The sequence below is a fragment of the Mesocricetus auratus genome, unplaced genomic scaffold (genome assembly GCF_017639785.1).
Source record: "Mesocricetus auratus isolate SY011 unplaced genomic scaffold, BCM_Maur_2.0 Super-Scaffold_100026, whole genome shotgun sequence".
NCBI lineage: Eukaryota > Metazoa > Chordata > Mammalia > Rodentia > Cricetidae > Mesocricetus > Mesocricetus auratus.
In genome coordinates, this window is record NW_024429207.1 from 863,858 (window position 1) to 1,008,036 (window position 144,179).

Here is a 144,179-nt window from a genome sequence, read left to right on the forward strand (position 1 = left end):
TTGTGAGTGGTTACACACACCTGTGCATGCACATGGAAGCCAGAGTAGCTGGTCTCACTCTTTCACAGTAATTCATATTCTCTGGAACATGGTTACTCACTGAATTTAGCTAGGCTGGTGTCCACCAAACTCCAGTGATTGATCCCCTTGTCTCTGTTTCCCACTTTGCTGGAATTACAGACACATAAAACACACCCAGCTCTTTTGTTTTTAATGTGAATACTGGGGATCTGAATGCAGCACTGCCAGGCTCTAATGCCTACCAAACCATCTCCCAACACCAAGACCAGCAGTTCTCAGCCCATGGGTCACCAAGCCCAACTAGGGCCACATGTCATTCCTACATATCAGACATTTACATTACAATTCACAACAATTGCAAAACTACAGTTATCAAGCAGCAATGAAAATATTTTTATTGTTGGGGGTCACTACAATATAAGGAACTGTAGCTGTAGCATTAGGAAGACTGAGAACTACTGTCTTAGACTGTTCTTAATAATAGATATAAAGACTTAGCTGATAGTGAAATGTCATCTACAAAATGTCATTTGTGACAGAAATAGGTCATCACACAAGAGTATCTTGTGCACTGTTAGGAATTAAAAATGCTTTCAATGTACTGGAGTGTCTGGCAACTTTTTTTTAAAAGTCTTGTTTTCATTAAAATGGCTTGGGCTGAACCTTTCTTTGATATTTTAAAATTCCTTTCCACTCTCTCTCCAGCCTCTATGCTTAAAACATCACTGGCATTTTGGCAAATGAGGCAAGATGAAAAACAAAGCGTTTGCTTAGACTTCTCCAAGCATCTGTCTAACAATAACACAGAACGTGCGGATGGGCATGCTTTCTCTTTGATGCTGTGGTACGTGGATTTTTATCCACCCTTATTCCTCAAGAGCTGCTTATATTGCATGTTGCTCTAATAGGTCTCATAATCCCTTTCCTACAGCTTTACGTTCCATGGAAAATCTAACTACTGAGATACTCTCGTCAAGTCAACAACAGCACCTGTAGCATCTGCCTCCACTTCTCCAGAGTTTCCTTAGTGCCTCCATCACTGCAGTACCCTTTCGTCTATTCTTTGAAAATAAATAATTTTTATTTAAATTAAAACAATCTTATTTTTACATACCAATCTCAGTTCCCTCTCTCTCCTGTCCTCCCGTGACCCCCATCCCATCACCCATCTACTCCTCAAGGAGGATGAGGCCTCCCATGAGGGATCATTAAAGTCTGACACATCATCTGAGGCGGGACATAGGCCCTCCCCCTTGTATTTAGACTGAGAGAGTATCCCTCCATTGGAGTTGAGCTACCAAAGACCATTCCTGCACTAGGGATCAATACAGGTTCCACTGCCAGAGGCCCCATAGGCTGCCCAGTGCTGCCAACTGACACCCACATTCAGGATGGTCTGTTTTGGTCCTATGTTGGTCCTATGTTGGTTCCCCAACTGTTAGACTTGGGTCCATGAGCTCCCATTTGCTCAGGCCAGTTGTTTATGTGGGTCAGCATGGTCTTGACCTCTTTGCTCATCACTCCTCCCTCTCTGAAACTGGATTCCAGGAGTTTGTCTCAGTGTTTAGTTGTGGGTGTCTACTTCTGCTTCCATCAGCTACTGGATGGAGGCTCTATAATAGCATATGATGTAGTCATCAATCTCATTATAGGGGAAGGGCATTTAAGGTAGCCTCTCTACTATTGCTTAGATTCTTAGATGGGTTCACCCTCATGGAGATCTGGACATTTCCCTAGTGCCAGATTTCTCTTTAAACCTATAATGTCTCCCTCTACTAAAGTATCTCTTTTCTTTCTCTCCTCTATTCTTCATCTACTCTTATTGGCTACTGATGCTGCATAACAAAGTGTCTTCTTACACTTAGTGCTATAGAGATGGAAGAACTATGTCACATGCCATTCAGTAGGTCAGAAATTTGAACAGCACATAGCAAGCATGGTTTATGTCTGACCCATAATGCCTGGGGCCTCAAGTGTGGGTGACCCAAACATCTGAGGCCTGAATCATTTGCAGGTTTCGAATTTCTGGTGAGCTGGCATGACTCAAAGTCTGGGTGTGGCTGGGACTATTTCCTGGAGAAGTTATCCATTTTCTGCTTCTGAGACTTAGGATATTCCCCCACATAATCCCCATAATTACAAAAGAACATACTAAAAGAATGCCCAAAGGGGTATTTCAAATGACCAGTCATTTTGGTACTTATGAGTTAGAAAAATAAAATAAAGTGGACACAGAAACACATCTGCTGTACACTGCTCAGCCATAGGTCTACTAGGACCACCAGTTGCTGTTCTTGGTGGGAGAGTCACAAGGTATATTTTAGAAAAATATTTCAGATAGTCTTATCTGCCTTTGCCTACAATTTACAACATGCCTACATTGTAAAAAACACTACCTTGCTGGGCGTTGGTGGCACACGCCTTTAATCCCAGCACTCGAGAGGCAGAGGCAGGCGGATCTCTGTGAGTTCGAGGCCAGGCTGGTCCAACAGCCTCCAAAACAGAGAAACCCTGTCTCGTAAAACCAAAAAAAAAAACAAAAAACAAAAAAAACACTACCTTACCTCCCTAAATGTCTCACTCTGTTATGAATTTCAGGCTCAAATCCGGATTTTTCCAAATGAGCTGATGTGTTGGTGATATTCTCTGAGTGCAACATCTCTAGTATGATTTCTTTCAGTATGACTTGTGAATGATGGGAAACCAGAGGTTCCCCAAACATTAATTGTACAATAGCAACACAAACACAAGTTAATTTTTCCAATTCAAAAAATGGCATCATGGTGTCATAATAATTAAGAAATTCAGCAGGGAATATATTTTTATTCCTTGACTCAGCCATATCTGCAACCTAAGAGATGAACTGTGTGACTGCTGGGTTCATGTCTAATACTTTGTGCTATCCTCACCACAGTCTTTCTTTATATAAGCAATAGCTTAGTCTACAGCTGAACAAAAATTCACATCTGTTTGCTTCTTCTAGCAACTTTGATATTCTCATTTTAAATGATGCTGGGTTTTAAAAATTCTTTCAAATACACCCACAGCTAAACACTGAGCCTAACTCCTGGAATCAAGTTGCAGAGAGGGAGGAGTGATGAGCAAAGGGGTCAAGACCTGTCTGGAGAAACCCAAAGAAACAGCTGACCTAAAGAATGAGGAGCTCAAGGACACCAGACTGATAGCTGGAAAACCAGCATAAGACTGATCCAGACCCTCTGAATGTGGGTGTCAGTTAGGAGGCCTGGGCAATCTATGGGACCTCTGGTTGTGGATCAGTATTTATTTCTAGTATATGAATGAACTTTGGGAGTCCATTCCACATAGAGGGATACTCTCTTAGCATAGACACACGGTGGAGGGCCTAGGCCCTGCTCCAAATGATGTGACAGACTTTGAAGATCACCCATGGAAGGTCTCACCCTCCCTGGGAAGCAGAGAGGAGATACTATAGAGGGTTGTGGGGGGAAGGGGAGGAGAGGAAGGAGAATGAACTGGGATTGACATGTAAAACAAACTTGTTTCTAATTTAAATAAAAAATACAAAATTATTTCAAATATATCCTGTCCTTTGGCCATCTTCATCCCTCCATGTCATTCACATATCATCTGCATCCACAAAGAAGAGCTCATATGTGTTTCTGAGACTGGCTTATTCTGCTTAATATGATAATCATGATATTCAACTATTTTCCAGAAAAGTACATAATTTGATTGTTCTCTGTGGCTGAATAAAATTTCAATGTAGGCATGTATGTGCACACCCATTTTCTTTACTCCATCATGTTTGATGGACACCTAAGCTGGTTGCACAGCAAAGCTATATGAGGAGTGTTGGGATAAATGTGTACATACAGGTATCTATAAATACTCATATACAAATATCTAAGACTTAGATGTCTTCTGAGGATATACTCACAGGGATTATAGCTGGATAATGCACTAATTCTATTGTTCAGTTTTTTGAGGAACCTCTATAATAATTTCCACATGGGCTACACCTTACAATCTACCATTAGTTTCTTACCAGTATGTTTTTCTTTATGACAGCCATTCTGGCTAGGGTGGATGGAATCTCAGCATAGTTACAAAATGTATTTCTTTGACTGATAATGATGTTAAATTTTTTCATGTTTATTGGACATTTGTACTTCATGTTTGGAGAACTGTGTGTTAATTTCATTACCCTCTTACTGATGAAGTTGTTTAGAGTTTGAGGTAGTTAGGATTTTTAAATATATATATATATATATATATTCTAAGGAGTAAACATCTGTCAAATATTTAGCTGCAAAGGTTTTTATCCTATAGAGTTTTTCATCACTGTTTGTTTCCATTGCTGTGCAGTAATTCTGTAATTTTATACATTTTCACATCCAGTTCTTTGGGTTATTTCTTGAGCTAGTAGAGTATTCTTCCAAAAGCCCTTTTCTATGCCTGTGTTTTGAAATATTTTGCCTATGTTTTCCTCTAACACTTTCAATCTCATGACTCACATTGAAATCTTTGCTACATTTGGAATTATTTTTGTGCTGGGTTAAGAGATACACTCCTAGCCCATATTTCATGGAGGGATACTCTCCTAGATATGCATAGGAGGGCCAAGGCCTTGCCACAAATGACTTGACAGATTTTGATGATCCCTTATGGAAGGCCTCACCCTCTCTGGGGAGTGGATGGGGGGGTATGATGGGGAGGTTGGTGGGGGACATGGGAGGATGGAGGGAGAGGAAACTGGGATTGATATGTAAAACAAAATTGTTTCTAATTTAAATATAATTTATTTAAAAAAACAAAAACAAAAAACCAAAACAAAAGAGACAGACTCCTAGTTTCTCTCTTGTATGTATGTAAATCTAGTTATCATAGTACCACTAAGAGATCCTATTTTCTCTAGTGTATGTCTTTGGAGCCACTGTCAAAAATCAGATCACTGTAAGTATGTGGCTTGAATTCTAGGTTCTCTAGTTTATTTAATTTACATATGTCTTTCTGTAGTGATGTCACACTGTTCTTACCATTATGACTCTGTAATATAACTTAAAATCAGGATTGTGATTTCTCTAGTGTTACTCAATTTGTCTTACCACAAATTTTGTTGCTTTGGCTAACTGGGAATTTTGTGCTTTCAAATCGATTTCTTTCTGTTTCTGTGAAGAATGCTAGTTTTGATGTGCATTTTTTCAAATCCGTTTGTGAATTTTGATAATAAAACCACTTTCACTGTGTTAGTCCAAGAGTATGAGAGGTCTTGCTATTATCTAGTGCCTTCTTTACTTGCTTTTTTCAAGGTTTATTTATTATTTTTTAGATGTTTTTCATTGACTTTTGAAGGTTTATTCCTAGGTATTTTATGTTTTTGAAGCATCATGAATGGGAATTGTTTTTCTGGTTCCTTCACCTTGAGGGATTTTGCATCCTGATTTTGTATTCTGCCACATTGCTGAATGTGCTTATTGAATCTAAGAGTTTTCTGTTTTTATCCCTTTTATGTTTTTATCTTACTACAGTAACTAAGGCTTTATTGACCAAGGAAATATGATACATCTACTGGAAATGCACATTTTTCCAGTTAGTGTACTTTTGACTATAGGTTTGTTGCGCACACACACACACACACACACACACACACACACACACACACACACTTTCTATGTTGGGAAGTGTTCCTTTGTTACTTAGTTTCTTCTGGGCTTTTATCATGAGGTTTCCCTTGTTCTAGACTTTTCATTTTTCTGCTATGCTCAATTAGAATAAAAGATTTAATTTGTATCACAAATGACATCTACATTAGGGAAAGTAACATGGGTCATTGAACTGAGTGTACAGTTTGCTTTATTTGGAAGGTGTTATCTGTAGGCGCCTAGCAAGACAGTTTGATCTATCATTTCCCTTGTTGAATTTTTCATTCTTGATTTTAATTTTGATTATCTGTTTATTGATCAGAGCAGGGTATTGAATCCAGTTAGTATTGTATTGACACCTACACACACTCTTTATCATTGCATCCTATAGACTTTGTTTTATGAAATTGGGTGTGCCAATGTAGAGTAGATATGTGCCTAGAATGATAATATTCCCTTCACAGGTTATGCTTATAATCAATATGGAATTACCTACCTTATCTACCTTGATATGCTTATTTGGTTTTTATTTTATCAGATATTAGTCAGATACACACCTGTTTGTTTTCTAGTTGTATTTATTCGCAATATTTTTTTTCTCCTTCTTACTAAGGCTGTGCTTACCTTTGCTAGTGAGATGTCTTTCTTCGGTCAACACATGGAATTGTTTCTTTTTTCCCATCCACTCTGCTAGCCTGTGTCTTTTGTCATTGTCTAACATCTGCATTCACTCCTGTCATCTTGTTCTTTTATTTAATGCTTCCCTGGCCCTCATTTTCTTACTTATTACTCTAGTACAATTTAGTGTTTCTCGTGGCTTCACAGATACGCTGATGTTTCTCTTCGGTATGTATAATTTGTTCAACCACCTTCTGTAGAGCTGACAGTGGACATAGTTTGTGTTTAGCATATAAATTTTTTGTTTCTTCAATTTTGAAGTATAGCTTTGTTGAATATAATGAATAGGCTTGGTTGAGTTGCTAACTTCCTAGTTTTAAATGCATAATACTTCCATGGCTTCCTGGCGTTTAGAGTTTCTCTTGAAAAATATGCTTTTATTCTAATGGGTTTGCCTTCATATATGAGCTTGTGCTTCTCTGGTTATTTTCTTCATTATTTCTTTGTCATGTGTGTCTAGTATTTTAACACTTGTGTGAGTTATTTCTGTTTGTCATTCTATATGACTTGTTTCTGAATGGCTATCTCTTATCCTAAATATGGATATTCTTTTTGTCTGTAATTTTATTGTAAATATTTTCTGTTTCTTTATTGTATTCTCCCCTTCTATATCCATGATTCATAAACTTGATCTTTTAATAGTGTCCCATAGATCTTGTATGTTTTGTTCATATATTATTATTTTATATTTGTCATAGTCTAAATTTCATGTCTTGATGCCCTGATATACTATCTTTACTTGATCTATTCTATTGGTGAGGCTTTTCACTGATTTTTTAAAAATTTAATTTATCGAACTTTCCATATCCAAAGCTTGTATTTACTTTGCAAATATCTTTACCTTTTTGCTAAACTTTTTTCATATTTTGTATTTATCTCTTTATGTAGGAGTTCCTAGATCAAGTGGGCATATTGGGTACACAATAATTGTCTTGATTATTAGTTGGTGTAAGTGTACCATTCCTTGGAGGTGGTCCTAGTATGTATAAGGAACCTACTTGAGGATGAGCCTGAGCAAGCCAAACAGCAAGCCAGAAAGTAAAGCAGCAGATGACATTTCTCCATGGAATCTGCTTCAACTTTCTGCTTGACTTCCTGCCCTAATTTTTCTTGATAAACTGTGACTTGGAAATGGAAGCCAAATAAACCATTTTCTTCTGCAAGTTGCTTGTTGTCAGTGTATATTACTGCCACATATAGCTAATTAGAACAGATGATGACTAAGTTTTTTAAAAAATCATATATGCCCTTTTAGTCAATGTGTTTCAATGTTCTAGTGGAGTTAATTTATAGAAGCATGAAAATGTTATTTCTTCCCACATGATCTAGAGTATAGCTCCATAACTAAACATGTGGAATCTCCTGGGTGACTGCATTTCTTTGGGCATGCAAGAAGAATTACAAAGGGGGAATCTTTCAGGATTGTTTGGAGAGCTTCCACACCATTGTATTTCTTGGTGGGACAGTGTGCTCAGGTATCAAAAGATGGGATCTATATTTAGACTTTTGTATTACATTCCTCTGTGTGTGTGTGTGTGTGTGTGTGTGTGTGTGTGTGTGTGTGTAAGTTTGTATAGTTTTGGCACACACATAGATCTCAGAGGACAATTTGCAGGACTTGGTTCTTTCCTTCAACTGTGAAGGTCCTGGGGATGGAACTCACATCACTTTTCTTACTAGCAAGTGCCTTTTCTCACTGAGCTACGTCACCATCCCCAAGATGGGTCTCTTAAAGAGAGAAGAGTAAAATATCCGTAGGAAGTTAGATAAAAAATACTTCTTAAGCCACTATCACAGGATGAACATGCCACAAACCACAATTTCATTTAGTTGTTTGCATATACACTAAATATATGCTTTATTTATTTCATTATTCTAAAGTACATCTTCTCTCTTTAGGATAAAAGGCAAGGAAGCTGATCAGATCCCACAGTTCTATAGAATTTCTATAGAAAACCTATCTTCTCTACAGTAAACCTTTCCTTAAGTAGCACAAAAGACGTAATGTGCAGTATTTATACTCTATATTTAGAAAGATAAAGGGATGAACTCTGATCCAACATACTGAGTTCAGTTTCCCCATATAGAATTTAGTAGGGTTTTTTAAAGCTATTTTAAGCTTTCATTTCCTTACGTGTAAAGTGGAAAAAATACTATCCACCTTCTGTGGTATTATGAAGACCAAATAAAAAGCTGTATATAAATAACATAAAACAATATAAGAAATAGTAAGTAATTAATATTTAGTTCATATGACTAGTCTATGTTTCAACCCACCTTTTCTACTCAATAGATAACATGCACGCACTTGTGTGTACACACGTGTACACATCCACCCCTACATTCCCAACTACACACAACCCCAATATGTAAAACCTTAGCTTTGGTCTTATCATGAGCTCTTGAGGGCTAAAAGTCATTCAAAAATTATTTGATAGAGAATTCAAATGTTACTGAGGAAAATTAATATTTTTAATACTCAAATTCCAGTTTTTGTTTTAGCAATTTTTAAAAGTTGGAGATTTGAGTGCTTTAGAAGTTATAAATGATTTCTCAAGAAGTTTGGAAATTTTTTCCTGTATCATTTATCCTGAGTCCTGGGTTTTGTGTTTTCACATTATCATAGAACAGATCTTAGCAGCATGTTTGTGACAATGATGTTAAAGATACATTTATACTGTACTAAATATTTTCTCAGTTTTTACCTATAAAAATATGTTGCTAAAGAGAAGTGTGGAGCTTTTCCTTAAATAGAGGACATTTATTTTCTGATCTGACTCATTTTAGCTACATATGTTTTTATGTAGTCACAGGACAACTACTTTAAGAACTTTATAACCATTGTGAAAATGATGATGATATGGTAATATATTAACAGAAACTCATGAAAAAGTGAAGAGTGAGAAATACTGGGAATGATAAATTGCATGATATATAAATGCAAGAACCAACTCTAAAATATTAGTCTAAAGGGCTCATGAGATGCTCTAGTAGGTCAATGGAGCCACTGTGTAGATCTGGTAGCTTGAATTTGCTCCTTGGCACCCATGTAAAGGCAGAAGGAGAAAAATGACTCAATAATTGCAATCTGACCTCTATGTACATGCTATGGCATGTACACACACCACACATATCATGCATATTCTTACATAATAATAATAATAACAATAATAATAATAATTTTAAGAAATTGGATCCCTCCTTCCTTTCAGAGGCTAGACTTAAACTTTTGTGAGTGTAGTTTGGGAACTGCTGAGCCTGGATAAATAATTACCGCTTTTTCATGACTTTTGACTTGTAGCAGCCTTTCTTTTTGGAGAGTCTGAGTGGCACCTCCACAGTTGCACATTAGTGTCATCTAGAGCCTCTAATGGATGAGTAGTTCTCCTCTCCCCAACTCTTCTCTGTCAATGGTTTTAATAATGGGAATACTTCACCCTCTGGAAATCTTCCAATATCCCCCAGACACCAATTAGTAAACTTCTCACACGATAAACGTACGGCTGACACTCATTGAGTGAAACAGTTGAAACTTGTAGCCAGAAGTGATCCTGAGACTTTATTGTTCCTGTCTGGTGATGGCTAAGTGAAGTTGCAGCTGAAGAAAGTCCTGAACCTTTACTGCAGCTGCAGAGGCTTTCCTAGTGAGGCTTTCTGTAGGCAGCCACCAGTGTGTTCTTGATTTGTAGGACATCTCTATATAAACATCTTGGTTCTATTTTCTTTTGTTGACATGTATGAACACCATTATAGTCATAATTTTATTTGATGATACATGACCTTTGAAGGGTTCTTTATGTGTTTCACAGCTCAAATTATGTAGGGCTGAAACTGAAAAATGTTTCCTGTGATTTATAATGGCGTGGGATGATGATTAGATCTTTCACATAATTATTCAGGATTTGGCAGATTCTTGAGATGGATTTTAAGCGATTAGAAGAAAAAAGGCTTTTTGAGCAAAATACTGCTTCATCATTCTGATTATGAAGTACTTTTGCATTCAAGGCAGCTAAGATATACACATGAATAAAACAGTGTGTTCACTATTTCTGAAGTGCTAGGACACACTTTCTTTCTTTCTTTTTCTTAAACTTTTATTATTTATTCATTTATTTTTTGTTTTTTTTCAAGACACAGTTTCTCTGTATTGTTTTGTAGGCTGTCCTGGAACTCGCTCTGTAGACCAGGCTGGCCTCGAACTCACAGAGATTTGCTTGTCTCTGCCTCCTGAGGGCTAGGATTAAAGACATGTGCCACCAACGCCCAGCTATCTTAAACTTTTAAAAGGAATGTTCCAGAGTGTTTGATGTGACTCTCCATACAATCCTAATCCTAACTCTAATTCTAAACATAGTTCTTACCCTCCCCAGTCATGTTTTCCCATGTTCATACATATTTTTATGCCTTAATTTATTTTCTTTGGAGGCAATTAAAAATATATGATCTACAATAACATTCTCCCTTTTAATTCAGATGGATTTGATTCATAAGTGTGCCAAAAACTGAGCAGATAGTTCTCAAAAGCAGAAATGCAAACCATCAGTAAATATTTGAGAGTTCAACAGCCATATAAAGCCATTGGGGAAAAGCAAGTTAAAACTACATTAAGATTATGCCTTAGTCCAGTCCAGAATGCCTATCATTAAGAGACTATATGACAGAGAAATATACACACAAAGACACTGAAATTTTATAAAGCCATAGAAAACAGAAGAGTGAAATTATATCAGGTATTGAATAATGAAAGTCTTGGATGTCACCATATTGAATAAAATAAGTCAAACTTGGAAAAACTAATTTTTTTCATTTAATGAATCTGGGTTTTGATGTATACAAAATCATGTGTATATACACATACATAAATTTGTAGTCAATTAATATAGATAGGGATCTATGTGGTGGGGATAAAAAATCTAAAGAGTGGGCAAAAACAGCTAATAGTGTATGTGTGACATGAAAGGGGGAAGATGAACAATTAGAGAGGAGAAAGGGAACCAACAAAAGGGAGGGGTGGAGATGAAGGAGGGTACTTCAGGGCAAATATAAAATATAGTTCTAAAATTATGATGGCATTATATATATAAAAGTTTTAATTAAACTTATTCTGAATACTAAATTTTCAAAAATTATGTTTTATTTTAGAGATAATATAATTACTTCATTTTCCCTTTCCCTTTTCTACTTGTCAATCTACTCTTACATACTCCTCTTCGCTCTCTTTTTAAATACGTGGATTATTTTAAAGAATTAATTGTTGTATGCATATATGTCTGCACACATACATTTCTAAATGTAGCCTACTCAGTCTGCATAATGTTAGTTCTATCTATGTTTTGGAGGCTGACCATTCGTTATTGGAAGACATTTTAGTGAGCACTTCCCTGGGAAGATTATTTCTCTTACTCCTTTTCCTGTCTTCTTTGTCATGTCTACTGTTCCTCTTGTTTAGAATGTGTTTAGGTTGTCATATAAATGAGAGTTGATGGGTGCACTTTTTTATTTAAATTTTTTCAACCCCAGGTCCCTCCTTCCTCTCCTCCTCTCACCCCCACCTACTCCCATTCCACCCCACCCCCATTCACTCCTCAGAGTGGGTAAGGCCTCCCTTCAGGAGTTAGCAAAGTCTAGCATACCAAGTTGAGGCAGGACCAAGTCCCTCCCCTCTGTATCAAGGTTGAGTAAGATATCTCACCATAGGGAATAGGCTCCAAAACCTCAGTTCATGCACCTAGAGTAGGTCTTGATCCTACTGCCAGCATCCCACAACAGATCAAGTCACATAACTGTCACCCACATTCAGAGTGTCTAGCTTGGTCCCATGCAGGTTCCCCAGCTGTCAGTCTTGAGTAGGTGAGCTCCCACTACTTCTGGTCAGCTGTCTCTCTGGTTTTCCCCATCATGATCTTGACCTCCCCTTGCTAATATGATCCCTCCTCCCTCTCTACAACTGAACTCCCGGAACTCAGCCTAGTGCTTGGCTGTGGATCACTGTATCTGCTTCCCTTAGTTATTGATGTAGCTTCTAATGACAATAGGATAGCCAGTAATCTAATAACAGGGGCAGGTCAGCTCAGACAACCTCTCCACTATTACAAGGAGTCTTAGCAGGGGTCAGTCTTGTGAACTCCTGGGAACTTCCCTAGCAATATCTTTCTCCCTAGCCCCATAATGGCTCCCTCTATCAGGATATCTCTTTCATTGTTTCTGTGAGGGTACTTTTTAACAATAAGAGACACACTTACACAGCAAACTACCTGGTGCTTTGGATCTTAAAATCTTTCTGCTCCTTCTAATGAAATGTTTCCTGAGCCTTATGTGCAGTGATTGTTTTGGTTTCGTTTATGTAGATGAATTCATTGGGACTGTGCCCCACAATTCTGCATTGTGACTAATTGTGGGGTTTTGTTTTATCTTTTTTTTTCATTTGTTGAAAAGAGAAGGTTTTTGATGAGAGGTAAGAACTATACTTATCTGTGGGCCTGAGGACAAATATTTAGAATGTAGTTAGGAATTATGCTAGTTTAGTAAAGTCATGGTTTCAGATTCTTATCAAAGATTCATCACTTCAATAGTCCTGGGTAGTTAGTTAGGATATCAGCATTAGGTATTGTTCCCCTGTGGTCAAGGAGGTCTTAAGTCCCACGTGTGCCAGTATTACTCTCTTAGGGTTGAGGGGCATGTAGGTTGCTTCCAGGTTCTGGCTATTACAAATAATGCTGACCTGAACATAGTGGAACAGATGTCCTTGTTGTATGTTGGGGATCTTTTGGATATATGCCTGAGAATGGAATTTCTGGGTCTTCTGATAGGCTGATTCCCATTTTTCTGAGGAATCTCCATACTGATTTCCAAAATAGCTGTATGAGTTGGCACCCCCACCAGCAGTGGAGGAGTGTTCCTCTTTCTCCACATCCTCTTCAGCATAAACTGTCATTGGTGTTTTTTATTTTAGGCATTCTGACAGGAGTAAGATGATATCTCAGAGTTGCTTTAATTTGCATTTCCCTGATGGCTAGCGATGTTGAGCACTTTCTCAAGTGCCTCTCAGCCATTTTAGACTCCTCTATTGTGAATTCTCTATTTAGGTCTATAGCCAACATTTTGTTGTTGTTGCTTTGTTTTGTTTTTTGGGTTTTTTTTTTTTGGTTTGGTTTTTTTGAGACAGGGTTTCTCTGTATTATTTTGGAGGCTGTCCTGGAACTCGCTCTGTAGACCGGGCTGGCCTCGAACTCACAGAGATTTGCCTGCATTTGCCTCCCATGTGCTGGGATTAAAGGCGTGCGCCACCAATGCCCAGCTATAGCCTACTTTTCAATTGGATCTTTTGGTGTTTTGGAGACTTGCTTCTTGAGTTCTTTGTAAATTTTGGAGATTAGCCCTCTGTCAGATGAGGGGTTAGTGAAATATCTTTTCCCATTCTGTGGGCTGCATTTTTTCTTATTGTCTGTGTCCTCTGCCTTACAGAAGCTTCTCAGTTTCAGGAGGTCCCATGTATTAACTGTCAACCTCAGTGTCTGTGCTACTGGTGTTATGTTGAGGAAGCAGTCTCCTCTACCAATTCAGTCAAGGGTACTACCAACTTTCTCTTCTAAGAGGTTCAGTGTGGCTGGATATATGTTGAGATCTTTGATCAATTTGGACTTAAGTTTTGTGGCTGGCGAAAGACATGAATCTATCTGCAGTCTTCTACATGCCAGCATCCAGTTATGCCAGCACCAATTGTTGAAGATGCTTTCTTTTTTTCCATTGTATATCTTTAGCTTCTTTGTCAAAAATCAGATGTTCATACATGTATGAGTTATATCAGGGTGTTCAAATTTGATTACATGTGTCTACCTGTATATTTTTGTGCCAATGTTTTCAGGACTACAGCTCTATAACAGAGCTTGAAGTCAGGGATGGTGAGGCCTCCAGCTGTTGCTTTTTTAAATAAGTTGTTTTGGCTATCCTGAGTCTTTTATGTTTCCATACAAAGTTGATTATTGTTTTTAAAGGTCTGTAAAGAATTGTGCTAATATTTTAATGGTGATTACATTGAATCTGTAGATTGCTTTTGGCAGGATTGCCATTTTTACTACATTAATCCTACGTATCCAAGACCATGGGAGATCTTTCTATTTTCTGATGTCTTCTTTCATTTCTTTCTTTAAAGACTCAAAGTTCTTGCGATACAGGTCTTTCACTTGTTTGGTTAGCATTACCCCCAAGGTAATTTATGTTGTTTGTGGCAATTGTAAAGGGTGATGTTTCTCTGATTTCTCTCTCAGGCCTTTTGTTTTCTATATATAGTAGGTCTACTGATTTTCTTGAGTTGATCTTGTATCCTGCCACTTTGCTGAAAGTATGTATTAGCTGTAGGAGTTCACTGGTAGAGTTTTTTGATCACTTATGTAAACTATCATATCATCTGTAAGTAGTGAAAGTTTGACGTCTTCCTTTCCAATTTGTATCCCCTTGATCTCCTTTTGTTGTCTTGTTGCTTTAGCTAGAACTTCAAGTACAATATTGAAAAGGTACGGAGAGAGTGGACAGCCTTGTCTTATTCCTGATTTTAGCAGAATCATGTTGAGTTCCTGTACATTTAGTTTGATGCTGGCTCTTCGTTTGCTGTATATAGCTGTTATTATGTTTATGTATGTTCCTGTTATCTTGAATCTCTCCAAGACCTTACCATGAAGGTGTGTTGGATTTTGTCAAAGGCTTTTTCAGCATCTAGTAAGATGATCATATGATTTTTGTTTCTCAGCTTTTTTATGTTGTGGATTACATTGATGAATTTTCGTATGTTGAAACATCCCTGCATTCCTGGGATGAAACCTACTTGATCTTGGTGAATGATTATTTTGATGTGTTCTTGGATCCGATTTGCCAGTATTTTATTGAGTATTTTTATATCAATGTTCATGAGGGATATTGGTCTGAAGTTCTTTTTCTTATTTATGTTTTTGTGTGGCTTGGGTATCAAGGTTATTAAAGCCTTGTAGAAAGAGTTTGGCAAAGACCATTCTGCTTCTATTGCGTGGAATACTTTGAGAAGAATTGGTACAAGCTACTCTTTGAATTTCTGGTAGAATTCTGCACTGAGGCCATCTGGACCTGGGCTTTTTCTTTTTGATTGGGAGACTTTTAATGACTGCTTCCATTTCCATAGGGGTTATAAGTCCGTTTAAATTGCTTAGCTGTTATTGATTTAATTTTGGCAGTTGATATCTATCCAGAAAATTGTCCACTTACTTTAAATTTTCAAATTGTGTGGAGTACAAATTTTCAAAGTATGACCTGATGATTCTATGGATTTCCTCAGTGTCTGTTGTTATGTCCCCCTTTTCATTTCTGATTTTGTTAATTTGCATGTTAACACTCTGCAGTTTGGTAAGTTTGATTAAGGTTTGTCTATCTTGTTCATTTTCTAAAGAACCAAGTCTTCGTTGCATTAACTCTTTATTGTTTTCCTATTTTCTGCTTTATTGATGTCATCCCTCAGTTTGATTCTTTCCTGGTGTCCACTCCTCCTTGGTGAGTTTGCTTCTTTTTGTTCTAGAGCTTTCAGCTTTGCTGTTAACTCTCTAGTATAACTATTCTCCAGTTTCTTTATGTGACCACTTAGTGCTATGAACTTCCCTCAGAGCACTGCTCTCAGTGTGTCCCATAAGTTTGGGTATGTTGTGACTTCATTGTCATTGAATTCTAGTAAATATTTAATTTCATTTTTTATTTCTTCTTTGACCCAGGAATGGTGCAATTGTGCATTATTCAATTTTCATGAGTTTGTAGGGTTTCTGCAGTGTGTGTTTTTGTTTAATTCTAATTTCAATGCATGGTGGTCTGATAAGATGCATGTTGTTATTCCAATTATTTGTACCTTTTGAAGTTTGATATGTTGCCAAATATTTGGTTGACTTTTGAGAAGGTTCCTTGTGGCACTGAGAAGGAGGAATATTCTTTTTTGTTTGGAAGGAATGTTTTATAGGTGTCTGTTAATCCCAATTGGGTTATAACTTCTATTAATTCCTTTGCTTCTTTGTTAAGTTTCTGTCTGGTATTCCTGTCTAGTGGTGAGAGTGGGGTGTTGCAGTCTTTTCATTGTTCATATCAATCTTCATTAACTTTGGCAACTTCCTATATAGATGGCCTTCACTAACCCTCTTAAACTTTAAGTTAAGTAAATTCATGACTCTCCTGTTTTAAGACACGAGCTTCTTGTAGTGGTCTCTTAAAAATGAAGAGAAAGGTTGTATACTTGCACACAGACATTTTTTTAAATCACTGCTTCACCCTGGAAATCACCCACATGACTTCTATTTACAGGGCAGTGTCCATAATTTATTACCTGCCTCCAGCTGAGTGTAAGAGAGCTCTGAAGTAAAAGGCAAAAAAACAAAAGATAACTTCAGTTGATAGAATGCAGGCCTTTTTTATTGGAAACACATAATCCAGTATAGGAGAAATCATTTAAAGTATTTCCTTTCCGGGTTGACTTCAAATGCATTAACCTAATTGACTGAAACATTAATCAGCTTACCAAAGTCCTTCATTAATATATATGCTAACTGTTGGTATGAAATAATGTTGTTGGGTCTCTATCCCTTAAGAGACACTCTGATTCTGCACACTCAACTATTCTGAATAATTCCCTTTGTCTTGGTGGATGGTCATGGGTGCAATATTTCCAATGGAGAATGGATCATCATCTAAACTGGAGATTTAAATTGGTATAATTAAGAAAGTGATAAATACAAAAAAATTCTCAATGAAGAAAATTATAACTATAAGACTTGTTACTTTTTCTATTGTTGCCTGGTGGTGGGGGCATATGCCTTTAATCCCAGCACTCAGGAGGCAGAGGCAGGAGGATCTCTGTGAGGTCAAGGCCAGCCTGGTCTTCAAAGAGAGTTCCAGGACAGTCACCAAATCTACATAGAAATACTGTCTTGAAAAACAACAACAACAAAAAATTGTTTTCTATTGTTTATCCGTGCCTTATACTCACTCATCAGCCTAAGGACAAAGGTCTCATTAATCATTTAAATGGAACTGCTAATTAAGTTTTCTCCTTTATTTCTACAAGTTAAGCCTGTTTAATTTCTGTTTGAGTTAAACTTTGTATATCATATCTGGCAATCCACTGAAAGCAGGAAGCACTTCTATGAAACTCATTCCTTTGGTCTGAGGCACCTATGGTTTTCTTTTTAGATATTATCTCAACAGGTGACTAGTTGAATGTATGTAGCTATGGAGAAAACATTTTAGAGAATTTGAAATTGGTTTCATATAAATATAACTAACTGTCATAGAAATTCATGAGACTGAGCAATTGAAAGTCATCTTATTCTGAAAATAGAAGAGGACAATAGGCTGCACAAATAAGAGAATTCGGAGAGGAGCTACAGGGATCAAAAGCATGTACCTGATGTCTTCACATGGCTTGACACAACACTGACGAGAACGCTTCTGTCTAAAGTTCTGAAATTCTATTTCATTTGTAACAAACTTTTCAGCAAAGCATAATTAGATTTCTTTAGTAATAAGAAAAAACTTAGATGATAGTTGCAAACATTTTAAAATTGAATTGCTGTAATAATGAATGTTTTACTGATGGGCTGATTTTTCATTTGCTAAGGGATTGGAGAGATTGCTCAGTAGTTAAGAGCACTTGGTATTCTTTTTGTTGATAATGGAAGCTGATGGGTGTTTATTTTCTACCTGGTGCAAGGCACAGTTATGGGTCAGGAAAGCTCAAGGCTGTGATAGAAAAGGGGGGTTCTCTCCGACTCTTCCTGATGTGGGCAGCTGGGGATCCAGGCTAGGACGAGTGAAGCTGGCGTTTCTTCTGTGTCAGGATGGTGTCAACATGAATGAGTTGTTGCCTCTTCATGGTTTTAGAAGCCAGGCCACCAGTGACCGTAACTCTTCTGGAGTCCGGTGGAGGTGTGTGTGTGTGTGTGTGTGAGTGTGTGTGCCCGGGACAGGGGTGGTTTTCTGCTGAGTTCTCAGGATACACCAACACTGTAGACATGAATTGGAGGGTGGACTTCCAGAAAAAAGAAGCTGGTCCACCAGAGGCCAAGCTTGGCCCTGGAGAGAACCCAAGGGTGAGGCAAGGCATTTGCAGGGTATTCCACAAAAGCTGTTGCTAGATAAGGAGGCCAAGGATCACAGATAGTAGTCATGGGTGGCCACAAAAGAGCCATTGGGGAGGGAGTCGCTACCATGCTTCAGGGTCTGAATGTTGTAGAGACCTCTACAGTTACTCAAGGCAGACTTGGGTACTTGATATTCTTGAAGAAAACGAGAATTCAGTGTGAGCACCTAGGCTCACCACTGCTTGTAAATTCAGTCCCAAAATATTTTCTGGATTCTGTGAATATCCTGAATGTCTGTACACACACACACACACACACACACACACACACACATACACACACACACACGTAAAATAAAAATAATATTTAATCTTCATTTATTTGCTTTTTTATTCATTTATTCTCCTTACTACATGTGTCCCAGCTGGTCAGGTGTGGCAGTGAGCACTTTTCACACACACACACACACACACACACACACACAATGCAATTCTCATTAGAAAGTTATTAGGGACTTATTTAAAAGTGAAGCTCTTCATGCTGAGTTCAAAGTGCCTTAGCCCATGGCAATCCCGATAGCCATAAAGCCTTATTACAGATGATTCTAAGGTTGGGGCGCTTTGTTGACGGGCAACCTGTGGGGAAGACCCCTCCCACCTAAGACAGGGGTTCAAGGTCCCCCTAGGACAGGCAAGGGAGGGTGACCCCACTTGACCTAAGCCAGGAGTGCCTCATTTTAAAATAAAAAGGGGTGAATTGTGGGGACAGCAGACCTTGAGCAGAAACCCACTTCCCCTTTGGCCTGGGAGCAGGCAGCTGTGAGATAATGTTTACTGAAAACAATTCAGTGCTATAAAGCTCTTGATAGGGCTCAGATAAGGGCTCACTCACTGAAACACCATGACTTTGACACCCCCTAAGGCTAGATGCTTCTTCCTGTCCCCCCTGCTGTTTCTCCCCGATTCTGGGGCTGGAGATTAAACCACCAGCCAGGAGGGAGAGAAGTCTGGGAGAGTTGTTGGAGAATTGTATGTAGATGGATGGCAGAAGTCCTTAAAAAGGGAAGCGTTTTTTCTTGGAAGGAGTTCTCTTCTCCTAAGCCGACTTGGGAAGCATAAAGTTTTCTTAAAGCAACCGACTGGTCTGTGTCATCTATCCCGACCACCTCGCTACATTCTCGGATGCAGGCTGCACAGCAGGTGTGACAGTTTATTCAGTTATTCTCTTTACTACATGGGTCCCAGCTGGTCAGGTGTGGCAGTGAGCACTTTTCACACACACACACACACACACACACACACACACACACACACACTGCAATTCTCATTAGAAAGTTATTAGGGACTTATTTAAAAGTGAAGCTCAATAGTTAAAGACTATTTCAAATGCATATTTTCATAGTTACTGAAAGGATCTAGCTGAGAAAATTGTATCTTTGGTGGCTGGCCGCTCAGAGAATATGCCACAGGCAACAGATCTAATGCAAGTGGTTAATTGGGGGAGGAGTGAGAGAGCAAATGGCCATCTGGGAGTGGGAACATGAGAGAGAGAGAGAGAGAGAATCCTGGGGGCCTCTTCTGAACGGAGTGTGAGCTATGGAGGACCTCGGCTTTCCTCTTTGTACGCTGGCAAAGCCCAGTGTGTCTTGTGACTTTCTACAAAGAGTACAGTGTGGAGTACAATGTGGGGACAGAGATCACACCTGAATCATTAGAAATCTCTCATGTCTTCTCAGAGGGTCTGGGAATTTAATAACAAAACACTAAAAACAGACTGCCAGATGTTAGGCAACATCTGGAGGAATTTATAAAACTCCGTGGTCATAGTTAGTGAAAACTGGTGGTGGGCCCAGCCTTTGGTCTTCTGAAATGAAGCAGTCAGTCAGAATGTAGAAGAAAAGTTATGGTGTGGTTTGCTCACAAGACAGTGGAGATCTCTATTACTTGACAAGAGCATGACCATTGTGTGGATGCTATGAGAAGGTGGCAAGCTGAGAGTTCTCACCAGAGCCCACCCCTTCGACTTAAAGGAGTAGTTGAGCCCTCTGAGACATAGCTAGATGGGAAATCTGTTGACATGAAAAATAAAAGTACTTGGTGCAACAGCTTTTCACAAAGGCAGAGAGAATTAAGGAGTAGAAATTTGGTGTAAGATTAATAATGCTTGTGCTTACAACAATGGTTAAAGAAGGGATTCATAGGAAGGGTAGAAAGGAGGAGACAGGAAAAGAGAAGAACCTTATAATTATATCTTAATTAAATAAAGATAATTTAAAAAATAAAGCCTAGGAATGAAGGTAAGGGTATGACTTAGAAGGTTCAGAGAGCATTCCAGCGCAGTTCATCTTGAGTTATGTTTGTATTTAGGTCAAGAGTATGACATAAGTATATGTTTTTTTTCATTAAACTTGGTAAAACACTTGTAGATGTGTTGCCATTCAGTCTTTGCTCTAAGTAAAATGGCTGGACCATTGGGAACTAAAAGTCCTTTCTCTTTGTTGATGGCAGTGTGGTGTCCTTCTGCAGAATCACCAAACTATGCATGTTTGATGGGAAGACTTTAGTACATCAAGATTTTGGCATAATTGTAGATATGTGGTGTGTGTGTGTGCATGTGAGAGAGAGAGAGAGAGAGAGAGAGAGAGAGAGAGAGAGAGAGAGAGAGAGAGAGTAGTAGTAGTAGTATTTAGTACCTTGAAAGGTTTGGTTAAAATAATTTAATAAAGAAAATGTGATGTTTTATAGGAGTGTCTAGAAAAAATAGTTGACAAAGGGCTTTTTTAAAAATCCCCCAATAACTTGACACAGGAGAGTTTTATATTAATAGTAACAGTAATAATAATAATAATAACAATGATGATGATAATAATAACTACAAATCTGCATTGATTAAACCAGGGACTAACAGTCTGATTCTCAATCTGGAAGTGTAGAATGGCACACATAAGTCTGACTGTAGGTTCATAAAGAATATGATGAATTACAGACCACCTTTCCTGTGTTTTTGTGCTGCTGTGCCATTGCCACCTGTGTGGTGCAGTGAAAGGCTTTTACTGGTTCCTGGGCACAGGTGTTTTACTCTAAAAATGAGAGGCAATCCTCTCTAATTATTAAGAACCCCTTCCAGATCTAACACAAATTTCTGAAGTTATTTCAAGAGCAGAAAGAGACTGAACTGAGTGGTGAAATAAACTACACCATGCAAAACCTCTTCAGCACATTGAAGCCTTAGACTCATGAAAGACAGAATAAAAATACCCACTATGGCTAAGATAAGCTTTCTCTATGTGCTCTATAAAACAAATTGTCAGTCATGGTTGTCTACCGTGTCGTCACAGGAACAGAGAGCTTGTTGTCTCATTCATGGGAAAATAAGTAATCTAACATGTTAGAAAAAATCCACAGTGAGATAATGAAGTTCTCACATGATTTCAGCTTTTACGTAGAAACATCTGTCCTTAATATGTGTAGGAAGAGATAGTTTAGCTTTCCCACTGACCTTCTCAGAAGCAAGTCACCATTAGGAATGATAGGAAATGAAATAGCATTCAACACATCCACATGGAAACTAGAACTGAATGTATTTCATTAAAATGATCTTTCTGTGCTATACTTCAACTTTTATTGAAACAAAATTTTTTAAAAACCATGATGGTATTTCTCATTCATGGTCCAATTCAAAATTTTTGCAATAGAAAAACATACATTTTTTTGCCATTCTCATTCTCAAATTCCTGAAGTACTTCTATGCATCGCAAGAGTTTGTTCATCTTCCCAGTCCCTGTCTAACACATTAGATGTCTTTAATTTTTTTAATTTAAAATCTAGTGCATTTACTTTTTCTTCGTTTGCCTTCCTTATTCCATCTTATTTTTCTGCTCCTTTATACTTGCTTTCTTCTTTTCCTCATTTCCTCTCTCTCTTCTTTGTTCCCTTCATTTAGGAACAAGTTCAAGGTCACGTCTCTGGTACTTTAATGATTGTGTGTCCCATGAGGAGTATGAACTTCCAAAATGCTGATGTTAAAAAATTATGGAGGATATTGAGGATCTTTCTACCTTAATCATATACCATCTTCTGGCTTCTGCAGGCACTTGTGTGTATGTGGTGCACACACACAAATTTTAACAGATTTTAATAAAAAAAACATGAAGCATGAACTGGAAAGTAAATCATGGCTTTCAGCCCATCTACAATCCCAGCGCTATATAAAGTGATGCCACTGTGTCAAGACAGGTGCCCTCAGTCATATCATTATAGTTTGAAGGTATAGTAATATTCTCAATAAAATTCTGTTTAAACTGTGTATATCTATTACATATAAGAATAATTGATTTTCAGAGAGATTTTAATTAATACAAAATGGCCATAGCAGCATACCAAAAGCATTGCTACAATGACATAGCATGTGCTGAAACCTCCAAAAACGGGTTCTCTCCTTTTAATGACAGCAAAGCAGAGCCTGGTGACACAGAAAGTGGGAGGTGAAAGAAGCCCAAGGTCAACCTCAACTGCAGGAGACCCTGTCTCAAAAACGGTAAATAACTAAAATAAAAGCAACGTGTTTTGCTTTGTCTTCTTTTGTTTTCTAAAGCAATCCTCATACTATATCTCAGGCTATCCTTGACCTAACCGTGGAACAACACCCATTGGTTGAAAACTAATAGTAATCCTCCTGACTCACCCTCCTAAGTGCTGAAGTTACAGGCTTGAATTCCTGTCTTATCACTGAAAGTAAGTATGAAATTCTGTAAGTCACTACATATAACGAGTTGTTTTTCAGGCAATCAATCAACTTAGATTTTTGATAGAGGTTTTCATTTTGTCTTAGTTACTTTCCTGAAATCAAACATTTATCATTATCTGCTGTGTACAGACCTGTCTTGGGCCTGGTATATAATCCACACTGATGAGTCAACCCAACAAAACTTCTGAGCATTTTATTCCCTATACTTGTAGATTTGTACATGCCAAATCCTGCTCAATGCCTAACCAAATTCTATGGTCAGAATAGCAGACAACAGCAAGAGATCAAAGTCAATTTCTGTTTCAAAGCCCCTTTCTAGAATAAGTACCAGTTATTTACATTTGGTTGAGGTCTGGAAGAAGAATACAAGAACACATAATGTCATTCTACAAAACTTGAATGGTTTTGATTTGTAATATATTTCTAAAAAATTTCTGCTTCTATCTGCGGCAACCATTGGCATTAAGAAGGCAGGAAGAATGGTGCCTCCTAGCTACCTACATTACTCAGGATTAAAGAGCAAATTAGAAGGACAACATAAGGGAGTCAGAGTTTTTATTTATAATGTCATATGTGAAGCGTTTAAATGAAATTCTCAGTTCTGGTTTTGATTTCATCATCTCTATAGTCAAAACAAATTGTAACATTAGAGCCAGGCCTTTAAACACAATTTTAATCCGGCTCTTTCCCTCCAAAGTCTAATGTGCTGAGACTTGGGGAACTTGGTGATTTTCTTAGGGACATAAGTATGTCAGAATTTAACATGGTTCATGATTTGCAATTCAGTGCCAAATTAGATTAGATTCTCTTACCATAGCATGCCTCTTTAAAGCAATAATTTGTCATCTCTGGAGCAAAAAGATCCTGGCTCCTGTAAATGAGCAAGAGTTACTTCCCAGTTAAAAAGGTAACCAAGGGAACAGAAATTCAAGTACACTGATAAGAAGTATTATAAACGTGTCATTGATTTTCTTAAATAGTTGAGTACCTTATGTGCAGTCTTTAGAAGATTAAATAGTGTATTAATTCAGAACATACGAGAACACATAAACTCAGAAAGTATATTTTGGAATATTAGCTAATGAAAGCTCACACTTTGTGGACAGTAGAGTCACACAGAAAAGTGTGACTCTGAAGATTTTCCAGATACCTATCTGCATGTTCTAGGTTGATGATACTTGGACCATGAATCAGTTTCTCAAAGCTCTGGTATTGTGGTAAAACTATTATGCTATGTGCACTCTCACCTGGAACATCTAACTCTTCTCTCCTCCTGAGTTACATTCCATCAGAAACAATGTGTGCAGAGAAATGCTTGAGTTCAAGTCAGTTCACGGCCCTTCCCCTTCTTGTATAGCATGTGCTGAGGAATTTCATCTTATATTCACACCCTTCAACTCTGTTCTAAATGATGCACTTATGGAGGAAAGGGTATTTTAGACATTCTAACACTGGAATCAGTTTCACTGAAATGGTTTGTAAATATTAAAACCTCCTTCAAAAGCAATCTAAAAGCTAAATCTTACACAACTGCTTAGCAAAACATTTTGCCTTCAGCCTTTTAGACTGAGTATACAATATTAGATTTCTGGACATGAAATGTTGTTTATAAATTTCCCAAGTTGTGGATATATTAGCTGTTGCTGTGAGTTTCTAGTGTTTTCTCAACTTTTATCTTTTGGATCAACCATGGTATCTTGGGATTCTTTGCAGAGTTTAAGAACATTCTCACTCTAATTTCTAGCTTGTTTTTAAATCACATGTGTGGATAATCTAAACAATTGTTCAGTTTTAGCCCTAGTCCATCTATACTGATGGCGCAAAAAGCCCATTTATTACAATGTGTTGAAGTGGGATTTTTATGGCCCACATAAAATTGTTTGCAAGCTTCCATGGTAATGTATTATCTTTGTCTGTGCTACTCTTGCCTTTCAATCAAAATTATTGCTTCTCAAGGGACAAATAAACTTTTTGTCTCTGAGATACTTTTGGCTTTAATTTTTAGTTTAGTGATTTTTTTATTGTTTTGTTTTGCCAATATATTTTAAGAAACACAAGATTTAGATTGATATTCAAGCTAATACATAACAGTCCTTGTACCGTGTTCAAACCTTCCTTAAAAAGCCTCTGGAGGTTTACCCAATGAAGCTAAGATTTTATTTCCTAAAATAGCTAAAATAGTTCATATATCCCAAATGTGTGAAATCTAACAATGATTTTCCAAATGGATAGTAAGGGAGACATGATCTTATTTTTTCATTTTTAGAATAGGAATTGATAAATGATTTGGATTTGGCTGAGTTTCAAAGGTGGAGAACATTGGATGAACATGGATCACACTATCCTGTTGGTTCAAAGAGGATGACTGTGGTGGCATTCATGATTTTCTTTTTTAAAACAATAATTCACTTGCTTTAAAACAAATAGTAAACATTCTGATGGTGTCAAATTGATCCTTTTCTCTCCCTCTCTTCCTTTTTTCACCGAAGTGAAAAACATAGGTCTCATCTAGTGTATCCAGACTGCAAATGAATGCAGCAGTGCCCATGATATCTGCTTTGAGGCTGCAGGGGACTCTTCACTTAAATGTGGAAGACAACTCAGAAATCTCTGATGAGAGTGTTTTGAAAGATGACATTTCATTTTCTAAAACCGGACTATAATGTAAGATGGCAATGGACTGAACGCCGCAGTTTATAATACAATTTTCACTTTATTTTAAACATAGTTTGCATGTTATAAAAATACTGATCACAGTGAGCTTTACCAATTGTTATTGCTATAAAAATGAATGCAGGAACAATAGATTTAGTGGAAATAAATTATATAGTCATTCTTTTTATCTTTTTCTTTTTTAGATCACAAGAGGAAAACCTCAGCTGTCTGTTCACTGGTAGAAAAGCAGTCTTTGAAGAGGCCTTTTCACATTGACTGCCAGTCCATTCCTGCGGCTATCCACACGGTTCAGGAAACACAGTCGTGGGCCTCTGTTACCATGGTCCCACAGAGACTTTCTGTGTATGAACAGTTCTAATGTGGCAACAGTTTTTCAAGACAGTAAAATGATGAACTGAAAATTGGTATGATCTTAGTTCATATGCGGTCTTTTCCAATATGATGGGACACAGCGACACACTTCTTCACTAAAGGACAGTCCTGGTTCACAATGCTTCATTCGATTTGTACATGGTCGTCTGTAACAACTAGAAGAACAGAGAGAAACACATATGGTGAAGACCATCGTAGCGAGTCATGATGCTAAAAAAATCAGCTTTTATATTTTCTCACGTTTAAACCAGGAAACATTACTAATTTTCTTATAAATGTGTTTATAGGTTTATAAATGTTTACGTGTGTGCTTAGGGTTACAGAACTGTAGAGGAATGGAAAGGCCTTTAAAAACATGTCTCACTTGCTGACACAGCCAAGGAAAGATGGGCTATTGTATTGTAAGCATCAGTTCTTTTGAAGTGCCTTTGCTGTGTGGATAAAAGTAACATAAAACAGGAATTTTGAAAGTGAATATTTAAGGTCTGCTGATTTCCTGTGATCACATAAGCATGGCAACGTTCACAAAAGTCTGGGATGGGACCCAGACATCCAGGCAATTAATCCCATCCAACTTGGCAAGACCTTAGTCTTTAGTGAACAGCCCCATCCACGTTCACTCTCGAGTTTGTACTCTGCAGCTGGCTGGGTGATGGTGGGTAACTCTTCCTTCTCCACCTGTGCTCCGGATGGTGAGGAAAACATGAGCTCTTAGGGGCCCTTCTCCATCCCCACAAGACTTCCAGTTACTGGGAGCGATGAAAGGAAAAGTTACCCATCATTTCATTTTTGGAAGTTCTGTTTGCTGCAGTGAATTGACTCTAGCTTTGAAGACTGTCACAGGAAGTGAGTATGCCTCCTGGTGTAAACGTTTCAAATTTCATCCCACGTGATATAGAAAGAAAAACATAGGCAATTCTTTTTGAAAAACAATATTTAAAACTGCTAATTTCATTCACTTTATCTTTGACAACCTCATGTGTGTATGTAATGCCTCCGAATTACTCTCTCATATTTTACTCTCTCTTATCTCCTTGCCACCCCCAACAACTCCTGCTCCTCCCTACCAGTGCCTCTCACACATTCATGACTTTATTTTGGTTTATGAACTATTCAGTTTAATTATGGCCAGGAAAGTGATTACTGGACTGAAAGTAATCACTTTCAGGGAGGGCAAGTCATGAGTGGGTATACAACAGGTGGCAATAAGTCCTCTCTCCCTGGATGATCAGGAACAAATACTTCCTTAGTGAGGGGCTGTGTCCCCTTAGCCTTTCCTCCATCTTGGCCTGCATAGGTCTATTCTTGTGTACAGCCAGTATGAACATCTGTAACTATGAGCTCATGATTGTGATAACTGTGTTTTTCCCAGAAGTTTGCAGCTCTTTGCTCTTTCTTTCTAACTCTCATGTTCTTTCAGTCCTCATTTCTGGAATGTTCTCTGAGGCTTAGAGGAGGATGGTATAAATATCTTATTAAGAACTTTTAAAATATCCATAATTGCATAACAAATACAATTTCTTTATTAGAAAAGCATACGATCCTCAGTGGTCAATGACAGCTGATAATTAAGGTAGGAAAAAAATACACCCTGCCTTTCTTCATTGGAATAAATATTAAGTGGCATATATATATATATGTATATATATATATGTGTGTGTGTGTGTGTGTGTATGTGTGTGTGTATGTATGTATGTATGTATATCTCTTTGCTCCATCCATTTGACACCTTAACCTCTAGAATGATAAACATAGAAAATGGGTACACCTTGAAATGGCTTTTGAAGCCTATTCCATATGGTGGAATGCCTTGCTCAGCCTTGATGCCTGGGGTAGGGTGGGGGGGTGAAGGGTGGGGGGCGGGGGCAGCCCTGCCTCAACTGGGTGTGCCAGGCTTTGTTGACTCCCCATGGGAGGCCTTACTCTTTCTGAGGAGTGGATGGACTTGGTTAGGAGGAAGTGAGAAGGAGGGGGAGAAGGGGATGAAGGAGCAACTGTGGTGGGTATATAAAAATGAATAAAAATTTTAAAAAATAAAGAAAGAAAAATGGGCACATAAAGAGTTGCAGTAAGTATGAAGACTTAGCCTAGAGATATAGTTCAGCGCTTGGAGTATTGTTCCATGACCACTTGCCCAGGACACTAGTTTCAATACCAGAAAAACAGGAAATGATTTTATGAAATATTGTATCTTTTTAAGCATAGGCATACGGATGTAAATATAATCCACTCAGCTAAACACAATTCTCTGTAGAATATTATGATGTTTGGCTAGTCTATAAGCAGTCAAAATAATTCAAATTTGGTAATATGTACTAGATCATTGAAAAAATGCCTCAATATAGAAGATGGCTTAATCAGATTTGTTTAAATGTAATAGCTGTATTCTTTTAGATGTAATATTTTATATATTATTTTGGAAATATCCTTTGGTAAGTAGAAAATGAACATGCAAGTAAAACTGGAAAATGTGTACTATTCAAAGTGTTTTTTTTTTACAAAAAAGTATTACAATTCCTGTAAGAAACTCTGCAAAAATGCAGGAGGAAAAAGTATAGTCAATGAAATACCTGAATTAAGTGGTGCCCCATTATGCAGTAACTACAAATGACAGATCTTCAGAATTTAAAGTTAAAATGACAACACAAACTCTTGAGACACAATAGATAGGCTCTACTTACTAAGGTACAAGACAAATGATAAACAGTCATGAGGCTACAACATTAAAAATAAAATGATAATGGCTTTTATTTTAGATGTTGAAAGGGTATTGTCTGCCCATATTTAAATGGTGGATGGAAGAAGATATTTAATAAAAGAGAAAATATAGTGAAAATCAAGACACTAAAATATTATGTACTATGACAAGAGAAACGGACCAGAAAAATGGTAACATTAAAGACACAATAGTTCTCAACCTATTAACTGTGGCCAGATATCCTGTATGTCAGGTATTTACATTATGATTCATAACAGTATCAAAATTAGTAATAAAATGGCAACAACAATAATTCAACAATTGGAGTCACCACAACATGAGGAGCTATAATAAGGGTGGCAATATTAGGAGGGTCGAGAAACATTGCTCTAGATAAATATGATGATCTCTACTGGATCTAGCAACTCGGAAGTAAAAACACAGTTTAACACAGAGACCTCTGCCAGGCCATAGTCCCTGCTTAGATTAGAGATGGTGGAGCGGAGAAAGCCAACGCCGTAGGATGTGGAGCAACTCTGAAAAGCATCATGAAATGTTCTCAGTGTCAAAGTAAGAGCACAATAAAGCAGAAGAAACCTGTAATCTTCATACTGAGGGAGAAGGAAGACAGAGCTAAAGATACTGAAGTAACTTAAGCAGAGGCTTGGCTGCTGGACAGACACTGGAAGAATACAGCCATAGACAGGTAGGCTTTGGCCCTGCAGGCAAGTCTAGGATCAGGCCTATGTAAAGTATTCCTCCAGGTTTCCTTCAGTTCCTGCCTCCAATTTCTGCCTCTGTTTCCCTTGTTTGTAGTGCAACCTGGAAGTCAAATAAACCCTTCCTTTTCCAACTTGCTTTTGGGTGTGGTATTTCATCACAGCAACAGAAAGCAAGCTAGAACATTTATCTAGTTCTCATTAAGCATCAAGTACAAACATTTCTCTTGCAGATAAAATTCTGAAATGTACTACCGTGTTTTATTTTTAAGCCTGAAAATCATACAATGGAGGCATTTGATCCTAAACTACATCTGGAAGTATAATCTTTGGAGGCATCAGACATAGACTGCTGAATGCATTTCTAAAATAATAATAGTACATCCCCTAAGAGGACTCATACATGACTCTGTTATATTAGTTTCTAGGGAGAAGATTTGGTTTTGAGTATATTCTAGCTTTCTTTTGTGCTTTGATGTGCCTGTGTTGCTTTTGGGATTAATCAAACCTCGAAGACCAAATGTGCTGACATAACCGTGAAATCCCTCTGTTCAGTAAACTGAGGCAGGAGGATGCTGAATTCTAAGTCAGCTCTATATAATAGAGCAAGTCAGTCTCAAAGAAGCTAAAAATTTACAAAACTCCAGTGTCAAGAAAGAATAGCATTGATTTAATATCTGTATTTTTTCCTCAGAGGATTTATTGGCTTCATTCTTATAAGCAGTTACTTGTTTGGGTTGAGAAAACAAATCCTGGTTGAGAATGCTCTGTTTTCTGGAAGTGAATTAGCACTATTTACATAGACTGCTTACCTGCATGTTTGATGGTGGAATTTCTTCCCTTTTAAGAAGCATTTCTCTGTGTTTTCTGTACATTCACAGGTACATTTTTCAGGATTCAGGGGTCGGTTTCTAGGACAGGTTCTTTTACATACACACTGGCAAGTGTTTTCATCAAATTCCCTGTTGGCTCCACACGAGCTAGGGAAAAGTTTGTTTTTACAGACACACTGACACGAGTTTCTGTCTAGTTCTTTGTGGGGTCCACAGCTGGATGGCCGAAGACCCCCTTTGCAGACACACTGACAGGTGTCTTCATCCAGCTCCTTGTTGGGTCCACAGACATCATGGAATTCATTGGTTGAGTCTAGAAAAACATAGGACGTATTTACTGGACCTTACTTGGCTCAGGATGTGGTATAACATACATGCATTCAAAACATCGTCCCTATTGACTTTCCACTAACGGAATACAAACATGCCTTTATATAGAAGTTAAAAGTAAAATGAAAGGAGGCAGCTAATATCCTACTTTATACTCCTTTCAATGAGTGATGAGCAGACTATTGAGAGAATTTAATATGAAAATGCATTGATAAAACTATATTAATGTGAGTCTATATACAATGAAGTGTTTAGTAACTCACCATCCTCAGGGTTTGAATAAAAGATAAAATCCTGCTGAGCCAGGCATCGGCACATGTAGTTATTCCACACATAGTTTGCTGGACAAGTTTTGTTGGCTGCTTGACACCTTTGGGGGAGAGAAATTGAAAAGGAGCTGAACAGCAGTGTAACTGTCATATAGAAGTTTGTTTCTTTTCATGTGGACATCACAAATCAAAACATGTATACAGGAAAGCTTATAAATACGTAAGAATAGAGCAGATGAACCAACAGGGTCTCCTCTCAGACTACTCCAACCCGTCTCCTGCCAGGTTTTAATCTCAGTTTGTGCTCATAAGTTATAACGTCTAAGAGGACTCCTGACTTAACCTTCTTAAAGGAAAGTAGGCTTTTTGTGTAATAACATAGTGTTTTAACTTACTAAAAAAATGTAATGATGCCTTCTGTATTACCTTGTAATTTTCTTTACCAAATAAAAGATATATGTCAGGCAACTCAAGAGGACATTTGATAGCTTTTCTCTGAATGACTTTTAGTTACTGTATAATATTTCATGAAAAGATGTAATACAGTTTATTTCTTATAATAACAATTTAGGTAGCTTTCAGATTTCACATTTACTATCTTATTTCTGAAGCTTAGATCCCACAGCTCTAATATCTCTTGACCAACGCATAATTACTTCCCATTCCACCAAAACTATCGAAGAGCACGGTTCGTTGTAATTTGGTTTTCATAATCATCCCCTTCCTCATTTTCTTTCTTCTTACCTGCTTTTCCTTCCTCCCTACCTCTTTTCAATGTTCATAGTCTGTTTTAGAAAAAACGTATGAAAAAACGGCCATCATTCAAGGACTTAAATTACTCCTTGGATGCTCCAATTACCTTGCACTTAGCTAACAGGAATCCATTCATATTAATGACTACAATATTGGGTACTTCATTGTGATAGACTCAAGTTACTCACTGACTCCACCTAGAGTGAACTAATCTTCACAGGGCCATATTATTGTTTATTAGTAGTAGTATTAGTAATACTACTACCACCAACACCGCTACTACTACTACTTTGGAAAATGATATTTAGAAGCTATCATTTGGGATTGCTTTCTGTGCCATTAGATTGAATTTTTTCTAGATATTCTGAGTTACATGTAGTATATTCTGCAGGCTTTTCTCCTGACTAATGTCTATCCAGAGGCTTCCTGGCTTTGAATATTCTAACTTAGAGAACATGCATTAATCTTTACTATTTGACTTGTCAACAGACATTGGTGTGGGCATGAAAGGGAAATAGTTATTAGATATCACACATCATATATTTAAAGCAATATTATAAACAATAGTATGTAGTAGAAGAATGCTCAATGAATTCCCAAAGGTTACAACACAGAAATAGTCTGTGAACTTCTTTAAAAGTGCACTGGTTGCACACGCCTTTAATCCCAGCACTTGGTAGGTAGAGGCAAGTGGATCTCTGTGAGTTCGAGACCAGCTTTCTCTACAAGAGCTAGTTCCAGGACAGTCTCTAAAGCCACAGAGAAACCCTGTCTTGAAAAAAAAGTGCACTGTAAGTGCTAACAAATAGGCCATGTGCTTTGGATGCTGCTAAGAAGAGTTACATAGATTGCTCAATGTGAGTGTTTTAACATCTAAAACACTCTCAAAAACAGCTTGAGAACTATTATAAAGCTATACAAGCAATTTTGAATTGTGTTTGTTTGGAAGTAGGCCCTCACTATGAATTGTACGCTGGCTTTGGACTTGTGATCTTGGCCTCCCTGGTACTGGAATCACAGACACCCATCTCTTTGCATGTCTACTATTGTTTGAGCATCACCTCTGATAATTTACCAGTGTTTTCTTTTCCAGAAGTCTATACCAACTCTAAGGAAGGGTCTATTTATTCTGTTCAATATGACAGTTTGTCTAAAAAGTCCCATATGTTTCAGCCACATCATCACCCTCTGCAATTGCCATTCATGATTTTAACTTTGCTAATTCCTCCCTTTACTTCTCCCAAGGGTTATGCTTGGCTCCTTTAGGTTGGTGGGGGAGTCTATTATAGGGTGTTTCTTGATTTAGTTTGACTTTTTTCTCGTCATGTTATTCGCTATGCCATGGCAACTAAGCCTCTCATGGAGCATGCAAAGAGTCTAGTTGATAACCTAAAAGGATGTGTTAATAGCAGTGATAATTGTTGGATGTTCATAAAACTGTTTAAGCATCCTAGACCCTATCAAAACAGTTTTATTTCTTTGAGTTCAGACACTATAATTCATGGTAATTCCTCAGAAATATGCTCCTGGGATAACTGAATTTTTCATTTAAAATAGTATTAAAATGCTTGCCATATACATTTTCTAGAATAAGTGATCTTAAGCAAGATAATTATGCATGTATTCTCAGGCAAAAAGAAGAGTAGTTATGTCCAAAAACAACACAGGATAGCTAGGACTTCCAGTCCATATGCTTGACTTCATACTAACAAATCCCAGTAAAATATTTGGCCTCAACAATCTTTATAAAAATAGCTTCTTGCTTTTTCCAATGAATGCTACATGCCTTTTGTTCTTAGTCTTAAAGATTTAACATATTTACTTATGTGATAATGAGTTAATACTATCAGAAGTGTATGTTCATTCTGCTCCATATCCCCAGTATGCTATTATTTTTCTTAGTATTTTTGTTTATACATATCAGTATCTCTTCTTGGAAAACAACCAAAAGCAAAATCAACAACAAGGCAACATGCTTAAATTTTGTGTGTTCACTTAGTATTTCCTGGAACATGTCATAGTCTCCTAAAAAAATTCAGTTAATTCTAAAGGGAAATATCTACCTGCTACATTATTCTGCCATTATGGTGGTTTGAAGGTAAGGTTCCCATAAGACACAGATATCTGGTTACTTGTTCTCTGCATTTGGATTTTGGGAAACATGTCTGTGGCTTGCTAGAGAAAGTGTGACTTCAGATAGGTACTGAAGTTTCAGAAGACTGATGTCATTTTGAGTTAACTTTCTGATTCCTACATGTGGATCAAGCTCTTAGCTACTGCTCTGCAACCATGGTTCAATGACTCCAGCCATGATCGTAATAGACTATTATCCCTTTGGCATCATAAACCCTCAAATGAATGCCTTTTTAAAAATTGTTGTCTTGGTTCTGGCATTTTATCATAGCAATAGAAAAGTAACTAATACAGTTATTTTATTTTATAGTTTTATGATGAATATGCATTGTGCATGATAAACTTAGATTGTACTTATCAATTTTCTAAAAAAAACAACAAATGTTATGTATATTCTATCCAAACTTTAGTATCCTGCCATAAAATAATCTTCATTATCCTTCTGTATGTGGTGACAGCATGTATTGCTTATCGGTGAACACATATTGCTATGATGATAGTACAAAGCATTTCTTTTTCATTTTGGAAATAAGTAATTTATAATACATTTGTATGATGCAGTGTTTATCTAGTTGTTGGGTACAGCTAATATATAGAACATGAAATCAATTGAAGAGTCAAAATACACACGAATTCCAGCATTCAAGACACTAAGGAAGATGTATCAGGAGTTCAAGGTCATCATCATGCACTGTATAATAAGTTTGATGCTAGCCTGTACTATGTGAGAAACCTCTCACATTTAAAAACAAAACAAAAAAGAGTAAAATAAAGGCAAAGCCATATATTCCCTAATGTGATGGAATGGCATTCAATAACACAGTCTACCAGAGTGAGTATAATAAAGATGGATTTCTACAACTGTCTTTCAGTTATACATAGACACCAACATGCTCTAATATGCTCACACAAAGTATCAGACAAAGGTCCTCTCACCCACATGTGGAATGTGTGTATTTAGTTGCAGTTATCATTATTTTTAACAGTCTAAATTTTTGTCAAGACAAAGATCTAAGCTATTCAAAGGATGGAGCTGCAGGTGTTCTCTCAGTTTCTAGCCCTCCAGGTACTGGAGAATGAAGGCTCTTTCCTTACAGGGAGCTTGGTAAGGTTTATGCCATGTTTATGTTTGTTCACCTAGGCAGGTCTCTATCCTTAGCAAGCAGGAAAAAAACTTTTTCTCTTTTTTTACACAGATTTTTCTTTTTTATAGTACAACATTTTCAAAAACATACATTTCAATATATGCACCTTATGTGTATAAACACTTGCAGGAATTTACTTTGGCACTGTTATACAAACATCCAGATACATATTTTCATATGTAGTAATCAAAGAAGTCACATAATCTGGTTGTGTGACCTAGTTTTTCTTTTCTTTTTCACATTCATTTTGAACAAAAAAGAGGTTCTGGCAAACACTTTCAATTGTACTACACCTGCAACATTCTTGACAAAATGAACTTCAGAGTAGTTAGTAATAGTTTGCTTAAAGGGAAGTACTTTGAATTGTAATAGTCTTAAAACACAATTTAAATTTTAAAATATATGAGAAGTTTCAAACAAATAAGAAAATATCACTCATCATAAACATATCTTAATGCTGAAATCTGAAATTATGCTAGATACTATTGAATTAAAGAAATCAGTATTTGGATAAATACATTTTTATAACTCCTAAATGACACTGCTGCTCTCAGATGTAAGAAGCAAAATTATAGGATTTATAGCATACTATTCTAAAAGATGAGGTGGAAACAAAATTTTAATGGTATTATAATGAAAGGAAGTATTAGAATAAAAGGATTAGCACAATGTGCTTATTGCCTTTATGTTTCGATCTTCAAGGCAGTTTCATGCAGTTGAAATTGATATTCAAAAGTAATGAATGATTAATGTTCATATATATATTATATTTATAAATAAGACATTTCCTGTGCTGCATTTACAAAGCATATAACTAGAAGCATACTTTTTCTGCAAGGTATAGAGTAATGTTTCACGTAGATCTCTGTTGGGAAGCATGTAAGCAAATAAACTTCCTTTTTAAATGTCCCCTTTAAACAGTACTTCCAACTTTTATGAATGACAGTTTTGTAAGAATTATTTCATTATTTGAAAACTTCGCTTGACAGATTTTTCTAGCTATTGAGTTTGCTGTTTGAGATGAGTGGCCATGAATTCAGTGATCTCTGCATTTCTCAATGAGAAAAAATGATGTATTCGATGACAAAGTCAATTTTATTAGTCCATTTACATCTCTGAAAATTTACGAAGAAGTATGGGTAGAGTAAATTCTAAGTGTTGGGTAATAATTACTATATTTGAATATTATGAATAATTACTAGCTTTGAATAATTACTTTGAATATATGGCATGCTACCTCATTCATGCTATATTTGTGACTCATTTTCTCTATATTTTGGCACTGTGGTTTTGCATACTTAGAGATTCTTTCCCAAAATCTATACTGAATGGACTAAAACACACTACCACTTTGACATTTGATAGAAATGAACTGACATGTTATGATTCTTTCAAAAAACTATAATCTTTATAATATATTTACTTTTTAAATTAATAGCCTTAATTTATTAGGAATTTTTTAAAGTACGATTGAAAAACATTTATATTCTTTATCTACAAGATGTTTTGATATGTGCCAAGAAAGTAATTAACAGGAATCTCAGCTATATTACAATTTTGGTTCATTTCAAGATAGAGATTTGATTTCTTAGAGGTCAACTGTTGATGTTATTTCAATTCTATAGATCTAGATACATGTTAAAAGATCGCTGTCTGAGCAGCAGCTGGAAGGACAGCTGAATCCTGGTGATGTAAAGGCTACAGAGTCCTAGATAAAATTCTGCATTAGCTTTGTTCCAGATATTGTTTTACACTTAACTCGATTTCCATGTCTCATGAGTATGCTTTTATGTTTATATAGACATTTCTTCATTTATAGCTCTTCTGCAATGCCTAGCGATGAAAAAAAAAGTAGCAAAGCTTCTGGGGGTGTAGCTGAGTGGTAAGAGTATGTTTTACTACATGTGAGTGTCTGTTATTATAGTTAAGTTCCTACACACACACACACACACACACACACACACACCACATGAATACAAAGTTGTTGTGGGATATTTGTACACTACTTGAAGGTGCGTTTCTATGGTTCATGTAATAAAATCTAAACAACCAATAGCTAGGCAAGAGGTATGGGTGCGACTCCAGGCACAGAGAGGGAGGAGGAGGAGATAATTGAAGCATCAGAGGGATGCAGAAGGAGTAGGGCACACAAAATAGCAAAGAAAGGCAAAAAGCCACAATAAAAAACATTAATATAAATGGGTTAATTTAAGTTACAGGTGCTGGTAGGAAAAGCATAAGCAAAGGCTGTGCTAAAAGTTTAAAATACAAAGACTTATATTTAATATACATACATCTAAACAATGTGCATATGTATATTTGTCTTGAATAGACTTTTGTTGATTCACATGAGTTTGTAGCCTTGTCTGTTTGTGATGTTGCTTGCCTGTGTTCTCCTAGTCTCCTGACTGGAAGAAGAGAGGACAGAGGCAGGATTTGTCCAGTTGTCAATGAAAAAGACGGTAGGTAAGTCTAATGGGTGTATTTTTTAAATTTGACAAGCATTATTTGAAAGAATAAAAAAATGTCATTAGTTTAAAAAGTGAACTGATAATATGAATGCTTTTTTTCTTTTTATATATTTCCAAACAACCGCTCTAAAGAATTAATATGTAAAAAAGGTTGCCCACCACTGGATATGAAGCAGTCACGTTGTACAGTCACTGATTGGTTAACTGGGCACAGAGTACTGGAGTTTTGAACTGTGTGGTTAGGAGAGTAAGGGCCCAGGTTAACTAGGTGTGCAGAACATGTATTTGTTTTTACATAGGTTTACAGATGTTTTTAATAGGATGGAACAATAGAAATTATTACATCAGTTTGTCAGATTTTATTTCCATATAGAATTCAAATTAAGTCAGAGAATGAATAAAGTTCAGGAATTCAGTAAAAATATTTATCAACAAAGCCTTTGTCTTATTATCTGATCACAATCATACTTTGCTAGCAAAAAACTAAAACCCAGACCAAGTGACACCAACAAAAAAAACTCATTAAAAGGGAATAGAAGGTTTCTATGGCCTCACAATAACTCACTGAAGTCAGGAGTACTAGGGAAGGAGACATGAACAGATGTAGTGTGGGATTCAAGGGCAGTGGAAGTTTTCTGTATAATACTATCATGGTGGATATGTGACATTATTCACTGGCCCAATTACAAAATGTACCACAAGAGATCTCTCATGTCGCCGATGAAATTTTCTTAATTATAATACTAGCTCATTAGTGAAAACAAATATACTCCATCTTCTTTGTATCTTTACATGGACTGACATAGAATATCAACCAGTTTGAAATAATAATTACTTCCCATTTTATGAGCATTAAAACACATAAAATGTTTTGGTTATACTGAAATGTATCCACCATTTTTCTGTATAAAAAATATCTATCTACCTTAATACCTTAAAAAAATCAAACACCATAGGCCGGTGTTCAATACTTTAAAAGCTCAGCTTTGTCTTCTGAATTTATCACTCTAGTTGTGCAATCTTCTGGGAAAAATCACAGGCACGAAGTCAAAGAAGAAGAGGAACTGGTAGGATACTCTCAGTTCTTTACACTGTGTTGTTCCTTCTCCTAGTCAACCAGCAAGCCATAGAAATGCTGTTGTCAAAGGCAATCTTCAATAAACTAGACCATGCAGTGACTATGTAATGTCTACTTAGAAAAAATAATGCTTCAGGATTAAACAATGTTTCTCTTGACTGGGTTTCATTGGTAAGTTCATTCATGGCAAGGGGTCCTAAACTGAGTATGTTAGAATGTATGTACATATATTCTATATCTATATTCCCATGTATCTACTCATAAATACTCTATACCTATATGTTTATATATGCATATGAACATATGCATATATTCTATGTATTCATATATAAACATTTGCATACATATTCTATATCTATATGCAGAGATGAGCAGACATATACATTAAGAGTTCAAAAAAAATAGTCAGGCAGTGGTGGCACACGCCTTTAATCCCAGCACTCGGGAGGCAGAGGCAGGTGAATCTCTTTGAGTTTAAGGCAAGCCTGGTCTACAGTGCGAGTGCCAGGATAGGCTCCAAAGCTACACAGGGAAGCCTTGTCTCGAAAAACAAAAAATTATTTCAAAAAATAATGACATGTACATAGGGATTTTAAACTTGCAAAGATGATACTTCTAGAACATCCTAAAAGTCCTCCTTTTGAATGCTGAAGAAAAATTCTTTCTGATCAGATGGTTTAAGATTATGTCTTAATCTTAATTTAATGGAAGCATCCCATCTCTGCATTTTTACAAATGTTATTAAGTTATTTTATTTGTATTTAAGGAAGGAAAAATGTATGACATTTGAGAATTTAAAGGGAAAACTGGGCAACACTTTTGAGCTTTTAAGCAGTGGGACTGAGGATTTGTTACATATTAATGGACTAAAGACATTGAGTTCTCAAGTCTTAAGTAAAAAGTTGCCTGAGATACACATCTTCTGTCCTCTTCAGCAAAGATAGGAGTCCTCACAGTAATTAAACTCTCCCCTTAGATCCCAATAAATGTAATTTATTACTATCAAGCACATTTTATTTAGTCTTTTAGTGCCAACATTTTGTAATAATTCAGTAAACAAATAAGAGACAAATTATACCCTGTGCTACAATTTTCTATTTTACAATCCTCACTTTATCTTTGTTTTCAAGTTGACACTACTTCAAAGACTGACATAGTATCATAATTGGTTTCAAATAACAGTTTGTAGCCATTTTATGATCCATTAAGTGCAGTTCAAGATGCTTGGACTATGCTGAAACTTTTCATGGCATTTATCTATCTACAAAGCTTCCTGTTCTATTCCCATATTTTATAAAAAAAAAACCACGAGGATTCCTAGGCAGGTTTTTAGTATTTTAAAATCACAGTATTTCAAAATCATCTTTTCATTATTTAATATTGTATTAATTCCACGGATTAATGTTATCTAATCAAATCATCCCAATCATTGTCACTAGACTGCTTAAATTTCCTTACATCATCATGCACATTGTATGCATCAACCAATTAAACAATAAATTCACCACTAGTAGCTTTAATATACTTGTGCCTTGCCAGGCGGTGGTGGCTCACACCTTTAATTCCAGCACTCAGGGAGCAAAGGCAGGTGATTCTCTTTGAGCAAAGGCCATCTGGTCTACTGACGGAATTCCAGGACATTCAAGGCTTCATAGGGAAACCGTTTAAAGATACCTGTGTCTTTAAATAATGTTTCTCTCTCTCTCTGTCTCTCTTTCTCTCTGTCTCTCTGTCTCTCTCTGTCTCTGTCTCTGTCTCTGTCTCTGTCTCTCTCTCTCTCTCTCTCTCTGTGTGTGTGTGTGTGTGTGTGTGTGTGTGTGTGTCTGTGTTCCTCTACCCTTGCTTGATTATAACCTTCTATATTTCTATTTTGTAGTACATTGATTTGCCTGTAGTATTCGCCATGGAAACATAATCACTTATCAATGTAATAGAATATAGTAGCTATGAAATAAGCAAATAGGTGCACATGTAATGACATGATTATAGCTCTAAGTCATAATGTCCAGAGCAAATGGCAATGCTGTCACCCTGACACAAAAGCAGTGCTGACTGGGGTATTTTGATGAGACAGATGCAGACAGATGCAAAGACCTGAGCTCTAAGAAATGGATGTGGCCTTGGAAAGGAAGAAAAGAAAGGTAATTTACTTCAAACTAAAGCCCTAATAGAAACAAGAAACACAGCAAGAAATGACCTTGTGACCAGGGAATCAGATTTTGTAAAACACAGATATGAAGAATAATGACAAGTAAGATGACAAGGGAAAACCATGGTGAAAAAGTTGTGCCCAATTCTTTAAGCAATTGACAGGTACTTTTCTTGCTTGAATAAATCAAATGATATCTTTTGATGGTACAATAGTGTATGGGAATGGGAGAAAGAGCTGATGCTAAGAGACTGGCTTGGCCCTCGTGCTAAATCTGATATACACACAGAATAGCGTGGGTGAATGAAAGTGATGAGAATTAAATATAAGTTGGAGGAGGTAGCTTCTTCTCCCAAATAATGAGTGTGGGATAGAAGAAGAAATAATTAGTGAAAACTGAAGCTTCCAAGTCTCAAAAGAATATGAAGACTTTGTACTATAAAAATAGATAAATAGAAGGGAGTGAACTAATATTTGGGTTTAACACACAGCTAATAGAATTATGTGGAAATGTAAGTACAGAAAATTATAAGAAACCAAGATTATGATTGATCTTTAAATGAAATTTTGGTAACCATGAACAAAAGATGATACCTAAATTTCTCAGACTGGATTCTTTGCCCAAGGAAATAGGGTCTAGAAAATAACTGCACCCCATGGACTGCATGAATGATGTGACAGATGGAATCTGCCCTTCAGTAAAGGTAGGTGGTTTTCCTTCTTATATTACCATGGCTTTCTTCAGAGATATCTGTGAGATCTTTTGTTCTTCAAGCCAAGGAGGAGAGATTTGTGCTGATATCAGGTTACCATTGAGTTCCTCTAAAATTTCCCAAAGAGAGACACATATCTACCACACAAAGTTGACCATCATTAAGATAACCCATTGAGGCCGGGCGGTGGTGGCACACGCCTTTAATCACAGCACTCTGGAGGCAGAGGCAGGCAGATCTCTGTGAGTTCGAGGCCAGGCTGGACCGACAGACTCCAAAACAATACAGAGAAACCTTGTCTCGTAAAAACCAAAAAAAAAAAAAGATAACCCATTGAGAAGACGGCTATTAGTGCTGTATATGTTCTGTTGAGGCTCTGAAGGTGAGTTTCTTAATATTCTGTTCTACACATTGTTCATCTACTTTTGCTATTGTAATAAGTAATGGATTTAGGCATGATTCCTACTACATACATTAGAAATGATAATGAACACTGAGCTGTATCTCTGTTTGGGGGTTCATAGCTCCTAGGACCCAAGTGACAATAAAAAAAATTATTCTAGTGTAAGTTATTCACAGTGTCCAAACTGATGCTCTGCCTTTCCTTTTAACCAAATGCTACTGTTTTGCTATACTAAAACAAAGACAGGAAAACAGCTTGAATGTTAAATGATATTTGAATGCTATTTCAGGTAATATGAGGAGAAAATTCAAGTAGTTGAGCAAGATTTCTATAGTCAAACTTTGCTGAAACAAGAAATAGAAAGCTATATTTCATGTATATTTTTGCATATCATCACAAGATGTATGGTTAGTATTAGTTTTAACCTAAATTGTTAAGCTTTGGAATAATTTCTAATTGACTACTCAACTTCATAGATGTTAAATCAATGTGGCTGCTTCATTAGTTGTATGAACAGTGGTGAGATGTGCACCATTTCATAAGATGTCTTCATATATTGTGAGCTACCCTGCCTATACATTGGGTGGCTCAGTATAATTCTACTTTTAATATTTTATAATTTGTATTTGATGAGAAATTAAGTCTTTACATAATTTCCTTTAACAAACTTGTGTTTATTTGAAGATAAATTTAAATTAGGAGAAGATGTAGAAAAATAGACTTAATTCATACTCACTGTGATAATGTTGCTGGCAGAGAACGTCTAATAATTGAATGAACTTGTCTGTAAACGTCCAGTTTAGACATGCATCGGCAGGAAGTATGATTGGCAAAACTGATTGTGACTGGTTTGGGGCCTTGAGAGAGAGGCACTGTAATTTCAAACAACTACAAAGGGACAAAAAGAAGAAAAATATTATATAGATGTTACCGAGGACTTCTATGGTAAATGTTGGAGTCCAAAGAATGAATGCGATTAACTTGTTATGACTTGGTACTGCATAACATAGGCAGAGTGCTAATGTTTTTCAAACGATAACAAATAAAAGGTGGTTTGCTCCTACATAGTATCTTCCATCAGAATAAAAATATTTTGGATGCTTACATCAAATCGTTAGCTATGGATCATATTAAAAGTATGATGACCAACTAATGATATAGAACAGAGCAGTGACAGACCAGTGTGTTCAAGGAAAAGGAATTGTTTGAGTCCCAGATTACTCAGTATCAAGAGATTTAAAATGCAACACAGATTATCGGTAGTAAATATCTTTCTGATTTAAGAGCAGAGTTACTGGCCACACTGTCTCGAAAGGCTTCATTAAGTCCTATCTTGTGTAAACCAAATCCACAGACATAAATTAAAGTTATAAAACTAATTTTTACTCCAAATGAAATTTCTTCTTGAAAGTTTTACACTTCTCAGATCTCAAGAACTTACAACATTTAAAATAAAAACAAGCAACTCATTATTTTCACAAACAAAGCTGTGTTCTTGCAAATCTTGATAGACCTTATAAAAAGGAGCTGAAAATAAAGTAGTACATTTTACATGCTGTTGGACTACAATCTGAAGATGAGGTGTAACTAAGGTGTTTTCTGCATTCCTAGTTTATGGAGAACTATAGGTCTCAAAATGGCGGGGGTGAGGTGGGGATGGGCACATATAGACTAAGTGGATTTCAATTCACTGAGGATCAAAAGTCAACTTATTACTAGACAGAATGGTAAAAGTGAAACCCTACACAATGACTGCTTCTTTGTAAGATCTATTTACAGTAAAACAGTGACAGTTGAAACCTGCATTATTCTTCAATCTGAGAAGTGCTCCTCAGAGCTGTGGAACTGCTCTCAGTTCCCTACCTGTAATTTCATACCATCACTTAACAATTGTTTACAATGGTGAGGGGTTGAAATACATTTGACAGTTTTGGTCACATACTGGGAAGACCTTTTCATTGAAATTTAAAGAAAGAAATATAATTATTTATGACATCGGGGGGACCTGAATGAAGACCATGTAATGTGAAATAAACCAGGGCCAGAAATACTGTTACTATGTGGTCCCAAATGTATATGGAAAACAAAGTAACTGATGTTATTAAAATTAAGAGTAGAAATGTGGTTTCCAAAAAACAGAGAAGAATTATATAGGACAAGCTACAGTTGGAAAGGAGTAAGAAACTCTGGGAAACCATTTCACAGTGAGGGACCACTTACAGTGATTGTGTATTGCATATTTCAAAAAGCCAGAAGTATTTTCAGTATTTTTGCAGAAGTACCTTATAAATATTTGAATAAATAGGCTTTTAACCTGATTACACAATTTATACATGTTTAAACAACATGTAGTACACCATCAATATGAAATTCTGTGTTTTTAATGTATACATTAAAATAAACTTACACTGATGAAAAAGGACTACCTAAATTATATGATGCACATTTTATTTATTTGAAGGGTACTGACATATACATTCAACAAATTACCTGCTTTCTAGCAAAACATAACATGTTCATAAATGATTATATCTAGGTAGGATATTTTTCTTAGCTTGCACATTTAAAAAAATATGGGTTTGAAAAGTAGTAAGCTTTTCCTAAATAAATATTTTTATTTAATAATCAGTTAATAATATAATGAATGATGTGTTACTTCACGGAATTCTTATGAAAATTATATAACATAGTGTACATGAATATGATTATGTATATAGTTTGTTATAGAGATGTTAGTTATTATTTGCATAAATTTGCAAGGCTATGTGTTTTCCAAAATACTATATGTTTTTCATAGAAAATATGTGATCTCGACATGACCAGAATTATGATTTTCAGCAATTCTTCTCTGAATATGCATTTTTTTATGCTGCTGGCCAGAAACTTTTTGCTTGATAAAATGATGTAATGGCAGACATTGCTTATTTACAGACAGCTGTGATTTTGTAGGTCTACATAAGGTACAACTTCGCTGTTTTTTAGGACTTGCACTAAGCCTACAATAACAGCAAGCAGTAAAGAAGATGCATAGGTTCTGCATAAAAAGAGGAATTTTAATGTATTTATAAATTATTTCTTTAATCTTTGTGACACTGGGGACAGAACCTGGGCTATTGCAAATGATCTAAACTGAGCTGTGCTTCAGTTCTTAACATTTTTAAGTTATATATGGTTTTATCTACATATTTTAATGTATCTTACATTCTAAAATGGTGCCAATGACAGCAATAATAAAGGTGTAATAATGATTATGGAATAAACAGTTAAATATTCGTGTCTAGAGCTATAGGAGAGCTTTGTAAGAGTTGTCAGTATCAAAGTTGTCACTAAAATAGCGGGCATCACTGTGATATGCAGTAAGATCACTGGGAATGAAAAGATACAACAATAGAAACTTGGGGACAGGAGCATTTACAGAGGAAGGCAGAGAAACATAAATGTCTTGTGAAAAGACAGACTACTGAGGGGGAAAGCCAGGAGGTAATACGCAATGGAAGCTGAGCCAAAGAAAGACAAAAGAACTTGAAAAGGGTGCCCGTGGTTAGGTGTTAGGCAAATATCTCCTAACCAAAGTGGTAGGGACTTGGGTAGAGACTAGGAATACCATACCACAAGTAGCTCTGCCAGATGTAAGAGAGGCGCAGCAAGGGGAACTAGGGGACAAGAAGAGAAACTAGCATGACTGGAAAAGGACTCAGAGGTGCCACACCACTGGGGAATCTGTCGTTACAGGTTTCCCATTGCAAGTCTTGACATTGCCTTACAAGATGAGGCAGCACAGACTCCAACGGTGATGACAAATACATCTTTGGAGTTAATTAGCTATGCTGAAGGGTTGAAGTGCCCCTGACCCCAAGCCTTGGCATCAGCATCTCTACCCATAAGTTGCTGCCACTCCAAGTCCCATGAACCCTGTTACCCAGGTGTGGAAAGGGGCCAGATGCCACAATGGGCAGCCTCAGTGGTCATGGAGCCATTGTTAGAACCATGTAGAAAATATTCACTATCAGGTTCTCTCACACGTATGGTTTGTATTTAGTAGCAAGAACCTTGAAGAATGTCCTGTTCAGATGAAGGACAGTCAAACCGTGTATTAACAAGCTTATTCTTAGAAACATCAACATGGCTGTAAGTTTTTGAAGGTAGGAAGAGGTGTGTGGATGAGTAGATAAGGGATGATGTCACAGGTCAAAAGTCTTAAAATCAGGATGCCGTCCAGAGCTGCTTCTGCCATAAGCTGAAGAATGTTAATAAGCACCGCAGCTACAGTGCTTTGGGGTTACCCAAACCAAGGAAAACAAAACTCACAATTAATGTTGTCACATTTCACTGTTGCTAAGTAGGCAACGGGGAAGTTGAACTAAGTTCATGTGACCTACAGTGACAAATAGGCTGAAAGTCAAAAACTTTTCTTCCAAAGCATTTGACAAGTTTTCTGAGGAACATTCTTCATTCTATAGTTGATTATGCCAGTGATAGGTTAAGGATCCAAAGAAAAATTTGATTAATATGATGGGTAGAAGAATTCTCAATACTTAAATTTTATTCATTTATCAACTTCAAAAACATGGCCAATTATATATGTGTACTAAGGCTAACTGTACATAGGCCAGTTTTTGCTGTATACTCAAAAGGTTTCTCAATACAGTTTCCTTCTATGCATGTATGCATATGTCGATGGAAATATTTCCTAAATTTTTAATTATTGTAAATGCTCCTATTTGCATGTTAACTTGTGACTTTTCATGTATGACTTAAAGCCCAAAGAGGACATCAGATCCCACTGGTAGTGAGTGACCATGTCATACTGGGATTTGAACTCAGAAAGAGGAGTGGGGAGAAGGCAGTCAAGATAAATGTAAATCTTTGTTAAATTGATTCTAATGTTTATTTTTAAATTTCTGTTCATTAACTATTTTTCTCTGTTCAAACTATCAATAATTATTTATTGAGTATCTATAAAGCGCAATGGTCCTTGTTGGAATTCCAGGATGATAGTTGTCAAAATGATGTTTGTCCTCATTATCAGTAAGAGTGATTGGCAGCACACATGTGTACATGTACTGATGCACACACACACACAGACATACACACACACACACACACACACACATACACACACACACACGCACATGAGCTTGTACACACACCAACACAACACAGCGATATATAACCTCGGAGAATTTTAAGGTACCTCATAGTTTCTAATAAATGCACTTCATAAACAAGAAACTGCCATGTAACCGTCATGTGAAGACTTTTCTGGACATTATGTGAAATCTGAACTGTTAACTACAATCTTCTGTCAGAAGAGTCATGATCTATATAAACATAATTGATATTTGAAATAGTAAGCGGATTCTATCCACTTTAATACTGAAGTATGCTTTAATACTATTCTTACACTGTTGTCAGGCTAATTTGTGTTTTAAATGCTATGCACAGTAGCATTTTTTATTCACTTGAAGTCCAAAGTACAAAATTTAGACATGGTATGCAGAATTAAACTATGGTTCATATTTAGTGTATCTACTCAGTGGTAAAAGATAGCATAATGCTAAGAAGAATATATTTCCAGAACAACATATAATATCAATGTGCATTTGATTTAATATTTAAGTGGAAAAGTATTCTTTAAGGACAATGATGTATATGTTTACATGCTTCATTTTGGCTTTGGGATACATTTAAAAAGGCTTACATATAAAATGCCTTTTTAAAGTCTGTAAAGGAAATAACATCTGATTTTATAATCTGTCATTGTCTGCAAAGTAAGGGGAAACGGGAAATATTTCTGAGCTTAGGTTCCCTGTTGTTATCTAGTGGCATTCTTTAATACGAATATGTAATGGTCAACTCTCACCAACAATAATGTATTTCAAATAAAGTAAATTTTGAAACAATAGTGTTTACCCAGCATAGTAACTGCTGCAGATAAACAGGCCCCATTTCCATACATCTTACAGGCTGGCCAAGAAAACTGCAGAAATTCTTTGTTGGGAATGTACTGGTCTATACTTCATTAATATGTTTAAGAGGAATATTTTTGGATACAATTGAGATCACAAATCGAGACTTTAAATCATCTTCATATCTAAAATATAATTTGCTTTTACTCTAACTATCCTAACTTAGAGCACATTCAGCGTGAAAAATAAAAGGCTGGAGGGTATAATAACAATAGTAAAATCAGACTTAAAACTACAAGACATTTAAATTAATAATTCTTACAAATAGGAAAAGATGGAAAGTTCAAAGTTCATGCTAATGGTTCAACTTAGTGTTCCAGCAGCACACATAGCTGGTCAAAGCCTGTGCAACACAGACTGAGTCTGTGATAAAAAAGCAGAGAGAAGACAGAGTTTTGACATCCAGCTCGGAATTAATTTTAACATACTGTCATGCATGAGTTTCACACACTGTGTTACAAACAGGTTAAAACTTCAAATCAGGAGTTTTCAGAGTGCTCGATAAAATCTTAGGATATCAATATCATTATTTGACCAAAGAGGTATTTTCCACAGATGGATTTGTTACTCTCTTCAGGAAAATATGATTGTTGCAAAATTTTCTGCTAACTCTTCCTGGTCAAGAGTTCTTTCTCCCCATCAAGAGGAAACCGCCTTTCCAACAACTGCAGTTGCCAAATATTAACTTGCTAAAGACATGACAGAAATCACATTCTATTTATCAAGTACATGAATATATATGAGGGGAATAAATTATTTGTTCACACTACTGCAGCATTCTGGAAGAAATGTTTCTATCTACAGCACAAAATAATAGTGCCCATAAAGTTCCATTTTATACCGAGGCATGAATAAATTATGCTACAAAGAAATTGTGATGCATTTCATTTAAATATAAAGAATAAGGGGATGACTTTGGCAGCATGTATATTTATATGATTTCTATAAAAATAGTGAAACATACGTTGAGAATTCTTTTTACGATGTAAATACAGAATTTTAAATAATGCTCAAGATTATCTCATGAAGGCTAGGCTGACCTAGTACTAGTGATTATGCAAAAAGACCCAGTTTCTTGAGCATAACTTCAGGCCTTCCAGTGGGATCCAAGGTCTTAGTAACTATTCTTCATTTAGTCCCATCTTTAGGATGGTATTTAGGATAAATAGGAACATTTGAGAGCTTCTTACACCAAGTATGTGACCTCAAAGCAGATGCCTTTCTTATGCCTCTACTTTCATCACCAAATAATTTTCTTTCGGCAAGATTCACTTTAGCTTCTGGTTTTATCTCCCAAATATACAACTTCACAGAAGAAAATACACTTAGAGCATGTTTATGCAAGAGGTTAAGACGGCATCCAATCTATATGTTTCTCGATGTTCGAGGGAAAAACGTCTAAAGCAGTTGTTATTGATTAATTCAGTTTGGAATGCTCAGTCCATGTGGTTTTAATTTACAACTAGAAACTGACTTCTTCACACACTCTGATAACCTGCCCTTCTCGGAGACCCATAAGAAAACATTTCTATGAAGTTTCCATCTTAAAAATGGAATCAGCACAACATTTGAAGCCCTGATGTTCTTAAAGTTTGTATGACTCAGACTGACAACTTTGCTTGCTCAAATATGTGTCTGAAACTTTAACAAAATAGAAACTTGGAATTTTTTGTTTCTTTGTTTTCTCCTTTTACCTTAAAGAAGTTTACCAGTTGAAACTCACAAAGACAGCTGACTGGACAAGGGGGTGCTCTTGAGCCCCAGACTGATTGCTGAGAGGCCAACAGGGGACTGGTCCAGACCCCATGAATGCAGTGTCAGTGAGGAGGCCTCAGAAATCTCTGGGGCCCTGGGTAGTAAATTAATGTTCACCATGGCATACAAATGAACTTTGGGAGCCCATTCCACATGGACGGATGCTCTCTCAGCCTGGACACATGGGGAAGCGCCTAGATCCTGCCCTGGATGAAATGACAGACTCTGGAGATTCCCCCAAGGAGGGCCTCAACCTCCCTGGGGAATGATGTGAGGATAGGGCTGGGGGCGGTGGTTGGGGGGAAGGGTGGTGGAGGGACTAGGGAGGAGGGGTGGAGGAAGCTGGGATTAACATTTGAAGCATGCATGTTTCTAATTAAAAAAATAAAACATTAAAAAAGTTTACCAGTAAGAAACTTCTTTTTTAATTGGATAGAAACCTTCACACATTCTCACATATAAATTGGTTAAAATATTTTTTATAAACTTAGTAGAAAGTTATTGAGTAGGAGATTTAACAAACTGTATTAAAAAGAGAAACACAACTGAACACTCCATCCTGCCTTTGGGAGTTTCATGCCTTAGCTGCTTGGGATATAAAGTTCATGGGATGCACATCTGAAAACCTGTGAACTTCTCATTCATAAAACCCGCACTGCTTTTAATGACTTGATGAATATTAATTTTATTTTACAAGTTTGGCTTTAATTGTGTGTGTGTGTGTGTGTGTGTGTGTGTGTGTGTGTGTGTGCAAGGGCGGGAGAATATGTACACTAGAGCTATTGGATCCCCTGAAGCTGAAATTACAGGTGTTTGTGAACCACCAGATCGTGGTGCTGGGATATATATGATTAGTATTCTTAATCTCTGAGTTATTTCTTCAGCCCCCAAATACTAGTTATCTTGGCCACATACTAAATCCTATTTGGAGAGGAATTATATGTCACAGTTTACTTTAAATACTACATAACATCACTCATTTAAGTGAATTAAAGTTAATCTTATTCTTTTAGTCTAAACAATAACATGCAAAAGGAAGACTGTAGGGCTTTACGAAATGAAAAGAAGTAGGGGCTGACACAATTAATGAATGCTAATTTTACCTTGGCATTTGTTTGTCTCTTCTGAAAAATAAATTTGCTACTAATAAGCACATTAAGCTTCACTTCAAATAACAATTAGCAACATGATGCTTTCTCCAAAATCAAAAGTAACAGACCTGAGCACTTCACTAGAAGTTGATGTCCAACGTCATCCTAATATCTGCACCTTTTAGTACTTTCAAATTCATAAAACCAGCACACCCTAGTCTCAAACTCTGATCTTCAATATCCTTTCACTCAAGTATTCCTTCCACTCAGGCCAATTCTTTTCCATGTGCCAAGCATTGCCCTGTTTTCTCTAGGTTAATAAACAAATTGTGTTTTCTTGGAATGAAGAAAAGAATAATAATAAAAAAAATAGAAACATGAAAAATAATGTGATGGTGGTCAATGATACTTAATAAAAGAATCTATGGAACAATACAGTATGATGCCATGGAGAAATGAGAATGACTTGTATAAGTAACTCTGAGGGTAAGCAGAACCTCACTGTATAAATAGAGATTTGGGGACCTTGTAAGAAGATATAAAGAGATATTTCTGACAGGGTGCACAACACTGAAGTGACTGTCAGGTGAATAAGTACATAATCCAAGAGCTAAAGGAAACTGAGTAGCATCTTTTGAGGGTAAAAGCAATGAGAGATGGGATCTGAGAGTGAGGGATTATGTTGAGCCTGGGAAATCACATCTCAAAGAAGGTAACAATAAAATTTACTAAACTTTCAGCCTTTGTATATGGGAAGATGTGCTTTTCTGGGTATTCTAATTGGCAAGCAGAAGCTCCTCAGGACACTGGATAAATACTGGCTAAGACTCAAGAATATAGTGCTATTGAAAAGAGTTTATGTTGTAAGTAGGTTGGAAGGAGCTAAGTATGGGCGTGAGAAAGCAGCTATTAGATTGATGTTTTATGCTCCTAGTGAAAGATAAATGTGGGCTACATCAGAGCGAAGACAGTATCTGTGTCCCAGAATGCTTGGAAGTTACATTTATTTAGTGGAATTTTAGTTAGGAGAATGCTTGGCTTGATCACACCGATGACAGTGTAACTTAACAAAACAGAGGAAAATGTGGGAGAAAGAGGTTGGCTTAGTTGCTTCTCAGCCTATCATAGTCACACTGACTGCCTCTCTAGAAGAAAGCTGAGTCACAATTTTAAGTAGGGATTATGAAAATCAGGAGACATTTGCAATGAATCACTAGGAAAAGCAAACAGAGTAGACAGATGAGAGACCACAAGTGTGAAGTTGGATAAGAGGTGTCTTCGGGGAAATGTTAGCTAGCCATCCCCCAAGTTTCTCGAATGCCCGTGTTTCTGCTGTCCTAGTGCATCGAGGTGCCTTTGCTGCTCTTCCCAGCCAGTGAAATGGTAACCTGTCTGCTTTCCTCGCTGGAGTGTCCTCTCTCCCATATCTATCCTGTCCTCAGTCTTTATGCTTACACCAGTGTGTTGTTATAAACAACACATGTCTAACATTGTCATTCTCAAGCTGAAAGGCCATTCACTGCTTTGAAAATAAGATTGTAGCAGTGATCAAGCCTGATGACTTGCCTGTGACTTACCCTTTAATAACTCCTAGTATACTGTCTTCTGACACTTTTTGTACATCCAGTTTTCTTGGCTATCTTTAATTCCTATCCACTTCCCTCTGTTCTAATGCCTCCACATATACCTTTTAGCTAGGCTTAACGATGATTTTTTAACTAGATAGACCAGGAATAATAGAGGGAACAGTCTTAATTTCCATGGACATTGATATCTTACTAAAATATGGCAATTCTTAGATGCTACTGTTGATCAGATGAAATATGTGTTCAATTAAACCATCAATTTGATAAAATTTTACAGTGTGCAAATAAAATGAGAGTTTTAAGTTTTTCTATTTTTATTGCACCACAGAATGCAATGATTTTTGCTACAATTCTAAAGCCAAAGAGTTTAAACACATAAAAGTGCCTTGTTGCTAAATGAAAATGGTTATTCTTGTGTGCATGTGTTCATCTTTGTGGGAGTGCAAGAACATGTACATATGACAGCCAGAGGTAAACCTCAGGTAAAATATCTTGGAAGTCATCTACTGTGTTACTAGAGACAGTGTCTCTCATTGAGACCTGGGACTTACTTACTGGTTTATCCTCACTGGCCCTTGACCCTATCCCTGACTCCTTATCACAGGAATTATAAACCCGTATAATTATGGTACTGGAGACTAAACTCACAACCGTGTGCTTCCAAATTAACTACTGAAACAACTGAGTTATCTTTCTAGTCTCTGATGATGGTTATTCAGGGATGAATGAATGTGTACAGAGTGTAGGTAGACATACATACTCTAAATGCTGTATATGCTGTAGATGATATATAATATAACTCTGTATATATACATGTAATTGTACTAGGTCATGCATATTTACTGTTTACTTGACTAAGCTTTGATTTTATTATATGAGCAGAGTTTATAATGCATTGATTTCTTTCTTTGTGAAATTGGAGCATCAAAAACACAAGATAATGGAAACATTTACTTCATCCCCCTAATAAAACCTAAGAAGCTCCCACATGAAGTATGTCACCATGGTGGGATCGGAGGTATCCTATTGCCCTGATCACTCAGAGGGTTCTAAAGTAGAACTGAGATAGAAACACCTACCGTCTTGCTGAGGTAACCTGTGCTGGTGTTCATGCATTGCAGCCCCTCACTGTTGCAGCAGCCCCCACATCTGTAGACGGACACACATGGAGGTTTAAAGAAGGTGTTTGTGGCTGCTCCAAACTCCTTCCCCACATCTATACACACCTCACGTGGCATGCATTGAGTCTTTCTCCACTCATTATCAATACCTGTCGAGTCATAGGGAAGTCCATAAGTTACACAGAAGCCACCAAGGGAGAAACAAAGCCTACAACATGGGGAAGTTACTCATATTTGACTTCAGATCTTAAGTTTTAGCGTAAGAGAACGAGAGAAACAACCGACTGGATCCTAAGTTTCCCTATGAATGGGAATGTAAGATAAGAGTTTGCAGAATAGTCGAGAAAATTTCATTTTAGAATGATTTCCATGGGGGGAGGTAACAAAAATAGAATTAAATTAAGGATTTAAAATAATTACACCACTACCCTAACACAAATGTTTGGCTCTCGTTGCTTAAAAACGGGAAATTGAATACATGGATGCTTACCAGATGTGCAAAAACAAAGCCATGTTCTTTGCCTGGCATGTACAATTTCTGTGGTCATGAAGCAAATGTAAACAACATGCTTTTGCTTTTCTTTTTAAACTGACATGTAAATGAGAAGAAAACTATGGTTTTGGTTTCAATTCAAAACTCATTTTTCAGGCAAGCTATCCAACAATTTTGAATAATGTCATGACAGTAGCTATGTGAAAAGCAAGGTTATTTTCCACCTAATACGACTTGTAGCTTAAACTGACTCTCTTCAGGAAAATTAAATTTCTTATCCCCCTCATGCTTTCTCTTGAACTCCTGCTTTCAAAACACTGTTGGCTTACCAATTGCGGATGACTGAAATAACCATTTCTTTAATTCATAATGACTTTCTGCATTGTGTTTATTTGTTATTTGCTTATTGCTATTTTTCTTTTTGTAATTTAAATTAGAAACAATCTTGTTTTACATGACAATCCCAGTTCCCTCCCCACCTTGCCTGTCACTCACAGACCTCCTATCCCATCCCCTTTCTGTTCCTAAGGAAGGGTGAGGTCATAAATTATGGATTATTCCACCACAATTCCAGTTGTTTGGTTTTGCTTTAAATGGACTTTGCAATATCAAATTGTATGTGCGTATGATGGGGTGCCTACCATGCAGTGGCTAGAGGGAGACATCATGTCCTCTATCATTCTCTACATTAGTATCTTGATAGAGGTTTTCTCGGTGAACCAGAAACTCTCTGTTTAGACTAGGCTGGCTGGCCATCTAGTTCAAAGGATTTTCCTTTATGTATTCTCTGCAATGCCGTGGCTTTGGGTACCCATAGCTATGCATGCCTTTATGTGAGTGTTGGGGAATCAAATTCAGGTCTTCATGCTTGCAGAGTCAGCTCTGTTACCCACTGAGTCACCTCCCTAATCCCTATATCGAACCTTAAAACACAGAAACATTTAAAACTAAAGTAAGCCTTTTTCTTAAATTGGCTCACCAACTCCTATTATGTCATTTTATACAACATTGTAATTTTGTATAAAATAGAGTGTTATGGCAGACATTCTACTTCATAAAGGGCAATTCTGAATCAGCTATTTCTGAGGAAACAGAACAACAAGTAGATTGGGGAGGTGATATGGGTTAGTAATTTTTTTTCATTATTTTCAGCTGTGTGTGTGTGTGTGTGTGTGTGTATGCGTGTGCCCACCCATGTGTGTCTGTCTATGAAAATATTGCCCAGAGTGTTATGCACCTTATGCATAATGGATAAATTTTCTAGCACAAAAGTTAAATTAAGCATGTCCAAAAAAGGGAGGAGGGGGGAAATCCATGCACTGTTGTTTTTCTTAAAATACTAATTTTCTTGAGATACAAGCATCTAAACTAACCTAAATAACTAAAATAAGTTAACACAGTGTAGAAAATTTATTTAAGTATTTTCAAATGTTTGCAATGGACTATTATCCCAATTCCCCAAATAAATGTGTTTTGATACCCACGTGATATCTAGCTGTGAATTTCAAGAAATCATCTAAATGCATAAAAAGAATTCCCAAAGTGTTTTATTAAAAGTAATTCTGTTCACTTCTATTTTCTTTACTGGGGGCACTTCAAATATACTAGCTGGAAGCAAAGGCCCACACCATCACCATCACTGTGGACCTCATGAGGTTCCTCTTGTACTTTGCTGCTTGTACTTACTTTTCAGGATTTCTGTGTTATAATGTGCAGCAGCAAATTTTACATTATCCCCTGTCCTTGTGTTGAGAGTAGGCTGCTGCCAGCCACCTTTCCTCAGCTGGCACTTGTACATTTTCCAGTAGTCTGGGTACAGGACAGACATGAGCTCATCTACACTGGACACGGACCGCAACTGCTCCTCCAGGTCTTTGCCTGCGAAAGCCTGTCAAACAAAAGTACAAGATCAGCACTCCACCAGACTGAGAGTCTAGGAAGACAAACCCAAACCCTTCTGCTTTAAGGTGACACACACTGAATCTGCTAATAAAAGTCTTACTAACAAATCTTTACTTGCTCCAATTTTATGGTAAAATTAATTTAATATTAATATCCAATGTCTCAACTGGCACAGTTAAACTGTATTTGTTTTTAAGACCAAAAATTATGAGACAGAGTTTTTAAACTTTAAAATTTTTAAATTAAAAAATTTAAAATTCTTTGTTGTAGTCACAGCTCTTTTGCATATTGACAAATTTGCTTGCTTAAAAACTTATTCCCATATATACTTCCCTGCTACCATATATAAGCAAAGTGACACAAATTTCCTCTAGAGTTATATACCAGCATCTATACAAGTAGTCTTTAAAACACAGAATATTACCTTTAATGAAAATATAAATAAATATCAGGCTTTTTACTTTTTATTTAAATTAGAAACAAGCTTGTTTTACATATCAATCCCAGTTCCCTCTCCTCCCCTCCTCCTCTGCCCCACGCCAACCCCCATCCCATCCCATTTTCTGTTTCCCAGGGAGCAGACCTTACACGGGATCTTCAAAAACTGTTTCATTTGAAGTAGGGCCTAGGCCCTCTCCCAAATGTCTAGGCTGAGAGAGTATCACGCTATGTGGAATGGGCTCCCAAAGTCCATTCGTATACTAGGAATAAATACTGATCCACTACTAGAAGCCCCATAGATTGTCCAGGCCTCCTAATTGACACCCATGTTCAGGGGGTCTGGGTCAGTCCTATGATGGTTTCCCAGCTATCAGTCTGGGGCCCATGAGCACCCACTTAAATAGCAGACTTTTAAAGTTGGATTGTAGTGTAGTGGATAGAATACATGGTTAGAATGCTCAAACCTGTGGGTTTGGTTCCTAGCAGTAAGAGAAAGGGGGAAAACCTGGACTAGTTATGGCAGCATGATATAAATACTTGAAGTTGAACATTAGAGGAGACCTTAACATCAGTGAAAAATGACACAATATCATACCTTCTCAGTTTATATATATGGTATATTTGCTTGGAGAAAATCTCACATGTGACACAAAACTTGAGTCAGAAGTTTGCAAATCTAAAATCTTTACTGATGGAAAGAAGAGTTATGAAGTCAAAGTGACTGAAGGAAGCTCCTTCTATGAGATGATATGTGTGATAACAGTTTCTCAGTATTTCAAAATACCATGTACATATATATCAAGACGTAATATACTATATATCTATGTATACATATATTGTTTGCCAATCAATCCTTAATAAAGCTAGAGAATAAAAGAGGAATCAGATAAATTTTTGCAAACTGCCAAGTTCAACAAAATGTCATAATGCCTCTATTAGCATCTAATCGTTAAATATTCTCCAGAAAAAAAAGAAACAGTGAGGTACTGTATGTGACTGGAAGGTTGCTTGCGCTCTTCCCCTACAACTCTGCTAAGACTATAATCAACGTCTGACCTTATCGAATCGCATAGAAAATGCAGAATAGGTCATGTGTTCATTGAACCAGGAGCACCAATGGGAGACATGCACAGAACATTAGATGGTATGTAAGTATGTATATTGGATGGTAACAACAACGAAGGAAAAATAATTCTTCTGAGTACCAGTGGGAATATATATTTGTAGTTATTCAAGGATAATATTGTTACAAGCTGATGGGATTTTACACATATTCCATGAAGACAGCAAATTCACTTTGGGATTCTACTTTGCATAAATGATGCTGTCCTGTCAAGCGATACATTCCAACTCATTGTAAGTCTGTCCATATATGAGTGTGAAAAAGTGCCATGTAGAAAATAAAGAATGGGTCAAACAAGTTGCAAAATATAACAGATATCACAGGACGTAATATAATCACATTACAAAATCATGACAGAGCTGTATGATATAAACATGGAAAGGGTATACAATATGTCCATTAACACACATAGGGAGAAGACATGTACTTTTTGAACAAAATTTACATATTGAGTATTTGTATACTGTCTTTAGTAAAAGAGATATAGCAAAAAGTAGTTTTGTTCTGCAAAGTACAGGATGACTTATGTATTCAATACACTTTTAAGTTTTAAGTGATGCACATACATAATTCTTAATAATCAGAATAAAAATAATCATTTGTAAGCACATTGCAGGCTATCAGATTAGCTCTTACAATTTCATAGAACATGTTTTTGATAGAGTATTTAAATTATAAGAATCACTGAAAAGAGCAGAGATCATTACAAATGGATGGAATAAAAGTGGATTACAGGCTGAACTACCCATTCCCTTTTCTCTACAAGATGGTCATTACTGTATTACATTTGAATGAAAGATAGCCTTTAGCATCAAAAGATGCAGATGATGTCCATCTTGGCTTGAAATATCCTACTATATTGGCTACTATTAAATTTCAACTCTTTGAGCATCATCTTTCTCTGTGAAATGACAGTAATGTTTTCCCATAGAGTTTTTGTGATGATTCAAAGTAAACAACAGTAGCACAATATGACTGTTGCAGACAGCACAGGAACTGTCATCTGATTTTCTTCAGTTAAAGGGAAGCTTTTACATTTATGCAATCACAAGATGTGGTGCAGATTTTTCTTCTGATCTGACCCCTGTATTTTCACACTGAGTGACTAGCATGCTAGGAATTGAGCACTGTGGCCTAAGGAGAAGTAGGTGCCAAGTATTTCAAGGAACAGTGATAGAGTGGACAGAAGACCTAAAACTTCAAATTACATTTGACCATCTAATTGTGACGCATTCAATTCTTTACTTTTGAAGACGTGAAGAGGCCTCAGCAACTAAGAATGTGTTCTCAACTGAGCAAGTGACACTCAAAAACTCTTCAAAGGAAAGAGCTATTTACATAAAAGTCAAGTTTGTTCTTAACTTACTCTTGATTCTTTATGTTCGATGTTTTCTAGAACCCTTAGGTTATTTGCTTGAAAATGTGTGGGTTTTTTTTTCCAGAAGTTCTGTGCAGTTTATAAGAGACTGTATCTTACAAATAGATCCATAACTTGAAATGAAGCTTCATGCAATCTAAAACCCAATGTAAATTTGCAGTGTAATGTGGGAAGATCATCTAGGAGATATTAGTAGTTGTCCTAGGATAGCTGTTAGCATTCTGTATTAGCAAAGAATGACCTAAAGGATGAAGCATTGTAAGGTGACAAAAGTCAAAGATAAGTTAGCAACAAAAGTGATGAGCAGAGAACGGGAAAAGAAACAGTTACCTAAGTGTCCATGTTAGCAGAACAATGATGTCAATCTCTGTTTCTTGGGGTCACATGATGAGAAGGAGCCTTTCACCTGCACTCTATGTTCTTTATGAAAAGTCACATCAGAAGCTGATAAAGTCATAAACAAAGAGGGCTCTCAGGTGTAACTGATAACTGTATGGCACACACTAGTGTTCTTTGAGGTGCCTTGGTTCGATTAAAGTTTGTTCCGATGGCTGGTAGAGAGACAGCTCAATTGCATGCAGGCATTTCTACTTGAAAAAGCCCAGAGGATCAACAATAAATGGGAAACAAGAATGACAAACTGAACTTGTTGCAACTAAAAATTTGTTTTAAAATTCTATAAACAAATACAAAGCTGTTTTCAAACTACTATCAAGTATTATAGTATGCACATATGGGCTGGATGTTTATTAATAAGTGGATGGGGTTGAAATTTGTGGGATAATTCATATCCTGAAGTTATGAAAGATTTCTTTTTCTTAAATTTATGTATTGCTACCAAATGATAATAATCAGAAGTGATAGAATGGGTAAAAGAACATAAAAAGGGGTTTATCATTATTGCATTATTGCATATATAAATCTGGTTTCTTAACCAAAATATCTGCATTTTAGAAGTGGATAAATAATAAGATTGAAATATGTAGGCTTACATATTAGATGCTTATATTTTAAGTTAGCCATAAATTATCTGTAAAAGAGTATTATAATAAGCAATACTTTGTGTTAGCATAATCAATTTTTAAAATCACAGATTCTACCTTATAATTTTATGTCATAGTCTATAGTGAAAATAACAGTTCAATAAGAAAAGAATTTTACTAAACTGAATAGAAAACATGTTAAATATTATGCCATACAGATCAATTCTCTGTCTAAATTATTAGTAGACGTCACCTACCACAGTTACCAAAGTCATTAACTGAGACAATTGCTTGTATTGCCTTCTTTTAAATAGGGTCAGATCAATTCACTAAAGTAAATGACTACTGAATTTGCTCATCCACTAAGATAGCAAAAATAAATAAATCAAAAACATGTATTTTATTTTTGTTGTTTTGTCCTACTTAAAAATGGCATTGCATAATTCATGGAGAAAATGTATAAAATTTAAAATCATGTCCTAACTATTTAAAACACCCCCCCCACACATACACACACACACACACACACACACACACACACACACACACACACACAGGAAAATGAGGCTTTAAGAACTGAGGAAAATTTCAACATGCAGATATAAAATTCACCTTTCAAGTCATTCTCTTACAGAACCCAGAACCATACAAGGCAATTCAAATGTTATCCTAATGAAAGGAATTCTGCAAATGGTTTACAAAACCTTATCAAGTCCTTTTACCTAAAATGTTTCAAAGAAAGTTAAGAGTTGGGCTTATCTGACCCTCAAGCTACCTGTCAGCCATGTCTACACAAATCTGAAGCCACAAGAGGCTAAAGTTTGGAAAGGTTATTTCATTTTAGTTTAGAGTTCAAAGCTTGCTGTGGGAAGTTTAAATTTCACATTTTGTCTGAAATGTTCTACTGTAGATGTTGAGAATAATTCTCTAGCAAAGAAGAGTTTTTTTTACACTTGTTATTGAAACCGTGAATTATTTTTAAATAGGCCACATTCTAGTTTGTTCATATGGAAACTAAAATTTAAAAATTATATTATTTTCTGATCAAAATTTAAGTGACATACTGGGGAGTGCTTTAAAGGCAACTTTCTGCTTCATCAGTCAACCCTGCAGTCAACACAATGGAAAACAAGACCCATGAAGGACACAGGACACTGAAACTACTGGTAAGACTTTTTTCCCTAAAATTAAACCCCTATTGATTCTACTTTCTATAAAAAAGGTAAAATGACCTCATAAATATTAATTCTTCTGTTTTTTTCCTCAGGCACTACCACAAACACAGCATTAAATAGATAAAGAAAAAATGCTTACAGCACCTAGAGACATTTGGAAACATCTAACTCTGGTCTAGAGATATCTTTGTTTTTCAGAAAAATGAGTGTGTTCTACTACTAGTAGAAACAGAGATCAAGAACACTATTACATTTCCAGGTCAATCTCCTACAGAATTGTCTTAGGGTAATGTTTTCACACTGCTACTTTTGGGAAACACTGCAGGGGGCAGTAGAGAGCTTCATCAGGTGGGATAATTTAACTTCATCAGATGGTGTAATGTACACACCTTGTATTGCTCTCAAGAACATTCCAGATGGTGGAAATTTTCAGGAATGTCACTCTGTAAAACCCTATGGAATTTGGACTGAATGAATGAGTGGGCTGAAATACCGCTACCTCCTTGGATTAGTGTGTATCACTAGACGACAGAAGCACGCGCTTTGTTTTCACATTAAGTATTTCATTAACAGTGCTCCCTTGACTCGTAATAAATGGTAAAATGTATTCAGTTACATATAGTATTCCTAAGTAAGTACCAAATGCTTATTAATTATTTCCTTTTACTGGTTATAATTGCAAAAACATGCTTTACATCTTTGAAAAAAATGTGCACCCCACTGTTTGGGAGGGGGCTTCGTGGGTGAGCGCTAGTAACACAAACATGAGTACCAGTTTACACCCACAGGACCCAAGAAAATGAGGGTCTTGCCCATGCAGGTAAGTAAGTGCTGTACTGCAGACTACATCACCAGCCCCTCCAACAGCTTTATAGTTAAGCTTGATATTCAGCACACTATTTGGATCGTACATGTGACTGTCCTATCGTTAACAACAGCATTAATGTCCAAAAGAACTGAAATTTTACTTCCTTTTTCTTCTATCACAAAATTCAGTTACATTATTTCAGAAAAACAAAACTTCAAGTGCTTTACTGCATGAATGGGGCAGGTCAAATGAAATGCCCAGTGCTTCATATGTGTTGTGAACTAAGGATGATTATAACCAAGAGTCGGTAGCATTAGTAAACATCGAAGCACTATGTCAATAGTATTCACTCCTACACAGCAAATTCAGCTTCAAAGCCTGCTTCATTCTCAGGTTATTCTTATAGTCTGTACTCTGAAAAATCTCATTTTTTCCCAGTGCATAAAGCACACATTGCCTTCCTAAAGACACATGCTTCATACAGTGTCTGTCTAGGGTCTGGGTTTTTAATTTGAGGAAGCCTATGTACACAGCACAAAACAATAACAAGAACATGCATTCAGCACAGATAGATAAACTTGTTTTTTGAGTCTCGGCTGCCACATTGACCATTTCCTCAACTGAAATATGAGGATGGCTGTAAATGTTTAAAGTGATCCTATGAAATAAGGTATGTAAGAAGCCAGACATTACTTATGGTTTCCTAGTTTCTTTAAAGTTCCGTTCCATATTAACAATGTATTTTTGTTTCCTTTTATGGTTGAGCTTGAACTGAATTTATTATGCCTATCTATTTCATATGGATGCAATCTGATATGCCCTTATACATGACTGATTTTCTTTCACTGGTGTTTCCATACATAAAGCAACATTCATTTGCTTAGTTTTTTTTTATTCTTTTCGATTATGATCTTGTATGTAGGAGAGCTAGGAACACCTATTTTTCCCTGGGCAAAGCATTTTCAGCTTTTCCCCAAACAGTGAAATGTGCTCAAAATGACAAAATTCCTTGAACCCTATCAACAGGCTTCTTTGTTGCCAATCAGAGCCCATTTAATCCTATGAGGATGAAAAATGGGGAGAAGAAAAGGAGATGATTATTTTCGAGGACACAGGCAAGAGGAACATATTGCAGCTGCTCAAGAGATTTAAGAGACAGCTTAAAAAGTCTTGAGAATGAGAAGCTGGCCCAGAGCTCTGTATCCTTGGTGGTTTTCAAAGCTGTCTCTTGATGCCCACACTTTATGCAAGGTGTGAGGATGACACCCAATCTTACCAGCATCCTTAATTCCACCACCTGCCCCATTTGAAGACAGCTGAGCCATGCTTATGCATCATACAACCCAGAGGATTCAAAGATTTGCATGTCTGTTTCTCAAAACAACCATAGCACACACCAAGGCTTACACGGAAACAGAATACATTTTACATGAAAAGAAAGACTGTCTTCAAAAGCAGGCAAAATCCACATAAGAAGTGTCCAGAATTAAAGTGAAGGGCAATGATAAGAAGCTTCTAAGCTACCCACACTTTTCTTTCCAGCCCAACTGTGGCTACTCTAGAAGTTCACCTTTACTTATTTGTGTGAAACTAAGAGTGGAACGTGCTTTCTATTCTAAAGCATCCTGTATATGCCTGAAGATCCTGAAGCAGAACTATCATCTGTTACTTAATTCTTTAATATATCTATATCTATCTATCTAATACATATATTCAATGCCTCTTCAGCTAGCATTTAGAAGTAATAACATATTTTAAGGTGTAGATAACAAGAAACATAATTATGTCTGCCCGCAAACAAAAACTATATAATGAGATGTACCTTGAGAAGCGTCTAGCATTCAGTCATTACCTTTGTAAAGAACAGAGGACTGGCCAGGCATTGGTGGTGCACGCCTTTAATCCCAGCACTCGGGAGGCAGAGGTAGGCAGATCTCAGTGAGTTTGAGGTCAGCCTGGTCTGCAAGAGCTAGTTCCAGGAAAACCAAGCCACAGAGAAACCCTGTCGCGAAAAACCAGAAACAAACAAACAAACAAACAAAAAAGAACAGAGGACTGAGACATGCTATCTGGGGAGACTCTTCCTTTACTAAAGTATTTTAAGTAAATGGCCAAAGAGAAAAGATTATGAAGTAACCATTTTCTACTGGATGACTACAGTGTGCCAAGGAATGTCCTAGGCATGTTATCCGGGAACAAAGTCTCTCCTTTAGTGCAGTTTGTAAACTAGAAGTTACATGCGTTTATTTTGAGTGCTAAGAATCCTAAATAGCAGCTTCCCAAATTTCTTCTTTTCCAGGAACTTGCAAAGCTTAAGACATACCTGTTTTGTATAAGGCAACTAATTCCAGACAAATTCTCTGTAGTTTATGTGCTTGTGTCTAAAGAATTCCAGATTAGTTACTAAAGTGTCAGAGAGAGGAATTTGTTGCTATGAAACAATGTTGAGGCAAACAAAGTTGAATTATTTAACCAGAAGTACTGCATCTAAAAACATAAAACTTCCATTATGCACTCTCAACCAACTCCTGAGCCGTTGAATTACTTTCTATGACTAAGACCTATGTGAGAACTTATTTCAGAGAGGCAAGTTATTAAATTTTAATTGTCTTTTTAAAAAAAATCTCTTTACTAGGGCTGAAGGGATCTCAGTGGTGGCAAGAGATTTCTGTACTCCTAGAGGACTTAAGTTTAATTCCCGGCACTGCTACATAGGGTGGCAAACAGTTGCCTGTAACTATAGCTCAGAGTTCCAACATGCTTCTCCAACACAGCTAGCCTCTGCTCACTAAGTGGGCTGACTTCAGACAAACTTAATGATGAATTAGAGGTAGTGGCAATAGTTCCTTCCCCAGCTTGCTCAACCTCCCTCTCTCTCTCTCTCTCTCTCTCTGTCTCTCTCTCTCTCTCACACACACACACACACACGAATGAATGAATTAATGAATGAATTAACACATAAAATCCACTAACTCATTGTCATTTATGATGGCACCAGTTTAGTCCACAGTTGTATTTTGCTTCTAGAAAGTGTGTGTGTGTGTGTGTGTGTGTGTGTGTGTGTGTGGTGTGTGTGAGAGAGAGGGAGAGGGAGAGAGAGGCAGCAGTTGGTGCTTCGAATATGCTGACGCTATATACTTTTATTTAAATAACATTTCTTTCGTTTATTTTACATACCAACCCATTTCCCCTCCTTCCTCTCCTCCCATGCCCTCCCTTTTCTCCTCTACCCCTCCCTATCCACTCCTCCTTAAGGAAGCTGGGGAAGGAACTATTGCCATTACCTCTAATTCATCATTAAGTTTGCCTGAGGTCAGTCCACTTAGTGAGCTCTGGGAAAAGCACTTACTTTGGGAAGCCACACACACTTCCTTATCACGCCAGAATTCCCTAGATCCCTAACTGCTTACTTTAGGAACACCACTAAGCCAGGACCATTACTCAGTGTCACAGCTGTTTTAGGCAATGTCTTCCCACAATACATTTCTTGATTGCCTGCTTTGTGCAGTCTGAATTTCACAAGACTGTCGGCAGGTGTGTCATCGCAAATACTATTATTTGTACAAAAATATTAAGGAATAAAGCAGTACTTGCTAACAGAAGATGAAAATTTAAAACCAGATTCTGTGTAGTAATAAATATTTGCTGTAACCTTCCTAGTCCTAACACACTAGATTTAGACAAATGAATACAGTGTTAAAATCTCAGTTGCCCTTTAACACAGACATGTCTACATTTCTGTGGATAAAGTAAGTAGAGGCATCAAAGTCCTCATTAAATAGATGAAAACCATTATGCTAATGAAATTTGCAACCAGTATTCATAATTTAAAGTTCAGATTTCAGCTTAAGAATAATCCTAGCCCACATTTTATTTCCAGCTTAAAATCTGACCTGTGAAGGTCAAGTTTAGAATTAAATATTTACATTCTACATTCTGTGCCAATAAGCAGAATTCATGTTTAAAGTTTCACTAGAGGAAACTATCCATTTAACTGAACCAGCAAACTTCAAACATTGGACTCTCTACTCCTGTCTGCTATTAGCTTCCTGACCCCAAGATACAACCAAAGCATTATGGAGTCCGGTTCACTTACTTTAGCTGGTAAAAATTCCAAACTGCATAGTTGCTAATATTTGCCAGATACAGTTCTATATGACCAGTATATTACCAAACTGGATCTGATTTTAAGAGAACTGAAATGAATATTCTATATTCCTCATGTCCATAAGATTATATTCCTAAGATATCATTTGATTTGGAGTCAGGTGAAAGAGAAGTGGAGGAAGGGGGGGAAGGGAGGAAGAAACCAGCTTATCTGTTAAAGCATGTCAAACATATTTGTTATATATATTCATTAACACAATTAATCTTTATTGGATATTTAGGTGAAAGGAGCTCCTTGTGTCTCTGGAGGGCCTGCGTTTCCCAACAGAAAACCCCAATATAGAGGAGAAACTGTGTGTGTGCATCAAAGATACGTTCATAAAACTAATGTCAGTACGCTCATCTATTTTCATTTGTTCTGAATTTTTTTTCAAATTGAATGTATGAAGTGCTTTAATAATCTCTACTGTAACCAGTTCATGCTGCCAATGCCTTTTCCTAGAGTGGACTGTTAATACACCATTGAGTCCCTGTCTAATGGGCCTCCTCACTGACTCTTCCTGACACTTCGTCTGAGGAACCTAAATGTCATCATTTGGATGTTGACTGTTCCCCAGATGACCCTGTGAAGGTATTCGGACACAGGGGATAACCACAGGAGGCATTAGAATCTTTAAGTGTTGGGGTTCCGTGGGGTTCTTTGTCTGACTGTGGACATGCAGCTGAGGAGATTGTGTGACTTGCCCCCTCTTTGCTCTCTTTTTCCCCAGACTCCTGATGATTTGGGATTTGGCTTCACTAAAGCACTCCTGTTATGGTGTGCTACCTAAGCACAGGCCCATAAGCATCTGTTCATGTGCTGGAAGAATCATCATAGCTGTAAGCCCAAAATAACCCTTTTTCCATGGTAAGTTAATTACCCCAGTTATTAGCTGCAGTCATGAAAATCTGACTAACTGGTTTTTTCCCCTACTAAATCAGTTTAGAGAGAACCTTATCTCCTTCCATAGGTGATCACTTTGGGTATTTGATCAAATCTCACATTTCCCAGCATCCACTGGATCATATCTGATCACCTCGACTGACCTTTAGGAAGGATCCCATTTCACAATCTTCCTTCTTTCAAGAAAACTATTCAAATGTTTTTCATTCTCCCCAGAGCCACTAACTCCACAGATGTGTGCAAGACTTGTGTCATTGCTGAAGCAACACTTAGCTGTTCTTGTTATTGCAAGTTCTCTCTCTCTCTCTTTCTCTCACTCTCTGTCACACATGCACACACACACTAGAATACACACCTGCTATTCTGGTTAATTAAAATATAAACAGTAAGTACAAGCATACAAGGAAAATATTAAGCAGATAAAACACACCTTTACGTCCATATCCTTCTTCTCCTCTCTCAGAACTTAACAATTTGAACACGTGCTCCTCCTTGTTAGCTTACAGTCAGCATTCCATCTGGGTTTTTCTCAGCAGTTCACTGGAACTCTCCCATAAGTCATTGCGCTGCTTTTCTATTAAAGCCGTGGTGTGTGTGTGTTTACACTTGTGCATGTGTGCGCACACACATGCGCACACACACACAAGCTCGCTCGCTTCCTTGAGACCATACTTTTCTGCTATTTCCTCTCCATCAGTGTCTAGTATTATCCATGACCTTGGCTTACTTCTCTTATACATTATCTCTCCAATTAGAGTACTAATGGTTTGGAACTATTTTGCATCCTGTCATCTTACTTCCCTTTTCTGAATAACCTCATCTATTCTTGACTTCTCCAAATAATGTGTGTCTGAAGATGGAAATATGTACAGTCAGCCCAAACTTGTCTCAAAAGTTTGTCATTAGACTTCTCAAGACACCACTCCTAACATCTAATTTAGAAAAAAAAATCCCCTCAAGATCTTTTTTTCTCATATGCACAGAACTTAGTAACCTGTATCTAATTCAAGAGTCTGAAAATCAGATGCAGCGGTTCACTCTTATTCCAAAAGGAAATTTATCAGCAAGTCTTAAATGTTTTATTATGAAATTATAGCAATGCCATCCCTGTTTGTTCTGAAATTCTTGGTCAGCACAATGATTACAGCATCACCCTTAAAACTGGTCTTCCTATTTGCTTTTTTAATCAATGAATGACTGACTACACAGATCAGAGCAGTCCTTATCAGTGCTCACTTAACAAGGCCTCTTACCCAGCTGGTCAGTTTAATTATCTCACCATCTTATTTAAATAAAATCCACCTGCCACACTAAGTCAATTAGCTAGCTCCTGTTGAGGCCTCAGTTTTTCTCAACTGTGCATACCACCCTCTAAACCTCACTATAGAAAAGTTGTTTTCAGTCTGTGGGTGAGACCCTTTTGGCATACCCCTATCTCCAAAAAAAAAAGCTTACATTATGATTCCTAACAGTAGCAGACTTACAGTTATGAAGTAGCAATGAAGATAATTTTATGATTGGCAGTCACCAACCATGAGAAACTGTATTGAAGTGTCATGGCAGTAGGATGGCTAAGAACCGCTGTTTAAGTCCTTAGAGTCTTAGAATCTTTTTTTTTTTAGAATCTTTAAGCTTATTTTAGGCAAATAACCTTGACAACGATCTTTCCTTTCACAGAATTAGATTCTGCTAATGTTACACCTGGCTGGTACCTTCTCTTCACTAAGGGTCAACTTCAATGTCAGATTATCACTACAGACTCTCATCTGACTCTATACGCCAAGCCACACATTCACTTTTAACCCCTTGCTGTTTCTTTCCTACACTCCACGGCACTGTGAAAGTGTCCTCACCCATTCTCTGCCTTGCTTGTTCTCCTGTTCTCCCCTCCACCCCTGTCTTGTTGCATCTAAGCACCTCTTCTTTGCAGCACTCTCACAATAGAACAGGGGGAGTAAGCAGTCTCTCTTCGTTTTTCACCTCTAAAAATGCCAGTGCTGATAACTTTCGCAAAACCTTTTGAGAGCAGCTAAAGGTAATTTAGTTCAAACTTCATTAGAGTTGCTCCAAAAGCAACAGCTTCTATAATGGTTTTTGGGAGGTTTTCCTCTTTTTTTTTTTAGTCTGAATCATGAATGAAGAAAATAAACACGATTTCCTTCTTAGAGAGAAGATTAAAAGAATATTTGCATTTCAGCCAAGTTTTTCACCAGGCTAGTATTGTCACTCTACAGCTGGGCCAAGCAAAAGCAAGGATAATAAACACAGAAAATTTGTTTTTAATCTGATGTTTAAATTTATTTTCAAACCAATTAGAATGTAATTTGAATAGTTGAGTGTTCGAGGAAGTTCTATGAGGGCCGTCTAACATAATGCAAGAAATGTTCATTTTATCCCTTTCCTAAAGGCTTGAAATCTACAGTCAGACAAGATGAAGAATCACCTTGACTGCACCAGTGTTGATACAGAGAGTTATACTGGATTGCCATTCATGCCTGGTCCACACCTCTTAGTGGCTAACTAACTACTACTACCATGCATTTACAACTAACCCCATTTCACCTGAATCACAGTTCTAATATAACAGAAAATAAAGATGAAAAGCATGTAAGAATAAAGGTGGTTGCAAAAGTCCTAGTATGAAAATATTCTACCAAATGGGGATGTAAAAGGGCTCTGTGGTAGGAACATTTGCTCTACAGACATGAAGGCATAAGGTCCTGAGTTCTGATCCCAAGAATGCGCAAAATAAGCATAACAAAGTTGTGTGTGCTTGTAACCCCAGCATTGTGAGGTTAAAAAAGTGGCATATCAATAAAGTTCTCTCTACTAGAAAACAAAGCTCAAATTGTGAGTGGGTTCAGGCTAGGATCTTGTGTCAAGGAAGGACGCAGTGGAGAATGGTGCAGACCTGTACAGTCATAAACATGTACCACACACAAGCAAATCCTCCAACACATTGGTACCAAATTTAAAAAGCAAACCAAGAGGTGAAATTGGGAGCAGGGGCTTTTAAATCCATGATGCTTAAGAGTAATTTGTATAATGTTTGCCTTGCGAAGGTAAAATATCAATGACATAACTTTTTTTCTAATGTGTTGACTCTTGTGCAAGACTTACATAAGCAATGATAGTCATAGGCCTTGACAAAGACAAAACAATGTCGGACAACGTCTTTAAATCTTGTAATGTTTCTCCATCATTTTGCTATTGCATTAAAACATTTGCTGCACTAAGAGCTAAGGTAAGAGCCGTGCGTTGGTGGCGCACACCTTTAATCCCAGCACTCGGGAGGCAGAGGCAGGCGGATCTCTGTGAGTTCGAGGCCAGCCTGGTCTACCGAGCGAGTTCCAGGACAGCCTCCAAAACAATACAGAGAAACCTTGTCTCAAAAAACAAAAAAAAGAGCTAAGGTAAGAGATAAGAAGACCAGGTGACTTACAAGTGAAAAATTTGGAGCTTGCCATGCAAGTATGGGGTTCAAGTTTAAACTTTCGGCACCCTTTTAAATTGATAGGGGTAGTGGCATGTGCTTATAATTTCAGGGATAGGGGCTGGTCAATGGGTGGATACAGGATGATCTAGGAGGTGGAGGGGGGATTCTGGTCAGCCAATTTAGGCAAACTGATGAGTGACAGGCTCTATATAAGACGTTGCCTCAAAATATGGATGACAATTAGGTTCGGTATGAGATTTTAATCAAGGCAGTAAGACAGGGAGCTGTACAGAAATGTTCTTCTTCTATACAAATACTACACACACATGCCTATGCACCACAAGCACATATGCCCATACCTACACAAACACATACATAAAATATATGAATAAATAATTGTGAACAGAAAATTATTCTTTCAGGGTCTAATAAAGCATGGCAGGTTGAACACAGGCTTATGCTTGGATTTGTTCCAAATCTACTAAAGTAAGAGTAATACGTTATAATCACAGAGATGAAAATAAATGAATTCATAATATGTGTAGGAGTGCATGATTATTTTTAATTTGAAAATCAATATGCTTATCCAAAGATTGAATGCTGAATACATGTGCCTATTGATAAGAATGACCATATGAAGCACAGCATTCAAAACTCCATATACATAGTTCTATTTGTAAACTAGCTACTCTACCAAGATGGAAGGAAAGAGGCAGAGAACATGTTGGTAGATACATTTTAAGATATTTCTTTTATTTTTAAACCATTCATTTACTTGACTATTTATTTACTTGGCTAGCTTCATAAACATGGTTTTAACCCTCTTGCATTTTAAGGGGCCCATAGTATTCCTTCCATTTTATATTGGTTCTCTCTCCACCAACATTTCTCTTTTTTTTCCTTCACATTCTTTCTGTCCTTTTAAAGTGAATATATATTTTGACAGATCCTGCTGATTCTTGGAATATGGATATTCCCAATCTATTGAGAATCTTTTTCACCTTGCTGTATATTGTTTTCTCATCTTATGGATGTTTTTCTGTATCTAATTCTTGCTAATCCCTTAAAACTAACTAAACATATTCTTCTAACATTTACCTCTTATTACTATTTATAAAGTCAAGATTTAAGCATAGAGAAAAACTTGGCTTCAGTTCATCAGCTGGCTAGGAATTTAACATTATTTCTCCTTTATCATTTTTATCAGCATGTGTAGCATCAGAAATGGGATTGTCACTTGTTACTTCACCAGAATATTGGTTATTGAATGTTTTTTTCATAATATAAAATTGTTTTATTTGATAAATACACAAAGCACAATGAATAAAATAACATTATTGAATGATTTATATTTGGAACAGGGAAAAATTGTATCACACTCTGAATGTGGGTCATTTAACTGTTTTGTCATTTATCCATTAAAACAAAAGAAGAACAGAACACAAAAAGAGGAAAAGGTGTAAATTAGCATATGCTACACTGAACTTTTTTGTTGTTGTTTTTGAATTTCAGCACTTGTTATTTTGGACAGAGGCTCTGGAAAGAAATTTGTCCGGAAATTAAATTCCTACTTTTTCCTTTATTTGGAATTATGCGAAAAGTTCAGTGTAGAAAGGAAATTATGAAACCCAGAGTTTAATAGTTTAAAAACAGGCTTCTGAACAAGGCCCCATTTTACAGGAACTGCAAAATTTACATTGAGTTCAAGGGGACTTAGTATTGACTTCCCAGCATGAGGAAAAAGTGGACCAACAACCAATAAATATCATTGTAAAGAGATGTCAACCATTTGAATGTTTTCAAATTCATCATTTGGAAAGATCAAAAATATTTTTTAGAATAGTATGGAAAAATATTTAAAGTGGGTCTTATTAAATTGTTCCTTGTACATAGCCCTTTCTAAAATCTAAAACTCCAAAAGTTTTAGAAACTAATCCACATTAACTGAGATGGAGGTACCAGGTGATAAAGAAAATGGTTTTATAGTCACTGTTTACTGCTACAGAGAAAACATCTTTTGTCTGTGGAAATATATGCATTAATTTTTAGTAGCAGAAAATTCTTTAAGGGTCTGAGGCCTAAGTTTTTATTCAATATGGAGAATAATGTTGGAAAAAAACTCTACCTAACACAAGAATAAAAGTTAAATGGTTGAATGGTTTGGTCAATGCTAACTTTGAATTAGTCTATTTTGAATCTATAGAGCTCACTCACAAATTAAACATATTTGCATAACAATGTCATCATATTTTACACTAATATCTACACTTCAGTTTAAAAGTTTTCTTTTTGCTTACAATTAAAAATCACATTTATTCTATGCACCCAAAATAGAAGCAAAGAGAATAGTCTTTAGATAAAGCCATTGTTTCTTGGCCATTTGGATAACATCAAGTGTTGAACTGGCCTGAGCACATAATTTATCTTTCACGGACAGCTGTGGAAATTGAATAAGTTATTTAGTTTCTTTGTGCCTCTATTACTTCTCTTCTAAAGAGACTGTAATACTTCCTCATGAATCCCTGTGATGACTAAAAGGGAGGACTTGGTAGAATTCTATATAATGCTTGGGATGCATGATAAACATTCTGAAAATATTAAATAATTTTCTCTCAGAGCTTGCCAAGAACTTCCAAGAACTTTAATATTTTAATGTATAAACATACAAGGAATGAAAGGCTTGCATATAATCATTCATTTAAATGGAAATATTTATTATACTTATTTTAAATATTTCATCTTGTAAAATTACTATTTTATAGTCACTTAGATGCCTTTCATATTACTAAATATGCTCGCCAAATAACAAATATGGAGAGACAAACAAAAACAGAAAACAAATATTTACCATGAGCTACTTATACAGAGAACCATATCTGATTTTATGTTTAAGGATCCTATTTTAAGTAACTATCTTCTGGTTCCACAGTCTTAAGAATACTTAAAAAATATCTAATGTATCAGTGTGTGCAGATTTTAAATGGTTATGCAAAACTGGAATTCTTCACAAAATGAGTGGTAACAATAGTCTAAGAGATCACCCACTTTGTCACATTAATAAAGTCAAATGTAAGGCAACATTGACAAAGAAATGTAAGCCACTATGAAAATTAGTTAATTGAAACAGCATAGATTATGTAATAAGGTTGTGCAAAAAATATTCTTTAAAATGCCTTATACGTATTCATTTAACATAAAGAGCTATATTTGAGATGTATCTCTAGATTTAACTCAGAATTTATTTGAAAATTTTTAAAAATTTATTTGGTTGTGCATGGAGATTTAAAAAATATTTCTTTAATTGATAAAAGGAAGGACACATATTTCAATATAAGTTAACGTTTTGAACAGACCTATTATAAGGAGAGTCTAGTTGCATAACTTTGTGGGTGTTTTTATCAAATAAAATCTGTATTAGAAAATCACATCAATGCTTTAAGTTTTGTCATGCTTCAATCTCAGTGTCCCTTCACAGCTACAGATGGTTTCAACTTCCACTCATATGGCTGTTAAATTTTCCTCAACACATTATTTCTATTTCTTTATAAGTTGCAAATGAAGACAGTAATAAAAAGTATAATTATGTCTTAACTAACTTTAAGAGGCATTGTGCTACTTTTTTGTGGCTAAATAAATGTTGTTTGATTACACTGATGTCAGTAACGTATCAAGTAAAAAGTAAATGCTACATGATTTTAGCTTCAAATGCTAGAATATAAGCAAAGTGCGCTGGTGCACTTTCAGAACTTGAGAGGGTAAAAAGACGGGAATCAAAAGTTTGAGTCTAGTCTGGTTTACATAGTGACTTTCAGGTTCAGTTTGGTCTCACAGAAAGACTGCCTCAAAAACAAAATACTTGTAAACACTCACAGTAGCGAAGAAACTCATAGGAGCCACTGGGGAGCATTGGCAAGGTAGAGAAGATGGAACACAGTGATATAAAGGATTGAAGGGGGATAATGGAAGGGAAAGGATTACATAGTACGAACGACAGAGGACATGGTAGAGGAGGGAATGAACACGGAGTGATAAATAACACTAAGGAGTTTAGAAAAAGTTCATATGAAAAACTACCACTGTAGAAGTTTCCTAAAATGCAAACACAAAAAGAGTTTCAATCGACTTACACTATTTTGCGTAACAATGCCCGACTAGCAACCACAGACTAAGCACAGTGTTGGAAATGAGCTACCTCTACTAGAGTCATTGGCCAGTGAGTTTCCACCAACTCCCCCACCTCTCCCCAGTATTTCAGACTTGTGTTATTACTCTTCCTTACACTACAGAACTTTTCTGGGGTCATAGAACATGTATGAACCAAGCTGGTATTGAAATGGGTACTGCATCCCTACTGGCTAGCTTTCAAAGTGCTGGAAGATGTGATGCACACTATCGGAAGAGAAAAATAATCAAGAGTATCAAGTTGTGAACTCTGGGAGCTGCAATAATAGCATGCTTGGCAAGATATTCCCAGTGGTACCATAGTGACATGAATGTTGTGAGTGTAACAAACTACTTCCTGATTATACTTAAGGTCCATTTCACAAGATGGAATCAAAACTTGGGACCATTATTGTAGCTAAGAATCTGGGGCTAAGAGAGAACCTACTACTGTTACTTTGCTATGGGGACATAATTTTAGACCCATTACTAATGACTTCTCTTTATACCCATAGAGTAGTGTATCACTCATAACTCATCAGAGAAGCTTGTTGCTTTTTCAATATATGGCATTTAACACAGACCCACAACTCATTAAAGTACAGAGAATATCTGACTATGGAGTGCCCAGCTCTAAATGGGACATCTAGATCACCTCTCCTCCACCCAAAATTCAATTATAGAAGAGTAGGTGAAAAAAATTGTAAGAGCCAGAGATGGTAACGGACTACAAGGAAATACTGTTTTCCTGAAACAACAAAGTAGTTGCACACTCCTACAAGCTGCTGACAAGCTACTAACCATGGTTAGTTGTCAGGAGACAGAGAGTTAGTTTTCTTTAAGGACATGGATCTGGCATAGAAAAGGGACGCCAGTGCATGACCACACACAAAGTATACAGCCAGCAAGAATTGAAAATGAAGGGTTTTTAAAAGTGAAGATATAAGGCTGAGTAGGTATGGAAGTGGAGTGGATCCCTGAGGATGTGCCGGATAGGGATGAATATGATCAAAATGCATTGTATATAAAGTTCTCAAAAAATTCATGAAAACAATATTTCTATGAAAAGAACCAAATAACAGGTTTTAAAAGATAAAATGTAAAAACAAATAAACCAGAACAACAATAAGCACTAATAGGCCAGGCAAAAGATAGCAATAAACTACAACTTGTCATCAGGAATGGTTTTTGAAATCTCTTAAGAAATAAAATAATTAATAAGTTGAAGCTTTCCAAATGCCAGTCTACTATGAAGTTATACCTTGAAATTCTGGAAACACGTAGTGAACAAGTAGGTCACAGTAACGTCTTCTCTGGATCAAAATCCAGGCAAGTACCTAAACTATAAGTATCAAAAGTTTAATATTAGACCTGGAGGCTGAGGGTTCATCAGTGAGCATAAGACTCTGGGTCTCATTTTCAGAACCACAAAAAATAGAAAAAGAAACAGAAAGCACAATGTGCTTATAAAACCTTATAAAACACTTCGTATAACATTGAAGTGGTGACTCTTCACAGCCCATTTACTTCTAGCACTTGACCCTTTATTTAAAGCTTGATACAGCAAGGCTGGTTTCCCAAGAAGTCGGCCTGCAGTTCATTTCATGTGCAGTGGGACAACAAAGTGGGCCCTCTTGATGCTCCACTCAATTGTTTGCGAGTTTAGTGGCAGAGGCTGTAAAGTTAGTTTGGGAACATGCTTTAGGCATAAGCTCAAGATTGTTTCAGAGAATGGAAGAAAAACAAAAGAAATCCTTCAATTTATTCTCCTATAGGCACTTGGACAAAACTCTGCCTTGCCTAATAAAACAAATATTTATTAGACTCATAGATGATTCTGGTTATTTGTATATGTGGCATCATTTAGACGCTTCAGAATAATAAAAATAACTGCTACAGAATAAAAATAATTAAATATACAAAATTACCTAAGCAAAGGTAAATCACCTTCACCATGAGCTCAGGTATTTAGTTGTCACTGCACATTAGGCAGTTCTTTTCTGAGATGGGAACTGAATTATCACTCATTGGTTGAAACAAGGGGCTCACCAATCAGGGATGAATAGCAAGTACTCAGCAAACATTTGCATGTATTTAGTGACTACACCATTAATTGATGAGATTGAAAGGAGTTTCAAATCTGAGTAAAGAAAAACCAAGGAAAAGAAATCATGAAAAGGGGAAAACCAACCTAAAGGATACTTAGCATTCAAAATTTGCAATGCCATCATCCAGTATTTCCAGCATATTCTATCTTTGTCACCTGAATATCTAAAAACTTGTTTTCAGTCCAATAACTCTTGTTGGCTTGTTTGCCTTTCTATTAAACCATTGTTTTCTAGTAACATTATGCAACATATGGAGAGTTGTGTTCAATTGACTTTAAGGCCTAATATTGGAGCAAGAGAAAAAAGTGCATGCGCTAATTCCAAGTGATTTAATTGTTAGAATAATGACTTGGCTTATGTAAATCACTTCAGTGCCCTAGGCAGTGGCAGCTGTGTAATGTGCAGTGATGAAGATTGCATCAGGAGATTGCACAGGCACATTAAACTGGAGAAATCTAGGCTGGAGAGTCCAGTTTGGGGCTTGATTTATCTGCTATGGTTATCTTTAGTAGCGCAGCCATTGGGAAACTGCCAAAAGCTACTGAAATATGCTGTGTATGTGGTACCTCAGACCCTCAGTTCCCAATTTAAAGCTAATAGAGTACATGGTGTTCTATACAATCTACAATATATTATGCGGTGGCTAATAAAAAAAAGATAAAGTGTAACCTTTGCTTGAAAAGCTATTTAATGCGTGTTATAAATTAAAATGTTTGTTTTGAGTATTGCTAAATGGATTGCTCATTAGAAAGAAAATAATCTGGACTGAAACCAAGATCTACGTAAAAGAAGGAAAAGCAAGTTATATCCATGCTCTGCAGTGCCTTGGCATTTGCCATGTTTAGCAAGAAAAGCTGAACGGTATACCATTAAAACAATTATCTCTAGTCACTTCTTTGTCTTTCACTTTCTTCTACTTGGTACCTAAGGTATGACTTAGGAGGCATATCAAGGGTTGGGAATTGCATTCATTTACATTCAAGCCCTAAGTCTTGGACATTTCTTAAAATCTATGTTCAGATAACATCAGCAATCACTTTAAAACTCAACTTCATCATGTTTGAACGTGCCTCATCACAAAAATCTTTTGGACCATGCTGAGGACTGAAACACATGGGATTCAAAATGACAAACCACTACTGTCACCCATGTCCTTGGGAATAATTTTTAATTTGCAAAATTAAGAACAACTCTCTTCCCAGTCAATTGTGATCAAATCTCTCTGAGATTTGCAGTGTAAGATTGCTCACATGATGTGAGAGGCCAAATATTAAGTTTATGTCGTGCAATAATTACTTGGCTAGAACTGAGCTAGGTTCTAGAGACAACAGGTGAACAACATCCTGTCTTATATTAGGAGATAATATGAGACAGGAACAATGTTAGCAACTGAGGCAAGTCAAGCTCCAAACGGGGAGGGGGGCCAGTGAGTGCTGGTTCAATGGCCCAGGAAGAATTGGGCACTGAAAGCCAGGTGTACTCAACAAAAGAACAACCCAGGGAAGCCAGGAGAGTATCAACTTAGATGGAAACAGCAAAAGTAGACAGGGCAACTCTGCTCGGCATTCTCCCTGTACGTTCGAGGCTGGGTTACCCTGGAGATGCTATTCTTGAAATGACTGAAGGCAGAGCAGAAAATTGAAGTCTGTTTTCAAAATATCTATTTTTATGTTGATAATGCACAGCATTTAGAACATTTGGGACAAAAATATCCCTAATAAAGTGTGTGGCTACAAATTTGATGTTTTGCTCATCAATAAGAACTGATATCCAAAGGCATTAAGACTGGGCTGGTTTAAACCCCAGAAACAGTTGACCTGACAAGGGTTAGCTCTTGAATACCAGACTGATGCCTGGGGATCCAGCATGGGACTGATCAAGACCCCCTGAATGTGGGTGTCAGTGAGGAGGCCTAAGTAATCCATTGATCCTTGGGTAGTAGATCAGTATTTATCCCGGGTATACAAATGGCCTTTGGACTCCCATCCAACAATGAGAGATGCACTCTCACCCTGGACTCTTGGGGGAGGGTCTAGGCCCTGCCCTAGATGAAATGACAGACTATGGACACCCCCGCGGAGGGCCTCACCCTTCCTGGGGAAATGAGGGCATATGGGGGGGGTTGGTGGGAAGGCATGGGAGGAGGGGAGTGAAATGGAGAAGGACATGGAATTGACACATGAAGCAACCTTGTTTCTAATTTAAATTTAAATTTAAAAATAAAAATATATTAAAAATTGATATCCAATATAAATTGAACAATGAACAATTGAACAGTTGAAAATATGGTTACATGACTAAAAATCTTGTAATGACAAGAGATTTAAAATACAGTTCTTCATGTCCAATCATGTGATTGTTATGTATAAACAATATGCAAATGTGAAAACTAAGTATTAATATATATGTAAATACAACACCTATTTTAATCTCATATATATAAACTATGTGTATTTTGGTGTATAGAATAATGCTTTTATAGATAGATACCTATAAACAAGTCTGATGATATAGGTTGCAAACTAGTAGCTTAAAAACCAAAACTTTTATACATGGAATGATGAATATATTAAGACATTTAATGATGTATGCAATTTATTGGGTTTTAAAACATTTATTCTACAAGCTAAAGAAATATAACCTTTCTGAATTCTTCATAATACCCTCAATAAAGTAAATGTGGAATAAATACCATCTAACCTCTGGTCTCAAATCTCCATCCTGCACTTAATTTTAGTTATAATTAAGTTCACACAAAGGCATCCAAGTTTTGGTTTCCAAAAGCTCTAGACTCCATTTTAAAAAGGGAAAATAGCTACAGTTATGGAAGTGCATTTGTTTGTTTGGTTCAGCCATGTCGGGACTGATTTTTCTTTGGTACTAGCTACTGAACTCATGGCTTTGTTTCATAGTAAGTACGTACTAACTCTAACCTATAGTACCAGTCTGTTACTGTACTTCAAAGGTCATAGTCACAGATTCTCAAATGCACTACCTGATTCAAAGCTTTGCATGCTTCCAGCATTAATAAAATTTAGCCGTAGTAAAAATCCCATTATGAAAATGAAATATCTGCTGTGTTGACAATGTTTGACTGCAATTAATCTTGCACACTCATTCCTGAAAATCCCCTGATTGGCTATGAAGTCAACTGCCATGAAATTATTTTTATAAAGGCAGTTGGGGCTTATTATCATGTGCAGTGATCTGGGTTCAATCACTGGCATCAAAAAGCAAAGCAAAACAAAACAAAACAAAAAAGTCAATTGCATTGTTTATCAGCTGCCACTTCATAAACATAATTTATTGTTAATGGGGCCTTTGGCAAATGAAGTTTGCATTAGGTTGTAAGGCTGATCAGAGCATCTGGAGAAGCCTGGACAGCTTGCACAAATTTTACGAAAGAAAACACCTTATTTTCTTAAAAGTCCTGCAATGCTCATGACTAAAATTTCCTTATGACATGAGAATACTCTTCCCTAAATGAAAAAAGATATTAATTTCATTCTTTTGGAAACTCTAGGTCTAAATGATGGGTAATAAAATAGACTATATGTGTGAAGTCTGATACCAAGGTCCTGGGGGCCTCAGGTTCAGCAACTGAGCAGCCAGCAACCATAGTCTTAACATTACAGATGTAATTTTCAGGGCCAGAGAGATGGTTCAGTGGTTAAGAACATTACAAATGTAATTTTCATCTATAGAGATAAGAATATTTTTTCTTGACCAGGATCAGGGCTGCTTATCAATACATGATTATTTTATGTACTTGAAGTTAGAGAACATCGGAAAATATAAGATGAACCCGAAGTATAAAGAGAAGTTAAGTCCTGAATAAGCTCCTAAATTGTAACAAACTCTCTTCCATGATGTGATGTTTTTCCTCTAGAGCCTGCACTATCCCCACTATCATAACATTATTTGTGCAATTCCAGAATGCCCTTTGATCTGGAGTTGTAGTGAGCCTCTGGATAACTTCTGAGTGGGCACTATCTGACAAGCTTCCACCACCGACCTGATGAAACAAAGTGCAGACTAAGACAGTGACAGAAGGCCCTGAGTCATACACTAGTCACTTATCCTTATTGGTGTCTGAATGTCACTGTTTCCTTAGGACTGGAGACATTTTATCACTGCTGTTATGAGTCATCCAATGGCCCAGTTACTTGCCTGTATAAGCACTACTATCACTTTCATTGTAACAGTCACTCTAAAGCCTTTGTTGAAAGTCAACACACACACAAACACATGCTGTTTAAAATATATAAATCCAGGTCCCTTTCTTGTAACGCTGACGTATGTCCTTGCAGTTTGGTGGGCAAGCATTCCATGTGACCTGAGTCTCTAAGACATTCTTCGTGTAGTTCACTCTATTCAAATCTGCCAAGAACTATGAGGCTATTTGTGGGCTCTGCTGCCAGCCTAGGAAGATGTTAGATCTAATTCCAGGGACAATCATGAAAAAGGTATTCTCAGTAAGTTTGCGCAAACTTAAATACCCTTGTTTACCAAGGATTCGTGAGAAATAGAGTGGAAAGATTTACAAATTTATCACAAGCCATAAGATCTTGTTAAGACTGTGCCATGGCCCGCCTGGGTATGACCTAGGGCGTTAACTAACACAGTATGGCATTCAATTGCAATTGAAATTGCTGTATTTCAAAACAAGAGGCCAATGACAGCTACAAGTCAGGCTGCCTAATGTGTTATTAATGGCACTGTAAATACTAACGCAGCAAGGAAAACATAAACAAAAGATGTAACATCTTTGCATGCACTCATTGTGTTGACCCGTAGAAGACACATTTTCAATTACTCTGTTTGTAGTATCAGAGCCAGTGTTCAAAGACAAAACATTGGTTCAACATAAGAAACAGTTTCCTGCAGCACAGTACTTTCTAATCTGGGAGTTTTTGAGAATGTAATGTAGAGGGCTGAGATCAACATAACGGGAGATAAGTAACCTGTGAGAGACAGTAAGGAAGGTATCTGGCAGGTGAATTTTTATTTATTAGTGTCTTGGTTTTGCTTTCACCATTTAAATGTGGCAAGCAGAGTGCACAAAAATATCTTCTGACTGCTTTAGATAAACCTGTGCTGCCCATTCTCTGCCTATACTCTGTCGAGGAGGAAGGAAAGTTAATCCATATCAGGCTATTAATGTCTGCCTTCTGGGAAACTCTATTTACTAAGAGAAACACAGCTACATTAATACCAGGATGTCAGAAGCAAAGGAGATAGGGGGTGAGCAGAAAAGATTTGGCTGAGGAAGGACAAGGAGGAAAAAAAAAAAAGAAATGTGCTGAGGTCTAGAACTCCGGGAGCCTCCCAGAACAGTATCTATGTCAATTTTATTAGCTTCCTGTACTGTAACATACATGAGTAAAAATAATCCTCACCAAATAGGTTTTCAAAATGTAACCCTCCTCTTCATAATTCTTATATTATCTTGTTTGGGCTCATTATGTTTTGCAAAGTTATACCAGTTAGTTATGGTATATTTATAAAACCTGGAAGCTGAAGAACATTTGGGTGGTTAATCCTATGAATTCCAGTGTAATGTAAATAACCATCAGGAAGCTGGTTGTCATATTAAAATTCCCAATACAGGAGAAATATGATGAAACACCATTGACACTTTAAGCAATCACAGAAATTATCAAAGGTCACCATGCATTATATAATCATGGAAACTCACAAAAGGAAAGCAGATGCCAGATGTTGATGAAACTCTTGTTTGCTGAGCTTATTAGCCAGATGCAGAAACTAACTTACTTCTTGAGTGCCTAGTTAGCACAGAGTGATGCACTTTACAAAAATGCAGATAGGGAGATGAACAGCCTCACTTGACTATGCATAATGTCACGTGAGAGTGCATATTGAGCAAGTGGCAGGCTTCTGCTCCATGTTTCCATTTACATAACTCAAAGCTTTGACATCATAGAAATATATCATGGGACTGCATTCTGTTACATCATGCATAAGGGCTAGCAATGTGGTTTATATAAACATTGAAAACAGAAGCGTGGGGGAAAGAGACACACTTATAGGCAAATCAAGATAGATGCAAACTGAAGTTACAAGCTGAGAATGTTTTTCTTCAGTAGGACTGTGTATAGAAAATGAACTAATTAGAATTATTTGCTGACGGCAGTGTTTTTGAATGATTAAGAACAACATGATAAAGGCAGGCATAAACGAGCTAAAAAAATGAATAAGCCATTTTTAAAGAAGTACCACAATCAATCTCCATTCAAAAACATAAAGAATGTGATTGCAAGCCTAGTGTCCAAAGTGAAGATTAGATGCCTTAAGTTCGTCCTATACGCAACAATCAAGGTGTGCTCAATTAAACAGATTTTAGAAGGAAGCAGTTTGGGCCTTGCAATGATCATTTGCTTTGATAAAACTTGAATTTAGACTAATATTTTAAGATTATTGATTGCATCTGTATAGCTATGTGTATTTATTCACACCACGTGTACAGATGTCTATAGAGGTCAGGACAGCTCATCAGATTTCCTGGAACTAGGATTGTAGGCACTTGCGAGTTGTTTGATGTCAGTCCTGGAAAGTGACCTTGGTCTTCTGCGAGAGCAGTAGGTACTCTTAACTGCTGAGACATCCATCTAGCCTAGACTAATATTTTTTTAAAAACTGCAACATAAATAAAAATCAATGTATTAAATAAACTGAAATTGGCAAAGCCATTTAAAATATGTACAAGGTAATTTAATCTGTGTATCAGAACTCCTAAAAATTTTTGACTTTATCAAGACTGCATTAAAGTAGCTCTGCATTGACCCTACACCTTAGATGTCATTATCATGTAATGACATCTATAACGTTTCTTTTAAGGTGAGAGGAATTTTTTATGTAATTTTGTAAAAAGGTAACTATAGAGGGAAAGCATAAACACCACAATGAATGGCAAAGCTATCCAACACAGAAGGATAATGAGCATAATCTGAAGAGGTATATAGTATAAAATCAAAATAAAAGACAAATGGATAAGAGTTAAAGGTACTTTTCAAAAGAGAAGGTAGTTCATGATGGAGGAAATAGGCTGTAATTAATGAAACCATATAAAATAGAGATTTATCTAAACACCCAGGACAGCCCATCATATAAAAAGATGAGCTGAGGGGATGGAAAGGTGGAGGGATGGACTGGGAGGAGAGGAGGGAGGGGAAACTGTGATTGGGCTGGGGAAAATAAATTAATTGAATAATCAATAAATAATAAGATGGTCATTTTATTCTTATTGAGAACATTTACAATGCAAAGTCATCATGTGATAATCTAAATTCTGTGATCACATTAAAGACTAGGAGTATACAGAAGTTAGGGGAATGTTAGAAATATCAAAGAGAAGACTGAAATGTACCTAAATGTAACCAATCACCTTGACAACAAAGAATATTACAGGAGGGTGGACACTAGCAAAGACACTTGAAACAGTTTCTCTCCCTGTACAGATCATTGAAATATTTAAGATCTTGGAAAATAAATGCAAAGAAAAGAACAACAGAAACATACACTCTGTAAACTAAAGTTGGCTTAGTCTTTTAAACGATTTTTGCACATCGTAACCTCTAAGTATTAACGCAAGCTGAAATAAAATGTAGAACTCTTAAGTAATCCAAAAATATTTTATGACAAGACATACTTCTTGTCTTAAATAAAAAAGTGAATAGCTCTTTAAAAAATTTTTGAATAGTACATTTTCTAAGAACTTACAGGTCATTAAACAATGTATAGTTACTGAGGAATTAAAAACACCAAGGGTGTGTGTGTGTGTGTGTGTGTGTGTGTGTGTGTGATGTATACATATATTGCCATGATCATTTGCATCCATGCACATGAGGGAATGCACAAGGAGGCCAGAGGTTAATGCTCCATTCTTTGGCAATTTTGAGATGAGGTGGTTTCTCACTGAACCATATTTCACTGGCCTATAAGCTCTGGAGACCTACCAGGCCCTATCTTCCCCCCAGCTTAAATGCTAGGGTTACAGATTATGCACTTTGCCCATTATTTGCATGGGGGCTGTGGATCTGAACTCACCCTGTCTCCAAGCTTGGACAGCAAGCATTTTACCTACTAATTTATCTAACCAACCCCAGAACTAGGTGTTTTTGAGTTCTAATTCTGAACTTTCTGTTCTAAAGAAAAATGAAATGTGAAATAAATATATTTTCCAGAAGAAAATATAAACCAAAGAACAGAAAGAAAAACTATTAAATTAAACTAATTCCTATTAAAAGCCGTGATGATAAAGCAGGTACATACTTAAGCTTAAATACTGAAATAAAGACTGAGAGGGAATGTTTATATAACACTCTAGCATATCAGTAATTGTAATAAAATGGATTCATCACACATTGAAGACGTAGTTATTGACAGTTTGTTCTAAACTAAATGGCAACATAAAGGATGACACATAAGAAAAAATTACATTCACTTTGAGACACAAAAATTAATAAAGATAAACTATATAAAATAGCTACTTAGGAAGTAACACTACTAATACCACCAAGAAAAATCTAGTACAAAATGAATAATGCACAATATTTCAGCCATGGGTGCACTCTATAGTAAGAAATCATTTCAGTTATAAACATAATATTATTCTTTCAAAATAGAAAAGGAGTTATATGTATATAACGCTTGTAGGAAGCAAACCTCTAGTGAGATGCTCATACGAAGTTCAGCACAGATTTAACAACATGTATGTAGGTATAGAATTGTGCATACAACTCAAAAGGTATGTCCTTTCAGATACACTTAAGAAGTCCTGAAATATCTCAAACTATTCAAAAATTCAATGATTTGTGGAGCAAGAAAATTGACCACAGTGCAAATATTGCAGAAATAGTTAAGTAAAATCTACTACAAAGAAAAGACAAAAAAAGAAAACCCTCAATAAATGTTTAGAAAAGTAGCCATGAATCAGAGTAAAATCTTTATAAAAAATGACAATGAGAAAAGGAGGAGGGGAATAAAGTCAGCGTTTTACAATGAAAGTGTCAGCATAACAAATTTGTAAGAATAAGTTTACAAAAAAACCTTACCAAGCCTAGATCCCCCTCCATCCCCTCCTGCTGCTCCCCCAACATTCCCCCACTCCAACCTCAGAGAGGAGAAGGTGAGGTCTCCATGGGGAACCAACAAAGTCTTTCACATCCCGACCAAGGCCCTTTATCTAGGCTGAGCAAGGTATGGGAGGTACATGCAAGGAGACAGAAAAAAAGCCAAAGTTTAGTTCAACTAAATTTAGAAAAATGATGAAAATGGGTTTAATTAGGAAGGCTATTAATCTAGACAACAACACAAAATAGTAAAAACACAATGTAGGGTCAAAATAACCTATTTTATTAATAGAACACAATGTAGGCAGTTTTCTAAAGAGATTAACTCAGATCCACGATTCACAAAGAAAGAATTTCAGAATTAAAAAAGGTAATTATGCATAAAGGGATAGGAAACTCATAACGGAATGGAACTATGAGTATTTGAAAACACTCACAGCCAATTTTTTAAAAGAAAATTTAAGCGATTTAAGCTTCTTATGGTGGTGCACACCTTTAATTCCAGTACTTGGGAGGCAGAGGCAGGCAAATCTCTGTAAATTCAAGGTCATCCTGATCTACAGAGAGAGTTCCAGAACAGCCAACACTGTTACAAAGAGAAACCCTGCCTCAAAAAATGCACAAAAAGAAAAAAGGGTATTTTAACAGATAATTTATAAACTATTAATATGTAAACTGATTAAAGAACCCCTTAGAAACAAACATTCTGTTTCAAATGGAAGCATAAATGTGTTCACTACAGCAATAATTGGATAGGTAAAATGCTTGACTCAGCCTGAATATCTGTCTACCAGAGAACATTCAATCATGGATTTTATAAGTGATTTCTATATATTCAGAAAAGTTCTTGGTATCAACCGTGTTTGCTTTCTGAAGTAAATCACCAACCAACCCTCCAATACACACACACACACACACACACACACACACACACACACACACACACACCCCATATTGAAGACTTTATGTATGATATGAGAAAACCCAGAAAGAAGGATCCAAACATATGTGGTAAAACTACAAGCACTTCCTTTGAGTGAAAGTTCTGGATCTGGAATCATGGGTACAGCAAAGCAAGGAGACAAGATCTATACAGAGCTCTTCAGAAGTCTGCAATTTGATCTCCCATGTGTTTTTCTTTAAAACATACACACACACACACACACACACACGAACAAGATTGTTCTGATTATCCTTGAAATCTGGGTGTGTGAATGCACAATTATTTTTGAATGTGTATGTGGGTATATGGTGTTTATGAATGTATGTGAATGCATACAACTATGTGTAAGCCTTAAGTTACCATATATATGTGATGTGTGTGTGTGTGTGTGTGTGTGTGTGTGTGTGTGTCTGGTAGACAGAGAGAGAGAGAGGAAGGGAGAAGGAGACAGAGAGAGATAGAGAGACAGAGAGAGAGAAACATAAATCAAGATATAAGTAATTTCATTGGCCATGAAGATTTTGGGTCTTTGACCTATTCTATACTTGGGATATGTCACAAAATAAAAACAAACAGATGGATACATATCACACCTCACATATTTCTGCATCTATAAAATAGGCAAAATATAAAATCGCTACAAAAATATTAGCAATATGACTAAAATTCCATATTAAATTGCATTTAAAGTCTTGACCTCTAGTTTCCTTAGCATGGTTATTTCATTATTCTAAATACTAGGAATAAACTTCCACTAAAACCCTTCCTCTAATAAAAATGTCAAACTTAAGATATAAATATGTCATTTTCTCTGCCTAGCAATGTTCTTTTCACACTTAACTCGGAAACATCATTTCCCCATAGGACTGAAAGAGAAAAGAAGGATGCCACAGAGATTTAACTTTCAAATCCATCAGCCATGCCATTTGCTTGCAAGGCTGGTCACTGTTAGAAATGTTTTCTTGTTTGTAAAATAATAACAATGGCCATGTCCTGATATTATTTTGAGGACAACAGTACACTGTAAGGCACACTCTTTCTTCATTTGTCCTTACTTATAACTTACGGATGGAAACAGATACATGGAAATAGGTCCACGACAGTTTGTTAGAACTGCAAGCAATGAACTGAAATCCTTAAGAAGAAGATGTTTTGCTATATCCATCCCGGTGTCTTATACTTCTAGCCTGACCCCACTGGGTTACAGCAGTTGTATTCCTACTAGCTGAATGTTGGCTATGCTGTTTGAAATTACATAGCAAGTTGTGTGCTGTTGTTCTGTTTGGGGCTTACTTTGAGGAGGGACAGGAAATGGCAGTGGGTGTCAAGAATGAGCTAGAGTCTGTGCAATAAAAGAATGAGCCGCGATGCTGCATGCCTGGGGCTTAAGAATAGAGAAACACCTTATGGAATTCATTAGCTGTGTGGATTCCTCAGCTATGACTCTATGGCAGGCTGGAGGATTGCTGCAAAGTTGTCAGCAGGCAAGTCTTCTGGTCACTGGAATCTAGGGTGACCCTTTCATAAGGGATCACTGGTTCTTTTCTGTGGACCAAAGGAATCTTTGTTTACTTTAAGATAGACGCAAAGAGGAGAAAACACACACCACACTTATCCCAACATTTTAAAGCAAAGCTAGAATGTACTCTTCTCATTCTTCCAAAGAGCAAAGGGTTTCTGTATGTGAGGTCACTGCATTCATTCTCACATAAACGTTGATGGCTTATATGCTGTTAATACATGCAGCTAGTCTGATTTAAAAATACTCAGATTAGAATTATACAGCTTGGTTTCTATCTTTTGGACATTTGACTATGGGGATGACTTCGGCAACTCTCATTGTCTGAGAGACAAACAAGATTGCATACAATCCTTTTCCATCCGCAACATATTTTTAATATGAACTATGCAGATGGATACAACAAACTTCTAAAAGAAAAGTTGCTGTCATCATATTCTTGATGATGAACTTAAAACTAAGAAAAAGTTAAAACTATCTAAGATCTAATGAAGAGTAAGTGGGAAGAATTCTAACCCACTGTTGCTTACTTACATTTCAAATCCCTTCATATAGCTTAGGGTTAATCACTACATGAGTATCTACAGAACATTGAAGTGTTGCTGTAACTTTAAAACTACAATTCTTTATATGGTTTCCACTTGAGGAGAGAAGACTTCATATCTCTGTGTTTGATTAGGAAAAATAATAGTTTCCTGTTGTTGCTAGAATAAATTACACAAGGAGAGTTGTTTAAAGCAACACAGAGGAATTATGTTACAAAGTAGAGGTAAGAAGTTAAAAATGATTCTTTTGCAGCCAAGATGTCAATGGGGCCTCTACTGAGGGTCTGCAGATGGATCAAATCTTGCCTTTCTAATATCAAGAAACTGTCTACACCACTTGGCTCATGGCCTTGCTGCCTTCAAGGCCAACTATGATCAAAGGAGTCTGCTCCATTGTATCTCTCTGTAACAGACTCCATACCATCTGTATTGCACTTAGAAGGACCCAACATTATTATACTGGGCCCACCCAGAGGTAACAGAAGAGGGTAGCGAGTTAGGTCAAAATTAGCAGATTAAAAAAACCATTAGCCAACTAGAAATACAATAAACCTCCCTGACCTAGCCAACATGCATGGGATAGCATGTGAGAGAAAAGCCAGCACTAAGAAAATGACCCATAAAATATTACAACCGTCTCTCCTTGGAGTCACCGAGACTCTGATCTTTCTCCCAGTTCTGAGCCATTTCCTTACTTGGGAATGCTTTCTTTCCTAAGAACTTGTCTCTCCTCACCACTATCTATATATCCAAATTCTTGCTCCAGGTCAAAAGAATGTGAGAATTCCATAAGGTACTCATTGCATTCCATTACACACCTATGACACAGATCACAGTCTTCTCATTTCAGGAATCTCTGCTTAGCCACATCTGCTAATGCACAAAAGTATTGCCATGTAGGAAATCATTCATTATCTAGTTTATAGGACATGCTCATCTTCATGGGTCAATATTTAGTATAATACAGGTAGGTTTGAGTTATCTGAAATCTCTAAGTAAGCCAAGTATGGTGGTGCACACCTTTAATTCCAGCATTGGAGAGACAGAGGAAGGTAGATCTCTGTGAGTCCAAGCCAGGTTGGTCTACATTGTGACTTGTATGACAGCCAGGGCTATGTAGAGACCCCATCTCAGAAAAAACAAAATCTGTCATTGTGGGATAAAGGTGAATAAGTTAGGAAATATAGAAACGTTTAATGTCTTACTGATACATCCTGAAGAGGAGTGTTATGACTTTAACTAAGGGTAGGATGCATGCCTATAATATACGCACTTAGCAACCTGGAAGCTTAGATTACAGTGTGTGTGTGTGTGTGTGTGTGTGTGTGTGTGTGTGTGTGTGCGTGTGTGTAGAACTTTCTATAGTATGCCTACAAGGCCTAATATAGATCTCCTTATTGTCTATATCAATGAAAACATTCACATAGTAACCAGTTTATTTAGAATCCTGTCTATAGTCTATTGCTTATAGACTGTTGAACTTAAGTACCTCCTATATTTGTTGATTTCCACTTAGCTACTCTCTTCCTAATCCCTACAGATTATCACACAAATGGGTAACTAAAAAACTGAAGAAGCTGTCTCCCATAATATGTTCATGTCCTGGTAATTTCAGTCAATTCTAGTCCAACTTCCTTCATCAGCATCTACATTTTGTTGCTTGAGTTCTCTCACTGCCAAAACTGAGAATGACCACTTAAGGCAGGATGGACATTTTGGGCATTAAAGCCCCTAAAAGAGCATATGTTCTACAACATCTTCCAGAGGTCCCCCACAGAATTAAGTTCCAGGTTCCCTTACTGGCAATCCTCTCGTATTCTGTTCCATTTTGTAATCTCCTTGCCAGTTACCCTGGAATCCCTCCACAAGGAAACTCTTCCTTCAAATATGTCTCAAAAGTTACTCCTGGGAAAAAAATTAAACTATGATAATCACAGATATTTATAGATAACCCCATGACTGGTTGAAATCCTGTGCAATTTCCGAATGGTAATACATGCCTATGTGGTTAGATTTTTCCCATATTGCTCTTTGTTTGTCTGTTTTGTTTTGAGATAGTCTATTGAACCCAGGCTCTTCCTTGGTCTGGATACCCTCTTTTGCCTCTGCCTCCCCACTGCTGAGGTTACTGGCATGTGCCACCATGTCTTTACATGCTTTACTGCAGCCACAGTTGCTCTTCTGTGGAGCTCAGCATGAACCTAGGGCCTTGAACATGCCAGCAAGTATGTTATTCAGACACTTACATTGCTTTATTCCATTTTTGATGTTATTGAAATCTACTGGACTGTGGCTCATCTACACAGAACAGATATTTATTTAGCACGTAGTTTTGAAGGGTAGAAGTCAAAGATTAGACACTACACCAAGGGTTGCCTTGTGAAGGCCTTCTCATTAAGCCACCCAATGTGGAAGATGGCATCTACATGGCGAAGAGCTCAAATGGGGAAATAGGAAGAAGAAGAGTGAGGAACCAGGTTCACTGTACCATAGTGCAGACTGTTCTTGCGGAAACTCAGACATCCTTCGAGAACCATACTAGCCTCTTCCAAGAGTAATACTCACCTAAGCTAATCATCCCTCAGTGTTTAACAGTGCTAAGATCAAATTCTGACTGTGGCATTACACTTACTATATAACCCTGGGCAAATTCCTGACTTTTAAAATCTATTAAATCGTAATAATAACATTAAATTTATAATAGTAACCCAAGATCTTATAAAAGTTTGCTATTGAATAACAAAAACTAAATGTTCATATAGAGACCTGTGTTTGTGTTAGCAATGACTTATTCTGTGAGTGGCATGTGCCAATAATCCCAGCAGAATCAGGAGGATTGCAAACTGGAAAGCACAGGTTACGCAACAAGCTTCAGAGCAAGCTCAATTATACAGAAAGACCTCGTTTCAAAAAGAAAAACAAGACAATGATTTGGAAAAAGGGAAGGAAGAAAATGGATGTCACTGTAAATTGTGAGTAGTCAGCTACACACAGCTATAAATGAGATCCTTTAGAGGAAGTGACAAAGTCAATTAGGAAATATGCAAATAAAGAAATATTCAAAATGATTCTGAAAACAGAGGACCAGAAAGAGAACAACAAAGTATACCTCCCCCCCCCCAAGGAATTGGCATTGAAGGTAGAACTTCAACAAAAAGCAGATCCAGTTATGCTCATCTACAGAACATTCCAAGCTCTCAGAAAAGAACGCAATTACAAAACAGACAGAAAGAAAAAGTTGCATTCTTCTGAAAATGGTGTATGTGGCAGCATGATGGGAATAAAAGTCACAGAAGCAATTAGTGGTCAAAGCAGGATGGGCTGCAATATCCTCCATGGAAGCATATATCTAGGGATAGTGTTCCTTTACAATTAGAGAAACATGCGGTCTTCTGTGGACAGGTTAGACTTGAAGATGCAAGGGAATGAAGGGGGGAAAAGACCAGTTAGTTTTTTTCTGCAATCATGAGAGCAGGGCAGGGTGTAATACCAATCCAGTCTAGGAACAGCAACAGTTGAAATGCATGGAAACGTGGATTTAAGACACGTTTTAGAGAAAAAGAAAAGCTGACTTCCAGATAGATTACTCCAAGATGTAAGGTAATAACATTAAATAAAAAAATCAAAGATTTTCATAAGTTCATTTTAGTTATACACATACTCTCCATGTCTGGCACATAGGAATCACCCAGGAAATGAAATGGCAACCAGTTATGAACAGAAAGAGAATTAAAATACTGACCAGTTAACTGAGAAAATAGGGTGAGTGTATGTTGATGGGCAGCAAAACAAGCTATTGGATAAAACAATTATTTCTTCACATGCTTCTTTCTCCATGAGGATAATCTAGATCCGTCTAACTAGGCTGTTAATGTTAAATATATAAAAAGCCATCTGAGTGGTGATGGTACATGCCTAGGTAGATCTCTTTGTCTGTGGCCAGCATGGTCTACAGAGAAAATTCCAGGACAGTCACAGAGAATCCCCGTCTTTCAAAAGCAATACAAACAAACAAAAATCTACAAAAAGTCACACATATGAAACTAGTCCTCAATGTAATGCATGTTAAGTGTTAACAAGTAATAAGTAATAATGACTATGAAAGTTAGAAGATGTGAGATCCCAGGATCTATGCTTATATGAGTACAGATACTATTTATATCTCACAAGGCATTCAATTAAAGCCAACACTGATCTTAACAACTATGATAAACAAGCACAATCAAAAGCAGTGTATACACTCCAATGGAAAAAAAATTGGTTCAATCATAGGCAACTGAATTCTAATGTAAATTCTAAAGTATGCGTTAGAGAGAATAAAGAATGCAAAATGATATCCTCAATATATAGTATATATTCATTAACATTTCCCATTATTTTTTATCTTGTGATCAACTTTTAAATCTCTTTCTTATTCTGAATTTATTTTCTGCTGCCTTTCTTCATAACTTCCTTAAAGTTAAAATTTTTCACATTTCCTTACCATATATTTATTCCTAATTTTGATGGACAGCAGGCCTCTTTAAACAACATGAAACTATCACTAACCTAGTTATTTGGCACCATTGTATTCTTTGTTAGGACAACTTACATTCGGGAAGTTTATAGAGTCAATGTCTTTTAGGAAAATATTGTCTCTTATTATCCTTTGTTTCCACATAGGCCAATGCACAATCTCACTGAAATTTTCCTGTTTCATACCCTGAAATGATGTAGACTGAATCTCAACATTTTCTTTGGTAAACATCAATTCAATAACATATGCTTGTTTATCTCAACATTCTAGACAAAAACATTCACTCACATGGAATGCAGAGAATGTACCAGTGTGTCATTAATGGATAGAAAATAATAACACTTGATTACATAGTTGAAGGCTCATTTTAGCAAAGAAATCCTTTAACTATCTCTCATTTTCTTTATAGATTTTTTTCATAATCATCCTGAATTGTGGTGCATCTTATTGCCTTGCTGCAGGACCAAATAAACAGTAGATTTTTAACATACTTCATAGCACTAAACTTGTATTTAGATGAACAAGTGTCAAGCATCAATCACAGCAGACAGTCCTGAGCACCAGAGCATGCACACTTTCAGTTTTAGCAGCTGGCACTGGAAAACTTCCATGCTGACAAAAACTAAATTAAATGTGATTATCCATCTTGATCCATGTTGTGAAGGACACAAGATGTATTTGTCAGTAGATTCCCAAGTCAACATGAATTTGGACTTGGTGCTTTGCTTGGCTGGGTAACTTGTTCCTGGGGAAAACATTTTTCTTTCAAATTATTTGTTACTAACTATAGTTTATAACTTATATTCAAAGACTGAGCCCTTTCCGTAATGGCCACTTCTTAGCCTGTGTAGTATTCAAATATCAGACCTTTGCTATCTGTGCTGTCAAATGTTTTTCTCTTGGAATTCTCAGATTCAAGCACGTTTCTACATGGACACCATTAAATAAATCATTCATAGAAGCTGACCAGACTTTGTCTAAGCATTCACCTTCAATTAATACTCGCTCTGCTCTTTATAGACTCCTGATTGTTCTCATCTCATCCTGAACAAGCCCAATAATAACAGAGCTAAGGGGTTGAGGCAATGGCTCTGTCAGGGAAGCACCTGAACACAAACAAGACGACCTGAATTCGAATCTCCAGCACCCATATGAAAAGCTGCGCACAGCACCTGCCTGTCATCACAGAGCAGAAAATGCAGAAACAACATGAACCTTGAGGCTTACTGGCTAGTCAATCTATTCATTTGGATATTCAATCTCAAGAGATAATGTGAACAGCAATTTGAAGAAGAAACCCAATATCAGCCTCTGGCTTTTGACTTACAAAGTAACTTCTATGGGTAACTGCATGGACACCTACACACACACACACACACAAACACACACATCCTCCCACCCTCCTACCCCCATACACACCACAATTGACTCATCTACAAATCACTTGTTATTGAATTACATTTAAATGCCTCTAGAGAATTTTCTATTGGAGGGAATAGGACTTTCTTCTAAGAAATGATCTCAATTATCTACCTTAAGGAAGGAAGCTAGTGAAAAGTCTAAAAGGCACAACTGAATAAAAAAAACAGTTACAATTACACAGGAAACTAAGATAACTTCCTGAAGCAAAATCTCTAAGCTATACATTGTAGCAGAGTGTGGTATTGTCAGGATAAATAGCCCTTATTTATTAGATAATTAGAAAAGATGATAAATCTTCATCTGTATAGAAATTCTTGGGTTTAATCGACTAGTTCACATAATTATGAAACACTTATTTTAAAGACGCCATTTAGCCCCATGGCTTCCTTACTGTGGTGGACCATGAGCTTAACTGAGTCATTCTTCCCTTAGTTGCTTCTACTTTGTACTTTATTAAAACAATAAGAAATTAAATACTATTAATATAAATAGGAAGTAGCTTATATATTAAAATGAGACCCTCAGCATTTATATAGGGCTAGAATGAAAACTGTTGGTGTTTGGGATGTTACCAACAGTCAGATAAGAGGAATTCTTGGGGATATGGAGAGTAAGTATGATGAGAGAGTAAGCTTGCTTGATACTAACATGAATCTAAATAAGGAACATGCAAAATGGTTAGTATTTGAACTCAAAAATCAGGAAGGAAAGTGTGTATAAGTATATAAATGTAGGATTAGACAGAATGAAGTCAAGCAAAATCTTTTGGACAAGCCTAAGTATATTTTCATCTGCCAGAGTGTTGAGAAAACCCAAACTTGACTTTCATAAAGAATTTACAGTACTTTAAACTTTTGTCTCTGAAGTGTATCTACTAAATGACAGCTCAAAGTCAACAAGTGTGGATCAAACCACCAGAACTAGCAAAGGCCCCAGACTATACTTTGTAGCTTGTTGTGATGTAACTGAAGTGACCTATTTACATCTTAGCTATCAGAGGCTATAATGTTTCATTCAGTATTCTATTGCAGTGAATAGACACCCATGACCATGGCAAGTCTCATAAAAGAAAGCATCTAATTTGGGCCAGCTTACAATTTCAGAGGTTTAGTCTGTTCTCATCATGGTGGGGAACATAGCAGAATGCAGACAGACAAGATGCTGAAGAGGGAGCTGAGAGTTACACATCTGGATCCGCAAGCAGCAGGAAGTAACAGTGACACACTGGTCTGGGCAGGCTTGAGCATCTGAGATCTCATATCCTGCCCACAGTGACACACTTCCTCCAAAAAAGCCACACCTACTCCAACAAGGCCGCACCTCCTAATAGTACCACCCACCATAGGCCTGTGGGGACTATTTTTTATTCAGACCACCATGTCAATGTTGGACAGAACAGTGAGACTACCACACAGGACTATTTGAGGAATAACCGTCTACAGCTTTCAAAATAAGAAAACTCATTAGGCTTTTTGATCCAAGAACTGCTATGAACTTCATAGAAGCAAAGGAAGGTTGGTTAGCTGAAGTGCTTAACCAATGATAACATGCATTCAAGTTCATGTTGAACAAAAATTGGATGTCTTGGTAATTCATTAAAGATTAAATAAGACATTAGAGAATGTAAGGAAACAACACATCTTGATTCCAGGTATAATTGGTACAATAAGAAACCACAGCCCAAATGGAAGCTACATGGAGGTGTAATTATGACAAGAGTGACAGTGTGAATGGTGGGGAGAGAAGATGTTGATGCAACCAAATAAGCAAATGAAAAACTAATTTCAATCCCTTCTCTTTCTCCTGCACAAAGAGGGGGACTATAAATATTAATGTGACAGTAAAAATGATCAAGCTTCTAGAAAGCTGTTTTCATGACACTGGGTATGCACAGATTTTTTTAAGCAAGACATACAATTGAAGTAAATAAGAAAGAGAAAAATAGTATGAAAATTAAGACACTGGCTATAAACTTCATTGTCATCATTCTTTAAAATTTTGGTTTACGCAGGGAGTCATCCTACGGTCTCACAGAGAGTAGAATATAAATACCATATGATTTACATTCTAAAATGATAATTGTACCTGTTTTGAGATGAAAATTCTCTAGAGAGAGTAAGCATAGATCCCTTTAGACATTAAATCAAACTTTGAAGCTCAGACTCGAGATTCCAGTACTTAGGAGGAAGTGGAAAGATCTTGGAAATATCATTAAGTTTGAGTCACGAGGACTAGATTGCCTCATGATTTGGACATATGATAAAAATTAAATAAAAGAAAACTACTTGGATTTCTACTTAAACAATATACTTTTTTGCAGTTGAATGAGATCAAGAAAGCTGTGTGTAGAGCAAATTTGATCAAGAAGTGGGGAGTCCACTAAATTGGTTCTGAAAGTGTTAAACATGTTAGAGTGATAATCACAAATAAGGAATTGATTATATTCTAAAGTTAAGAAGATAGAGTCAGACAAAGATGGAGAACTCAGAAAAAAATTTATAAAGTTAGAACAAGACAAATCACTGACAGTGTGTAGAGGTTTAAATAAACTAATCAAATGAATAAATAAAGTAGTATATAATACAGATATTTCCATGTTAACAATTTGAAGGGATAGGTAGATGATTGAGCCAGGGAAGTGCTTAGCACACAAGTGTGCGGTCCTGAGTTCATTCCCCAGTACCCAGATAGAGATGTAACATGGTGGTATATACACTCAACCGCAGTACTGGGGAGTCACAGACAAAAGGACACCTAGTACTTGATAGTCACCACTTCCAGAAAATTGTCCAACATCAAGGTTTCTTTAAGCCTATGTCTCCTGAGTGTGCAGTTAACAAACCCAGATAGCATTAATAAATGGGTGCTTGGAAGAGCTTCACTTTCTTCTGTGGGCCATGGCAGGAGTGTAACTCATGCTTAAGGACTTAACAATTTTGGCAGGCACTGGAGACTGAGCCAATGCTTTATTGGAACTGAACACAAACACGAAAGGCTGCTTTAAATGGACTTCCTTGCAGTGTTGTAAGGAACAAGAGTTTCAGTAAAATGGCCCAGCTGGTCGAACTATTTTGGGAGGTTTTGCAAACTTCAGGAGGTGGTCTCTATATGGAGGCAGTTGGTCACTGAAGGAATGTCCTTGGGATATCTTGATCCTAGACTTTCTGTCCCTCGTTGTCTCTGCTTCCTGTTTGCCATGAAGTGAGCATAATAGGATCTGCCACATGTCCACACTCACTAGCAGGATGCTCTTCTTCACCAAGGGTCAGTAACATGGCACCTCTATTAAACGATGAGCTAAATGTACATCTTTCCTCCCTTACATTGTTTTCACTACATACTTTGTGACAATGAGAAACACATATATTGTTTAGCTTTTCAACAAACAAAAAGATGTATTGTTTCTTAACTTTATAGTCAAGGAAGCCAAACTTAATGGGCATTAATACATTTTAAAAAATCTAGGTCTGACTCCAAAGTCCATGTGATTTCAACTCTAGGCTCTCTATTAGTAGCTCAAACTATAATCATTAAAGATAATATACTGAGTTATCTGGGAGTCAAATCTAGGTCCCTGTACTTAATTAAAAAATATATACCTAGTAACCCATAGTAAATAAATCCAATAAAGCATATTCTTACAATGCTTGGGAAGAATCTTTATTCGTTAGAAATAAGTCTTCAGGCAATTTTCAAAATGTCAGGCAATTATATAGAACTATAAAATAGCAATTATGGAAATTACACTAGAGTAAATGTTCAATCTCTTTGTTTTTAGCTGGCTCCTATCCGTTTTATTTCAATGACCTCAAAGTACCTAGAAAAGTTATACCAGCAACAACCAGGGTCACTTCCCTCTGAAGCAACTGAGCGGCCTCTGTAAGTATTAATACTTAAAAGTAGGGAATCTATGTTTTTAAAAAAAAACTTTTGTTATTAAAAAGTACTTTACCATATATCTGGCAACTATATTTGATTATTTAGAGACTTTCTTTTCAAATTTGGCAAGACATTTAGGATGAAAACCAGTAAATTATAATAGTACTGAAACTGCTATTATGGAAACAGTTTAAGATATTAGTCACCAGGATGATTTTTTAAAATACATTTAGCAGGTTTGTTAGACTACCTATGAAGCCACTTTCACAACGTGACCTGCTATTTCCAGTGACCACAAAGATTATTTCCCTGAGACAGCAGAGCAAAATAAAGCTCCAAGGTAGACAACACAGACACGGAATAAAAATAGCACATAGCATGTTTCAACTTTGATATTATCTACTTCTGGGGCCCTGTCTCTAAAAAGAATAACTTACCTATTTTAGAAAACAGCACACTGGTCAGTGGTTTTTAAAGATTACAGTTTAGAGTTTAATAAAGATTGTGGAACTGCACTGTGGCTGGTGAACAGTGAGGGTCATGATTTGTTAGCATGTGATGAGCACCTTTATGTCTATAGAGTGGCCATTCTCACTGGACTCCACATCATCCTGTCATTTCATTCCACATAAAAATTAAAATAACTGATCAACTACGCAAGCATTGCCTCCCTAATAGCAATTACTTAGACATCTTTTTAAAACAGGAATGATGTTTTAATGTGGACACCATCAGCCCATTTGACAGTCATATTGCGAAAATTGGTTCAAAACAATAAGGGCACATAATCCAATTATATGTGAAAATTCAAATAATGTAAACTAGCCAAGTCCTAGTAAGGAAATTAAATGAGAAAATGTTCAAAATTCAAGGTTCTTGAAGGAATAGATATTTTCTGCTCTTGTTTCAGTGCTTTTCCATGTCTGAGTCCCACTAAAACTGATACACTGTTTGATTAGTGAAAATGTGTTTTACATATGTATGATTAAGAATTAAAATAATGGGAGCTGGAGAGATAATGGCTCAGTAGTTAAGAACATTTGTTCTTGAAGAGGCTCTGGGTTCAGTTCTCATCGCCCACATGGTGGCTAGCAGCTGTCTGTATCTCCAGTTCTAGAGGATCTGATGTCACCGTCTGACCTCCATGGGTACCAGGCAGACGTGTGGTATACATTCACACATGCAAGTGGACACAAACATTCATACACATAAAAATAAATAAGAAAATGTGGTACATCTACACAATGGAGTACTATTCAGCAGAAAAAAATAATGGAATCATGAGATTCGCAGGCAAATGGATGACACTAGAAGAAACCATCCTGAGTGAGGTAACCCAGCCACAAAAAGAGAAACATGGCATGTACTCTCTCATATATGGATTTTAGACATAGATCTGGGGAGCGCCAGCCTACAATCCTATGGCCAGAGAGTCTGGGAAACAGAAACTTTATTTAGTGGCTGATCGAAGAAGAGGCAGACTCCCTTGGTTAAGTACTGAGCTGAACTCAAGAAAGCCAGTAACAGAGAGGGAGGACTGATGATCAAAGGGATTAAGACTGGGCTGGTTTAACCCCCAGAAACAGCTGACCAGACAAAGGTTAACTCTTGAATCCCAGGCATTAGCCTGGGAAGCCAGCATGGGACTGATCAAGACCCCCTGAATCTGGGTGTCAGTGAAGAGGCCTAGGGAATCTATTGAGCCTTGGGCAGCAGATCAGTACCCATCCCAAGTATACACACGGACTTTGGACTCCAATAGAACAATGTGAGGTGCACTCTCACCCAGAACTCTTGGGAAAGGGTCTAGGCCCTGCCCTATATGAAATGACACACTATGGACACCCCCATGGAGGGCCTCACCCTCCCTGGAGAAATGAGAGGATAACGGGGGGGGGGAGGGAAGGGCACGGGAGGAAGGGAGGGAATGGGAGAGGGACCTGGAACTGACTTGTGAAGCAACCTTGATTCTTATCTAAATTTAAACTGGAAAATAAAATTAAAATAAATAAATAAATAAATAAGTCTCTTTTAAATAATTAGAATAATTATGGATAATAAGGAAATAAAGAAATGTGTTCCAGTTTTCAATTAATATCATAATTGTACTAAATACATTTTTGAGCTTCTGGTTTTCTTAATATACTTTGTTAGTGGGTAAATCATAGAGATCAAGAGGAACACACATGCACACTCCTGAACACACATGAAGAGTTCCAGAGGTCCACATCTGAAGCAACAACATAGGCCTCCACTTGAGAAAATGAACTATCACTTGCCTCTTAGAAGAGACTGCATTGAATGTGTACCTGGGGTGTCACAGTAGTGTCAAAAATGTAATCATTCCCCCAGCTTGATTATTTGGTGCTTTTTTTTTGCCATAATCACATAGCACGTGTACGTAACCTAACATCAGGTGTCCCCACTTCCATACAAACACATGTAAAAACAGAACATTCTGGCTGAAGAATGCCAGGTCATGGTCCATACAGTAAGCAATGGAAGGAAAGCCTCAGGGAGAATTAACATCTGCTTTCATCTTTATACACAGAAAATAAGAAAGTGAAGGAATATGGAATATTCTTTCTGTTACAGAAAACAATGTAATAACTAAATTTGATTTCATTTGACTGAACCTACATTATTTTAGTACTTTTGAGACCAATGGCCTTCCCAAGATTTTCCTTTCTCTATTGTGCATCTATTTTTGACCCATTAAAATTAGTGAGTTCAAATCCTCATTTGTATGAATATTTCATTTGAAAATGCTCTCTGCAAATTAGATGCCGAATCTTTTGGACATGGATAGTAATATTAATCTTACTCAAAACTCAGTGTTTCAAAAATATTAACCTTGCCAGTTATTCTAAAAACAATGCTTCAAGATTGTAAGCCGCAAAAAGAGAAAATACCCAGAAATCAGCAACAGAATGCAATAAATACTACCACTTTCCTATGAAACTCTATTCTCCATTCCTTCCTTACAAGGAAAATTTTAACATGTTTGAAATCACTCATCCTTTCCTTCTCAGCCTGCACTGAAGTTAAAGATGGCTAAGAGACGGTTTTGCTGAAAAATGATTTTTGAGAAACTTGTGTCTGTTTGTTGAAGTCCTACCCCCACACGCACCCACCACCATGCACTGCTTCCTTCACCCTTCCTTGCAGTCAGCTATAATGTTACAGAGGCATAAGAGTCTCTGCATCCATGAAAGGGGAAACACAATAAAGAAAATCACACTCATGCTAGAATGAACAATTGAGAAAGAGACTGAAGTCCAGAACGTTGACAATATGTGATGGAGAGGTCATCTGTGCTGTACTGTATCTTAGCCAACCACAGAGGTTGTTTGGTTATTGTACAGAAATAAACTCCAATTTTCTTCAAAACTGAAATGCAGCTTTTGTGAATATACCCAGACCTCAATTTAACTGAAAATCTGAAAATATTTGATAAAATCACTTAAGACAGAAATACAATTATTTAATGGTTTTACCGTAACTATTAAAAGTTTAATTTAGTATCCAAGAACGGGAATATAGAACAAAGCTTGGGAAAGAAGAACAAAGAAAACTAGAAGCAACTTGTTAAGTTGTAGAAAGACAAGGAGGAACATGATAATTGTAGCACTGGATCAAAGAGAAGCAGCAACAATGCTGTGATTCCAGCTGATCCAATAGGATGACATTATGCTCAATAGATATTCATGGAAAATGTTAATTTTCAGAAACACAGACATATACTTATAAAGACAATGACAACTTCATTTCAAATCAAAATACATGGCAATTTAATATTCTTGTTGGAACTCATTCCTTGAGGTGGGATGCCATGCTCAGTGTCAGTAGGACCACGGTATAATCCATTGACATGAACTAGCTTATTGGAGCTCACTTCCTGTGGTGGAAAACCATGCTCAGCCTTAAAGTATGGGAGCGGGACCGAGCCCTCCCCCAACCTATTGTGCCAGAATACATTGACTCCTATGGGAGCTCTGACCCATGAAAAAGAGTAGACTACAGGTGGGGTGGGAGGTGGGGTGGGAGGAGGGGTGGGAGGGAGAAGTGTGGTTGGAATGTAAAATGAAATCAAATTGTAAAAAAAATAAAAATAAAAATTGAAAAAACTTCAATGCTTAGTCCATGGAGTTTGTCGAATGTTCACAGCCAACAAAAATAGACTACATGTAAAATAAAATAACATAAAACTAAAACTTCAAACAAAACCATCAAGAATCAGAATAAAATGATAGATTTTGCCAGACATATAAGCACACACCTTTAATCCCAGTGCTCGGGAGGCAGAGGCAGAGGCTGGCAGATCTGAGTTTGAGGCCAGTCTGGTCTACAGAACAAGTTCCAGGAAAACCAGGGGTATATCGAAGAATACTGTCTTGAATTTTTATTTTTGAAAAACGATTGATTTTCCTACATAAACTCAGTAAAAATGTCATTTGTTGATCTAGATTACATTTTGAAGAGATACACCAGAACAAGTTTTAATTCCTACATGTAACTTGATTTGTACCCTGTAGATTGCCAAGTAAGAATATTTTAAAAATCAATTGCTCCTGCTTCAGACCAGGACTAGCTATGAAGCAACTGATCTGATTTAAATAATAGATACAGTCAAAGAGACTTGACATAGGAAATATGCTGCAAAAAATGCTGCCAACTCCAAGGAAGTCTAACAAACAACCCAATAAGATCTGGCAGAAGTGATTTTAGACCTATGTCCTGGGGTTAAGATAATGAACAAATTCTTAGCCCAAAAGAGAAAAAAAATAACTTCGAGGGAGAAGGTTGATCAAGACTCAAATCCTGAATCATTTTAGATGTATGGTTGCCTGGCCTGTACTTTACAGCTCCAGTTTATGACTAGGAAAATAATTTAATCAAAAGGAATGTAGCAAGTCTATAAGCAAGCTATTAGAAAAATTATATTAACATATATAATACTTCATTTAATGTTTGCTTTTTTTTTTTTACAAAAACTATGTTAGCCTGAAACACTTAACCAGGGAAGAACTGCTTAAAAATCTTGGAAGTTTGTTGGACAGAGTCCTTTGGAAGAAAAGAACTCTGCAAATCGTGTTTTTGTTATCACCTCTTGACATTCCTTTGAGTTTTAGAACTGCAGTTCAAACAGTTAGGTGACATCTGCAAGCTGTTGTTGACAGATGTCGTAAGTTTGTGAGTCATAAACTGTATATCCAGCTGTTTTACATTTCAATGAGTCCTCAGGTCCCATCTGATGACTGTGATGACACAACCCGGGTTCCCAAGCTATAGTTCAGGTGTGTTAATTATTCATTGATCTGAGGAAACTTAAGAAAATGTTTTCTTCAACATTGTTCCTTATAAGTTTCTAGACTTCTCAAGCAATTTTTCTCTCTAAAACCTTCAAGAATGTCCCCCCTCTATCCAGTCTACTTTTCTAAACAATAAGAACTAGCAGAGGTTCATCTCCAGGCTACAAACACTTCTTTTACAACTTTTTTTTTTGAGATCATAATAGAGTTACATTTCTCCATTCCCTTTCCACACTCCAAACCCTCCCATATCCATTCTAGCTCCCTTTCAAATACATAGTCTTCTTTTTCACTAATTGCTATTGCATGATATATGTGTATACATATACATTCCTAAATATAAGTTTGTTAATCAGTATATGTTACTTATATATGCTTTCAGGACTGACAATTTGATATTGAGTAACCACTTGGTGTTATCTTCCCTGGGGAAGTTTATTTCTCCACTCTAAGCACTCCTTAGTTGCCAGTAGTTCTTCGTATAGGGTTGAGGCTCTATGGGCTTGTCCCTGTCTACTTTGGCATGTATGGGTGTGATCTTCGTTCAGCTCATTTTGGAGTAGTCACGTTGGTGATACAATATGGGTGTAGCTTCTGGCATTACTAGGAGACACAGTTTCACCACAAATTCAGTGATCTCCTGGCTCTTGCAACCTTTCTACCCCTTCTTCCACAATATTCCTTGTATCTTAGTGTGGGATGTTTTGTAGATGTATCCATTGGGACTGGACTCCACAACTCTGCATTTTGATTTGTTGTGATTTTCTATAGCAGTCTCAATCTGTTGCAAAGAGATTTCTTGCTCATGCAATCTTTCAAAGGAGGGAGGCAACCAACAATCCTACCCTGAGATGACTCCTGAGTCATAACATCAATGTCTAGCATGACAAAATAATCCAAACGGTGCAGTAGTAGTGACATATTCACCTCAGTAGTAACCAACAACTCCCTAATTGGACTTAAGACCAGCTCAACAAGAAGGAAATTATGTCTGGTACTGGAAACATTTAGCCTTATACACAAAGAAAAGTGTGGTCCTCACTTCTCAACAAGGAAAGTTCACTTTATGAACATTTGAACAGAATGAACAAAGAGTATGGCCTTACTAATACATATCTTTATTTACTTGAAAGCTACTATTGAGTAAGGCATCTTAAAGCATGCATAAAACAGAAATACAACATTTTTAAAGTATCCACAGGCAAGTATAGAAGTTGAACTACAAACATTATCAATATTCTAGGTTATGGATAGCCTTGTTAGTGTTATTCTAGTATTTCTTACTTTGATGCTTTTTTTCCACATGTCCAGATGGGAATAGTTTCAACTCTTAAGACTCTTTAATACATAAAATACTTTGCTTCCTTGAATCATATCAAACAGCTTCCTCTGGATTTTAAGATTTAAACACTAGAATAGAAAAGTGCAATAACTACATGCTAAATCCACTAACAGATGTTATAAAGTGATTGACAGAAATACAAGGCTTCTCTTGGGTATAGGAATAGTCTCTCCTTCACAGACAATGTGTGCTTAAATCTCTGTTCTTTGGTTTACTTTAATGGATACTGATTTTTTTAAAAAGGCCTAAAGATCTACGAACTTGGTGACTTTTAAAGAAGGCTTTATTTTAATCATAATTACAGTCGCAAATATATTGTATTTTCATCAAAACAAATACGAATATAAAAATAATAACATGCAGAAGAAAGGACAATGTGACTGGACATGCAGATGGTCTAGCTGTGACAAAAGCAGATCCCTTGTACGTAGCATTATTTGGAAGCTTCACTAACTTGACTGGGTTGCAATGAATTTGTGTTGCTATTTGTCAACAGTAGAAAAAAAAACATATTTCTAGAACTGGCTCAGCAGTTAGAGCACCGGCTGCTACTCCAGGTGGGCCACATGGTAGCTCCCAACTGTCTGAAACCCCAGTCCCAGGAGATCTGAGCACTCCTTGCCCTCTGTGTCTCTGTGGGAAGCAAGCACACACACGCGATACATATATAGACAGAAAATAAAATAAAACAAATTTTTAAAAGCATTTAGGAAAAGGACAAATCAGGAAATTAAGTGCTTTCTTTTGTAAGTTGCCTTTCTCATGGTGTTTATCATTGCAACAGAAAAGAACCTAGGAACTTGAACAGGCAAATGACTTGAGGAACTAAGCAGTCACACTGATCTTAAATTTCCTGTTACTAGTTCATTGTCACGTTCTGCCATGAGTCAGTAACATTGTGATGGTCTACTCATGGACACACATCACAAAGTTGTGTTTTCCTAAATTAGAATTACTCTCCACCACATCAGGTATCGTTTTTAGCGATATTGAGAGGGGAAAAAATCTTACATTAGAATCTATGACTTCATTATTGGTTTAATGTGTGTATCCAAAGCAGTTTCAGACACCCTGGTTTTCAGTGTGATTGTCATGACTTATGAATAATTTTGGCTCAAAATTGTAATTTGGCATGCATAAACACAAAAAATAAAAGAAAGTCAGGAGACTCGAAGAGGACAAACAATGAATCACTCTCCTCTCACAACCAAAATTTGGCCCCAAGACAAAAGGATTAGTTTGTTTTCCTAGTATGTCATTAATGTCATGACCCATAAGCAAACATGAATCTAAGCAAGTGTTCCATCTTCAAAACAGAAACTTGGAAGAAGACTTTAAAAAGAATAAAGTAACTGAATGCACACAGCAGACACAAATAAAGAAAAAGAATTAAAAATATTCCATTTAGGCAATGATATTATAGTAAAGTAAATCATGGTGGTTTCAAACAGACCCACATCTGGTCCTTGATATTAACTGGCTACTTCCAAGAAGCTTTTTGAGTGAGCGTAATCGCAATGATTTTGCAGATTATAGGAATCCAATTACGGGACACAAGGCAGCTGTGTGGCCACTCACAGTTAAAAGAAAATCAAGAATTTTATTTAAGATTCCAGTGTGATTTTAATTTGCCAAATGTATCTACTCGTCTTTTTGGTCAGAGGAGGGCATGAGATGGGGATTGTCCTAAGTGACGTGTACAGAGAGAAATGAGGAGTCGTTTTTTTTTTTGTTGTTTGTTTGTTTTTTTTGTTTTTTTTTTTTTGTGAAACGCTTCAGATTGGGCCGTTATCAACACACCTTTTTAAGTAAGGTCATTATTCTTGCTATTTCTGAAAAGGTTGTACACATTTCCCACTACTTGTCTGAGGAAGCAGATAATTAGGTTTGGGTATGCCTGGACAACTCCTACGAGGAAGATGTGCTATTTGACTCTGCCTGGTGCATACATAGGCATGCTTTTGCTCTGTTTTACTTCATTTTGTTTTTGACCTCCTCTAGTATTTTATCAAGTTAGACTCCAAAAATATTATGGAGCTCATGAATATTTTCCCTTCATGTAAAATACTTATAAACAATGTTATTTTTAATCATGATTTGGCCAAAAAAAGTAAAGTAAACATAAATAAAAGTAAAGCAGTGTTTAAGGAAGGAAACATATATATAAATGAAAAGTTACTATGAGAAATTATGTCAAAATATAAATCTGAATGCTGTGAAATGTCCATGAATGTGCTTATTTGTGTGCTTAGATGAAATTCTAATCTTTAAATTAAGATTCAAAATTAAATTTTTAAAGGATGATACCACTATGCATGTAGACACGTGTGTATAATATATTGTCTTTGTATTCATTTATATGCTGAGTAGCTTCTATGTTCTGTTTAGAACTATGTGTGTATTCATTTATATGCTGAGTGGCTAGTGTGTTCTGTTTAGAAGTATGATTGATATCTGATTTAAAATCCTAAAATACTCCAATGAACACAGGTACTGGGATCCTAAGAAAATGACTAGGTTCAAGATGATATTTAGGCCTTAGAATTATATATTCCCCTTATTTTTATAGCCTTGTTTTCTTTCATTGTTGTTACATACATATGTATGTGTCTATATACTATAAATTTGTAAATAAATAAATATGACCTGCCCAGTCTGTATGTTGTATGTATATATTTTCAAGTCTGATCATTTGACATTGATGTCTTTTGTTTTTAATTGTGCTTTTCCTGACCACTCCTGTTCCTCAATGCCCAGCAACACACAGTATTGGATACATGGGAATCATTCAGTTCATAGTATTGACTGATGACCTAATAGAATTACCAAATGAAGCCAACTATGCTAGATTGAATGCATTTAAAGCACCCAGGTAAACCAGACCCCTCTAAGAGTGTCCATTCCATAATTCATTTAGTGGAAAACAAGCAAGGTACATCATGTACCATACCAGCTGCCATTCAAGAAGACAATGACAAAGGAGCAATAAAAACTCATTTTCCCCAGCAAATTCATGGAAGTTTAGCTATTTGAATGTAACTTTCATTAAGTTTTCTTCATAGTTTCTTCAGTGAGAATGCATTTTAATATTTTAGGCAGTATGTATTAGTTTAGTTGTATACATTTGTCAACATACATAATAATATTGTTGAGATTTCAGATGTTCACACATTGAAGTACCATATCAGCATATTTTTAATTAGCATATTCTGTTAAAGAGTATTTAATAGATTTTTTTGGTCCTTAAGAACCTGGGTCATGGTCTGACCTAGATCCACTGCATATATGTTACAGTGGTGTAGCTTGACATTCTTGTGGGACTCCTAACAGTGGGAAAAGGGACTGTCTCTGTCTCTTTGGTCTGATTTTGGGACCCTTTTCCTCCTACTGGGTTGCCTTGTCCAGCCTTAATAGGAGAAAACTGCCTAATATTGTAACTTGATATGTCAGGTTAGTGATGTCCCTGGGAGGTCTGCCGTTTTCTAAAGGGAACTGGAGGAGGAGTGGATTGAGGGAAGACGGCACTAGCAGGGAGACAGTTAGTCCATCCCTCTATCCATTACTTATCTACACACTCTTGAAACCTCAATGACATAGTGTAACATTTGTAAAGAAGCTAACCTGTGCTGTCCTTCAGGGAGTCTGAGACATCAGCAGTGTGTGAATGTGGATAGCCAGGATAAGGAATCAGGTAGTATCATAGAGCCCAAACCCCTCCTCATGGCTTAAATCTCTGTACAAGCAGTTGTGTTGCTGGCTGCCATGTGACTGCAACAAGTTGAAAACACTGATGACTTGTAGGCCGCATTCTTGGAAGTTCAAAGCAAGGTACAAATGTTCTGCAGGCAGAGTAAAAAGCAAGCTAAGATCCATCCTTCACCACTTAAGGCTTTATGTGAAAGGAAAAGAAGTTCATTTTGAAATCATGACATAAGCCAAAATAAATACCCTAAACAAAGTCTACTGAAAACCTGTAGATGACACAAAGCCCATATTTTGAAACTACCATGGCAGTGTTCATACAAGGAGACAATTCATCATACAAAAAGTTTTTTAAGACACATTTTTGCCATGAATACTTTAGAAAAGAAATGTAAATCAAACTCATTAGCATCCCTTGTTATTCAAAGTTCTTTGCTGCATCAATTTTTTCTAACTAGAACAATCAATACTTTGTCTCCCAATTTACATAAATATGAACGTGCACCTATGTAACAAAAGGTCGCCTCAGCTAATATCAAGAATGTATATCCTCCAGTAGTAATGCCATGTTTGAAAGATGACAAACCACAAGCCCAGAGGCTGGAGAAGGCATGTGTCTCTTGTCAACCAACATTTCTTCTTTCCGGTCCTCTGATTTGTGAAGGATTGTTATACATGAAAAGCATTTTTATTTTTTTTAACAAAATCATATTACAAATTTAGAAAATCTATCAGAAATTCTTGCAAGGGCCCTGGCTAAGCAGTTGTTCTTTCAATATTTCAGTAAGCCAGGGCATTTATGAACAAGGCATTGTGAGAAAAGCCAGGAGTGTCATTATGGAAGAAGTAAAAGAAGATTCATCAGCATCCCAGAATGCAGAGTTCCAGAACAACCTAGACTACATGAAACTTTGATCCAGATAGACAGACAGGCAAGCAGACAGACAGGCAGAAAAGCAGGCAGGCATAGACCATCTATGATCTAGTTTAGTCAAAGGTGTGGCAAGTGGCAAAAACCAGAAGAAGGTTCCTGCTCTTTCATAAGTAAATGTAACTAGCTGGCTCTAATGGCTGCAATATGTTTTCCTCTGCCTTATTGCACACTAAAGAAGTCAGTAGATTCTGAAAGGAGATAAGAGCATGAGTCTTGGTGCTGGAGAGGTGACTCAGAGGTTATGAGCACTGGCTGCTCTTCCAGAGGTCCTGAGTTCAATTCCCAGCAACCACATGGTAGCTCACAACCATCTATAATGGGGTGTGCAGGCTTACATTCAGACAGAGTTCATTTACATTTGAAAAAATAACAATCATGAGTCTTCACAAACCCAGATGGTTTGTGGTGAAATGATTATTCTAAGATAAATATTACAACGGTTCACTTTTTTTTCTAAAGAGGAAAAACAAAACAACAAAAGACTAACTATTTTTTAAGATTCCACTGAAGTCCAACTTTGTGGACCGATGAGTTTATTGTGTTTCCTTCCAGAGTATGGGTAAGGGATTACACTGCAGCAAGGAAGGTGGCCCCCAAGCAGCTGCATCACCCCAAACCCCACCTCATCATGTAGGACAACTTCATGGAAGTTCGAGTAATAGATTCCCATCTTAATTAACCTCCTACTTGCTACATACTCTAGCATCTCCCCAAACGATTATTGTTTATCAATAATAAACATAAGCTGAGCAGCCTTGCAGTCCGCAGAGCCAGACATCACTCTGGACAGGAAAGAGGGTGTTTGCAGGTAATGTTTCAGTGTACCCTTCTTGTCTAGTCATAGTGTGATCATCTCATCTCTAGCTTGGAATAGAGAGGACCTTGGCCCCATAGCCAGGACAGCAAATTGAGCAGGACATTATGGAGGTAGCTCCATACAGGAAATGGAGCTATCGTGGCCCCCTGTTGACTGAAGCACAGGATCCTCACTTGGGATTCCAACCATTTTTCTCTTCATCTACCCTCCCCCCACCCTCTTCACTTCCTCCTTTTCTTTTTTTTTAAGATTTTTTAATTTAAATTAGAAACAAGCTTGCTTCACATATCAATCCTAGCTCCCTCTCCCTTCCCTCCTCCCAAACCTCCCAATCTCTCCAGCCCCCCACCCAATTCCCACTCCAGGAAGGGTAAGGTCCTCCATGGGGGATATCCAGAGTCTGTCATTTCTTTCAAGGCAGGGCCTAGGCCACCCCTAAGAGTTCAGGCTAAAAGAGCATCCCTCATTGTGGGATGGGCACTCAAAGTTCATGTATGCCAGGGATAAATACTGATCTACTATCCTTGAGAGAGGAGATGGCTGCCTGTTGTGCAGATGTTGAACCAGATACCACATAAGCCAGGCACAACAGAGGTCACTTGGAGCCCAGAGGAGAGGTGTTCGGACTATGAGACAAGAACCCTCGCCAAAATGATGACCTCTGAATTCGGTAGGCAGGGGTTGCACAGCAGATATCTTGAAAAACAGTAGCAAAACTATAGTTATGAAATAGCAAGGAAATAATTTTATGATTGGGGTCCATCACAACATGAGGAACTCTATTAAAGGGTCACAGCATTAGGAAGGTTGAGAACCACTGATGTAAGGGCTTACTTCAAGGTTTATTTTGCTTTTCCAAATATGTCTTATTCCTACTAGTATCCTAAGTGATCTGTGGAATTATATTGCTACCATCCTCTTCTATGAAACAGCCTAATTCTACAAATGAAAAGCAATATTGTCTTTATGACTAAAACGTCAAGGCCCGGCTGATTTCTTCTACTCCCTCAACTTGCACAGTAATCAATCCTCTGGGACAACTCCTTCATCATGTGTTTGGCCTGCTGAGGATGTACATGACTCTCCATCAAATGTATTCCTTTTACTTCTTAATTTGACCGCCCCGAAGCAAAACTCTTTATGATGTTTATCCAGTCTTATGGTTGATTTCAATAGTCTGCGTATTATTTGCTAAGATCATAACTAACCCTTCCCCTATTACTCACAGCGTTAAGAAGAAACCTCATAGGCTGAGTGTTGAAAAAATAAACCCAGCAGAAATCTAGCTATCTAAGCATACTGGTACTTAGGAGGACTCACTCTTGTCGATATAACACCCCAGCTCCAAACTGTTCAATTTGCCTTTTCATGTCCCCATGCTATCCTGGACAGCCAGTGCAATTCTGGTGTTGATGAATTCATCTAGTTAGGGTTAGGGTTAGGGTTAGGGTTAGGGTTAGGGTTAGGGTTAGGAAAATACGGACTTATACAGGTTTCTGAGTTTTGTCATGATCCCCATGGTATAAACAGCGCCCCCTTCCAGCATGAAGCAATTTGGAATGAGCAACGTCCTAATTCCCATCTTGTTTATAAATCTTTGTTTTCATTTAAATGGGGTTGTTTATAATTGGCTAATGATAACAGCCGATCTCTTTTTTAATGGTAAAAAGGGGAATTATAGTATGGGTATTGTTTTTCATTTATTGAGACAAAATCAAGGTCAATTTTGTGATGCTTATATTTCTCCTCTTGATTAAGTATTGTGCTTATACTGTTCTTTTAAAACATAATACATAATTAAATACAGACTATAGATAGTTACTTATAATAGAACTTATAGTTAGGTAAGTTAGGTTTTCTAGATATATAGAGATGTATTTGAGATAGATAGTCTTCAAACCTTTCAAAGACCTTCAGAAAATGGCATTTAAAATGGTTTAGGGTTTTTCTTGACAATGAGAAATGTCTGCTCCTGGCAGCACCAATTATATATGAGAGGAAGATGGGCATCGAAGAAACTTGTTATGGAGTTTGCTTTCAACATGGCAAGATTAGCCATTTGGGCAAGAAACTGCTCTTGCCTGTACTGCTTGACTGTTGCTGTATAAACTGGACATGCAGGACCCACAGGAAAGTGACTGCTGAACTCAGTCTTACAGGGTTCCTGCTTCATGAAAGAGTCTACGAGACTTTCTACAGGACACAGAAAAATGACTGACAGACTGCTAATGCAGATGGACAGGTTGAAATTTCGTGCTTTGCTGAGAAGTGTTCCAGACACATTGTGGCCTATGGGCTGAAGATGGATGCCCCAACGTTACAGAGGAACTTCGGGTGACTGTCCAGGCAGTAAGATGTCTCTGTCAATCCTAGTGTTTATATATTATCCTTCTGTCGTCTTTGATGGAGTTGAAGACAGATAGCTATAATTATAGTTTTCCTTAGTTATGATAAAAGATAAGCTACATATAGGACTTTGGACTCACAAGGATGGGCTGGATGATATTTTCTTTAGATCTTGCTAAATGTTAATAGACAAAATGTTGTAACTGTGTTCTTACTTGATAACAGTTCTGTCATATACAATTTGACTATGTTAAAGTTAAGACCTTTCTTTTTGTTTAAACAGAAAAGAGGAGATGTTGGGGAAGTCCTGTCTATATGTCAATAAATTACTGCTGGCCAATAGGAATCTAGATAGGTGGGGCTAGGAGTCCAGGAGGATTCTGGGAAGGAGAAACACAGGAGAGTTCGAGATGTAACCGCCATGGGGTAGGAAGCCCGGAACTATTCTCCGGTAAGAGCAATACTTAGATTAACAATTATGGGGTAATTACTTAAGTCAGAGCTAGCCAGTAAGAAACAAGCAAGGCCAACAGCTTCATAATTAATATAGCCTCCTGTGTGTTTATTTGGGGACTACAATGCGGCAGAGCCCAGGCGGCTGGCGGGGGATAAACCAAAGCGGCTAGCAAGAAAAAGCTTCTCTTAACACTGTTCTATTTGCCTTTTCATGTCCCCATGCTATCCTGGACAGCAAGTGCAATTCTGGTGTTGATGAATTCATCTATTAAAAATGCACATCCCAATTACAGCCAAGGCTCCTCTCTGAGATCAAAGATCCCAGACCAAATAGCCACACAGAGTCTCTCCCAAACTTCAGAACATACACATGCTAATTTCATAATAATAGATTTTATAATAGAAGGTAGACTCCATAATAAATAAAAATTTCATAATTTCAATTTTATCATGAAGATAATATATGTTGTCTTTTCACCTCAATGGCAAACTACTTACAGAAAAAAAAGAAAACAACAAAAAGCCATGTCTTTCAGGATGACTTCTGCCTGACATATTATTTCACAAACTGAACAACGACACGATGACCATGATAAAAACTAATAATTTTAAGACATTCATACGCATTGTGTAATATTTTTATTGAGAACAGAAATGACTTGGAATATTATTTCAAATGTGTCTTCCAAATCAAAGCCCAGAGATTTCTAGGAAATTCCAGGTACACATATGAAGATGTCTAGGGAATTTCAATGCAGGAACACATATAGTACTTTGAAGAATACTATCATTGATTTAATTGACGGAATAAATAACAAACTAAAATACACCAAAGTACGCAAATTATTAAAAAGTTGATAAAGAAAATCTGGTCCATTGTAAACCAAACTATGTAAAGACCTACATATTTGCATACCTTTTTTTCAATAACAAATTAAGAAGACATGATATTTGGAGGAGGGAGGCTCTGGAAAGAGTTGGAAGGGGCAGAGTGGAGGATGGATATGAGCAAAATACATTGTATACATGAATACAATTCTCAAATAAAAAATTGAAATACTGTATTTAAAAAGTTTGATACCTGCCCAGAAAGACAAACACAAGTAATGTCTTGCTCAGCTATTATCGCAGAATCTTCGTCTTGCAGCAGTTGGGAAGAAATACAAAGACCTAGAGCCACACATTATTCAGAGAATGAGAAACCCTGGAACACTTGACTGCAAATGGGAGTCTCCACCACTTCCCTCCCTCAAGGTTCAGGGAATATTTCAGGAGAGGCAGAAAGATTGCAAGAGCCACAGGGAATGGAGGACATGATCAAAACACACATGAGCTCACAGAGACTAAGGAAGCATGTATGGGTCTGCACCAGGTAGGGTCTTAGAGCTAAAAGGAGAAATGGACAAACGGCCCCATCCCTAACCCGGAAGAAACAAACTACATTCAAGAGCAGACTGCATGCCCCGAAGCATGTGGCTAATGAAAACGAATTCAGTGACATCTTGGAGGTTCCTTGTCTCACAATGTCATGTCAGGTCTTCCCTCCCTCACCCCTTTTTTAAAATTTTATCTGCTTCTTGTGCCTTCTTTTTGGGTTCTTTCCCTTCTGTTTTTTTTTTAATTCTGATGAGTTTATTTTTGTTTTATCTACTATATTTCAATTATTATCAGCCCATAGAAGCATTTTTTTTTAAATGAGAGACAGAAAACGAGGATTGGACAGGGAACTGGAATTAGGATATACTATGTGAGAAAAGAATATATTTTCAATAAAAGGAAAAAAGTTTTATGGCTATAGTTTGTATGAGGTAAGTCATACTTCTTTTTGTCATAATTAATGACTTCCTTAAAACTAAATTCTTCAGTTCCAACTCACCAGAGTGTGGTCTACCAGACTCAGCCTGCAAATTATTAGCAATAGCAATAATTTTCTGAACTCAGCAATATCCATTAGTTTGATAACAAGTTTGGAATGTTTCTTTTTATGCCCACAGTATCCAGCTGCTTTAGCCTCCTGACACTGGCCTGTTTGCATTAACACCCTTTAGGAAATATTTTGGACTTTTAATTAAATCATAAAACCATTTAAAAAAGGGGGGGAACCTACTGAATTCACTTCCAATTATTTGCATAGGAGGACTGGATGGTGAGGTTGCTTCATAGTTTATCAGCTTTTCTATGCTTGTGAATTTTAAAAAGTGACATAGGTGTTTATTAATTAACAAAATTTTATATGAGTTGATGCTGTATATAATTGACATCTTGTTTTTTATCTTGTGAAATGTCTTCTTGGGGTTTTAGGAAGCTTACAACTGGTTTCCCTTGGGTTCTCCATGTGTTGAAGCTAACTGAGGTGCTTTGAAAGGCCACTAGGGAGAGACATGGAGTCTTTACACCATGGTTTGGGTCACTGTGAGAGTTTCACAGCAAGGACACAGCAGTTTCACTGAAGGCATCAGTAAAACAGGCTTCCAAGGGCCTCTTCACCCTCTAGGGAACAGTTTGAACATAGCAAAAGTACGCTACCCATGAAACTCAAAGACACACAATAAAGTTTCCTTCTACAGACAAAAAAAAGTCACATATCACAGTACCAAATACCAGTTCTCGTTCAACCTACAGAATTTAAGAGATGGTTAAATATGAAAAGAGATTTGCAAACAACAAAAACACATAGATTTTCAGAGAAAAGGAGAAATTTAATGACATACCAATGACAGTAGCTTTGAAAATTGAAAATGAGGGATTTTTTTTAGCCTGCAACTCTTCACCTTCCTGTAACACACACCTGAGCACTTGAAGAACACACACACACACACACACACACACACACACATGCTCTGGTACCGTCATGCATGACTGACTCAGTGGTGACTATTATGTCAACTATTGGCTTATCAGGAAATGCTTCTCCTTTTACTCAATCTTCACACTTTCCTACTGCAAATCAACGTCAATTATCACAGGCAGTGGAGATGTTGCCTGAGTAAGTCATACCTCACACCTACATAGGTTTGAAGAGTCAGAAAGTGACAGGGTCTGGCAAACCTGAAGGGTTCAAATCACAAGTGTTACTGGGTACAGAGCTTTACACTCGTGGCATTTGGGGACAATGCTTTTCTCATCACTAGAGTTTCTGTAATGCGTTTACACTGGAAGTTACAATTCTCATAATGAGCTACAAAGTCTGATAAGTTTTATTTTTCCCAAATGTAAACACAATGGTAGTTTGATATTTTAGAAAGTAGTCTTGCCTTTATTAAAGTATCTCAGACCAAACCCAGGGAAGGTGATTTGATCTCTGCACAGTTAGTATGTGTTCTCCAAGTAGTCAATTGAAAGTTGGAAGGAAACACCCCTGGCCTTTTCTCACTTGCAGTAAGCTACAGTAAACCACTTCAGGCTGGTTCCAGACAGGGGTCTTCACGGTGTATAAATACAAAACTTTTTCAGGAGTTCAAAGAGTTAAGATTTATAAATATTCATTACAAGGTTCCAGTGAGAAGTATACAAGAACGAGGTAAGATAACTTCTTTTGAGAAACAAATGTCTTCAAAAGTGCCTTAACATGCTTAGGACAGGTAATCTTTAAAAAATAAAAAATAAATAAACAAAAACAAACACATTAACTCTTCAATTTTTACTGTGTCATCACCAGGGTCTGGAAACGCAGTTGATAAAGTTGGCGAAAAGTCTCTCTTGACTATGATTTAAAAGATTCCAATCTCTGTTACAACTTAGATTTGAGCAAGTTCAAGTTAATCGTAAAATCTAAAAACCTTCAAGTCCAGTTGCTAAATTTGCTTCTACTTTTTCCAAACTAGTTCCCAGAGCCTGGGGCTCCTGCTATAAACACTCGAGGAGCAGAGACCTAAGTTGTCTGGTCACACACCCCAGAACCCCAGAAGCTTTGGAGTCCAAAGAACCAGTCAGGAAAAAAAAAAAAAAAAAAAAAAAAAAAGAACATTTCCCTAGAGCAATGAAATTCTCTCTGGAGCCATGCCACCAGGGCAGGGTGCAAGCTCCCCTGTTGGCACTAGGAGACCACTCTGAAGTAGCATTCTCCATCTGCTGTGTGTGACCGGACACCTCTTTGGGCCCTTCCCTCCTCTAAGTTGGTTTCCTCTCCAGTAACAGCTTTCCACTGAAACAGAAGGGCCACTCTGCTCCAAGGAAGCGTGCACCAATCTCTAACTTTGGATCCAAAGGTTAAATAAATAATTATGCACACACTCTCCACGGCAGGTTCTCTGTACACCCAGCAGAGCCAAGCCCACAGTCCTGGGCTGGGCGCTGCGGATCCTCAGCCCAGCCCGGTGGGGTCCGCGCACCTACCTTGACCTCGCCCCCGTCGGGCTCCGCTTCCGAGAAGCCCAGTCCCGACTCGAAGGCGGCGGCGGTGGCAGGCGCCTCGCGGGGACTCGGAATCAGCGCAGCGGCGAGCAGGGAACACGCCAGAGCCAAGAAGCCCAGCAAGTGCATGGTGGAAAGACCGGGAGCGGGGAGGCGGCCGGTCCTCTGGCAGGCGCAGGCTGGGGCGCGAGGCTGAGGTCCCGTCCTCGTCCCAGTCCCGCGGTTTCCTTTCGGGGGAACCCCCCCTGAGCGATCGGATCCCGGGGGCTCCGCAGCTCCCAACTTTTGCCCTCGGCTATGGCAGCCCGCGCCGGGGAGAGGCGCCGGGTGTCAGGTACGAGGCTCACAGGAAACCGGACATCCGAGCTGCCCTCGGTGGCGGCCCGCGAGGTGAAGCGAGGGCGCCGGGGGCCGGCTCCGCCGCCGCCGCCGATCGCGGTTTTGTTTTGGCGTTTTTGCAAAGAAGGGGGGGTGGCGTGGGGGGATGGTCGCTTGCTTCAGCCCAGTCACCCCGAGATGTGCCGCGGGTCCCTCGTCCCCCCTCCTCCCTCCCCTCGCCCGAAGTGAAAGGAGCCGGGCCGCGGGAGCCGCGGGAGAGGCGGTGGCGGCGGCGGAGGAGCCGGGGGGCGGGAGGAGGGCGGCGGGACGCCCGGCGGCGGCGAGGCCGGCGAGCTCCCGGGCGCTCGAACCTCCTGCGCGCGCTGGGGCCCAGCGGTGGCGGCGGCGGCGGGCGCAGGGGCAGGGCATGACTGATGCGCCCTCTGCCTGCGCTTATGTGAGAGAAAGCGGCCGAGGGAGGGAGCGTGCCGAGCCCCGTCTGCCCTCCCCTCTTTTTTCCCTCGGAAGCTTGCTCCCTCCAGCCCCACGTTTTCCTCCAGCCCCACCTCTACCCTCGCCTTGCTCTCCCTTTCTCTCCCCTTCTCTCTCTTTCTCCCTCTCTGCACTCCGCTGGGAGGGAGGGGGGCGGCCAGAGGCTCAACTTAAGTCTGGGGACTTGGAGCTCTATCCTCAGGACCAGTTTTAGAGGCCACATGATTGAACCCATCTGCTAAAAAGATAGGGGTACAAGGATTTTTTTTGGGGGGGGGGGAGGGCGGTAGTGAGGAGATGCATGCTTTGGCCCTGGCAGCTCCTTGAGGTCAAGTCTTAACTCCAAGCGCCTTGAGGTCAAGTCTTTGTCCTTAGAGCACCCACGAAGTCTGAAATCAGCCAGAGAGTTGTAAAAACTTCCAAGAGAAAGTCAGCATTAAGGCAGAGGCCTTAGGGGGCATGGGATAACACCTCTACTGCAATCTGTGTAGCTTGAAGGAAGAATGCAGGGAGAATCGCAGGATCCAAGGCAGCCTCTTGACATAGATGCTAGGTTAGTGACCTTCAGAAAGTTGAAAACTTCCAGAAGATGGAGGGATAAGCCAGGGTCTCCAAGGATACTGAGACACTCCCCTCCAAAAAAAAGAAAAGTTTCTGCATGACATATCGTCAGTTAGCAAGAGAAAATCGATAAGGATGGGGCAATTTATATGCTGAAAAAGCAATCTGCTGTGATGCCTTTATCCTTTGGAAAAGCACCTAAGGGATTTCTTGTGCTACAAGGGCCATCAGCTGCTTTTCTCCTCAGAGCTGGTGGACAGATTGCAGAAGTTCCAATTAAACAGTGCAAAACATAAAGGATCTTATTTATTTTTAAAAGCCTGAGTTAAGTACACTAATGTACAAAATTAATAAAATTGTAGACCCAGGAAAGACTTCCTTGTTTTTCAATTCCTAAGATACAGTTGGACCTGTTACCTAACATTGACACAAACAGTTACATACCCCTACAAAAAGGAGCACTCCAGGGTATGGCTGTATATGTTCTCTTTATTGAAGACTAACGTTGTTGAAGTTTCCTTCTGTCAACCCCATTGCTTTTGACTTTGGCATTCTGCACACTTCATCTAATCTAACTTTCACATGGAGTCTTCTCAGATATTTTGGAAATATCTGTCACATTCTCCCAAGGCTAACTTTTCCTACCGGCGAAAGATTCCGTTTTATTTAACCTGACAGTTCCAACTCTCCTCTTGCATCATGCTAAGTTTATGTTCATAAAGTACGCTACTCAGAACATGGCTCCATACTTAAAATACTCCAATGAGGCATGCAAGAAAAAGGGTCTTTCTTGTCCAGGGAGTAAGATTTGTTGACATAGCCTTGGACCAAGTTTATTTTCTGGCAGCCAAATCTGACCCTTGCAGCCACAGATGCTTAAAGCTGACCAGATTTCTCAAGAAACCTGAGTGTGTTCTGCTTTTTTAGTCACGTCTGCATGGCTCCACACTTGGGTCAGGGTTGCTTTCCTGTGCCGTCCTGTGTGCTTTGTTATTTAACTTGAGGAAGTGCCACCTTGCCACGGTCAGCCCATCACCATGTGTTGAGATAACTCGGGATCTTGGCATTGTCAACAAGTCTCCCGTGCATTCAAGGAACTTGTCACATTTATCTTCATGTCTTAATAATAAAGTTATAGGAAGAGAAAGGCTAGGGACAGGCTGCATTGTAACTCAAATAGAAATGGAGTGTCCTTGTAATCTTGTCCCTGGGCAATGATCCTCGACTTTTATTGCACTTGGAATTACAAAGGATGGTTGTAAAAACAGATGCTTGGGCACACCCTCCAGAATATAGGGAATTCTGGGGAAAGTCTTCCGATGTCAGAATGCCTCTTCTAGGCAACCCACATTGAGAACTTCACACATTTCCACAGCCTCAGGGTGTAGTGTGGTGAGAATATCATGATATCGACAAACTCAATGTATATCTAAATATATTAGTGGCAGGCTTAAAAAAATCCTTCGCACAGACTTTTTCCCATTTAAATATAGTTATCTTCCCACTGCTGTTGCTGTTTAATGCAAATACAATTTCTTGCGAGAGGTATTTAAATAAATTAGTAGTCTTTTACAACAGTACAGTGGAACTATCAGTAGAGCCCAGTGTTAGAATGGTTACCCACCAAGCTTGAAACCAAGGGATTAAAAGCAGCAACAGGAGTAGTAGAAATAATAATTATAATAACATTATTTAACAACATACAATTTAAAGGATAAGTTTTATAAAGTAAAAGAAAGAGTTCCTAAGGACATTTTCCCAAAGTAACATCTAAAAAAATATGAACCATTAACAGATTTTAAGTTTTAAAAAAATCATTTTTAGTTTTTTTGTTTCGATTTAATTTTTACTAGTGACTTCCTCCAAGATCTTTTAAGATCCACTGCTACTTTTATTTTAAATGTGCTTCTAAAAGGGGAGGGGGCAGTTGATTTTACTACTTGTTTGTTTGGCTTTGTTTTCTAGAGAGTATTGCTTTGTTAGTAGAGAGACTGAGAGGAGAGAATTGGGTAACAGTTGGAAAATGCCTATAATTCGTTGTAGCCATTGGGTTTCTAGTCTTTTTGGAAGACAGCACTTGTTGGCAAATAACAGTATGTCGATGTCTGCATCTTATCAGAATTTGGTAGCTTCCTCAGGGCCAAATTCAGAGTCCATTGGAGTCAAGTGGTAGTGATGCAGGAAAGGAATTTTTGGTGTGGCCACACAGGAAGATTATAGGCTCCCTACTGGGGAACTGACAAGAATTTCAAGACTAAGAAAAGCCTGGGACTACAAGTCTAGTCAATCAATTTTAACCAAGCTGCTGTGTTCTCTTCATTATTTGGCTTGTTTCTGCTTGGAAGGTCTGCTGGTAAGGAGAAAATGGTTACTACTTGAGAAGTCACCTCAGTTTGCATTGGTTCATGTCTACATTGCATGATCTCTTTGAGTATCCCTAAGCACTGAGCAGATGGACCTGTGAGATTTACTGTTTGGAGATCTTGAAAGTATTGGTATTTTTATCCTTGCAAAGTGATGAGAGATTAGGAACAAGTAAGACTAATCAACATCTTGCCAGTTTTTAAACAGGGACCTCTTAAGAGCTTAACACTTCTATGATTTAGACATTCTTTTACACTGTTTGAAGATATATCACTGTGATAGGTTTAGTAAAATGCTAAATGGCCAATAGCTAGGCAAGACTTTCAGGACAGAGAGAGGACACTGGGAAAGAGAAGAGAAGAGCAGAGTTACCAGCCAGACTCAGAGGAAGGAGGAAGCATGACATGTAGTTCAGGTAACATGCCATGAGCAAGTGGCAGAATGTAAATTAATAGAAATTGGTTAATTTAGTTGTAAGAGCTAGTTAGAAACAAGTCTAAGCTATAGGCCAAGCTTTCATAATACAGTAGAATTCTCCACATTGTTCTTTGGGAGTTGGCTGGTGGGACAAAGACTTGCTACACTTCTATACAGTACGTGATCAGGAATGTGACAAGGTCAGGCCCAAACAGTGCTTGCAGCCATGTAGCCTTTATGTTTCTTAGATGCACTGTGCATGCTCTAACATCTGTTGGTTTCTGCTCACCTCCTTTAGTTTGACCTATATCTGATTTCTTGCTTTGTTGGTTTTGTTTGGTGGTCGTAATTCAGACTATTCTAATTTAATGGACACATCATTTGTTTCTCATAGCTGTAGTCTCAAAGGAACACAACGTAAAAACACAAGTTTTGGCCTTGCAATAGTGGTGAATGTCTTTAATTCCAGCTTTGTGAAGGCAGAGGCAGGAGGATTTCTGAGTTTGCTTAAATACTTTTGTACTGGTTAATCTTCTATTGTTGTGATATAAAAATCCCATGAGCAAGGCAGCTTATAGAAGAAAGAATTTATTTTGGTTGATGTCTTCAGGCGAATAAGAGCTCATTATGGCTGCAGCAGCAGCAAGATGCTGGGAGACCACACCTTTAACAGAAGCAGAGATAGTGAGCTGGATGTAGAAAAGGGCAATTATTCTCAAAGCCCAACACTCACAATGGTGACACATTTTTTTCCAGAAAGTTGTTCCAACTAAACCTCCTCAAATAGCACCACCAACTGGCAAACAAGTGTTCCAAACCAGAGCCTATGGAAGGCAATGCCCTTCAAACCATCTGAATTTTATCCCCTGGCCTCCATAGGCTTCTTGTCAGTTAATAATTCAATATTCTTACCTCGGAAAGCCCATAGTCTTTACAGTTGTGACACTGCTTAAAGTCTGAAATGCCTTGGGAGACTCAGTGCACCCTATAAATTACATACTTCCATCATACAAGAGCAACGAATACACATTACCATTCCAAAGGGGAGTAATGAAAGCATAGTTAGTGGATCAAAGCAAAACCAAACTCAGCAGAGCAGACTTCACATATTGCCATGTCACTCCCAGTGTCAACAAGTATGACGTGGCTTCACCCCTTCAGCTTTACTACTTACAATATCCCTCTCTCTCTAGGTCTTGTTCCGTTCCTGTGTGCAGATGTCTCAACAATCTGGTATCTCTAACATCTTTGAGTCTGAAACCCAGGGTTCACTTTTCACAATTTTGCATAATGATCTTTCAGGATCTCCTTCATTCCTGGAGCCTCCTGTCACACTCTGCCTGGCCTCAGTGCCTCTCTGAAGCCAATGAGGAAGAATTCATGATCCATTCACTCACACATCCTTTGGTCTTCTGGGTAGACAAATCTACCAACTTCAGCTGCCAGCTTGAGAAAAAGTCTGGCTCCCTCTGGACCACAGCCTCTGTGTGCTGACTCTTGAGGAGATACTCCCCAAAAGATTTCACCTCAACAATGCTGGCCACGTATTAATCACAGCTGATTCTTCAGCCCCATCTGACCAGCATCCATTGTCCAGTAAAGCAAATGTTTTATTTGCACTGATCCTAAGTATAAAATATCAGACAAATGTCTCTAAGAGAGACTTTACTTCCTTCTGAAACGTTGCAAGCCAGTTCTCCATTATGTCCCTTAATGCTTCCAATCTCCTATAACAGTTCATTAAGTTCTGCATACTCATAGCCCTTCTCTAGCCAAAAGCTCCAAAATTATTCTACAATCCTCCCCAAATAACAACATGGTCAGATCCAGCATAGCGGTTACTCCACTCCTGGTACCACAATGTGTATTAGTCAAGGTTCTTTCTGTAAAGGATTAGAATTAATAGAATGAATGAATACATCATACATATATACATACACACATACATCTGTTATTTGGGATTTACTAGACTGGCTTACAGGATGTGGTCTGAAGTGTCCAACTATGGCTGTTCCACACCGGAAAGGCCCCAATCTACTCAGTTCACAGCACGCAATATCTCATTAGTCCGATGCTGAAGGCTTCAAAGAGTCCTGCAGAGCTGCTACTCTTCAGTCTACACTGAAGTTCATTCTAATACCTGTGAAGGAGTATCCCAGAATTCCTAGCAGCAGGAGTGGTTAACTTGCCAGGCAAAGTGAGGGCAAGCATTTAAAAGAGCCAAGTTTTCTTCCTCTGTGTCTTTTTATCTGGGCAGCCACCAGAAGGTGCTTCCCTCATTTTGGGTAGGCCTTCCTGCATCATAATCTGATCAAGAAAATCCTTCACAGGAGTGGCCCAGCAACTTCTGTTTTAGTTGATTCCAGATGTAGTCAAGTTGACAACCAAAATTAGCCATCACAGTAGCTTAAATTGTTTTTGATATTTTTCTTTAACTGAAGCACAGTATTTGTGGCCTATAGGTTGCAAACTGAATTTTTATTATTTTATAATTCTGTTCTATGTAGTTATGCTAAAATTAATGTACACTTTATAAGTACAGTAGTATTTTCTTTGTACCTAAATGATTGATTATTACAGCTAATTATATGTGTGTTCTATTTGTTAAAAATGAATTTTGAGCTCCTCCAGTAATATTAAAATCATACATAGGGACAAATTTTAGAACTCTCCAATTATACTGATCTTTATTCCTATTTCAGACTGTAAATTCTATTAATTTTTTACTATTATAAAATTTCCAGTTTGAAATACCATAATACCATTTTTTCCTCATTAAAATCATAGGCTGTTCGAAATGGACATGTCGAAAGTATAAACATGAAATAACAAAATTGTAACCATCTCAACATGACTTACTAATCTCTTTTAGAAAACTCTAGTCTGGCAAAGGTAAGATTGCAAACAACAATTTAAGTTTGCCAACGACTTCAGGAAATGCCAACAAATCAATGCATTAAAGAAAATAATATTCTCATTGTGACAGGCAGCCTGCTCATCAATAACAGTTGATATTCCAAAAGCCTTTCTTGTGTCAGCCAATCCTTAAGAATTATGTCATTAGCTGTCTGCCCAATCCTCCTCCGTTCCTCACTTCAAAAGATCTATCTCAAAGCCTCTTGAGTTCTGATGCTCAAGTCCTTGAGTTTTCTTACTTCTGACAAGCTGAGAACTGGTACAATTGGCTGAAGCTATTCTCCATCATGGCAATAAATCCTATGGAAATGCAACATTTGTTTACTGAGAAAGCACCCATGGTTACTTGGGGAATTCAAGAGCCAGAAGTTGCAGAGAGATCATAATAATGTCTCCTTTATTGCTCAAACCAAAGCCCCTTAATTCAGAAATAAATCATACCCCCAGGAGCCTTGAATGTTTGTGCTTGGATATTTTTCTAGCTCCCTCTAGATTTCAGTAGCAATTACTTTTTATCAGGGTACCAAGTGCAGAGTGACTTTTGTCTCCTAAGAGTCCCTTTCAGGGATGCTTTGATTATTTGATTGTATTTATCACACTTATCCCTTGTAGAAATCTGCTGCATTTTTAACAACATTGTCTTTTGTCACTGCTCTCTTTGCTGTTTTCCTTTGGGAGTGAATAACAGGAAGTTCATGAGAAAGAGATTAAGTGTAAACCTTGTTAAATCAATTCCTGGGGATCGGGCGTGCAGACATTGTCTCAGACTGACATTTATTGGTTAAACTTTGTCAAAGCCTTTATCAAAAGTGGACAATACTTTAAGAAGTATTGTCTTGCCTATGAGATGCTGATGTGGACGGTTTCTCACCAGAATTTTCCCTTCTTAGAGCTGTGGGTTCATTGGTTATGCCCTTCGTTTCTGTAGCCATTTGTTGGAGAGCCCAGTGCATAAGGTTCTTAAACAATTTTTTTGACCAATCATTGCAATAAAACAGTATGAAAAGTCTATTCTTTTTATTGTGAAGTGTGTTTATAAGTTTTAAAAGTTAACAACCAGATAGACCCAAAGTTTCATGGCAGAACTAGATGGGTAAGAAATTCTATAAAATACAAGATAAGAATTTTGGAATCCATGACCCAAAGCAAACAGAAGGGAGGCCATTCTGCAGACCTGGGAGAGATTCTCTCACACCCCTGGAAGCATACAGCTGTAGCCTTGGAAAATCACTTAGCTCTCACCTCATGTTATCTAAATAGCCTCTAATTCAGAGAAACAGCAGATTTAAATTACAAGGGAAAACTAAAGTCCACTGGTAGGGAGGCAGAGTGGGGGTGATAGGAAAAAGAAGACAAAGGGGAGTAGTGGGGAAGAAAGAAAATATGAATACATACATGTTGTTAAAGAACAAAACTAATCAAAACTGAAAGCGATAATGGGAAAGTCCTAATTGCAGACCTCTGAAAATTAGTGAATGGAACTAATGAAAAAACAACTAAGTGAAAAGATCACTGTAGCTGCTTTAAGTGAGTTGAAATAATTTCCCATTTGCCCTAGAACTCCCACGGAGAGTCTCAAAATATTAAAAGATTGCCTTATAAGGTTTTTTTTTGTCAGTACCAGTGCTGTAAATTCAGCCCGAATCCTCACCACTGTCACTCCTTCTGAAGAATGACTCTTCTCACAAGTAGTCCATCTGCTGTCACTTTGATCCTAGTCCTGCCCCTTCAGACTCTCAGCAGGGAATGTTTAGCTTTTTGTTTTGTTTTGGTGTGTGTGTGTGTGTGTGTGTGTGTGTTTGTGTGTGTGTGTGAGGGAGAGAGAGAGGGAGAGGGAGAGAGAGAGAGAGAGAGAGAGAGAGAGAGAGAGAGAGGGAGAGAGGGAGAGAGAGAGAGAGAGAGGGAGAGGGAGAGGGAGAGGGAGAGAGACTATACCAGTTTCTCAGTATGAAGAGTAATTGTAGTAGCAACAACAAAAGCGATGAAGATAGTCTGCAGTGCTCTCAGAAGGGCTGTTTCCTACCTACTTCTAGAGCCCTTCAGTTCTAACCTTACAAACATTTTAGATGACACAATTCACCAAAGGAGAACCAAATCATCTCTTTACTTTTAGCGGCATTGTTGGTGATTTTTAATAAGGTCTATGGCAATGTCTGCCACAGCACACCTCATCTGCATTAGTCAACTTGTGGTAAACTGTAAAGACAAATCATGAACCAGGAGCCCATATGTCAGAGAATTAGGCACACTCACCATCAATTTCACTTGGAGATTCTTGAAATACAATTTTAAATCTATAGGCCACAGTCACTCCTTCCCAAAGTAGAATGAAAGGTTTTTTTGCTAGAATATCGGGGTTCTGACAAAAAAATTAATGCTTCCCTGATTTTGAACTCTTGACATGGAGGATTCCAGCCTGTCTCCCAGCACTGGCTCAGTTTTTAGAGACTTTAGCAACCCCAATATGTTAGTGCCCCCCCAATCCTCTGTGAAAGTATTGAAAGTATCGTATTAGAACTAAAATCAGGGGCTTAGGAGATTGTTCAATGCATAAATTAATGTTTTGCTTTGTTTTGAAGAAATGTGAGGACCAGAGAGTTAGGATACCAAGAACTCATAGAAATGTCTGGTAGATGTGGTGTGGTGGTCACATGTATTCCTCCCGAATGAGTGGCAAAGACAAGTGATTCCTATGCAAGTTGACTACCTAGACTCATAGCAGTTGGCAAGGTCCAGGTTCAGTAAGAAACTCTACCTCAATAAATTAAGTAGAGAGCAACAGAGGAAAAAACTTTGGGTCTGCGCGCGCGCACACACACACACACACACACACACACACACACATCCACATATTCATGCACACAACATAGAAATAATAACAAAACCCTCAGATTATCGCTCATTGACTCAAACCACAAGACCAAACCATGGTCTCTCTGAAACCGAATAGTCTCTTCACCTCAAATTTTGAGGTCTGTCTTACTTTACTTTCTATTTCTGTAACTGAAGACCACAGACTGGTTAATTTATAAAGAAAAGTAGTTTATTGATCTTATGGTTTTTGAGGCTGGGAAGTCCAGGAGCATGGTACACGCATCTTTTTAAGGTGCTTCCTCAAGATCAGAAAAGGCAGAGAATCACAAATGTCTACAAGATACTAATGCGTGGTTCATCTTAGCATCAACCGTTATGAGTTTCATTTCCTCTGCATTCTCTCTAGATGCCTCCACAGATGTTTTTTAAGAAGTCTTTGTCCTTGTGGGAAGACTGCATAGAAAAGCCCCTGGAACAACACTAACCACATTGGAAAGAAACAGAAGGAAATTTTGACTAGAACTGTAGTAAAGCTGGAGGCTATAAACACTGGGACCAAGATTTCCCGGCTATAAAGACACAAATATTTGACCTACTGGCAACAGGATTGTTGTTGTATGAAGAGATATAAAGTTGGGATTCTTGACAGTTCTCCGGAAGCAAACAGTCTTCAGAAGGAGAGAGCCTCTACCACAATGCTGTTTCTAGAGGGACCCTATAGGACAGGAATCCATCCATACAACACTCAAAGGACTACTACCCAAAAGCGCATGGCCAAGTGGCCATCCTAGAATGCAGCCATTCTTTCCTCCTTCTTCCCTCTTTTCCTCACCCATGTCCCTCTCCCTTAAGATGCATTGAAACTGTAGACTCAAGGCATTGGCTAACTAGTGATATTTTTTTTAGTTTGCTGAATTTCTAGGTCTGTATCTTTAGAGTTGCTGTCTGCATCTTTAGTTTTTGCTTTACTGTATGAGATCTGACCAGCATGCCAAATCGAACACCCAAGCTCAGATTGACACAAGTTGGTCTGCAAGTGTACCAGCCAATTTCTATAGTAAAATACCCATTCCTACAGTAAAATACTGCTGTTTTAATCACAATGAGTTTAAATAATTAGTTCTCTCCCCTCTCTCTTTCTCCCCCTCCCTCCCTCTCTCCCTCCCCCTCTGTGTGTGTGTGTGTGTGTGTGTGTGTGTGTGTGTATCTGTCCCTCTTTCTGTCACTATCTCTCAACAAGAAGGACAGGTAGCAGAGAATCAAAGCTCTCTAGAAAGTTTCTGCCTCCAGTGAAAGCTGCTCAAGGACCCTCTGTCAGAGATAACATCTGTAAACAAACCTTCATGGAGAAAAGGGAACAAGAAACAGATGGTTTGAATTTGAGACCAGCCTGGCTTACATTTCCAAGCCTCACAAAGCAGCCTTACTAAGGAGGTTACTGTCTATCAGGTCTCTCCTAAGTGACCTTTGGCGAACCCCTATTTGCCAGATGAGAGTCATGCAAATAATACATTAGTTAATCCTGGTAAACATCTCAAAATTACTTGAGGTGTAATAGTCTCCCTGTAAACTTTTCTTATTAATAATAATTAGCAATTAATACGTATTATCTGCCATTAAGGAAATTTTTAGTGTTTGGGGGGAGGGTTGTCAATGACATAGAAACGACAGATTGGATTATTTTGTTTTTCAAGGAACACGTTAATTTTGATTCCTGCCTCTGGAAATACAAGGTTGAGAAATATAACTGGTGATGGCCTTCATGCTGACACAGTCTCAGCCTGATATTATACAGGGTACCGCAGGAAACAAGAAATAACACGTTTATTTTGTATTTCTTCGCATTTTTATTATTTATTTATAAAGCCTTTAGGTCAAGAATCAATTAATCAGGGAGACTCCACCTTAATGCCCTTAGCCAGGCTTAATCACCTCCCAGAGGCCTTCTTAATAAACATCATAGATTAAATTTCCACTCTTCAAACAACTCACGGTAGGATTGGAATTTCAGTGCAAGTAGCCTTGAAGGACATCCTTAAGACCTATCCAAACCATAGCACTTAGCAAATGTTTAACAGTGATTTTATGGTTCGCTCCTGTGCCTCCATTCCCCTCCACCCTCCACAAGGAAAAATCTGATCAAAATATTTATGTTGTTCCTGTTCATCTTTAGGATTAATGTGAAAGATCTGCTTGTGCAGAGATTGGATTCTACTCCTTAATATTGTTCTCATAATGTCCAGCACAATAATTTATTATAACATGATAAATAAAAGACCCAGAGGCAGATATTGAGCTTCAAGCTCAAGCTGAAGATCAGAGAAGCAAAGCAGCCATGCCAATAGATCTTACCTCTCCCCAACTGAAATGGCAATCTTGAACCCATAAATCCTCAAAGGCAAAAAAGATCTCAATTTCTTTCTCCTCCTTCTTTTACTCCTTTCTCTGCCCAGCCATATCAGTTCTGTCTCACTTCCCTTGTGCTGGAATTAAAGCCATGTGACTCCAGGTGCTGAGATCACCTTTGTGGAATCTTTTTCTTTTAGAACTGGATCCATTTCATGTAGTCAGTGTGGCCTTGGACTCACAGAGATCCAGCTCCCTCTTAATCCTGAGTCCTGGGATTAAAGGTATCTCTACAGCCTATCTCTATGGCTTCTGGGATTAAAGATGTGTATCCCCACTGCCTGACCTCTACAGCTTGTGGCTGACTTTGCTTTCTGAATCCTCTGGCAGGCTATAATAAAATATAACTTATATGTCATCACAATTTATTAAATTTAACTAGAGGTTGGGCTGGGGAAATATTGCACAAGCATGAGAACTTGAGTTCAGATCCCAACACCCATACAAATGATGCAGGAGTTCATGTACTGTTATTCCAATGCTAGGGGGCAGACAGGTAGACTCTGTGAGTTCCCTCGTGGTTACCCTGGTAGATTCTGTTTCTAATAAAAGATGCAAAGTATTAGAGGGGGATACCTAATGTTGACCTCTAGTCTCCTGTGTGTGCTTCTGTGTGTGTGTGTGTGTGTCTACACACACGAATGTGCATGAATACATACTTGCACTCGTGATCATATTATACACACAAGCAATTAAAAGTGCAGAAGGCATTTGAAACAAAATTTGCTTATTTATTATTTAAAACTTTCTTGTGTCCAAGTGACACACAATGAACTCCACACACCTAAACTTTTATATTAATAAACCTTTGAGAAAATGAGTGTATGAAAATTGTTGTCATATAAAAAACTCATTACTACAAACACATCTGAAAGTTCCTAAATGATCAATGACTTACTAAAAGCTAGTGATTCCACAGAAACTAACCAAGATAAGAGGAAATCAAGAAGGAAATAATAACAGAGGCCAATGAAGAAAGAGGCTTTGAAAAAGGCAGCAGAATATTGGAAAAGAAAGAGGTAGGAGAAGAATTTTCTATATATTCTACAGAAGCATAATGAAATGGAAACAGTGAGAAAAGACACAAGAAATTAAATATTTTGGATCTGGGGAAAAATCAAAGATGTAAGTAGGCATTTTTGTAGTAAAAGTATGATGTTAGAGATCGTCAAAATGACGGGACACTTCAGCTTGAGAGTCAGGGTTAGTTTCAACGTCAAAGGGGCAAATGAAAGAGTGTGAGTGTATGTGCCTGTGCATGTACATGTGTGTGTGCAAGTGTGGTGTCCGTGTGTGTGTCCATGTGTGTATGTGTGTGTGTGTGTGTGTGTGTATGTGCGCGCACGCACTCACACGTGTGATGGCTAAGATTTTCACTTGACAGGATTTAGAGGGATTCCCGAAAGAAGGGAGTACATATATTCAAACCGTGTATAAAGCTCTCAAAGAACCAATAAAACTGTAAAAATAATAGGAAGAAATAAAAAAGGAAGAGTGGAAAAAATTCCATCGGCATTTGGGAATAATGGAATTTTGCAGGGTAGTTTTTGAGAAAGAAAGAAAACCAGTATAAAACAATGGCAAAGACCTGGCTGAGAAGAGAATGTGGCTCTGTCCTTCCTTACATATCTGGATGCTGTTCAGAATTAAACTGTAGATTTCTGCTAGAAAGCTCCTTGATTGGCTTAACTAAGGTGGCAAGAACAATGCTAAAATGGCGTTGCATCTTTCAGTAGACTGGAGTCCCAGACTAGATAAAAAGAGGACATATGGACCAGCCGCATCTCTCCCTCTCTGCTTCCTGACATCAGGTGCAACAGTGACCACCAATGACTGTATCTCCTCTCATTCTGAGCTGAAAATGCCCTTGCTTCCTTTAAGTGACACATATGCTATGTGTATTTGGGCTCAACAATGAGAAAAGTAACCCATAACAGGAAATACCTCTTTTAGAAAGTACACTGTAGACAATATCATAGATAAAACATCATAGATAATATTACTTGCTATTTCTGTTGAACAGGTCATTTATAGTTGACAATGTATTTGGATGCTTAAAGTTATCTCATATTTTATTGTATCCATTGATTGTAAAGAATAATATTTTTTCTGGGAAATTCATAAAACTAGAGTATTTCAAAATGGTCATATTGAAGAAAGCACTAAAAATTCTGACTTTCTATTAGACTAATTAATGTAAAATGACAAGCTGCTAATGAAAATTCCCTTAGATACTCATCTTCTTAAATTATTCATGAATTACATAATGTTGCATTTGTGTTTTTAGCATGGGCTTTCTCTGTTTTTTTTCCTATATGACCTGATATGATAATTTCACTTAGCTATGACAAACAACAAGCTAGATAGAAAAAGACAGGTATAGTATATACAGAGTCTTAGAAAGTCTATATTAATATTATTCTAGAATTCACATATCCAAGTATTGTGCCTCAGAAGCAACCCCAAACTTTAAAAGCAACCATTCAGAAAACAAGTATTTCTTACATATGTCTACATCAGTGGCTCCCAAACTGTGGATCCTGATCCTCATGGGAGAGCGAATGACCCTTTCAAAGGGTCTCCTAAGACCATCCTGCATATCAGATATTTACATTATTATTCCCAACAGAAGCAAATTTACAGTTAGGAAGTAGCAACAAAAATAATTGTATGGCTGGGGGGGGGTGTCACCACACCACGAGGAACTGTATTAGAGGGTTGTAACTTTATCAAGGTTGAGAACCACTGGTCTAAACTGACCATGTAATTTTCCTATATAAATTTTATCTTGTGCTGCTCCCTGTAGAAGCCAAGAGCTTCAAGGTACTTTTACAAAAGGCTTTTTTTTTCCAAATCTCTCTTCAGCACATAGATTACATGCAGCACTTTTAAAAGCAGGGGCGGTGATTCATGCTTGCAAACCCAGCACTTGAAGGTGACAAGAGGAGGGTCAGAAACTGAAGATCTGGGACTTGAGGCTAGCATGATTTTGTGAGACCCTATCTCAAAAACCTACAGCAAAACAAACTTTTTATTTATTATATTTTAAATGTATCCTTATTTTGTGAAGTCTTTCTATGCCTTTCTTTAGCTTTAGCTTCTGTTTGTTTTGGCCTGTATTGCTTAATATTTCCTCAACTAAATTAAGAGCTCGATATGTATACAATTTTAGTTCAATGCATTGATCTTTGTCTGTTTTTTTTTCTGTTGCCTGCGTTTGGGTGTCATATATGAATAATCATTGCCAAAGTGTATATCAAGAAACTTTTACGCTGTTGTTGCTTTTTTTTCTCTCTCTCTCTCTCTAAGAATGTTATGGTTTGGCATTGTACATTTGAGTCTTTAACCATCTCAAGTTAACTTCCTGTTTGGGCAAGGTATAAAAAAGTTATTTCAGGAAGTTGGGGGTTAGAATTGAGGTTACTAGAATAATGTCAATTATTGTGTAAGTAACAAATGTTATTTCATTCCATTCCAAATTGAGACTCTGGGAAGACATGGGTTGAAATTATTTATTCTAAATATTTTATGCCAGTGAGCAGTCCTTTACTTTAAATAATTTTATTTTTATTTTTAAATTGTAAGGCTGTCAATCAAAACCATGAAACTGTAGAGCCTTGAATTTTTTATTAAGTGTATGAAAGGAAATAAAAAAAGCTAATTAACTGAAATCATTCCATTTTTGATCACTCTTTTCACAGAAATACAAACCACAACTGTACGTCACTAAGAAGTTTAAAATTTTAAATATTTCCACCACTGTCTTAATGAAAAATAAAAGAAATCCAAGAAAATAATTTAACATATATATTATTAAATATCCCAATAATCCAAAAGTATTTCCACATAAACCCATAATAAAAATAAAATTATTAGCTAAATATATTTTGTAAATATTTATGTTATGTTAACTATTTGATATTTAGAATATTTTTCTGTTACAGAGCATTTTAATTGAGATTCACCACATTTCAAGTATCTGACAGCCATTAGAATTAAATGTCTACCACAGATAACACGTTCTAGATTAGTTTTCTAAGAAATACCCTCCATACTATCTACCCTTAGTTCTTCATCTTCTGACTGATAGATCTAACTTCTTCATGACCTCCCCATTGACTAATAGCTTTGTATAGTCACTATTCTATTTTTCATTATAATTCTGAATTAGGTCCCTGATTCCAGTGTTTATGTAGATCAACATTTCACTTCTTGATTCTCAGTGCCTTGACATACTCAAATCATATGAATTTTACCTCTATACTTTCAGCCCTTCTCTGTTAGAAACAGACCATGAACTTCATATTCAAATGTAAATTATATTTCCAATAATTCATTAGACTGTTGTTTATTTCAAAAAATAAAAAGAAAGATAGACAAAGAGAGAGATAAAGAAAGAAGGAAGAAGGAAGGAAGAAAGAAAGAAAGAAACAAAGAAACAAAGAAAGAAAAAGAAAGAAAGAAAGGAAAACTAGAGTCATTTGGAAACTGGGTACCTCAGCAAAGGAATTGCCCCCATCACTGTGTCCTGTGGACATGTCTGTGAGGCATTTTCTTGCTTAATGATTGATAGGAGGTCACCAGCCAATTGTGGGCAGGTGATACTCGGTTATATAAGAAAGCAAACTAAGCAAGCCATGAATACAAAGCCAATAATCAAGTTCATCCTTGGGTTCTGCTTCAAGTTCTTATCTTGACTCCATGCCTTGGCTTCCCCAGAAGTGTGCTGTAACCTGTACGTCAAGCAAACCTCTTTCTTCCCAAGTTGTTGTTATTTAATACGTTATTAATTGAGATAGAATTATGATCCAGCTAGCCTCCCTCCAACACTTCCCATGTCTTTAACCCACCTGATGGCATCTTTTCTTTTCTCTTTTGGTTACAGTTCTGGCTGTCCTGGAACTTGTGTTGTAGACCAGGCTTGCCTCAAACCCACAGAGATCCTCTTGCCTCTGCCTTCTGAGTGCTAGGACTAAAGGCATGCACCACCACCTAGTATAGCCTCTTTTTATTTGATTACTATTGTTACAAATATAAATGTGTGTATGTGTATGCACAAATATGTATATATCTTATGTATACGAATGTAACCTCTGAGTCCATTTTTGTTATTGCTCTGAATGTGGTTCTAAGGCTGACCATTCTGCATTAGCCTACCTTAGTGAGTGTTTCATCACAGCAATCTTGAAGCAAACTAGGATCTCTTTGAAGATACTTTATTCTTTCCCAACCTTGTCTACTTACTGAACACAGATGGCTAAGGTTCACAGAGGCAGGCTTGAAGATGCTCCAAGACACCAGAGTCACACAGAACTAAAATTGCCTCCGGCACCAGGACACTCCTTTAGAAGAGATGCCATGCAGTTTTATCTTTGTTTTCTTCTTGAATATTCTTGCATTTCACCTGTTCCACTTCAAAGATATTCTGCATGATAGGAATAGGTCTAGCTAGTTTCAAACTTCAACATTTACGCATGCCCATGTACACATTTCCCAAGGGATTTCAGAGACGTCCATGTTATTAAACAATGTACAGTATCAACCCCGATACTGACATTTCCAGTCATTTCCTTTCTCTTTAGCTCACACACCTCTTATCCTCATTTCTTTTCTCTAACTGTTGCTGCCTTTTCCATTCTCTTGAACGGCATTGATTTCTGTACTATCATATCCAGCAAGTACAAAATTGACGCTTTCTTTTAACATTGCTGTGCTTTCATTCTTCTGTACTTATTATTTCATTTTAATTTTTAGAGTTTTTGAGTGTGTGTGTGTGTGTGTGTGTGTGTGTGTGTGTGTGTGTGTGTGTTAGTAGGGGCATATCCACATGGTTGCAGTACCAATGCAGGAGAGAAGAAAGTATTCAAATCCCCTGGAACTGAAATGATAGCTAGTGGTGAACCATCTGACCTGAGTGCTGGGAATCAAACACTGGTCCCATCTGCAGGAACAGTATCCCCCTTTAACCTCTGAGCCATTAATCAATCCCAATGACACATGTTTAATCTGTCATTAAAATCTAGTCATTCTGAGCCAGGCATTTAATCCCAGCACTTGGGAGGCAGAGACAGGCAGATCTCTGTGAGTTCGAGGCCAGCCTGGTCTATAGAGCGAGTTCCAGGACAGCCTCCAAAACAATACAGGGAAACCCTGTCTCAAAAAACCAAATTTTAAACCTAGTCATTCTTCTGCAAAAATTTCTCTTGAATTATTTTTTTTGTTCTTTCTGCTCACCATGGTTCACTTTAATGTCTGACATTTAAACCGGCATCAGTCTCAGCAATGTGGGGTATATATTGCAAATACCCTACCTTTCACTGTTTTCCTCCTTTGAAAATCGTAAAGATAATGATGTTTATCACAAACCTTCAGCTCACCTCTGCATTATTTTGGGGAGAAATAATTTTTAGAAGTATTTTTCACAAAAATCAGAGATGAGGACCCTACACCAATGGCGGGAACTACCTCTGAAAGTTGAGTGCAGGGTGCATGACCCTGTTTTTATGAATGATAATGCATATTTTATGTATTTTATATTCTGATCTACAAGAGAAAAATATATGACTGCTGATGAACTGCTGGAAATTAAAAGAGAACTGCATATTCTTATTCTCATGTGCAGATGCTGGATCAATCTTGACTCCACCTTCAGCTTTTCTGTCAAGAACTGTGAGCCTTATTTCTGTAATGATAAACTTTTTTTTTAATTCTCAGTTCTCTTTCGTGGTAAACACAAAAATCATTTTCTCTTCTTATAATGTGAGATTATCTCAAATTCTGCTTAGTCTTTCAAAATACTTTGATAAACAGCTGTTCCAAATTTCTGGAGAGGAGTCATCGATTCATAGAAAAAATTTAGTGTGAATATATCTGTCAGCGCAATCTTCCAAGCTCTTTTTACTGAAAGCTTTTTGTCTTGCTGACTGAACTATAAACATGGATTCAATGACTGGGAAAACAAATATTTAATTTAGAAAAACTTATTTTCCACAAAAATATGAAGAAGGAAAGATGCAGCTAAAAGTAAAGATACATTTGATATTAGATTATAAAGGTTGGACCAAATGTATAGATATTTCTGATTTTGAAACATTTATATTGTATACAGACTAATTTTCTGAATGCAGTTAATTGATCTTGGTTAACAGTTTCTGTTAAATTTAGAAAAATGAAGAAAATATGAATGATTTATTTAAAGAGAAGTTTCTTAGCTTGTACAATGTTCTTAGAAATTTTGATGTGTGAACAGGATAGACTTTCTGAATAAAATAGTATTTTATTTTGAACATTATAACCCTCTAATTGAATAGTTGTTGTTTTGGAAACTTATCAGTTAGTGCAAAGGAGCAAAATTTAGCAGCTAACAAAGGATGTTAACAGCCTTACTTCTGTATCATCATAGGATACAAAAAAACTCAAGATGTGCCATGAATGTTCTGGGAAGCCTTGCAAAGAACAAAAACACAACAGCCTTTGAAAGAAGTAATCAGGATTCCATTTCCTCTTTTGAGGAAATACCAACAGAGATTAGTAGGCAACAAAGGTTACAAGTTTCTCATGGCGGGGGTTGTGTCACCCTGCAAGAGAAGGAATTGACACTGGTAGCCAGACACAATGCCAGGACCCAGCTTGCTGTGGAGAAGGCCTCAATATGGAAGTCAAACATATCTGTTTAATCCCTGATCTACTTGCCCAATGTTAAAACCTAATTTGTGTTTTGTACCCATATTGTAAAAGTAGGAGCTCAGGTGTCTGAAACTATGGAGTAAGCATTTCTGACTGTAGCTATGGAAATGGAAGAACAAGGAGCTCCACTTTTGCTTCTCTTCTCCTAGAATTTCCTTTCAAAGCTTTTCCTGGGTTAGCAGTGACAGATCACAGAGAACTGTGCAGGCATAAGATGCAATCTCTTCCCAGGCAGTAGTGAATCTTGCTTCTACTGGTCTCTTTGAGGTGTATGAAACACATGTTGGGCTACACGTCAGCATTTGTTGGCAGTGTTGATTTTAAGAGCGTCCCCTGGTGCTTTTTGTAATGTCCATAGTTCTTGACTTCTCACTGGTCATCGATGATGACTCTGCTTGGTGACACCTGATCAGGAGTAACCAAAGAAAACCTCTTGGCAGTATGTTATTTTCCACCAGCAAGATGATAAATCTCTAATGGTAATGACAACTCTAATGCAAAAACAATAAAGCCCACTCTGTATGTTTAATGCCACTAGGTAAATGAGGGTATCTGAGCAGCATCATATTAACGTGGTGGATCAAGCCAAACCTTGGGAGGGAGAGGAAAGAATCAGAAATCTGAGGCCATTCTCAGCTACATGCCAACTCTATCCTGGGCCACATGAGAGCCTTTCACAAAACAAAACCAAGTACACACACAGAATCAAGCAAAAACAAAGAAATGTGTTACTTTGGTTTCTTACGTGGATGGAGCAGCACATAGAACTGTGCACGTAGTTTCGTAAGATGGGGTTCATTATTGTAGGGGACCATTCTGTTTATTACGGATTCATCTGAAAGGAAAAACATGCTTACCTCAGCAGAACATCCTGAAGAGTTTGCTAGATATACTTTCTCACTTGTCTGAAGAAATTCAGTTCATCTGAGCACTTGAACTGAGAAATATAATTTAATAAAATAATTGTACCAAGTTTAAGAATAAATGCATCTGTAATTAGAAAAACTTCTGACGTAAAATTTTCTGAATGTTAGTCCAGCTCTCAATATTATTTTATATATGACTGATTAAACTTTTAATAATTTGCTTAGAAACCAGTTTATACATACATACATATTATGCATCCCATAAGCAAGCATGTTTTTCTGTTAAAAAGATTGGATACTAAATTTTACATTGAGGTCTGGAAATATAGGTTACAGGCAGAGCATTTGCCTATAGCATGCAAGATCCTAACTTTAATCCACCTTCCAAAAAACGGAAGAGTGTTAAAACATAGGAAACAGAAAAAAATACTTATTTATTCATTTAATATCCTAAAAATAAGTCTTGCCTCAATAAAAAGACTTTTACAGTCTCAATTGTGCCTCATCTTTAAGTACACTCACTGTACTTCTCATGCATATATAATTTTAATATTGGCCCCTAATTGTCCTTGTAGCAGAAACGACCATATGTCAGCCCTCAGGGCCCATTATGTGCGATACAGCTAAGCAGCCAGATATGGAAAGCAGTATTCTTGTCTTTGAAATGGCTGCTCTATTTTACTTCTCTGTTCCCAGAGGAAACCTATAAAATGTTACCTGCAGCTGGTTACAAGCATATGTGTGTCATCCAGTAGCTCTCAGAAGGAATCTGGGGCATTCTCTACTGAGCCATGATCAATCTGTGTTAGTCACACTCGGGCTAGGTCACTTCCCACATGGGTAGCAGTACAATGGAAGCACGGAACGAATCAAATCCCTGTTGCCTTTGTTCTTGGAGATTACAAGGGAAAAAGAAAAATGGAATGCTCTACTCCATTCTGTTTAGCAAAGATCAAGTAAGGAAGGCTAATCTTGCATTTAGACCTTTAACTCTCTTTTATCCTCTGTGTTTTGCTTGAGAGTTTCTTTTTTTAAAAAAGGATGTGATAATATAAAGTGACTCTTAAGTCATAAAATACAATGGTCCACAATATACCTATCTCACAATAATTGCCTTAGCTGTTCAGAAAAAGGTGACTACTGTAATGGCTTTTCTTCCTCATGGCATTAACAGTCATAAGGCATGACTTTTCAGTGGCAAATTTGCCCCAATTTATTTACTGGGACTATCAAAAGACAGCAACAGTAAGTGGAAATATGACAAAAAGGATATATACAGAATAAAAATAAACACTGTGGTTTTTTTTGTTTTTGTTTTTGTTTTTGTTTTTTTTGGTTTTTACGAGACAGGGTTTCTCTGTATTGTTTTCGAGGCTGTCGGTCCAGCCCAGCCTCGAACTCACAGAGATCCACCTAACACTGTGTTTTCTTAATATTTAATGATGTTACTTATACCCAAGGACAGTTGAGTCTTCACACAATTTGGTTTTGTGGGATATAAGCCTCCTTACTGACAGGTAGGTTTCTAAATCCTAGGGGCATGGCCATGATTCCCAGTGGGAAGGGTGTTCCACCAGACATCCTAAAAGTCAGCAAGATAACACAGGATTTATGCTTCAATGAGCAATTGAAAGGGCATTGTTCTTCCTTCTGAATTGTGCAGTTTTTTTCTATACAATATGGATAAGTAGCATTTTTCTTGTGACCTTAACATAGAGATTATTTTTTTGTTTGCGTTTCTGTTTGTTCTCAGCTAGGTCTCATTGTTTAGCTCAGGCTACCTCTTGACACAACCTCCCAAGTATGGGAATTACGAGAAGATGTCACTACATTTGTTGATGAATGCCATCTCAAAGTTTAATGACAAAAGTAGAGTCAGCAACTGACTTGAGAGATTATTAAATCCCCGTTTAAGGGTCAGTGACTTAGATTAAACACTCCCAAAGCCGAATCAGAGTTCGAGTTCGTATACAGACAGATTATTTCTTCTCTTTAGAAAGTGAGGGCCAACAAGCATTAGGATATTATAAAGCAGAACAAACTAAAATAATCTGGGGTCAGTCGCTAGATGTTGAATGTTGGCTCCCTGTTCCCAACTGACAAAAGATATGTTACTCAGCTTATTTGTTTTGCACTTCAAATGTTTTTAACTTAAATCATTGTCATAGAGCTAAATTTGACTGTTTTGATTTAATATTATAGAATGTTTTAATGTAGTCACTCAAACAAAGTGCTCTGGAAGTATTAAATGAGAAATTAAAATTTAACTTCAACAAAGTATACCAGCAATAGATTTGCATATCAATTATTTTACTTAGACGTAATTCTACATTACTTCAAGTGACTGTGATCAGATTAGTGTTTAGAGGGTGCTAATCCGAGCTCTGAATGTGAGGCAGATGCTTCTGGGTCAGCAATTTGTGATATACAAACAGATCAATGAGACTTTTATGTTAGGATGAGATTCAAAGTGACACGATGTAAAAACAAGTGTAATGGCTAACCTCAATTGTCAATTCAATGAAGAGTAGAGTAACCTGGATAGGATCCTTTGGGAACGCCTGTGGAGGATCATGCCCTTAGAGACCTGTTTAGAAGGGGTAACACAAGTCTCTAAACTTGTATTCACTTGGGGTTATATGAAAAGAAGAGAGTGAGCTGAGCACCAGCATTTATTGCTGAGAATACAATATGGGCAGTAGCTTTAAGCTCTGCAGCTTTGGCTACTCTACCACGATGGGCTGTGTTTTGAACTAAAATAAACCCTCCGGTCCTTAAGTTGCTTTGTCAGGGCATTTTATCACAGCAACAGAAATGTAACTGATACATGAGGAGACGTGTTTAACCATCCATCAAACTGCATGGCTACCATTGGCCATGTCTCTGTGCCTGGGATAATAGCAGGTAGAACCTCATTATAACTCTATAGCAGCTACCATGGAAACTGCTATGGTCTGACATAGTGCAGCAACTTGGGCTTCTCATGCCCTCCTGCAGTTTAGTTAGATCATGAACTGCTTGCCTCTATACATGATATGAGATAAAATTTGAAAAGAAACCCCAAATTCCTGAGTAGGGACATAGACCTCGTCTGTCTCTCATCACTAATTCCCCAACTACAAGGAATTTGTCAATACACTACAATATTCATTTTTGCCAGGGTTCTGTCAGACGAATGAATTTTGTGATAATTATGTTTGAAAATACTTGAAATTCAAATAAAATTTCCAGTGGGAGAATACCCAAAATAGAACAGAAATATGCTGGGAAACTCAGTGGCAAATAATTTGGGCACTTTATTTAATAAGTATGCTTCAAGCTACTATATAAATCACTTGAATTTTCTGAGAGTTATAGAAAGTTCTCATGGGAACATATCACAGGAAAAAGTACATAAATTTATAAAGCAATTAAATAATCATCCACAAAAGTAACCAAGAAGTCTTTGTAATTCATAAACACATTTGTTCCAAAACTAAAACCCTACTTCTTTATACATTTTATTCTGCAGTCATATAGTTCCAAAGTCATTTAGGCTTTCACTCTTGAGTGTAAGGAATTATGTTGACAAATTAGAAGTAACATGTTAAACGGAATAATTTTGTCTGAAGTTAAGGTCTTTCATGATTTTTCACACTGTTAATTTAGAAGTTCACTTTTTAAAATAAGAATTTGGTTTTTCATTGGCTACAGAACTAATACAGTTCCAAATCAAACTAAGCCATTACTGCATTTCATATTTACTCTCAAAATTCAAAATTATGATACTTATTACAGTTCTCATTTTCAGTTTCACTCCATGATACCAAGGAGATGAAGAGATAAACATGTGGGTATGGCTAGGCAGTTTGAGCCACAGGATGCAATTAGCATCCAAGCCCAGGATAAATCCCTGCCTCCCACAGTTGATGTCATGGAAGGATTGAAGAGAGGAGCAATTACATTTCCTGTGTCCTCTCAATGACTTCTGACACCAACTACCTGGAACTGAACCAAACTTCTCAAGGATACACTCTTCTTCAAGTAAGCTTTTACTCCATGCACCAGCTGCTAGCTTGGGTTCTTCAGACCAACATCTTTCTTGCCAGCTGGCTTCAAATTTGGGAGTTCCCACTACTACTTCAAGTTTGATTTGCTAGACTGACTCACCAAAACTTAAGAAAGTGCTATACCGATGGTTATACTTTATTATGACTACAAGAAATCAGAACCATCCAAGTGGAAAACTTCATAGAGTAAGTTCTACGAGAGGCCCAAATATGGAAAATCCCTTTGTCTGTGAACTTGAGGACTCTGTGAACTTGTAGACATTATTATCCGAATATGTGGTAGTAATCACAATGTCAGCAATCACTGAAAGCTCAACTTAGTCTCGGTATCATCATGTTGTTGGGGTTCTATTACATAGGCACAATTGGCTGATTCAATGGACTTGTCCTTCATTCTCCAGCCTCCTTCTCTCCAAGGGGCTTAGGCTGATTTCACCAAACATAAAGCCCTCTATATGGATGCAGAAATTCATAAACACACTGGGAGCTTTCAAAAGGAAAGTAGAGTCAAAAGTTCAAGATCATTCTTTGCTTCATAGCAAGTCCAATTCAGGTCTGGGCTACATGACATGTTTTGACTTAGATAGATAGATAGATAGATAGATAGATAGATAGATAGATAGATAGATAGATACATAGATAGATACATAGATAGATACATAGATAGATACATAGATAGATACATAGATAGATACATAGATAGATACATAGGTAGGAGAGGAAAGAAGAAAGAGAAAAAGAAAGAAGGAAGGAAAGAAAGAAAACAAAATATATCGTTCTACTTGATGGTTGATCTTTCTGATCATTCCACCCTAATGGTTCATTTTTGACATAAACTATCTAGACGCTTAGCATGTGTCACTTTAGTAGCATGAATAGTTATCAAAAATTATCAGTGGGCCATACTACACATAACAACATCACACTCATTGTTTTAGAAAGTGCAAGGACTTACAGGCTTCCTCCAATGGGGACAGAGAACAGCTAAACTTTTCCTATACAGTCCCTCCTAATTAAAAGTATTTGAGCTCCTAAGGAAATTAATTCAATATTAAGGATACATATTAATGGTTTTCTATTAATAGTTATCTATGACTATCTTTTGTTAAGTATTATTTGTGGACGACACTAAAACTAATAGAAAAACTAGATAATAGGTTGAATGATTGACATAGGAAAGTGCTACACAGTCTATGAAGCTCTCTGTCCCTACATTTGCTTCTCAGTTAAATCAACACAGATGTCCTACTGTTCCTTTTCCTCAATCAGTTAGTATCAGGTAGATCTGAATATATTAGAAGAAAAATACAAAACTAATGGTAGCAGCAATAGCAAATGATGGTTTAAGTATATAGAAAAGCTAGAGTGATAGAGTGGAATAGTTGGTCTCTTGGTGGTACAAGGAAACTCAGCTTTCTGCTTTTACTCTCAATGTTCTACTCTGTATTTTGCTTTACAATGAAGAACAGTACACCTTATTTTATAGCAACTCTTCACCTCCCCCCTCCACGATAACCAGCCCAGTCCTGTAGAACTACATTAATCTTTTTATGAGGAAATTTTTTTCTCATTATATCAAATAGCCCCTAAAGACCTCATAACCTCTTGACAGTATTATGTTGGGGAGACCAAGGTTCA

At 37.3% G+C, this 144,179-nt stretch overlaps 1 protein-coding gene across 2 annotated transcripts; it reads right to left on the reverse strand.

Moving 5' to 3' along the window:
• Positions 1-23,690: 23,690 nt before the first annotated feature.
• Vegfc (vascular endothelial growth factor C) lies at positions 23,691-118,250 on the reverse strand. Of its 2 annotated transcripts, none has more exons than XM_005066687.4 (7): positions 117,635-118,250; positions 55,596-55,797; positions 53,375-53,565; positions 42,631-42,782; positions 31,044-31,150; positions 30,430-30,763; positions 23,691-26,355 (listed from the first exon to the last, which is right to left on the reverse strand). In XM_005066687.4, the coding sequence occupies exons 1-7, from the start codon at positions 117,779-117,781 to the stop codon at positions 26,241-26,243; spliced, it is 1,248 nt and encodes a 415-aa protein (XP_005066744.1). In that variant the 5' UTR covers positions 117,782-118,250; the 3' UTR covers positions 23,691-26,240. The 2 variants fall into 2 exon arrangements, with proteins under 2 accessions (XP_005066744.1, XP_021080872.1); XM_021225213.2 differs by lacking the exon at positions 117,635-118,250 and adding an exon at positions 67,200-68,189.
• Between the last annotated feature and the right edge of the window lie 25,929 nt (positions 118,251-144,179).

What these genes read in the sequence shown, in the direction of transcription:
- Vegfc (XM_005066687.4), bottom strand. Translation starts at nt 117,781, where the DNA reads ATGCACTTGCTGGGCTTCTTGGCTCTGGCGTGTTCCCTGCTCGCCGCT. An exon ending in CCGACGGGGGCGAGGTCAAG is followed by an intron (nt 55,798 to 117,634) that starts GTAGGTGCGCGG and finishes TTTGTTTGACAG; the next exon opens with GCTTTCGCAGGCAAAGACCT. An exon ending in TTATTCAAACCCTGAGGATG is followed by an intron (nt 30,764 to 31,043) that starts GTGAGTTACTAA and finishes ATGTTTTTCTAG; the next exon opens with ACTCAACCAATGAATTCCAT.